Genomic DNA, 144179 nt, shown 5'->3' with positions numbered 1-144179 from the left:
TGGACCAGTCACTGCTCTAAGCATTTTACATGTGGTAAAACTTGTTTAATCATCACAGACATGTGAGGTAGGTTCTAGGATTATTCCCATATCACAGATGAGGAAACTGAGACTCAGAAAGGTCAAGTAATTAGCCAGAATTCCTTCAGTGAGGAAATACTGTACTCTAGAGTAAACATGAACCCTTGGCCCTGCATGGATGGATTCAGTGTTGCTCTGCATCTGGATTAATTCCAAAGGTCCATCTGTGAGCCTGCCTGACCTTGGTCTTGCCACTCCATCTGGATAGGATAAAGGATAGCAGCAAAGTGATAATGCGGTAGATCTGAGAGTGCCCTCCATTTACTGGGAGACAGAGATCAAAGCGATAGAGGGACAGAGTGAGAACTGTACTTCTGTCTGCCTGTTTGTTTCCCACTTGGTTCTTGAAAACAGACCCATTAATCATTTAGTTTGTGGTTTTGTTAATTTCACTGATTTCTAACACATTTGAGTCAATGAGGCAAGGATGGCAAAGTCTGGGCACATTCAAACATCTCATGTGGAGGAGGCATTAAAATCCTTATCTCCTGCTCTCTCTCTATATATTTCCCGCTCTTATTCTTTTATCCCTTCTTTCTTCTTTCTCTTCACACACATCTCCACCCCTTCCATCCAATCTGATTCTATTCACTGACATCTTAAAAGACACTATTAGGAAAGGAGGCAAAGCTTTTATAACATGTGGAGGCTTTTAGTGCAGTAACTAAGGTCCTATATTGGCCTGGCTAGACTTGTCTTGTCAGATGTCATATCCAACTCTCCAAAACTGTGTAGATCGAGAACCGCCTGGATTCATTGACTATGCTGGGAGTTTCAGATAGAGCAGACGCTTAGTCTCTATCCTGGATGAGCTCAGGCTTGCCTGGGAGGTCAAGTATAGAGTGGGTAGTAGATTTGTGAGTAATAAAGTTCTCCCCGGTTAATCTGGACCCAACCTGACTCATTTAGGAGGCAGTTACCCTTAAATTTCCTTTTGAAAGAGATCCTGTCAGGCATCAAATTCACAGCAAATCTCCCTTGGTCAAGGATGGAAAGCTTTCTGGTATAACAATGAGTTTTGAAATCAGATCCACTTAAGTCCAAATCTAACTCTGCCTTGGACAAGTGAATCTCATAAAGTCTCAGTTCTCTCCACTGCAAAATGAGAATAAAACCTTCTCAAGAGTCTGTCTGAGGATTAAATTGAGAAAATGTCATATAAAGCATCTGGTATAATTCCTGGTACACAGGAAGTGCTCAATAAAAGTTTGTTTCCCTTTTTTCCTCCTCCCTTCCCAGGCCTTACAGGAAGAGGCTGTGACCTTCTAAAGGGAGGACATGAAAGAAGCTTTAATAATATTAAACACTTCAATATCACCCACTACTATCCCAAGCACTATTGTAGGCACTTTATTTATTTTAACTTATTTGATTCTTCCCCCAAACCCTATGAGATGAGTACTATTACCATCACCACCAATTCATAGATGAGGAAACTAAGGGACAGAGATGCCAAGTATAATTACTTGCCAAGTTCTCATAGGTAGAATGTGATAGGGCTGTGATTTCCTCCTAGGTTATCTAGCTCTTGTTCATTATCCAATAAGAGGCAAATCAAGAAAGAAACACTAACCTCAACTGGAACCAGAGTATACAAACTACAGTCCTTAGCTAAGCTCTGCTTGGTTTGCATGGTGGTGTAAAAATTGGGAAACTTCACATTTAAGCCTGCATTTCTGATTTCTCTTGAAAAAAGGTTGAAGATCTGGCAATAAACAGTCCATAAAACAAGCTGCAGACTGGTGGCTACTCTCTGGACCGAGCACATGCTATCCAATTCACCACAGTTGCATTAGGTGGACCCTCCTTTGCTTCTGACCTGCACATGCATTTGAGCTTGTGATCTAGAATTAGGCAAGGTTCTAAGCACAGTCTTGTCCATAAAGACAGAAGAACTGCATTCAGTAATGTACACTCAATCACTGACGTTTGAATGACAGGAAAGAACAAAGGCATGCAGGAAAGAGGTCTGACGAAAAAGGAATCAGCAACCAGGTTCAAAACACAGCCACTTTGCTGGGCTGAGATAAGCCTTTGAATCATATACACAGAAATCATCAACACCTGCCATTCTTCTCCACATCCCCATACCTAAACAAAAAGACAAAAAACATTTCCTTATAGGTCCTAGGTTTAAGACCCATTTGCCTTTATTATTAGAAAAATTCTTCTTTGCTTGGCATAGGTAGAAGAGGTAGTTAAAATTTTCATATACCACTTATAATAGCAACTAAACTTTTTTTTCTTCTTTTAACTCTTTAGACCTTTCTGATTGGCATGATCTTGGAGACAGACAGATAGACAGTAAAACTCTCCTAGAAAGCTGGAAGATGTAGGAGGGGGAAGGCATGGAGCCTTCGCTGGATAAGCCTTATGTGTGTGTGTTTGTGTGTGGGGGGGGGAGGGTTCAGTCATGTCCTACTCTTTTTGACCCCATGTACTATAGCCTGCCAGGCTCCCTTTGTCCGTGGAATTTTCCAGGCAGGAATACTAGTGTGGGTTGCCATTTCCTACTCCAAGCCTTATGAGAGAATAGAAATTATTTCAATTTACAAGTGAAGAAACAGGCTAAAAAATTACCCAAGACCATAGAGCCAACTGCCCAGCATACTCTGCACCCAGTCTGTGTTCTTTCCAAGACTTCACACTATCTTCCTCAGAGCATATCTGCCTAAAAATAATGTTTAAAGAAGTAATCTATGGTATCACTACTTGTACCAAAATGATATCACACACCTTATAAGATAACAGATATATCTTTGGTCAGGAAGAACTCTAATATTACATATCAATGAAACTTCCTTTGTAACATATGTTTTGTTTTCTGTTTTACCTTTTCAGTTTTATCAAACTGAAATCAGAAAAAGCCTCATGTTTTTAACAGTTTATGATCATTTTATTTTATTATGAACCTGCAGTAATGCTTACTATATTTACAAATCTCCAAGTGAAATTTTTAAAACCATTTTCCTCCTCTAATCTCTCCCATCCTGCCTTCTTAGAAGTACACAAAGCATTTCAACCACTCCCAAATTCCCTCTTGTAATACCCTTAATGATTCTGAAATATTTTGTTATTCCCCAAACACCGCCCTAAAGACAAATCACTGGACTCCAGGCTCTTTGCCCTGCCAAGTTGAATAGAGTTCAAATGTTCTATCTAACCAAACTCTAACTTACAACAAAGACACATATAGTAGATGATGTGTAAGACATTCTGAAAATATCAAGGCAACAGGAAAAAAAAATCTGTGACATCAAGAGGTCCTTCCAGAACTTCTTGTAACCTGGAATAGCATTTTTATCAAGATCCTGTAACCTGATCATTACACGCATGTGCATTTTCATATAACAAGTCAACTTTCATTTTAGCAATGTACACCTTAAGATTTCTCACATCCAAAACAATTAATATTTCAAAATTTATGATTGTTTATATGTCTTTAAATGTCAGAGCACACACAAGAATTTGAGGGAAAAACTAAACAAGCAAAACAATCTTAGCCTGATAAAACAAAAATTTTTTTTTAAATTCTAAATTATTTAAAACATAGTCTTTCTTTTTAAATTAACCATTCCAAAGCATGAGATGAAACCGAGCACAAACAAGGCAGTTTCCAAAAACATATAGGCCCTATTTGGACTTCATTTCATGTTTTTTTTTAAAAAAAAAGGCCTATGGAAGAACATTTTTCAAAATGACTAAAGCATACATAGCCAGGCATGTCTTCCACTACAAGCTTCACCAGAAGGCACACTGCCTTGACTTTGAAGTTTTGATTCCAGACCCAGTTCTTGCCCAAGTTTACTGGGAGTTTTGCTCAGCTTCAAGCCTATCCCATCTAGAAGATCTTTGGAGACAGTCAAAATTTAAGGTAAGTTCCCCTTTTTATTTTCAGAATCATAAGAACATAAAAGCAAACTGTAAATAAGGCCACATAAAAATGAATGAAGTTAATTTTGTTCAAATTATAAGCACCTCAAAGACAAGGATTCTTCTTTTGTCTATTAATATTGCACTACTTGCACGGGAATGATGCACAACGCATAGCAGATAGTTAATAAATTCAGTACCTGTATGAATGGGACAGTTCTACAAATATCCCTATGGCCCTGCAATGCTCAATGGTTCAAAGGAATCACACAATTCCTCTAATGGCTCTTTAGTTCACTAATCATAAAGCCACATAACCAGAAAGGAAAGAAAACCAAGAGACAAAAAGTAATTGACCTGTCCATCAGCCCACTTATTTATAGAGTTTTAGAGCTAAAAGGGATATTGAAAGTTGCTTTGAACTCTCTGATTTTACACTAGAAGAAACTGAAATTTAAGCTGTTAAGTGGTTTAGTTTTGATTATCTAGCTGAGAGGTATCAAACTCCTTCCGCTTGTTTCTTATATCAGTCTCTGCTATTAATTCCCACCATCCTCCCTCCCCGCCACCAAGTACTTATAGACTGGAGGATATCATCTTAAAATTCTTCCAGAAATCTCATGTGACTTCCCTTGGGGTATGGTTGAAAGAGGACAAAATTTTAATATAATGTACCAATAGCCAGGAGCTTTGTTCAACTGAAAAGTGTGTGTTGACTGACTTGCTGGGTTTAGTTGTGGTTGCCGTTGGGTAGGGGTTGAGGGGCGGGGGGGAGAGAGTCTTTTGAGTCCATCTGAAAACTTGAAATGTTTTGTTGGTCTTACATTATTTCATGTATAACTCAGTGGGTGGGAGTAGCATGGGGTGAAATAACATTGCTTCCTGAAAGTATAGAGGCAGAGGCAAAAAAAACCTCCATTTCAGCCACAAGAGGGCAGCTACAGCATTTCCTCCTTGATCTTTGCAGTCCTAAACCTTGACGATCTGGGCATCTTAGTGCTCCAGCAACCATGGGATGGTGGTGGTTTAGTCGTGTCGGACTCTTGCAATCCCGTGGACTTTAGCCCATCACTGATGGCACCTTTTGACCGAATTCCCAACGTGTCACAATTCTCTCACGGTGTTCCTTGGGCCTTTTTTTTGTTTTGTTTTTAAACAATTATTTTCCAACTTCTTTCCAGATCTAGAGAGTCCTCTTTTAGAATACCATGCCAAGATTACCATCTACCAAGATCTTTGGAGACCAATAAATCGTTAGGCTAATTTGGAAACCCACAGAAAATGTTTTAATTATGTTTGACCCTAGATAAAAATAAAAACAGTAATGATCATCTGATTCCACCACACTTAATAAAGCTTGTTCTAAGTGCTTTACAGGATTTGCCAAATATTTGCTCATCTCATAGCCTTCATTCGTCATTCCCATTTTCGTGATATCCTGAAATCTTTCAAGTCAAAATTTATTGTGGAATTTTATCACTGAGCTAAACAGTGGGAGGTCTCCAAACAAAAAAGCAGGGATTAGTGATAGCTAAATATCATATTTTTATAGTTCTACAAAAATGCAAAATCAAATTTATTTTATTTTCTCAGTGAATAGAGTTGAGAGTTAATTTGAAAAATAAATACTAGGTTTTGTGTGTGTGTGTGTGTGTGTGTGTGTGTAGTCACCAATAATTATTGATAACTAGTTTGCATGTTTATTGATTTTTTTTTTATTTTGTTGTTTTTGAAAAATAGTATTTCCTTCAAGCTTTTCTTGGAGCCTTCCTTAATCATCCTATTTTAAATTGCAACCCCATTCCCATTCCAGCATTTCCTGTCTCCACTGTCTGCTGTATTTTTCCTTTATAGCATTTATCAACATTTGACATACTTTCTATTTTACTTGGTTTCTGTTAGTCTCCTGCACAAACAAACCCTCTTCAGCCAGACCAAAAGCTATACGACAAAGGGAATTTTGTCTGTTGTATTTATCACCATGTTCTTAAAACTTAGAATCTGACAATTAAAAAAAAAAAAAAAGAATCTGACAATTAGCACATTGTCGGAATTCAATTAAGCAACATGGTGAAATCACAAAAATTGAAGCATTTTTAACAGAAACTGATATTTTTGACATCTCTGGTATTGCTAATTTATGTTAGCAATTTAAGGAAATATCCTTAAAATAGAGAATGTGCTAAGTCATTTCAATCATGTCCGACTCTGCGATCCTATGGATTGTAGCCCTCCAGGCTCTTCTGTCCATGGGATTCTCCAGGCAAGAATACTGGAGTGGGTTGCCATTTCCTTCTCCACGTAAGATAGATAATAACCCTCTTAATTCAAATTGAAGCATATTTCTTAAAGCAAGCATCTTAAACAACACTTGGGTTCATGATTATTGCTGAGAGTACCCTCCTGAATGCTCAGACCAGCGAGGTCCTGTTTTCCAGCAGTCAATCAAATCTGGACTGAATTCTCAGTGAACATGGTCCTCCAAGAGTTTGGTCACAGCATTACATCAGGAAAACAGTGGCATAAGGTAAAGAGCGGTGACTTAGCAATAAGGAACTTATTGTTTTAGTTCTGTCTCAGCTGCTAGTAACCAGAAGTGAGATGATCCATTTAAACTCTTAGTGCCTTAATGTGCTTATCCAAAATATGGGTATACCTCCCCGGCCTATATTGGAGTCTTTGGGGATCCTATGAAATAGTGAAACGTGAAAATATTTTGGTAAGCATGGAGTATTTTTCAAGTGCAGGCTGTTATTAAAATCAACGTTTCTTGTTCTCTGCAGTGCCATTTGGTGTAGTCAATCAACTATATTTAATGGTTTAACGGACAGTTGTAGGCTAGAAGTGGTTTGGTCAGTTAAAGGAGGTTTTTCAGGCCCTCCTTGGTACCCAGACCCCAGATCTGCCTTTCACCACAGCTGAGTTTATTTGGCTCTGGAAACATTGCCCCATCCTATCTCTAGGATAAATCCTGATTAGAAACAGAAGGCATTTAAGGGTAATGTAGCCCCATAACAAGGAATTCACATCATGTCCCAGTATTTAGTCCAGCCCTGGTCATGTGCCCCAATACTGGTAACTAGGCTCTTTCTTCTTTTCCTACTGATAATCAGATAAAGAATTCACCTTCTCTTGGGAGCATTTTCACATAAGCATTTATTTTATCCCTCACAGGGTGCTATAACAAAATACTTTAGGTGGCTCATAAACAACAAAAATTCATTTCTCATAGTTCTGGAGGCTGGGAAGTCCAAGATCAAAGTGCTAGCTGATTTAGTATTTGATGGAGACCCACTTCCTGGCTCATAGATGGCTGTCTTTTAACTGTGTCCTCAGATGGGGGTCTCTTTTATAAGGACACTAATCCCATTCATGAGGGCTCCATACTCATGACTTAAGCACTTCTGAAATCTTCTACCTGCAAATACTGCTGCATTGGGGATTAGGCTTTAATATATTAATTTGGGGTACACAAGTATTCGGTCTATAGCAATACAGTAAGTCCCCTAAATACAAACCTTTCAAAGATGCAAACATGTGTTTGCATATCCAACCAAGTAAGTTACTTCACCTGTCTGGTGTACCTTGTCACATGCGTGCACCCTCTGTAACTGGTCGTGCTCTGCTATACTTGACGGTCCTGTGGCAGTGAGGGGTCTGCCTGCAGTGCCGGAGATGTGAGCTCAGCCCCCGGGTCGGGAAGATCCCCTGGAGACCGGAATGGCAACCCACTCCAGTATCCTTGCCTGGGAAACCCCATGGACAGAGGAGATGATGAAGCGTGCACACACACACACTGTATAGAGCACACTAGTTGCTGTTGCTATTTTAGTCGATTAAGTCATGTCCGACTCTTTGCCACCCCGTGGACTGTAGCCCACCAAGCTCCTCTGTCCATGGGATTTCCCAGGCAAGAATACTGGAGTGGGTTGCCATTTATGTCTCCAGGGGATCTTACCACCCCAATGATCAAACCTGTGTCTCCTGCTTGGCAGGCAGATTCTTTAACACTGAGCCACCTGGGAAGTAGGGTATGGTAGTTCAGTATCTTTATTTCAATCCCAGAACATCTAAAAGCAAGCATAAAAGCAGCAGTGATATATCTGGTGTTGCTAAGAAGAGATTCACGACACAGCAAATGGCAGGGGATTTTATTTGAGGAGGCATTGCTCATTTTTGAGGCACAGGACCTGAACAGAAACCAAAGGTTACAGCGGCCATTCAGAATGCAATCCAGGATTTCCCTGGTGGTCTACCAGGTAACAGTCCACAGGCTAATGCACGGGACACGGTGTGATCCTGTATCATGTGGGGATGATTCCACATGACACGGGGCAACTAAATCCGTGTGCCACGACTACTGAAGCCCAAGCTCTAAAGCTGGTGTTCCTCAACAAGAGAAGCCACCATAATGAGGAGCCTGTGCATCGAAACTAGAGAGCATCCCCCACTTTCTGCAACTTGAGAAAGCCTGGGCATAGCAACAAAGACCCAGGACAGTCATAAATAAATAAATAAATAAGTAGATAGATTTTTTTAAAAATTTAAGAAAAGAATGCAACCCGGTGCTACTGTGTTATTATCTAAGACAAGAAAAAAAGAGCTACTACCCACATGTCACTGGGTCAGTTTTTCAAGAGGGCAGACAAATTGAATCCAGCAAGGAACCAGAACCTGTGCCATCAATGTCAGGCATGAATGAAACTGCAGCTTGCCCTCCATCTCCTATTGCTGACAATCCTTCGACTCTACCATTTCTAAGTCCTCTCCAACCTCCAGTCAGTAACTTTTCTTGCCTGTTCATTCAATGCCAGCCCCTGTATACCAATTGTTGCATTGTACTACTGTACTTTTCAAGGTACTGTACTGTAAGGTTTAAAATGTTTTCTTTAATTGTTATGTTTGTTTTTTATGTATTATTTGTGTGAAAAGTATTATAAACCTATTTTAGTACGTCATTACATAGCCAATTGAGTTTGTTGGGTACCTAGGCTAATGTTGTTGGACTTAGGGAAAATTTGGCCTTATTAATAAGAACTTGCTCTCAGAATGGAACTTGTTTGTATGTAGGGGACATACTGTATTCAATAAATATTTGCAGAACAACTGAATGACAAAAGGCCAGTTTTGAAGCTTTTCCCCCTAGTTTTGAAGCTTTGCTAGGCCTTTGCCACTGTATCCTTCACATACATACCACTTACCTGCTGAGAGATTCCCTAATGCTGGCTGACGAACCAGCATCAGCAGCCTACACTGCAGAGGATCACCTCTTCCTCAGTTCTTACTGCTACAGGTGACCCTTACACAATATGGGAATGATAGCGGCACTGACCCTCCACGCAATCCGAAATTCATGAATAACTTTATAGTCACCCCTCTCCAACTGTCTGCTGTATCTCCAGTTCCAAATTCAAATATTCAACCAATCTCGAATTATGTAGTACTGCAGTACTATTTGGTATCCAAAAAAAAAAAAAAAAATCACAAATAAATGGACCTGCACAGTTCAGATCCACGTTTGTCAAGGGTCAATTGTGTGTTCAACTACTCTGGGGACTTCTCACTTACTCTGTTAGACTCTAAAGTCAGCTGCTTGCCTGATCTGTTCTTGGTTGCCCTACCCAGTGGCTATCATGTCCTACCTGCCTCTCCATTTTCCTCAAGACATCTACAGCGGGTCTGTATCTTCAGAGGGTACCCCACTTTTGTTCCTTTTCCAGCTCATGGCTTATCCGAACTGCACTCCCTTTACTGTGGTTAACTAATGCTGTTTAGCAAAGCCCTGAAAGCACACAAAACCGTGCAAGAAACTCCCAACCTCAAAAATTGTTGTGTTTCAAAAGTTTGTCTGTAAATAGGTTCTCTAGCACTTGGGAATATTTCCCAAGCCGTCACAAACAACTCATCTATTTTAATTGTCTTTCCTTCAAAAATATTCATGAGTATCTCCCTGCTGTGTACCTAGTCACTGTTCTTGACATAGGGGAAACAAAGAGGAATGAGACTCTTTCCTCCAGGAGTTCACAGAATAACAAAGAGACAGTGGCCAAAGCAAATAATATTTGTATACAAAGCAGCATGTGTAAAAATAGAAGACTGTCCATAGTACTGCAAGGACAAGAAAGAAGAGGTGATCTCTCTGCCTGGGTGGATCAGGAAGGTTCCATAAAGAGACATTCCTGCTGAGGAATGAGGAAGTATGCACCAGGCAGATGAGTGGAGAAGGGTGTTCCTGGAATGTGATTGGCAGGCTTCCAGACCAACACCCAGGTGTCAATTTAACCCCTGAGGCACTGACAGAGCAGAAAGGGAATATGTTTTTTGCAGGCTGACGTTTCTGTTGGGAGATTAGTTCTAAAACCTTCAATAAGACAGAACTGGCCCTGAACTCATGCACAAGCACACACATGCGCATGCATACTCACACACATATAGACTACCACCACCTCTACCACTACCACCACTCATCTTCCAGGGCAAATAAGAAAAGCAATTCAATGACAGGAGTAGCAATTCTTGGGCTTTTGCTTTCTTGCAAAACATTAGCTGATCCTGTGAATGCAAGGTCATGAGTAAGCTTGTTAGGGACTGAACATCCTAAACAAGTCCACACCCCGAGGAGCTTAACAACTAGCTGTATAGGCAAGGCTGGTGCATATAAAGCAACTAAAAGCCCAAGGCAAGAGCTGCCAAAAGAATGACACATGCTATAAGCACTATATTCCTAGCCATTGCTGCTTGTTTCAGAGGAAAATTCAGTCTAGTTCAACAAGTGTTTTACATTAAATGCCCACTACAGGTCTGTTGATTATGTAAGGCTACATTGTGAATTTCACAGGGCAGCATCCACCAAATTCTGTAAACACAAATAAGTTTTCCTCCCAAAGGTATTAAGTCAACTCTGGAAAGACTCTGGGGGGGGGGGGGTGCCTAATTAATAGGAATTCTGTTTTATTCAATACGGGAAACACATCAACACTGAATAGGTATGAGACAGAATTTCCCACCAGTGGGAACTGTTCGAATTAGAATGAACTGCCTTGGGAGGTAATAAGTTTCCCGTCAGGCTAGATAATTACTTGGCAGTGACTTTGCAGGGGTGACTCAAGCATTCAAAGACCAGTAGGCTCCCTTCCAATCCTGTGATTGTGTGAGGTTCTGCAGCTCCCACTCGATAGCACAACAGACGAGTCTGGGAACCCACACTGCAGAATTGTCACAATGTTGCAGGTTAGCCATGACTTAGGCTCATTCAGGTACCAGACTGTCAGATCCATGATGAGGAAACAGACAGAACGAGAATACATAACTTATATCAAAATCCTGACTCCTGGGGTCAGAGTGTCTGGGATAGTCTCAGAATGCCAGAATTCATTAGTTCTCAAAGGGGATCATGGCTATGAGACAAGGAGCACCCCGAGACAAAGACTGACCAAAGAGCTAAAAATGTAAGCCCTTGAAGAAGAGCTATGAAGGATTCTAGAATATTTTGAAAGGTTCACCTGATGAGGGCTCTACAGGTCCCCACACTGAGGAGCCCTCCTGTATGTTAAGACATTAAAATTCCTAGGAACCTCCAAGCAAAGGTGTTATCAAAGATATGTTCAAGAAAAGAGCATCTCCACAGTGAAGGAAGTAGGGAGTGGACACAGCAACGTTACACAGGCTCCTGAGTAAATATGTAGTTGCAGGATGGTGATCATAAAAGAGAAGCACCAGCATGAGGGTCCTGGACACCAAAGAACAACTGTTTAAAATCCTAGTGTCACATGGCACACTGGGACAAACTGCAAAAGGGTTTGTTAGGAAAGCTGAGCTCCAGGTTTCCTGTTTCTAAAATAAGGCAACTGCATCGATGCAGGCATGTTGGCTAACCGTACTATCAAGTAAACGAAAGAACCATGTTTGGATCCTTATTTAACCAATTCTGGGCTCTGTAACTGAGACAGAGGAGTAGGGGATTGAATTAGAAACTTTTCATGAGATCCCTTCCAACTCTAAGATTTAGAATCCCAGTGGACAAAGGAGAACGTATTATGACAGAAGAATATGATAGAAGAAACAGGTCATCACAAAATGTGCTGGAAGAAACAGAATTAAAGCAAAAAAAAAAAAATTGATTCCTGAATTTTCATCTGTGATTTCTTTTTTTTTTTTTTTCCCTTTTTGGACGACATTGTGGTTTAAATAGTTAAGCCAAATGAATGGAAGTGAAACCAACATACCACACACCAGCAGCATTCTTATTTTTGTGGGGAAAGAAAGCAAATATGTGCTATTTGATCATGTAGGAAAACTGAACCTACAAAGCCTCCCCAGACAAGTTTCATTAAATCAATAGGGGTTCTGCCCAGTGCCCAGGGAAACCCACCAAGAGGAGCCAAAACATTTCTTTTTTTCAAAAAGCTATCAACCGAACATTACAAATCATTTGCTATTCTCAAGAGAATTGCCTCGTATTGCAAAACTTGATAATTACTGATTCATGACTGATTTAGGAAAAACATCGGCTTAAGTAATCAGGCCAGAGTACTGCTGCTGACCGCAATGCTGGCAGAAAACCTATCCTTTCTTTCATCATTCCTTTCATGAATGTTTAACATTCTACAAAATTTAGCTTTTAGCATATTAATAGTGGTTTGATTTTTTCAAAAGTTTGGAATACAGAACATAATACTAGGTGCTATCAAGCACCTATATTTTCTCTGAATTTTATTCAAGTGTCACTAACCAGAAACCCAGAGGGTTATGAGAAAATTATTTCAGAAATCAGACTGGGTAAGACATGGATTGTTTTTTGAAACATATCAGATCTCAGACTCTTTGAAAGAACTCTACAAACATATAAATATCTCTTCTATAAACTGACAGTATGTTCTGTATAAACTAGCGGGAAGAATTTAATTAATGTTTTAAGCTGACCCACATACCACTAACAACACATACCTACATTAGGATAATGCACACTTCTCTCATAGAAGCTTTGCTAAACAAGCACTTCATTTGGCAGGCAGATAAGAAACACATCAGATATGCTCATCTGTACATGCCTCTGGGAAAATGTTTTCTATAAGGATAAGTGAATCTCATATCTGCAGAGAGAAAGTTATTCCCTCTCTGTTGGAACTGTTTTTCTGCTTAAAATTAATAAATTAAGAATATTTTCTTTTCTGTAGAGGAATTACAGAGAAATTCAAGCCAAGATACTGTCCTACAGTTTCAAAGAAACTGCTTCTAAAACCATATCAAATTTTCTTTTCAGATCTTTCCTTTTTCTAAGATTCTCCTTGCCAAGTAAACATGCTTTTGTTAGTGAAAGACAAACCCTTGTCATCAATTTAATTTCTACTATCAGTCCCTAAATGCATGTATCACTAGAATATCTGAATTGTAAGTTTATTCACTAAGATACATCATTGGTGTTATTAGATGAAAAAAGTCAAGTATTTAAAGAGCAGAAAATTTAAGTAAACATTTTAGCAGGGCTGTGGTAAATTAGTACCCTTTATAGATTGCTGGTGTACAAGTTGGTACAACTCTGTCACAAGAAACTTGACAATATATATTAAGGTTTTAAATGTTTATAGCCTGGATCCAAAAAGCCCATTTTGGGAAATGTATCATTTTTTTTTTTAATTGAGACTAAAATAAAGCTTCATGCATAAAGATATTTACTATCATTTTATAACAGAAAAACACAGAAGCAACTTTTATGTCAAACATAGGAAAATGGTTAAGGAAAAATTAATATAATCTCTCGACAGAATACTATGCAAGCTATAAATACTTATAAGGATGGGTAACATGAAAATGTTTATAATATTAAATTTAAAAAAGAGAAGACAAACATATATTATACATACACAGATATATATATATATATATGTATGTATGTATGTGTCTATATTAAGCATTTGCTTTTAGCTCTGCTTGTAAAAATAAACAGTAAATCCCTACAGGTAACAAAAGGTGAAAGGAAACACTGCGCAAATTTATATCTCTCTTCTCCTTTTATATACTTTTCAAATTTTCTTCAATGACCTCATTAAGGAAACGTTTTAAATAAAATAAGAGAAATTTTAAACAGACAGATTATAACTGTTGCTCAGTACTCCGGTATTCGTGGGCTTCTCTGGTGGCTCAGGCAGTGAAGAACCCGCCTGCAGTGTAAGAGACCTGGATTCGATCCCTGGGTTGGGAAGATTCCCTGGAGGAAGGAATGGCAACCCATTCCAATATTCTTGCCTGGAGAATCCCCATGGACAAAAGGAGCCTTGCAGGCTATAGTCTATGGGGTCACAAAGAGCTGGACACGACTGAGTGACTAAGAACACTCACATTCCTGACCAAAATTAGGTTTGACCTGAGGAAGGTGAAAGTGAAACTCACTCAGTCCTGTCTGACTCTTTGTGACCCCATGGACTATACAGTCCACGGTATTCTCCAGGCCAGAATACTGAAGTGGGTAGCCTTTCTCTTCTCCAGGGGATCTTCCCAACCCAGGGATCGAACCCAGGTCTCCAGTATTGCAGGCAGATTCTTTACCAGCTAAACTACCAGGGAAGCCCAAAAGTACTGGAGTGGGTAGTCTATCCCTTCTCCAGCAGATCTTTTCCACCCAGGAATCAAACTCGGTACTCCTGCATTGGAGGCAGATTCTTTACCAACTGAGCTATCAGGAAATCCCAACTGGAGGAAGGTCAAATGTAAAGAAGGAATTTTGATGGCACTAATATGCTTTGAATTAATTCATATTAATTCATTCAGTGACTAGTTATATAAATTGACTGTGGGAGGAAGGAAGAAATCATAGAAGTTATAGTTAAACCAAAAGAATCATCTCATCCACACTGTGCAGGAGCAGGAAGAATGAACCCTGGGGAGACCAAGATGTAATTTAAGAACTGGAATAACAGAACAGCAAAGAATTCATAGGAAGAGAAACTTTCAACAAGGCAGAGAAAATCAGAAATGTTGATGATGTAGAGATGCAAGTGAGATCAAGAAAAATGAGGGGTGGGGAGAGGAAGCTCTGGAAAATTCAACAAGTTAAAGACTAATTGAGAAACTGAGGAGAGAAATCAAGTCCCAGAGGATGAGTGGTGAGGAAATGGAGGCAGTGGCACAAAGGGAGATGAGAAGCGGCAGCCGGTTAGACCCAGGGCCATTCATTTTGTCCTTCGCACAATAGGGGAGACCCGTTTGAGTCTGCAGGCAAGGTGGGGAAAGGCTGACCACGAGAGACAGAAGATTCAAAGCACGGAAATAGCCCAGACCCACCCTGTCCCCGGTCTGCCCTCACTGGCCAGAGGCTGCCTACAGATCTGCCTCTGGCACAGAGGTGCACCTCAAACTGGTTCTAAGTACTTTGGGACCCAATCTATAAACCATCTCTTGACACAAATCGTCTCTTCTAATCAACCCATGCTTATGCGGCTCTGCACCTGTGCTCACATGGCCTTCTCCACTTTGTATCTGTTTTTCTGTTTTTTCAGAGGGACACCAGTCACTGGACTAGGGCCCATTCTAATCCAGTGTGGCTCATCTTAACTAATTACATCTGCAAAGGTTCTATTTCCAAATAAAGTTACATTCTGGAGTTCTGCGCTGACATGAATTTAAGGTGGGATACTATTCAACCTTATACAATCCTCATCCATTCCTCAGAAGAGTGGCCACTCCAGTGTGTTCTCATCTACCTCCAATCCATCACTCATTGCTCAAGATTCTAAAATCTGTATCTCCAACCTCAGTCTCGGCCTCACTCTCCAGACTGGATGTGGCTAAGCATGAATTCACAGACCCTTGAAACAAAGTGTGTTGACTCCCAAGAGAACCCATGCTGCCCCCAGTGGTTTCTGTTTTAGTTCATGATAATCCATCTGATTCCCCAGCTGAAAAGCACGGAATTCTCCTCAACTTTCTCTTCTTCCTAATCACTTCCTACTACACCTAATCAGACAATAGACCCTATGGATTCCATCTCACAACCCTCACTCATATTTGACTTCTTGTTTACCTTCTCTGCTTAAGGCCTTAGATTGGGCTCTCAACCTTTTCTTGGACTATTCAGGTAACAAAAAATCTCAACTCAGTACAAGATTATAGAACACAGGGCTTTGGTGGCACTAGTGGTAAAGAACACCCCTGCCAATGCAGGGGACGCAAGAGATGCGGGTTTGATCCCTGGATCAGGAAGATCCCCTGGAGGAAGGCATGACAACCTACTCTGATATTCTTGTCTGGAGAATCCTATGGACAGAGGAGCTGGGTGGGCTACAGTCTACAGGGTCACAAAGAATAGGACACAACTAAAGCAACTTAGCATGCACCATGTGATAGTGCTGAGTATACCAAGAGGGATTAAACATAACCTTCCCCTTGTGTAGCTTTCAATCTCAGCTGGTCCCTCTGCCACCAAGCTTAATGCATTTCCTTGTAAGAAACCAAATCTGATAATGTCATGCTGTGGCTTACAACTCTGTCTTCACTCCTCTTTTCATTCAAGTTGAAATGTAAGTCCTTCCCGAGTCTTAAAAGGCATTTCATAATCTGCTTTCCCATGCGCCATGCTCTCAACCCCAGCCCTTTGTCACTGACATTGTGCTTTCTTGCTCTTTCCAGATCTGTGTCTAGAAGTGCTTTCTCTGATCTAATGTACCTTTCTTCCTTCTGTGCCTGCAAGCCGCTACCTACCATTAAAAGTAAAAGTGAAAGTCGTTTGGTCGTGTCCAACTCTTTGGGACCCCTTAGATAGTCCATGGAATTCTCCAGGCCAGAATACTGGAGTGGGTAGCCTATCCCTTCTCCAGTGGATCTTCCTGACCCAGGAATCGAACCAGGCTCTCCTGCATTGCAGGCAGATTCTTTACCAACTGAGCTATCAGGGGAGCCCCTCCGATAATTAGTGTGGTCCAGATGATACCTCCTTTCTTATATCACAATCCAACAGTCTTTATGCCCACACAGGACTTTGTTTCAACCCCTACATGAGCACGTGTACCTCACTGTGTTGAAATTTATCTGTTTGCCTGTCTGTCTGCATCACCAAACTGTGAGCTCACAGAAAACCAGTACCAGGTACTACTCATTTATCTCAATGAATGAATGTAATTATGAACACACACACTGCCCTCCTCCTATCTGACCTGTACCCAAGGTTCTGGGCTTGACTCAATCCCAGCCCTTTGCCCAGACTTTTTCAGGCCACTCACTCCAGGCCAGGAGTATCTCCCTCCTCTGAACAGCCTCACCACTTACCTTCTGTATCACCAGTTTGACATTTACAACATGATGATTTGAGCTATTAAATGTCCCTGTTTTCCTTTCTGATGCACTTCAAAGTCTCTTTCCGGAAGTTTAGCTCAATAGTTTGCTTTATAGTAGGTGCTCCTTAATATTTTCTGATTGGCGACTTTTTTAGTAAATTTAATCTTAGAGAAAATGGGAAGGAATAAAATCCAGGACAGGTGGTGATTTTAGCTTATAGAAAGAGAGATTTTAGCTTCATGAAACTAGAAGGATAAAAAAGAAAATATAGGAAAATGATACAGGAAATAGAAACGTCCTCAATAATCATGAAACAATAATATACTAAACTAGGTGTGCACACAAATGTAAAATGCAGCCAAATAAAAACAATTCAGAATTCACCATCTAAGAGTAGAGACTCGGCAAGAATTTTAATGAATTATATACAGTGGAACACATCATATACACTTTAAACTTAAGTAAAGTTGCCTCTACAGGTTCAACAGAAAGGAGAGAATTAGAGAAAAAGAATTATAAAGTATGGAAAATTCTGCCCACTATTTCATTAAGGGAGCAAAAACCGCCAAGTCAGTCAGACCCCACTTCCCATTGTCCCCTCATCATATAAGCAGCTCATGATGCTGAGCCTGATTGTTGGGTTTGAAGTTAAACTTGAGGCAGTTTTCCAGTGATCCGTTTGTATAATAAAGGAAATACTAAATGTTCATAACTTTCTAAGAAGGAGAGAATGTGTCAGTATTCAGTGAAGCAAGTGTTTGTGACTATGTATACTGAAATCTACAGGTGATTTAAGAGAGCTGGATATTGACTTCACAGACATTTTACATTGTGTGTTAACTTTGGCACCTAATTCCTAAGTATGATGCGACTCCTCTGGTTAAGCCAAATATTCTCTACTGATTCTTCACCTCCATCAGGAGCTCTTGTAGTACCTGCTGTTTACACTGCTTATTTTGATGTATAGTCATATGCTATCTTATGCCACCATTTAACTGCCGGACTTCAGATGTAAATATGATCACCTCATCTAGACTGTGAATAAGCTGGTAAGAGTAATCACATCTTAAAGCTTTTACACCACACAATGCATGTGGCACAGTATCAAAGACAAAACAAAAGTGCTTAATTATTGAAAAGCCATTTAATCAATGTTATTTTTTCTATAATCAAACTCCAAGTCTCAAAGGAGTAACTCAACTAAATGTTGAGTTTCCTGCTCACATGACTGTGCTTTCTAGGTTGCACTGACAACTGTAAAATGACTGCCAGGAGGAGGAAGGCCCTTGTTTGCCCCCAAATTATTCATTAAACTATTTGACTGTTATATATTCAATTGAGAAGGCTTGGCAAGTCCGGTATAAAGGGTAATAAAGAAAAATATTGTCATCAGCATTTTTCTAGAACGATAATAAAAAAGTCATTTTGCAAAGAGGCCTGCCTTTATTAGTGGCCTGGGAGGGAACATCAAATTAAGCTAAGACCCAACCACTCCTTTAGAGAAAACAGAACACAACAAAGCAAAATCTCCCAGGATTAATCAGCAAAATATAGATATATGGAAAGATTATCAAGATTTCACCAAGTTTAACTAAATTATCATGTATCATGTTTAATTTAAAAATAACATTTTTAAAGTAAAATGAGTTTTTTGCTGCCGATTTCTGACATACCATTTTTTAAAATCCTTTCATTTTATTAATAGAGCTCTGTCCACAAGGCAGCAGGGATTCAATGAAGACTGAGCAATTACCCAATGTCATGGGATTATAAAGATAAGCTATTTGGATAATTTAAACTAAAAAAAAAAAAAAATTCACCTTTATCTCCAGGGTTGGTTTGGGGGTCTGGGATATTCAGATAATTTGGCTGACTTACACTTCATAGTACCAGAGTAGACATTCTAAATGTGCCTGCTAACACTAGAAAAGTATTTCAAACTGTTTTCAACTTGTCCTGTGATGAAGAGATGTAGGGTAAATATAATTTCAGTTAAAAAGTAAGTTTGTGGCTATTTTTATTGGATTGGTCAGCAAACTCCTTTCAACTCTTGGGTCAAAGATTTTTTACATTAAAGCAAATAAATTCATTCTGTTTGTTCAAGCATAAATGATATGCAATAAGCCTCAGAGAACAGAAGTTACTCATTCTGGTTATGTTTTAATTTTTGGAAACACACACTCGGGCTCAACTGAACTGCCTCCAAGTGATTTTTAAATATTAAAGGTGAACACAGCCCTCTTTTTTCAAAGATATTTTGGGCAACTGTTTTGAAACAAAATGCAAATCATTTTTAAAAAACTGATGTTACATAAAAAAGCGTTAGTCAAGAATCACCTAAAGTTTAAGTTCACATAAAAACAAACTAAAATTAATGATAGGTGAGCACCTAGTAACGTTGAACAGGAAAAACATTCAGAACTCTTGACAACGGGTTCAAATTTCCCTGACCTACTGGACAACCTTCTCTTTCCACATCTTTCCTAGATTCCATCAGGTCCTGTTTTCCTCTCTACAATAAACTGTCATTTATTTAGAATGCAGTGACCAGAAAGTTAAAATAAACTGAATAATGTTTTTCCTATGCTCCCTTTTCTGTTAGTTTACAGGTGTTTGTTGCACGCTTACTATGTTCCTAACACTGTTTTGCTTGCTGTGGGCATATGAAATGAGTCACAAATATTGCTTAGAATTGTGTAGCTTCTCTTTTATGAGGAAAAATAACAAGTAAACAAGCTTTCAGAAATGTAGTCCATAAAGCAACTTTCAACACATCAAAAAGGTAGTTCTGATTCCATCTGTAACTGCCTTATTCATCTATAATCACCAGGCAATAATAGTACATGTTCTGACAGCAAGAGGAAAACACTAAAATCTGAAATCTCCAGAGTCAAGTCTTTTCCATATACTTTTAGTTTCAAATGTATATTTGTTATTTGATTTAAAAATGTGACTAGTAATTCATATGTTCTATTAATAAAAATAACCTATCCTCTCACATTATAAATAAATGGAGATTGAAGTCTCTTCTTATGCTAAGGAAGACCCAGCAGGAGATTTCAAAAGGTCAGCCAACCACTGCTGAATGATTGAGATTGTGTCCATACATACATCTGTAGACACGTGAGCTAAAGGTACAATTAGAAGTTTAATTTTACTTCTCTAGTTTGCATGGAAATGATTCTACAGATACAGGGAAGTTTGACTAGAAAGCAAGATCTAATCTATGAAGAAGAGCCTAATACTCTTCCACAGAGGTTATCCATGCAACACTTGCCCTACCTTCTTGGTCCACATTCCTGGGAAAATAAGAGAATTCCATTTTTCCCTTCCAAATTAATGTCTCATCTTCCAATTCTCTACAAGGCCACCAATAATTGTGTCACAATGGGAAACTGAATACATGGAAGTTTCTGACTTTAGAAAAATGGAGAGAATATACACGAGGACAGAAAAATGTTTAGCTACCCAGGATTTCCTGTTTTAATGCCTTATTTTAGAGTATCCTGGGAATTTTTGAGGTAAAAGATATCTTATACGGTAGACACTGGCAAATAAAACCAAAGAATTAAAAGTCCTCCTCTTTCCAAGAATATAAAGGAAATTAAGATATGTAAAAAAAACCATTAATTTTCATTATTGGTTTTCCATATTATGCAGCTAATAATTTGATTATAGTATGATTACAGTTTCTATTCAAACACAACTTATATTCATTGGCAATAACAACTTCAGTCTTTATTATTTCACATTTCTATTTTTTGACAAATTACCTAGATATTGGGATAAGTTAACTATTTGAGAAAAAAATAAAATTAATTTCTATTCTCATGTTGCATCAAGATAAATTATAAATGAATTATATATTTGAAACATAATAAAATTACAATGAATGTGAATATTGGAATTTTAAAGAAAAGACATATTCAAAATTATGAATAAGTAAGATTATAAAAATGGGAAGGGCTTTAAAAAAATGAAATATTACTTCTAGTAATGAAAACATAGAAACTCAATTGTCAGCTTAATCATTAGAGGTGAAGAGAGAAGTTGTGAGCCAGAAGCTAAAACTGAATTATATGCAGCAAAGAGAATCAAAAATTAACATATAAAAGAGAAGTCAAAAGACTTGGAAGGAAGAGAGAGCTGTTTAACAAGACAGCCAAAAGAGATAAAAAAGAGTATGAGGAAATGCAAGAGAATTGTGAAAAGGCATAAACCCTCAGATTCAGGCATCACAATGATGCCAAGAAGGACAAATAAAAACAAACCCTTATTTACACACATCATGAGAAAATGAAGCATGCCTGAATTAAACAAATCTTAAAAGACACCAGATAGAAAAGTGAGATTATTGACAAATGAACAATTTAAATTACTGCTGACATCTTGAGAGTAACCACGGAAGCCAGAAGGTTATGGAACAATACCTTCATTATGCCAAATGACAATGATAAAACTCTGTCTGGAATTGTATACCAGCAAAATTACCTTTCAAGATAAGCATGATGAAGCTATTTCAGAAAAACAAAAAAAGGAGAGAGCTTACCACCAACAGATGCTTCCTAAAGAAATTTCTAAAGGTAGCACTCTAGGACAAGTCACCAAAGAAAAATATGAAATGGAAGAGGAAATATTAAGTGAAAACATAGTAAACATTGGCAAATGCCATAAACACTGACTGCCATGATGCTGTGTTGTGTGCGCTTCGTGGCTGAGGTTTCTCAGTCCATGGGGATTCTCAAGAATACTGCAGTGGGTTGCCATGCCCTCCTCCAGGGTATCTTCCCAGCCCAGGGGTCAAACTCAGGTCTTCCACATTGTAGGTGGATTCTTTACCATCTGAGTCACCAGGGAAGCCCAAGAATACTGGAGTGGGTAGCCTATCCCTTCTCCAGGAGAACTTCGCTGCCCAGAGATTGAACCAGGGTCTTCTGCATTGCAAGAGGAAGCCTGAGCACCATGATAACAACGTGTAATTTGTGGCATTTTAAAAAGATAGAGCAGACAAAAATAATACTACAGAATATGGTTGTTAATGTGTTCTAAGGTCCTTTTATTGTTCCAGAGGATGAAAAGACTTTAAAGACTGTTAAGTTAAATGTGTATGCTAAAAATTTTAAGGTGACCACAAAATTAATAGAATTACTAAGTACAACTTAAAAAAAAAGAAAAAGCAGAATAAAAATTAGGCCAGTTACAATCCAATCCAAAAGAAAGTAAAAAGAGAGAAAAAAGGAACATAGTAAAAATTAGAGAAGGAGAAAATGAAAATTAAGATGGTAGAGATAAATTCAAAAGCAATAACAGCTACTATCAATGAAAAATTGTTAATACAAAGAAATCCAAAAGACTAGAGAGATTACTATATAATGATAAGAGAGATGATTAATTTTCATATAGAAAAAAATATGAAATTGAATCAGCACCTGTAAAAGTTAACTCTGTCACAGAACATACTACCTCAAACTCAATGGCTTAAAACAGAAATGGTTTGCTGTCACTGGTACGTCTGAGTCATCTGGGATTCAGCTGAAATTGACTGGACTCAGCTCATGAAGCTTGACTAAAGTAGCTCTCCTTCAATTGGGATTAGTAGACTAGCTCAGACATGCTCTTATCCTAGAAGTGGAAGAAGCAGAAACACTCAAAGCCTCCTAAGGCCTAGGCTTGGAACTGACATGTCTTCTGCACACTCTGTTGGCCAAAACAAGCCACACGACTGATTCCAAATCAAGAGCTGGGGAAATACCATCTGACTTTGTGTGAGAACTTGAAGACACATACCAACGAGGGTACAGGGAGGAGGAAAGAATAGGCCCAGTAATGCAGCCTCCCACGTGTAACAGGGAAAGGGAAAGTCACGCAGTCCTGTCTGATTCTTGGCGACCCCATGGACTGTACAGCAAGAGAGTTCCAGAAAAACATCTATTTCTGTTTTATTGACTACGCCAAAGTCTTTGACTGGGTGGATCACCACAAACTGTGGAAATTTCTCAAAGAGATGGGCATACCAGACCACCTGACCTGCCTCTTGAGAAATCTGTATGCAGGTCAGGAAGCAACAGTTAGAACCAGACATGGAAAAACAGACTGGTTCCAAACAGGAAAAGGAGTATGTCAAAGCTGTATATTGTCACCTGCTTATTTAACTTATATGCAGAGTACATCATGAGAAATGCTGGACTGGATGAAGCACAAGCTGGAATCAAGATTGCCGGGAGAAATATCAGTAACCTCAGATATGCAGATGACACCACCCTTATGGCAGAAAGTGAAGAAGAACTAAAGAGCCTCTTGATGAAAGTGAAAGAGAAGAGTGAAAAAGTTGGTTTAAAGTTCAACATTCAGAAAACTAAGATCATGGCATCCGGTCCCATCACTTCATGGCAAATAGATAGGGAAACAGTGGAAAAGGTGGCAGACTTCATTTTTGAAGGCTCCAAAATCACTGCCGATGGTGACTGTAGTCATGAAATTACAAGACGCTTACTCCTTGGAAGAAAAGTTATGACCAACCTAGACAGCATATTAAAAAGCAGAGACATTACTTTGCCAACAAAGGTCCACCTAGTCAAGGCTATGGTTGTTCCAGTGGTCATGTATGGATGTGAGAGTTGGACTATAAAGAAAGCTGAGAACCGAAGAATTGATGCTTTTGAACTGTGGTGTTAGAGAAGACTCTTGAGAGTCTCTTGGACTGCAAGGAGATCCAACCAGTCCATCCTAAAGGAAATCAGTCTTGAATATTCATTGGAAGGACTGATGTTGAAGCTCAAGCTCCAATACTTTGGCCACCTGATGCGAAAAACTGACTCATTTGAAGAGACCCTGATTCTGGGATAGATGGAAGGCAGGAGGAGAAGGGCACGACAGAGGATAAGATGGTTGGATGACATCACCGACTCTATGGACATGAGTTTGAGTAAACTCCAGGAGTTGGTGATGGACAGGGAGACCTGGCGTGCTGCAGTCCATGGGGTTGCAAAGAGTTGGACACAACTGAGGGACTGAACTGAACTGAACTGGACATACAGTCCATGGAATTCTCCAGGCCAGAATAGGTAGCCTTTCCCATTTCCAGGGGATCTTCCCAACCCAGAGATCAAACCCAGGTCTCCCACATTGCAGGTGGATTCTTTACCAACTGAGCCACAAAGGAAGCCCTCATTCACAAAAATTAATTTCAGATGTTACCATAAAGGGACGCAGGGAGGAGTCACAGATGGAGAGAAGGCATTTTCACACATAAAATCAATCTAAATATCCAGAATATATAAAGAACCACCTTGGAAAGAAAAAACATAGGGGAAAAAAAAGGAGGAAAGAGGGAAGACAGAAGTATGGGAGGAAAGAAAGGAAGGGAGGAAAGGAAAGAAGAAAGTAAAGGAATAATGAAAAGATAGACAACCCAATAAAAGAATGGTCAGAAGACATGACAAGGCATTCCTCAGAGGAACATCAACAAATGACCAGTAATCTTACGAAAAAGATGCTCACCTCATTAGTAATCAGAGAAATGCAAATGAAAATCTCAATGAGATAAAATTTTACTGCCACCAGTAGTTTTAAAAACTGATACTATCAAATGTTAATAATAATCTGGAACAACATAAACTCTTGAACACTATTTGTTGGAGGATAAAATGGTCCAAATCCTTTGGAAAACATTTGGCATTTTTTAAGCAGAAAATATGTCTGCCCTATAACCCAGCAATTCAAAGAACACTTTTTTTTTTTTTTTTGCACATAAGCACCAGGAGATATGTACAAGGTTTATGGAGGCATTTTTTTGTAATATCAAAAACTGGAAACAACAGAGGAATAAATAAATTGTAATATGGCCTTACAACAGAATACCATACATGCACTAAAAAGGAAGCATCAACAGTGATTATTCTAAATGAATGTTTAGTATTTTTAAAGGAAGCTACAAAAGAATTCACAAAATATGATTCTAGTTCTAAATCATTCCAAAAATATGCAAAGTTAAATAATATATTATTTAGGAATTCTCTGTATTTGATACAAATATAAAGAAAATAACAAAATTAAGGAACTCAGTAGTCTCCAGAGAGAAACGGAAATATGATATGATAGGAGCTCATACAAATGTTAAAGAATTTAGAAATGTATTATTCTTAAACTGGGATGTAAGTGCACAATTACTTGTTTTATTTTTATTATTCTTCAAACAGTATATGTATGGTATTTACATGTTCATTTGTATGAATGATATATTTAATTTTTAAAATAAAAGTTAACAATTTAAACTGTATATCAAAAATACCACAAACATTAAAAGGCAAATGACAAAGCAGAAAATCTTCTATTTAATAGACAAAAGTTATTACATTTTAAGTCCTACAAATAGATTTAATACAAAAACAGGCTAAACACTGAAACAATCCATTAAAAAATTATAGCTAACACATAAATACATTACAAAGGCATTTCAATCTCACTAGTAATTAATGAAATAGAAATCAGAGCAACCACATGATGCCGTTTCCAACTGTGAAAACATCAAATATTAAAAAGAAAAGGATAGTAAGGGATAAAAGATCATTCATATTCAAAGGAGGAATTATGTATTGATGTATTATTTAGGGGAAACAATTTGGCAACAGATATCAAAAGCCTTAATGTGCTCATATCCTTTAATCTAGAATTATGCCTTTAGAAGTTCTTCCTAAGAAAATAAACAATTAGTTACACAAGATTTATGTATAAGAATTTATGATTAGTAAACTCTTTATAGAGGCTTCCCACATGGTATTAGTGGTAAAGAACCCACCTACAATGCAGATTCGATAAGAGTTTCGAGCCCTGGGTTGGGAAGATCCCCTGGAGGAGGGCAAGGCAACCCACACCAGTATTCTTGCCTGGAGAATCCCATGGACAGAGGAGCCTGGAAGGCAACAGTCCATAGGGTCGCAGAGTCAAACACGACTGAAGCAGCATAGCGCAGTACAAACTCTTTATAATAATATAAACTTGGAAACAATTTAAATGTCCAATAATTAGAGATTGGCTAAATAAATTATAGCAATCTACACAATATCACCTTAAGCAACCACTAAATGATACCATGGATAACCTATCATAAACAGGAAAATCTATTGTTAATAATACTGAATGGGGGTAAAACAAGGGGACTGAATCCAGGTTTCCTGCATTGCAGGCAGATAGTTTACTGTCTGAGCCACAGGGAAGTCAATATATATGTATATATGTATAAATATAGAGATAGTAAAAAATATCCATCAGAAAGAAAATGTTAACACTTGTCACCTCTGAGTGGTAGGATGTGAAGTAATTTTTTATCTATTTGCTTGTCATCATTTCTGCAATATGCATGTATAATGAATTATACATTTGAACTTTTAAAAAAATTCAAATGTATTAATTAGAAAAAGTATATTGTGTGTAATTAATAACAGAGATAATACAACTTTTTTAAACTTCACCTTTTGTTTTGTGGTGAATCTGAAACTTTTCAAAGAGAAGATGCTGAGACTCAAGAGGAAATACTGTGGAATCCAACCAAGACTGTTCAAACTACAGAATACAATAGTAGTCTCTAGTGAAGTGATTTTTAAGTGCCCTATTGTAATGTGGACACAGTTTAATACAACAAAGTAAGGAAATCATAATAATTAAAATCAAATATCAGGGAAAACATTAGGAAAGCTGCAGAAATTTGACAAAGTTTTAAAATAGTTATCCAGAGTTTGGTGAGGATACACATTAAATATAGAACCCTACATACAGAACAAGAAATCTTCCAGGTTATAAGTTGTTTATACATTGTACTTCCATTATGGGAGTTTGATGTATCCCCTGACACTATACAGTTAATAATGTAATGAGAAGAAAATTGAAAGGAACCTAAGAGACCATGGGGATTAGTAATAGGACCTAGGGACTTTCACCTCTAGTTCATTGTTTGGACTTAAGCCTACAACAACAAATGACTAAGAATTATAACCTACACTTCATTCCCAGTGGTTACAAGGTCCCTCTTGCCTGGAGGAAAGTATTCAAGAGGAACCCACGGAGATGGCACTTCTACTAGGACTTTGCAAACACTGTAGAAATTAAAACTTAGTCCTGATTTTTACTTATTCTCTAAATAATTACACAGGTATTGAAAGAGGCCCTGAGAAAGTGAAAAAAGAAGTTAGGAAGCAACTGACTTAAATTCCAAATGAAATCATCCAGTCTAACTTTCACAAAAGTTTTGGAAAGTTTTCATTAACACTAAACCATGCTATAATTAGAAGACAAACATGATCAGTCCAAAAATATTTTAAATTTCACTTCAAATTTGATGCTCTAGCATCAAAAGTCCAAGATTTTAGTTACATTTAAAGCATGGTTTAAACCTCCCAATGAGCGTCTCCCAGTAAGTACCCTGAACTCATATATTTTATATTTTCATAGCAAAATATTTACCCAATAGAGCTAAAACTTTTCTATCGGGTAATGAAGAATTATGTTGCAACTTGCTAACAAATGTTCCTTACTGTGAAGACCCAATTAGTTGTGTCTGTTTGACTCACACTGGCTTTCATTCAGAAACTGAATTTATGTGGCGAGACCTGTTCTTTTGAGAGATATGACTGGTGATTGAATAATGCTAAGTATACATGGCTAAAATCCCAAAATCTGACAAATTGGATTACTGCTTGTAGATTTAAATTCCAGTTGAGAGCATCTCACAGTTCCCAAGGGCCATCGCAAACTGTAACCATAAATGTTATTTATTCATGACTAAAGAAGACAAAATTAGTAGGTAGGGGGTTTGAGGGGCAGAGGTGGGAGGTTATTGGAAGGATAAATCTGTCAGCTATTTAGGTTAAATATAACATTCAGAAGCAGTTCTTTCAGCTATAAAATGATTTGGCAAATTTCTAACAGGAGATTTTTTTTTTTTTTGGTAATTCTTACCAAATAGATGCTAAAAATCATTTTACAGTAATATTATAGAGTGATAGCCCTAAAAATTTCACTTGTTTCAGCCTCCTTTCCAAACTCAACTTCTGAAGAAAATGTTACTATCAGAAAAGAAAAGGAAAAAAGACAAAATCAAATAGAGCTACTTAAAAGAAATATGTTACTGAAGCTAAATAGATGCTTCCTGATTCCAGCTGTTGGCTTTTTATTTTTTCTAAAAATCATATTTCAGATTAGAAATGGGAAAATCAACTATGCTCAGAGTACCAGGTGCTCTTTAAACATAAAATATTGCTGGAGTATTGGGGAGTAAGGGAGGCCTTAATAGCCTGGGAAAAGCCAGTAATAAACAACTAAACCCTTTCCAGACTTCTAGAAATCCTGAAGACCAGGAACCAGCTTGAAAACAGAATCACCACAGGAGGAATCAATTAAACATACTCTAGGTTCTATGGAATTACATGACCCTATTTGGGTAATATAAATGCTTTGACAGTTGAGGGGAAAAAAAAGATCTATTCTTCAGCTACTCATAGATGGCTTTAGAATAGATGAGATTCCTGACTCTGGTTATGTCTAACCACAAACCCTGTGCACGCTGAGTATTTTAGTGACAAATAAATTTTAAGTTGTTTGCATGACAACAGGTACCTGGGTCATATAAGAAACTACTGAAGGGAATTTTTATTGAATGCTTTTATTGAACATTTCTTTTTTTCCCATGTCCATAGTTAATTTAGACTCATGTCTTTGATTTTGTGATGAGACTGTAGCTTTACCCTTCCTTTCTTAAAAAGTCAGTTTTCTGATAGCAATTCAAATGTTCTAGTAAGTTCCAAATTATGGACTTTTTGAATGGTTTAATGCTCTCCTGAGATGGAAAAGCAATAAAATACCTTAGGTAGAACAGCCAGGTGGTGCTAGTGGTAAAGAACCCACCTGCCAATGCAGAAGACATGAGAGACACAGGTTCAATCCCTGGGTCAGGAAGATCCCCTGCTGGAGGGCATGGCAACCCACTCCAGTACTTTTCCCTGGAGAATCCCATGGACAGAGGAGCCTGGCAGGCTATGATCCACAGGGTCACAAAGAGTCGGACATGACTGAATCAATTTAGTATAGCACAGCACAGAAATAGAAAAGCAATAAAATATCTTAGGTAGAACAGCTATCTAAAATACACCAAGGTAATGATCCATTATCTGTATATGCTAATAATAGCACAGATAAGACTCACTGTTGAAGAGACTTGTGCTTGGAGTTCCGTTTTCTGAGCCAGCCATGGCCCCTTATGCTCAAAGGTATTTGTCTTTAGATATATTCTCCTGTGAAGAGTTAAGTTTGTTCAGCTATCAAACAGATAAACTTGACCACTTGAACAGTGTGTGTGGACCATTTGAACAACGCACAGAAAGCTAAGCACATCCTTAATAAGCAGAACCAGATTAGTCTCAGGTCTTGAGGACTCAGCTTCCTCATCCATAGACAGTAGGGGGTCTTCATTGCTGAGAAGATTGATTGATGCCTCACACACAGTTCAGTTCAGTTCAATTCAGTTGCACAGTTGTATCCAACTCTTTGCAACCCCATGGACTGCAGCACGCCAGGCTTCCCTGTCCATCACCAACTCCTAGAGCTTGCTCAAACTCATGTCTATCGAGGTCTCACACACAGTAAGACTCAAAACTCATGTCCTCTTTCTAGATCATAAAGCCACACAAGAGAAAATAAAATTACCTAGTTGTAGGAACTTTTTCACTTTGTTGGTTTTCAAGAATATTCTCGATTCATTATCATTTGTTTAAATTTAAGTGTGTGTGTTTCTCCCTTCAGGAGCCTACTTCTCCAGTTTTCTTGATAAAGTTCAAAGTAGAAGCTTTAAATACATTGAGGTTCTTTATTTAGGAATAATCTATTACAGAGAAATCAGGGCAGACTCAGATTTTTTTGGTTTGAAATGTATACAATTTGGGGATGCTCTTTATGAAAAAGAATAATTATGAATATAATGTTAGGTGTAAGGTCTTAGAAATTTGAGATAGAAAATTGAATATAGGGCTGCACAAGTGAGGGGGCTCTGAAGTTTCATAAACTTCAAGATAAATCCACCTCTGATAGCAGTTTTAACATCAAAAGCATCATCTACTAGTTTCATTTTTAATGCTTGCAGCCTGAAAAAATTGGATTGCTCAAAAAAGTTCATTTGGCTTTAAGTAAAAATATAAAGATGCATTTTTTATTTTTACCAAGAACTTTATTGAACAACATATTCACTAACCGAATGAACTTCTTGGCCAAACCAATAATTTGTGCTGAAAAGAAGGCAACATAGTACTGTATAATATTATGAAAGCAGAATTCTTCTTACTCAGATAATTTTACATGTATAAAAGAGCCAAAGAAATCCTAGAGCCAATGTCTCTAATAATGTCAAGAATTCTTTATTCTCAAAAATTAATTCTTGTAGCTTGCTTTGTTTATAGCAGTAACTACAATTTTAAGTGTAGACAGAACTTTGTAGGAACTTATCAGATCTAAAATACACCACAATTCTTCAGAAGACATTAGTCTGGATCATAAAGAGACTCTTCTTTTTAGAGGAAACAGTTTTATCACCTAACATTATTTTCTTCAAAAACTTTTGGAAAATAAAATTACCATACATCAAGAGAGGTATATGATATTAATAGTAAATCTAGTATCTGTTATTGTAGTCAATGTATAATTCCAGACTAATCCTATACATTTAATGACATACAAACTGTAAATGTTTCATAAATCAAAATAACTTCCTGACAACAGCCACTGTCTCTACTTATTTTTTGCTCTCATCAGTTTTTGCTCAGTCTTCAACCTGCTGCAATCTGGTTTTCACTCCCACACCTTGAACTAAACTTCTCTCTTCAAGGTCAAATACAACCTTGCTTCTAAATCCAGTTGACATTTCTCAATGCTTGAAATCCACTTACATAGCATCATGCAGCCCAGGTTGCCTAATGTGGCAAACAAGGCCTCTAAATCCAACCCCAGCTTATCCCTCCAGCTTCAACTTCCTTTTCCTCCACTACTTGATCTCTCAACTCCATTTATATTGCATTGCTTACAGCTCTTCTAGAGGCTCTCTAAGCCTTAGTGAAGGGTCATTTCCTCCCTTGTCAGTGACTAGCTTGACTTATCCTCCAAGACTGCCTTAAATGTCCTCCTTTTGGGAAACAACTCTTCCTTGGCCTTCCAAAATGAGGTGAATTGCCTCTTCCTGTGGTCTCTGTACTGCCCCCTTACACTGCATTTTAAATGCCTGCTTAAACTTTCGACACCTCTCCAGACTATAATATCTTCAGGGGCATGGTGGTAAACCCAATGCTTAGTACATAGTATGTGTTCTACAGATATTTGTAGAAAAAGTAAGGGACCAATAAAAATTTTTAAAAACAATTTGTAAAATAAATAACACACATCCAGCCACAAAAACCATCCAGATAATATTACATAGATATTTGACGAAGTTTTACTTTCTGTTCATAGGATTCAATTATAGCAACCAAATACATTTAAAAATTTCAAATAAAGTGCAATACCAGTTAATCAGCACACAATCACTTAATTAAATCTAAATAGCAAATTAAACACTGGTATTTCTGTATGACAGTAAAAACAAAAATAAATTAGTTACTACATTGCTACCCATAAATAGTTTGACTATTAGGTTTATATTTCACAGAATGTACTGATTTAACAGGCTACTTGAAGAGCATATAGTCATTGACTTCACAGTGATTTTATAATTTAGGAATAGTCTATTAATCAGTTTCAAATAAATGATTAAGAGCTTTCTCACATAAACATTACAAACTAGAAGTTAGACTCAGTGCATTACCACTTACCAACAACAGAAATGCATGTTCACTTCTTATTGGCAAAGGACTTTTGTGTTTGGTTGTATCTTAAACATTGTATGAGTTTAAAAATCTAACTGTTGTCCAAATGAAATAGTGAAGCAAAAGAAAAAATCACAAATCCTCACTTTTACAAATTTGCACTTTAAGAAATCTAGTTGGAAAGACTAAAACATACACAAATTAACTCTGCTGTGTTTCCAAGGTCCATTAAACAAGCAGCCTCTTTAGGTCTGTCAATAGTCCAAAGAAAACGGTAGCAAAACAGAGTCACAAAGAGAAGATGATAAACATTTATCGAAGCCAATCACTCTTGACCAGAGGGTAAGAGGAAGAGAGGAAGAGAGACATATTCTTGATAATATTCGTCAGTGTGCTATGAGATTCTTCAACTAAACCAGAGCTTCCAAGAAAAAAACTAATCATTCAATAAGCCATCCACACATTTTTCTTGAGAATCTCATGCCACGTGCTAATACAGAGGTGGATAGCCCCTACCTTGTGTAGCTTAGACTTAGATATAATGAATGTTTGAAAGTAGTTTATAACTGGGGGAAAACATAAGAATCTCTTAACTCTCACCTTGATAATATGCCTTTATAACTTTATTCTGTTATTATAAACCACTTCCCAGATGTGGTAACTATCTTACAACCATGTAGAATGAGTCTCAAAAAATACCTGTGATTCCTCCAGAAAAGATTAAGCATTACCTGTCTCCCCTATCACAGAGAAAATCAAAGATAAGCTTTATAAAATATTATGAAATATGAAAAAATGTTTGAAATATAAATGTTAAGAAAGAATAAAACAACATGCAACATCTTGTATATACATTAATATAATGTACATGCTCAAAAATAACAATATTGTCTGCATGTGTGAGTGTATGCACAACTAAGTCACTTCAGTCATGTCTGACTCTTTGCGACCCCACGGACTGTAGCCCACCAGGCTCCTCTGTCCATGGGATTCTCAGGCAAGAATATTGGAGTGGGTTGCTACACCCTCCTTCAGGGGATCTTCCCAGCCCAGGGATCGAATCCATGTCTCTTAAGTCTCCTATATTAACAGGTGGGCTCTTTACCACAAGTACCACCTGGGAAGTCTAATACTGTCTACATTTATATATAAGCTTAGAATAAATATGGGGCAAAGAGAGAAACAGAGAGCAAGGGAGCATATGGAAAAGTCTGGAAGGAAATACAACCAAATGTTAACAGCAGTTTTCTCTTAGAATGATAATGTTTAAGTCATTTTCATTGTGGATGATTTTAAGGAGAAGAGGGTGACAGAGGATAAGATGGTTGGATAGCATCACTGACTCAATGGACATGAGTTTGAGCAAACTCGAGGAGACAGTGAAGGACAGGGAAGTCTGGTGTGCTGCAGTCAATGGAGACACAAAGAGTAAGACACGACTGAGCCACTGAACAACAATTTTTATAAACTTCTGCACTGAGCAAATATTACTTTTAAAAATAAAAAAAAGACAAATACTGTTGTCAAAAAGAGTCATTAGGAAGAAGGAAGATTGAGAATGCTTAGAAACATAATAAATTCATTTTTAACTGCTAGCAAACTACTAAAAATAAGCTTCTAGCCAATTAAAATGTTAAAACCTATTGTCCATATTCCTTTAATATACTTTAATGTACTTCTTCTTAAAAAAATAAGTGCTATTTTGTCTAAAGTAAAGCTGATTCATACATTATTTTTAAATTGCTAGTTATTAATGAACTCCAGCCAAGAATTTCTGAAAGTTTTTGAAAGAAGACTAAGTGATAGAAACTCAGCATGTTTCCTCCACTGATTGGATATTTCCTCAGAGAGAAGAGAAAATAACTCCTTAATATAGCAAAACTCATATGCAAACTAAGTCTTCACAATACACAGTGAAGGAAAATAATAACCAGATATTCATAGAATTTGCCAGATGTTTAAACTAGCTATTTGGAGATTCAAGAATGAGAATAGGTTTCATTTTTATGTATCTGAATGTGATCATTTGAACCATAACCCATTTTGCATTGCACCTTCCCTCCAAGCCAAACATTCAATAAAAAATGAGGATGACAACAAAGACCACACTACGTAATGTCTTTACTGCTCATTCCACAAACATTTGATGAGTATCTACCAAGTGTAAGGCTATCCTCATTTCTTCAGCAATACGAAGATAAACTACTTTCAGCTCCAGGTGGTTGGGAGCTCAGCTCCAGCACAGGCTATGGGCAGTATCTTGGGAGCTTGCAGTACGGGCAGATACAAGGGTCACTTGACCAAAGACTACAGAGCATAGTGCTAAGCAGAAATAATATTAATACAAAAGGTAATCTCCAGGAGAAACACCAAAATCAAAGTCAGGTTAACCAAGTGAATTTTCAGCCCAAAGGAGGATACAGGACTCCTAATAAGAGGCAACAGGTAGAAATCAAGATAGACAGACAGATTCATAGGCTAGGGACTGGCAGAGGATTTTCCTAAAGCAGAGGACATTCTGCATAAAACTTCGTAGAGCATGTTCTGCAATGCGGCCCGGAAGGGAGGCAGACAAACAGTCCCTGACTTCAAGAAAATCAGAGCCTGGCAGAAGGGATAAGATCCATGTCATCCTGCACACTTACTTGTCAGCTCCACCCAACAGCTCCTTAAGCCTTGAAACACGCCTCAGTCAAATGCTCAACTTGTGTTGTGTGAATAGATGATAATAAGGATGGTGACGTCAAAGAGACAAAGGAGGCTGTAGATAAAGAGATTGGACAGGGAGGTGGAATGCTCCAAAGACTAGGTGTCAAGACACCTAGTTCTAGTCCTTCGCTCTACTACTAACAAGGGCTAAGCTGGACAAGTCATCTAAGTTCCAATTTCCTCATGAGAATTAGAGCAGATGGCTGCTAAGGTCCCCTTTTTCTTCTTTTTCCTTTTCTCCATAAAAGGAATTCACCTTAGATCAGATTGGAAAGTCCTTGCTGATCCTGCCATTCTTCCAAATGTATTGAATAAATTCAAGTATTTTATAACTCTTGTCCTTTTTAAAAATTAACTGCAATTGAATCATCTGCTTGAACAGAGTTATTTTTTAAAAAAAAACAAAAATCCAAGCAATATTTTTGTGATATCTCCCTTGTGGATATATAAACTTTTAGCCTCTTACCTTGAATACAGTTTCCATATTTGCCCTATTTAATCAACAATAAAAGTCAGATATTTCATTCCTTATACTTTTTCTGTTAGCAGCATACTATAAATTCCAAGAAGAAAGGGATTTTTTTTCCCTTTCCACATTCTACAGTGAGAAAGAAGTTAATGCTAGTTTATCAAAATAATTTATGCCTTAAAATTCCTCCAAGGGCAGAGAGAAAATAATAATGTCCATTCCATTGTAGGCTTTGGTCTCAGCAGTTCCATTGGTATAGGATAAGACATATTAAAGAGGGAAAATCATAAATCAGTTTTAGTAATTCTATTACACCTTTTAAAAAACATTTTCAAAGAGATTTTGAAACCTGCTTTGTTATCTTTAATCAGTATCAAGATACAAGATTAAGTATTTACAAAAGGACAGATAAGGGAGATTTTCTATTCAAATAAAAATTCACAACAAAAGGGAAAAAGACTCCAAATAAAGTAAACAAAATTGGAAAGTAGAACACAGAAAATTCTAAAAGTCAACAGAATATTATGGAAAGATTCCAAACTCACAAAAGTGGGAGAGTGATGACCCATTTCAATAAATTACATATTGAAATAAAATTACTGATTTTCAGAGGACGTTATTTCTAATTTCATGCTCCACAGTACAGCCATCTCAAAATCCCATCAGCTTTGATTAGTTAAATGAAGTTTCCGGAAAAGCTAATTTTGAAAACAGAGAGGGAGGAACTTGTTGCCGAAAACAAAATAAAGTTTCACATCTGTGTCCACATCTGAAGTTGCTTTGTAAGATCTGATAACTTGTTAGAAAGCAACTTTGGTTTTTTTGGGTTTTTTTTTTTTTTTTTTGCCAGGCCATGGATTTACATCATACATTTTTTCTCTCCAAGGAAATTCTAATTACTGGTTCCAATCATTTCTGATTGATTTGCTTTTTATTCATCCAAGGTATTCTCTGCGCTATGATGAAATCAAGCCTTCAATAAAATTCCAAAAATTTCAGAACAATTTACAAGCTCCAGATGACTGAAAGTTTTCTCATGTCCGTTTGGCATTTAGAAGAAGAATTTCACCAAGTATATTCTGAAGACGAATACATCTGGCATTCACTAAAACAAAGAACTCACCAATGACATAATTGAGGCAAATTAATATCACATAAAAGCAAATTTGCCAATATTCTTTGAGGCCAAAGCTGCAATCCAACTTCCATGTATTTCAACAAGTCTTCTTCTAAAGCACAGGCCACCAATCACATAGGTTAACCTTTGGTGGTGTTTCAGCAATCAATTTCATAAACACACATTATCTTCTGTGGAGAGTGTGTGTGTGTGTGTGTGTGTGTGTGTGTGTATTTGAAAAGACTCAGGTGTGTGCTGAAAACCCTCTTAAAATTCATATTTTCTATTGGCCTGATGCTGACTTCAATTCAGCGACAAAAGATTAAAATAAAAGAAACTTAGCACTAAAAAGACTATTAAAGATTATTTAATAAAGGCAAGTATATCAGAAATTCATACATGTATTCACCACAAGAAAATTTTCTTGGATAATAATGGTAAACTTAGTTATTAAAAAAATGCTGATTTTTTAAGCATCAATATGAAAGCAGCCCAAGAAAATAAGTGAATCAACATTATTCTTGCAAGATGATGTTACAGGGGCTATCAGTAGCCAGTAATCAAATTTTATCATGATACTAAGAAATCTAGTGTTTAAAAAAAAAGCTCTTTTTATGGAAGGCAAAGGCTTGTACAGGCAAATCTGATCCCAACATTGGCTTCTCTTTCAACAGATTCATAAGGGCATATACTTTCACAAACCAACTGGACCCAAATACAGTCTGATTTGGTTATATGGCCAAAAGTTATAGTTATAACTATAACTTTTAAAGTTATAACACATTTCTGCTATTCATGTGTTGGCCTCTAGAATACCAGGGGTACCCAAAGCGGGACACAGCGTGCACCTTAATCAGCCACTCCTAGAACTGAGCTACACTCACAGGGCATCTTTGTTTGAGATGTAAATGGAGACTTAAAGCACATTGTGTAGTCATCAACATCTCTGAATTCCTTCTAAACTGTGATTGCTACCCCGCCCGCCCCAACCAAACAGATCTCCAAATCTTTAACATTTCAGACTCCTAAGGGCTCAGAGCAATTTAACAAGGTGAATTTATTGCAATCTCCAATTACAGTCTGTTCAATCTATATATCAGTTTGAATCTCTGTAGTGGTACCACAATGCTTCTGTTCTATCCCTGAAATCCTAAATTCTGTTGATGGTGGGGAAGGAGTAACAGAGATGAGAATTCAGAATAAGGGTCCTGGCACCAGACAGCCTGCTTTTTTTTTTTTTTTCATCTCTCCCTCCATCCTAGTTTTTTGTTTTTTGGTTTTTTTTTTCATTTATTTTTATTAGTTAGAGGCTAATTACTTTACAATATTGTAGTGGTTTTTGCCATACATTGACATGAATCAGCCATGGATTTACATGTGTTCCCCATCCTGAACCCCCCCTCCCACCTCCCTCCCCATCCCATCCCATCCCTCTGGGTCATCCCAGTGCACCAGCCCTGAGTACTTGTCTTATGTGTCCAACTTGGACTGGCAATCTGTTTCACACTTGATAATATACATGTTTCGATGCTGTTCTCTCAGATCATCCCACCCTCACCTTCTCCCATAGAGTCCAAAAGTCTGTTCTATAGATCTGTGTCTCTTTTTCTGTCTTGCCTGCTTTTGAATCCCCACTTTGCTGCTCACTACTGTTTGAGGAGAGCAAGTTACTAAACTGCTTGGTGACTCAATTTCTTTTTTAGTAAAACAGCCACAATAATAGTTCTGTTACACATGGTGTAATGACTATGAAAATGGTAATTACTGCTATTTACTACCAGTAAAAAAGTATAATTTCATAAGCCACTTGAAATCCAAGGAATTAGATATCTCAGATCCATTTATTCAAAAAATACTATTGTCTGAGGACATTGTTCAGAGTGGGGCCACAGATTTCCATGATCCAGTCATCAAACTGCAGCAGACTAAGTGTCCAGACCCTGATTCTTCTAAATATCCCATAAATTAGAGAGTTACACACAAAATTATGAAAAAAATTTTTAATCTTAATGACCTTTTTCACTCTATCATTCAGTTAATCTGATTACCTGACTTAAGTCACCGTGATCAGTAATAACAACTATAGCAATAGCTATGTGCAAAGAACTGTATTAAAGCCTTTATGTGCATTTTCTTATTTAATACTCATAAAAACTCTATGAGCTAGGAATTATAATTATTCCCATCTCACATATGAGGAAACTGAGGTCCCAAAAGAGTTAAGTAACTTTCCCAAGTTCACACAATGAGTGAGTGGCACAGCAGGACTTGAACCCAGGCTCTTTGGACCCAAGCCCTACACTACACTAACTCCTCATTGGGGGTTATCTTAGGGTATGTCCATTATTTCTGAACCAACTACTGTATCTGTAGATTTGATATTGATTGGCACAGTCTGAGCCACATGATCTCCCAAAAAGTCAGAGGAAAAATAAGTTCTCTACAAACTATTTGAAGTGGAAATTCTCAAGACCAGATGGTGGTGTCTGGATTGAAGAACCACAAGAATAAGCAGGCAAAGGATACAGCAGTTCCCAGTTATCCATGGTTTTCCTTCCCATAGTTTCAGTCACCCAAGATCAACTATGGTCTGAAAATATTATATTGAAAATTCCATAAATAAACAACTCAAGTTTTAAATTGCACCATTCTGAGTGTCATGATGAAATCTGGAGCTGTCCTGCTCCATCTTTCCTGAGATGCTAACCATCGACATCATCTGCCTACATCCAGTCGAAGACATCATCATGGTCCAATGACCCAGGATCACCAGAAGCAGATGATACTCCTTCTGGCTTATTGTCAGAACATCAATAGCAGCCTAATGTTAAGTCACAATTTCTGTTGTCATTCACCTCATTCATCTCATCACGTGAATATTTTATCACCTCACATCATCACAAGAAGTGTGAGTAGAATATAACAAGATATTTTGAGAGAGACACTATATAACTTTTATCACAGTATATTATTATAATTGTTCCATTTTATTATTAGTTATTGTTGTTATCTCTTGTGAAAGTGAAAGTGTTAGTCACTCAGTCGTGTCTGACTCTTTGCGACCCTCATGGACTATAGCCTACCAGACTCCTCTGTCCATGGAATTCTCCAGGCAAGAATACTGAAGTGGGTTGCCATTTCCTTCTCCAGGGGATCTTCCTGATCCAGGGATTGAACCCAGGTCTCCTGCATTGCAGGCAGACTCTTTACTGACTGAACCACCAGGGAAGAGCTGTTATCTCTTACTGTGCCTAATTTATAAATTAAACTTTATAAGTATGTATGCCTAAGAAGAATATAGTATATATAAACTTCAGTACTTTCCATGGTTTCAGCATCCTCTGGAGGCCTTGGAATGCACACTGTCTGGATAGAAGGGGATGACAGTGTAAATGAAAATAAAAGTTCAAGGTGAATGCCCCAGGTCCAGGCCTGCCTTGTAGCTCAGAGTTCAGTTCAGTTCAGTCACTCAGTTGTGTCTGACTCTTTGCAACCCCATGGACTGCAGCACACCAGGCTTTCTTGTCCATCACCAACTCCTGAAGCTTGCTCAAACTCAAGTCCATCAAGTCGGCGATACCATCCAACCATCTCATCCTCTTCATCCCCTTCTCCTCCCGCCTTCAATTTTTTTTCAGCATCAGGGTCTTTTCCAATGAGTCAGTTCTTCACATCAGGTGGCCAAAGGATTGCAGTTTCAGATTCAGTATCAGTCCTTCCAATGAATATTTTTCAGGACTGATTTCCTTTAGGATTGACTGGTTGGATCTCCTTGCAGTCCAAGAGGCTCTCAAGAGTCTTCTCCAACACCACAGTTCAAAAGGATCAATTCTTCGATGCTCATCTTTCTTTATAGTCCAACTCTCACATCCATACATGACCGCTGGAAAAACCATAGCTTTAACTAGATGGACCTTTGTTGGAAAACTGATGTTTCCGCTTTTTAATATGTTGTCTAAGTTGGTCACAGCTTTTCTTCCAAGGAGCAAGTGTCTTTTAATTTCATGGCTGCAGTCACCAACTGCGGTGATTTTGGAGCCCCCGAAAAATAGTCTCTCACTGTTTCCATTGTTTCCCCATCTATTTGCCATGAAGTAATGGGACCGGATGCCATGATCTTAGTTTTCTGAATGCTGAGTTTTAAGCCAACTTTTTCACTGTCCTCTTTCACTTTCATCAAGAGGCTCTTTAGTTATTCTTCACTTTCTGCCATAAGCATGGTGCCACCTGCGTTTCTGAGGTTATTGATATTTCTCCCGGCAGTCTTCATTCCAGCTTGTGCTTCATCCAGCCCGGTGTTTCTCATGATGTACTCTGCATATAAGTTAAATAAGCAGGGTAACAATATACAGCCTTGACATACTCCTTTCCCAATTTGGAACTAGTCTGTTGTTCCATGTCCAGTTCTAACTGTTGCTTCTTGACCTGCATACAGATTTCTCAGGAGGCAGGTAAGGTGGTCTGGTATTCCCATCTCTTGAAGAATTTTCCACAGTTGGTTGTGATCCACACAGTCAAAGGCTTTGGCATAGTCAATAAAGCAGAAGTAGATGTTCTTCTGGAATGATCTTGCTTTTTCAATGATCTAATGATGCTGGCAATTTGATCTTTGGTCCTTCTGCCTTTTCTAAAACCAGCTTGAACATCTGGAAGTTCACAGTTCACATACTGTTGAAGCCTGCCTTGGAGAATTTTAACATTACTTTGCTAGCAAGTGAGATGAGTGCAATTGTGTGGTAGTTTGAGCATTCTTTGGCATTGCCTTTCCTTGGGATTGGAATGAAAACTGACTGTTTCCAGTCCTGTGGCCACTGCTTAGTTTTCCAAATTTGCTGACATATTGACTGCAGCACTTTCACAGCATCATCTTTTAGGATTTGAAATAGCTCAACTGGAATTCTATCACCTCCACTAGCTTTGTTCGTAGCTAGGCTTCCTAAAGCCCACTTGACTTCACATTCCAGAATGTCTGGCTCTAGGTGAGTGATCACACTATTGTGGTTATCTGAGTCATGAAGATCTTTTCTATATAGTTCTTCTGTGTATTCTTGTCACCTCTTCTTAATATCTTCTGCTTCTGTTAGGTCCATACCATTTCTGTCCTTTATTGTGCCCATCTTTGCATGGAATACTCCCTTGGTACCTCTAATTTTTTTTAAGAGATTTCTAGTCTTTCCCATTCTGTTGTTTTCCTCTATTTCTTTGCACTGATCACTGAGGAAGGCTTTCTTATCTCTCCTTGCTATTCTTTGGAACTCTGCACTCCATGGGTATATCTTTTCTTTTCTCCTTTGCCTTTAGCTTCTCTTCTTTTCTCAGTTATTTGGAAGGCCTCCTCAGATAACCATTTTGCCTTTTCACATTTCTTTTTCTTGGGGATTATCTCGATCACTGCCTCATGTACAATGTCTTGAAGCTCCGTCCATAGTTCTTCAGGCACTCTGCCTATCAGATCTAGTCCCTTGAATCTATTTGTCACTTCTGCTGTATAATCACAAGGGATTTGATTTAGATCATACCTGATTGGTCTAGTAGCTTTCCCCGCTTTCTTCAATTTAAGTCTGAATTTGGCAACAAGGAGTTCATGATTTGAGCCACAGTTAGCTTCCAGTCTCATTTTTGCTGACTGTATAGAGCTTCTCCATCTTTGGCTGCAGAGAATATAATTAATATGATTTTGGTATTGACCATCTGGTGATGTCCATGTGTGGAGTCTTCTCTTGTGTTGTTGGAAGAGGGCATTTGCTATGACTAGTGCATTCTCTTGGCAAAACTCTGTCAGCCTTTGCCCTGCTTCATTTTTTAGTCCAAGGCCAACTTTGCCTGTTACTCAAAGTATCTGTTGACTTCCTACTTTTGCATTCCAATCCCCTATAATGAAAAGACATCTTTTTTTGGTGTTAGTTCTAGAAGGTCTTGTAGGTCTTCATAGAACCGTTGAAATTCAGCTTCTTCAGCATTACTGGTTGGGGCATAGACTTGGATTGCTGTGATCCTGAATGTGGCTTGCAGAGGCAAACCTAAATCTGGAAGTCCTGACAGCTCATGTAGCGTGAGTTGCCTTCCAGTCAGAGAAACCTGGAGTCATGGGCCCAGTGTTCTTTGTGTCCCAGGCTCACCAGCACACAGAGGCAACTTAAACCACTAGAGAAGACAGTACTTCCGCCATCTCACCAGACCTAACAGCCAGGTTCTGGACTTTGACATTCTTCTTTTACTGGCACTAGAGAAGACAATACTTCTGCCACAACTTACCAGACCTAACAGCCAGGTTTTAGACTGTGACTTTCTTCTCCTACTGGCACTGAGTCACTTCTCCTTATGTTTTGGACCTAGGAATTTTTCCTTTGTGCACTTAGGGGGCATTCTATGGGCAAGACTGCTCATGGCCTACCACTGTAAGGAAAGAAATGACGAACAGGCAAAAGCAATGTGAGAAATACAGGTAAGTAGAATGTGACAACAGGTAGGTTCAATATAATAACTACAAATAAATGTTGTTACCCAGGTCAGTGTTTGTGTAAAACTGACACAAAGAAATTGAGCAACTGCTATGATTACCCAGCTAAAGTACAGCAAAAGTCCAGCCAAGAACTCCTGGGTCCTTTGATATTTTCTTTCTACCACACCTTTTCTCTACACTTTTTTTTTGTTTTGGCCACACCACACAGTTTTTAGGATCTTAGTTCCCATATCAGGGATCAAACCCAGATCTCAACAGTGAAAGTTCAGAGTCCTAACCACTGGCTTGCCAAGGAATTCCTTTTCTATACCTTTAAGTTTGCCTGGGATTGAAGGCTTTCCAAAGGTATAGAACTTCCAGTGCAAAAACTGGAAAAGTCCTAGGAAAACTGGGATGAGTCAATCACCCTGCCATTAATCCCTACATAATTGTTCCATATTCACTGCCTTCTTAACTAAATTCATTTTTTTCACAGATTTCACTTTCCAGTTACCCACACACTAGTGAAAATTATTAATCAGGTTTTAACCACAAGATTTGTGGCTCCATGCCTCAATTAAAGCTTGTGGGTCCTTGAGACTTCTAATTATTTTCAGGGAATTTTTTTTTTTAAGGGAAAAAAAAAAGTGAAGTCAGTCATGTCCAACTCTTTGTGACCCCATGGACTGGGCTCCTCTGGGCTCCTACCAGGCTCCTCTGTCCATGGGATTTTCCAGGAAAGAGTACTGGAGTGGGTTGCCATTTCCTTCTCCATTTAAAAGGGAGAAATAGTAAAATTTTCTTTGTGATGCATATAGTATAATAGTTGGCAAACTGGAAAAGAGAGGGCTCCCTTATCACTGGTCATTTTTCAAATCCTATGAAGAGAAGCCAGAATTGTCTTCCAGAGGCAGTGACTATTAAAGGAAGATCTCAATTCTTAAATCTTTGAAAATCACAAACACACACACAAAGGTAAGAGGATGGAGGGGGACCCAGAAGCTGATCCATGCAGAAGTGGTCAGAACACTCAACTTGCCCCAGGACAGAAAGCCTGGGAAGCTCTCCCAATAGACTCTCCTAAGAAACAGCCAAGGCCTGGCATTCTGGAGTGCAGGACACAGGTACAACACTTCACAGGAACCAGAGCTCCCAGAGTGGGATTCTTCCTCATGTTACCAGCAAAACGTTTTTTGTTTCAAGTAACTGAACACCTGACTCAAACTGGCTTGAGCCTTAAGGAAATATATTACCTCACAAAACAGGGGTGCAGAGTCAGGGTCAGAGTTCAAGTTTGGCTAATTTGGAAGCTCAACAATCAGGGCCACATTATGACTTTCTGGTCCCTGGGCAGTTTTACCTTCTTGGGCCCCTTTCTCCATAAAAATTATATTTTACAACTGCAATAGTATAGGGACAAATATAATCCAGACTGGATGATATTTATTTATTCCTTCTGACTTTAAAAATTAAAATATTGTGGAGAGGACTTCCCTAGTGATTCAGTGGTTAAGAATCCACCTGCCAGTACAGGACACATGAATTCGATCCCTTCTCTGGGAAGATTCCACATGCCATGGGGCAACTAAGCCCAGGCATCAGAACTACTGAAGCTCACCTAAAACCTGTGCTGCACAACAAGAGAGGTCACCACAATGAGAAGCCCATGCACCACAACTAGAGAGTAGCCCCTTGCTCACCAACTAGAGACAGCCCTCAAGGAGTAACGAAGACCCACCACAGCCAAACATTAATTAATTAATTAATTTTAAAAAACACTGTGGAGGGCCCCTAAAAGTATCATGAGTTCTAGGGTCAGTTGGCCCTCTGAACAATCCATCAAGATCCAGGTTCTCTCCGTGTGGTTGGCCACACACAGCATGTATGACCTTTTTACGCTCAGGCTGGCTTACCTCTGGGCTGTTATGGCTGCCAGTGGCAATGGAGGCAAAGGGCTCCACTGTTCTCCAGTGTGGGCTTAGGAGACCTTTCACCTAGGAAAGAAATCGTTCCCCTCAGGTCTGATTGGTTGAGGTGGGACAATGGGCTATCCTGAAACAACAGCCAGAGAATGCCATTGCTGATTTCATTACCTTAGACCTGTCAGGAGATGCCCTATTGTAAGGAATACCTAAAGAATCCTGGGTTAAGTTAAGATGGAGGAACAGTCTACTATAGCCTATCACACTATATATTCTAATATCTCAGAACAATCATTCACATGTATTTGATAGTTACCATGAGTTTCTTACCTAGTCCCCACAACCTTAAGAAAGAAAGTGTGTTATCCTCCCCATTTTATAGAAGCAGGAACTGAGGCTTATAGCGCTTACAAGATTTCCCAAAGGTAAGATTTTGTAAATAGTAAATAAAGAGGTCAAAACATAAAAGAAAAAATTGTTAGACTTCATCAAAACTAAAAATGTTTGCTCTGAAAAAAACAGCATTAAGAGAATGAAAAGGCAAAACAAAGACTGGGAGAACAGATTCAAAAACCTGACAAAGAACTTTCAGGGAGACTATATTTTTTAAAAAGCTCTTACTACTAATAAGACAAAAAAACAAAAATAAATAAATTAAAGATTTGAATGGACACAAAAGAAGACACAATGGTGGATAATGAGCATATAAAAAAGTTCAGTATCATTAGATATCAGAGAAACATAATATACAACCACAATGAGCTACCACTTACACACCTGCCATAAAATGGCTAGCATTATAAATTGCTGACAATATCATAAAGAGTTTCACATACTGCTGGTAGGAATGTAAAGTGGTATGGCTACTTTGGGAAACATTTTGGCACTTTCTTATAAAGTTAAACATACCTATACCATATGACCCAGAAATTCCACTCCTAAGTATTTATCTAAATGAAGGGAAAATATATGTTCATACAAAGATTTCTACATTAAATGTCCATGATGGCTTTATTCACAAACAATCCAAATACCCACCAATACCCATGAACAGATAAACAAACCAGGGTATATCCACACAGTGGAACGATACTCATTAATTTAAAAGGAGTGAACTTCTGATATACCTAACAGCAAGGATGCATCTCAAAAGTATGCTGAGTGAAGGAAGCCAGATGCAAAAATGTACATGTTCTAGGATTCCATTTACATGAACTTCTGTTGAAAAATGACAGCAGGGGAGCGAGGGTGTAACTAAGGAGAAAGATGAGGAAACTAAAATAATTTGTGTGGAAGATGGTGGTGGCAGAGGCGAGCATGGTCATGAAAGAAGTGATGAGAAGTTGTTCAGTTCTGGATACATTTTAAAGATGGAGCCAACAGAGTTTTCTGAAGAACTGAATGCAGGGTGTGTGAGAAAAAAGAGAAACCAAGGATGACTCTGTGATCTTGGATCTAAACAAATGGAAAGATGAAATTGCTGTTCATTAAGATGGTGAAGCAGGTGGGCAGAGAAGGTTGGGAAGGAGGGTGAAAGTCAGCAGACTGTTCAGTTTGAAATGTCCACTAGGTGCACAAATGAAGATGGCAGATCAGGAGTTGAATGTACAGGAACAATTCCTGGCTGGAGATAGAAATTTGGGGGTTTTAACCCTTTTTTTCTGGGAAAGGACTAAAGATAGGTAAAAAGAACTCAAAAAGTAGAAGAAAATGTCTAGACAGATCTTCTTACTGTACAAAAGCAAAGATACAATTTACTAAACTTTGGAGGTCACTAATGACTGGGGAAACAAACATTGGAATTCTGGCACCAAAATCTTCAATACTATTACCAAAACCCCATACACTAAAATAACTGTGGTGAGGCATCAGGGTGGTGAAGCTCCTCTGATCGTGTCCACTGTTGTGGGGCTTGCAACCAAACTGGCAAGGCTGGCAACCTACTACATACACCAGAGATAAGGACAGAGGCTTCCCCCTGGCAGCCTCGCTCTCTCTTGCATTCCCTATCATTTGATGCCCTTTGGTCCTCAGGGAAGGAGAAGGAGCTGTTGGGCAGAGCCTCTGCCCCTGCTGAGGGTGCAAACTTCAGCTTGCACATTGTCTCATTCACGAAACTGTATTTTCTTCAGAAGTCATAACTGCCTTGGAGGCAAACTATTAATCTGACTTTAGAGTTGGAGCTTTCAAAGATAACCACAATCTGTGTGGTATGACTTGAAGAAGCCAGAAAAAAAAATTTTTTTCTCCCCAAATTCCTGAAATTCCACCATTAGTATGAAAGGTGAGAGCGAAATATCCAACTTGGAATGACCGATGTTGGGGACCCCCACAAATGAACCAGTGGAGAGAAGAAAAGCAGTAGATGATAAAAGGAAGGGGGGGAGTGTGGTTGAGAGACCAAAACCAACGCAACCTCACAATTTTGTGTGAGTTCTACTTGGCCTAGTCCCAACACCTCGCACACAGTAAGTCACAAATATATGTTGAATGAATGCTCTTGTTTCTATATTTGAGGAAGTAGACACTCCCCCATCCCCCCCGCCCCAAAGTATCTTAAAGTAAAGGCGAAAGAACTAGTCCTATAAATGGGGTTAATTCACTCTCCTGGGATTCACTTATTGTTTAAAAAAAAAAAAAAAAAAGTAATTTCTCAGGACGCTCGCAAGCTCTCTGGGAGAGCAGTTTTCCACTCCGCGGGGCAAGAGAAATTTCCCGGGAGGCTGGAGCATCACCAAGGCCTATTCATATCCCAAACATCACATGCCAAACGTGCCATCTTCTGCCTAGAGCTCCGGCGCGTCTGGGAACTAAGGTTGAGGGGCCGGGAGGGGCGGGCAGGCGGGCGCTCGGAGGAAGGGGCGCAGACCCAGCTGCGCGTCTCGCCCTCCCTCCGGGTTTGCAGCGCTCGGCTCAGCCCTTGCGCCTCCCTCAGCTCTCTCCTCCGCCCCCCTTCGCCCTCCCCTTTCCCTCCTTTTCTCCTCCTCCTCCTGCCGCCGCAGCCGCTGCCAGACCTCGCCAGTTCAGACCCACGGGGCTGCCCTCCCCTGCGCTCTCCCCTCGCTGCCCGGGCCCGGAGCGCAGCGCGGCCGCGCAGGTAGGAGCCCCGGAGCGGGGGTCACACCAGCGCACCCAGTGCCCGCGGGGCCGCGCGCCGAGGAGTAAGTGGGGTGACCTGAGGGGTGCAGTGAACCTGAGAACTGCCCCCATACAGTGCAGGATCTCTCAGGCAGAGCGGGAGGTGGAGGTGTGAGGTCTCGGAATGCGATCTGTCAGGATGTGCGAGCACTAGGTGACATCTGTTTGGATGGGCATGTGTGTGCGTGCCGACAACCAGCCGACAGGGCTTTGCCCGCAAATGAGGTTTTGAAAGTTTCAGGGGGGCCAATGTGTGAGGTTCAAGCCGCACCTGGATTCCACCGGAACTGGTTAGAAGCTGGAGCACTGAGCAGCTCCCCAGAGACAGCCGCCTGTTAACATACTGTTAAGAAAGGAGACCTCGCCTCCCTGGGGACGCCTGGCCGGCCGCCCTGAAACTGGTACTTCGGGCTGCGGCGTGGCTCCCCAGTTCTGGCCCTAGGCAGACCCGATCCTGAAGGTAGTAGCATTTCGGGGACCGAGACACCCGTAAGGCGCGAAGGAACTAGACGCTTGGGCTGCTCCTCTACACCACCTGGGGCTTTTAAACAAAGCTGTTCGCAGAGAACGCGTGGAAATGCCACTTTGGGAGAGTTTGCGCTGGGGAATGTGAGAAGTTCTGAAGGGCAGGTATTTTACTATGGGAGGAGATTGCTCCGGAGTTTCGCTGTGGTATTTTGTTTTGTCTTTTTTTTTTTTTAAGTTTGAAGCCAAGGTAATTCATATTGGTTCACAAGTTTTTCTGCTGAACTTTGCAAGGAACTTAACTAGCTGGAGGTGAGCTTATAGGGAAAGCCTTAACGTTCAAAGGAATATGAGATTTGCTGCCCCACTTCCACGATCGAAAAAAAAAAAATTCACCGTCACCTTTGAAATTAATTACCCTGTATTCTTTCTCTTTCACCCCCTTTCTCGAGCCTATTGTAGGTGCAGTGTAAAATGCGTACCTTACAGCTTTTGTGTATATTCATCGTAGCCGGACAGTGTAAACTGAAATGTAATTCTGCAGCCGTCTACAGCCTTTGGTGTCCCGTTTGGCCAAGGGAAAGTTGAAGAGGGGGTGGGGAGATGAGAAGTAGATTAGAAGTTGTGTATGACGGAGCCTCAGCCTTCTCCACCTTCTCTACCTTGCTCCTTACTTTACAGCTGAAGTTTTATTTTCCTCCGCTGCAGATGCTAAGCATCGGTTTGTACTGTGTTTTATTTGAGATTCACGATGTTGAAAGCCCTTTTCCTAACTATGCTGACTCTGGCGTTGGTCAAGTCCCAGGACACTGAGGAAACCATCACGTACACGGTAAGGGGGGATGGAATTTGAGATAAGTGCGGTTCAGTGGGATTCTGTGGCACAAGGGAGACTTTATCCAGTCCTGCCAGTCTATGTGGGCTATTCTCTGCGGAGGGTAATAAATTAAACCAGCATTAGCAAAGTTCACGTTTAAGATACGTTGTAAATAGCCAGTCATTTCAAAAGTTCACTTAGATCGCCATTTGAGATAGGGAGCAAAATGTAAGGATTTATGCAAGGCCAAAAAGGGAAACTCCTTTAAAACAAAAATCAAAGTAAGCTACATGTTTGTGAAACATTCAGCATATTAATGAGTATAAGTAATTGGAAAATATGAATTACTATATACATGCAGATAAAACCAGAACTCAAGGAGTAAGATTCAAATAGGAATGTTAAATATCACAAAAGCCCATCACCTCATGTGTGCATGTGACTTATGTTCTCATGTAAGTGGATTTTCTCGACTTTATAAAGGCTATTATTCACTTACAATCTAACTGATAGCTCATATAAATGCCACTCAGATAGACATGTGTTACCAGGATGCAATATTTGGTAAAATGCATTGTGTGAAATTTGGTTTTGTATTTTCTGATTAGCATATCTGATATTTCCAAGTAATTTTTATTAATTAGCTAATTGCATGAGTACAACCAACATTGAATAAAGTATTGAAAATATCATCATCTATCCCCCTCTCCCCACCACTGCCCAGAATGGATACGGTGAGAACAGAGGGCAGTGCTTACCTCACTTCTGGTGAGTTTGTTTGCCCTCTGTTTTGTGTTTTCTAGTCTTTAATCAGTGTTGTGAGGCAAATGACATTTGTCCTGGATCAGAATATGAAAAACATATTTTTCTACTTGCTCCCAACATAAAATTAAGTAATCTTACTCAAAAGAATGTGGAAAATTTTTGAAAATAAAACTCTTAAAAGTGAGCTAATGTTAATTACTGATAATAAACATTATCTCACTTTTTTGATACCATATTATCCCTAGAATGTTAGTATTCATCTGGCAAATGTTCCTTGTTGTCCAGATCAACTATAAATCAAATGGGGTTTAGTATAAATATTTTGTTAACTTAATGGTAAGTGTAGTTGCTTCCTCTACTGAAGATAAATAAAGCAAGAGAAATGAATACATGTGTTGTTTATCTTCAGATGAAATTGTTTTGTTCTTCAGGCTAAACTTACTACCTTCCTAGGGAGTTAAAATTAAATTAGCTCGCCCCTTTTATATTCATGTAATAATAGATTTTATTGCTTTTACAACTGCTTATCTTGTACTCCCTTCCCTTTGCTAATCACCTAAACCTTACTCATCTTTAGCAGAGAAAGTTCCCTGTGGTTTAGACACTGTAGTTTTAAGACCACTAACTAGGGTTCACCATTAGTATAACAGGTTTCCCAGATATGACACCCTTTCTGTGCCAAGATTAAATCTATTCTCTTTTAAACTGGATATGGCTATTAGTTCATGGTTAAAGGACAAGATGTAACTATTTTTTTAGTAACTCCCTATGGAGACACTATCTCTTTTCATCCTCATAGCAAAGTATGAGCTAAATGGCATGCTCTTACTTCTACTAATAGTAGAACTGAAGATCAGAGAGGTATCTAAATTAAGACTACACAGCCAGTAAGTGGTGAAACTAAATTCAATCTAGGCTTGTTTAATAGTGATCCATACTGAATGTCCTAGAACTGAAAACCTAAAACAAACTTCAAGTCTCCTCTATTTAGCATACAAATTTATCAAGTGAACTGCCATTCTGCCTGGCTTGAATGATACTTCTCAGAAGGATGAGATCATATCTACAAGACAGCCTCATATTCTCCTTTCATATTAAAGATAGGATCCAGTCAGTTATGTATTCATCATGTACCTGTCCTGTGCATAAGCAATTCTCATCACTATCAAAAGAATTCAAGTTTACTTGTTTACTAAAAAATTTCAGACCTTAACCTTGGGGAATTTACCTTGAGAAAAGTACTGTTGAAAAGTACGAAGTATTATGCAGCTTACACATGTTGGTAAAGAAATACAAAAGCAGAGAGGTAATTAATGTTCATACTGGCAACCCACTCCATTATTCTTGCCTGGAGAATCCCATGGACAGAGGAGCCTGGTGGGCTACTGTCCACAGGGTTGTAAAGGTTTGGATACAACTGAAGCGACTTAGCACATGCTGCCTTCAATGAGCGACTGGCTTATTGAAGAAGTTAGAACTTGCTGCTACTTCTTGAAGGAAGTGAGGACTTTGGATTATTCTAGAAAGGCTGAAGAGGCACCTGAATCAGAAAAGGTGGCATAATCAAAGGCTAGAAGGGAACATAGCCAAGTCAAGTTCAGGAGGTGACAAGAAGTTGGGTGGTGTGAGGGAGAACCTAAAGATGGTAACAGTGGAAGATGAGGGGTCCATAGGCCCCTGTGAGCTCTTAGATGGAGGAGCAGTGTAACCAAGAGAGCAAAGAAAGGTTATCATAGAGGCCTGTGTGCAGAATGCAGTGATATGGAGACCAGCTAAGGAGATTTGCCTTCTCATGAGGTCAGGAAGGCTTACACCAACATGGGAGATATGAAAATGGACGCAAAGACAGCAGAGCTTGAAGGAAAATAATGGAAAATTTGATGTTAAAATTGTTATCCTGGTTCCTGAGAAATGTGGTAGTGCCTTGGACAGTGTTGGTAAAACTAGAAGCATTAGTTTGGGAGAGAAAATGAGTTTAGTTTTCACCTTATTAAGTCTTGGAAGTCAGTAAAATATCTAAACTCATCTCTGTCTCCATTCAGCTATTTATTTGCCAAGCATCTGTTGTTTGCCAAGCAACTCTTGGCTCTTATGAAAGAATTTAAGTTTATTTGTTTGTTTACTCTGCTTTTGCTTAATCCTTCCTGAAACCTCTTCCTCAAATCTGCATGTGATCAGATGTTTTCTTGAGCTTAAGAATTCTTCAGAGGCCTCATCACTTAGACCAGCATGTCTCAAGAAGTAGCCCATAGATAACTTGTATCAGAATCACCTGAGATGCTTGTTAGGAATTCAGATTCCATGCCCTCTACCTGACCTACAGAGTCAGAGCCTTTGGTTAGTCCCAAGAATCTCATTTTAACAAGCTGATTTAACTGATTCTTAAGCGTAATAAAGCTTGAGATTCACTGACCTTCAAGGTCGAATTCAGTTCCCGTTTGGCCTGTCCAGAGAAAGGCTTCCCAGGTTTGGCCCTGCCTACCTCTCTTACCTCACTCCATCTACCCAGGACTACTGGTAGCTCCTTCCAGCTTTGCACCTTTGCTTCTGTGGTCCCTCATCCTAGACTTACCACATCTCCCTGGAAAAAAAGTCCAACTCACTTACAGCTTCACCCATAAAGCCCTCCCTTCCACCCTGTCTTGCCTACCCACAGTCCTGAGCAGAGTCCATCACTCCTTCCACAGGTGAACTTGTGTCACGACACCTGACATCTTGGTCCAACTAATCTACCTGTCTCCTCTTCAGGCCTGCAAGCTGCCTGAGAATGGGAACAAGGTCTTAATCATCTTTGCTTTCCCAGGGACTAGGATGGTGCCTGGTGTGAAAGGGTACTTGATAGATGGTTCTGTGAGTGAACTAGAGAGGACCTTTAGAAACTGAAGCTGGGAGGCAGGCCATGGTATGAGAGGACGGATCAGGACTTGACTGAATAGGAATGATAAGGAAAGTCAGGTGCTGGAATGTTCTAAGAGGATTTAGAGAGAAAGGGAATAGTCAAGGGCTGAATAAAAGAACTCAGTTGGATTTCTTTTTTTTTTGTAAAATTTATAATGTGGAAGCAGGGTCAAGTAAAGTGATAAAAGCAGTTAGAGAGATTACAGAATCTTAGTATCAAGACTGAATGGAATTCCAAGATGGTTATGGGCAACTGGATCCAATAGAAATGCAACAAGAGTTTAGACAGGTGGTGATTGAGAAGAGATCCCTGAAGCAGTCCAGTGCACTGGTGTGTCTTTTTCAAAAAGCTACAGAATGTTAAACTACCCATCTCATCATCTATGTGGGACTTTAGTACCAAGACTGTTGCCATAAATATGAAGCTTTTAGAGTGACTTCTTAGAGAGTGGATACTCAATTAACTGTCTCCTGGCCCCTCTTCACAGCAATGCACAGATGGATACGAGTGGGATCCTGTAAGACAGCAGTGCAAAGGTGAGCCAGCTTCAAAGACTTCCCATCTGATCACAGTTCTCTGTCTCCATCTAGTATGTCCTTCATGCCCCACCTGTATTACACCCAAAAGGTATAAGCATGTGATTACATGTTCGGTTCCCCCTGTAAGAAGATTCCTGACTTATTCTATTACTCACCACAGATATTGATGAATGTGACATTGTCCCAGATGCTTGCAAAGGTGGAATGAAATGTGTCAACCACTATGGAGGATACCTCTGCCTTCCTAAAACAGCCCAGATTATTGTCAACAATGAGCAACCTCAGCAAGAAACACCAGCAGCCGAAGGCGTGGGTGCAGCTGCAAACGCAGCCGCGACCTCTAGTACAGGCACTGGGGGTGTAGCAGCCAGTGGCATGGCTGCCAGTGGAGTGGTGCCTGGGGGTGGTTTTGTCGCCAGTGCTGCTGCTGAAGTGCAGACTGGCCGAAATAACTTTGTCATCCGGCGGAACCCAGCTGACCCTCAGCGCATTCCTGCCAACCCTTCTCACCGGATCCAGTGTGCAACAGGCTATGAGCAGAGTGAGCATAACGTGTGCCAAGGTAAGCATGACTTTCTATGCTAATGAGAAAGTTCTTGCCCAAGTGCATCTTGTGGTGGGGAAGACAACAGCTCTCATTACTGGGAGCTTCCTCCTCACCGTCCTTTGTGCCAAGTGCTTTGCCGCATTATCCTATTCAGTCATCACAAAAATCATAAAAGGTAGTTGCTGCCCGTGTCGTCATCATTTTACACATGAGGAAACTGTGTCTCAGAGAGGTCACCAGTGGTTCTCAACCTTAGCTGCACATATTTAGAGTCACTTGGGAGCCTTTAAAACTTCTCCATGTCCAAACCACACACTAGCCCAATTAAATAACACTCTCTGGGGGTGGGTTCCAGGAATCAGGATTTTTTTAAGCTCCCCAAGTGGTTCCAGTGTGCAGCCAAGTTTAAGAACCAGGGGTCACACAGGTGGTGAGTGCAGAGCCAGCCTTCAAACCCAGACAGATGGGACTAGAGTCAGAGCTGTCAAAAGGAGCAGTCAGATTATTCATTTGGAATTTGAAATTGTGCTGTCAAGCTACTCCACAAATGCCCCCCTTTAAGGTCTCAAGCTTTTTCTTTTTTTTTTTAATTGAACTTGCCAGTGACTTGTTTTCCTCACTGAGGAATAAAGAAATGGGACTTCTGCTTCTCATTACCTTTGAAGGAGTCTTCCCCCACTCACACTTATATCTATTTTTAAGCTCTCATTTGAGCACATTTTGCTTATATCACTTACACCGTGGCACCATCTGCCTGGGTTTTTCTGTTTATCCTCACAAAGAATACACATCCGGTAGACTCATGCTAGCAAACTGATAAGAATCTTGGGCTTTGAAGACGTGTAGCATATGAACTAACTGGACTGTGCTAAGGGATTTTGTTCCTCTTTGCCTACTTAGCAAACCCTTTTAGATCTGCCTGATGTGACCATAGGAGCTTCAGACTACTTTTTCACTGCCAGGCACTGGCTGGGTACACCCCATATACACCATAACTGCCTCATAAACACTGGCCAATAGGAAGGGCCCAGGAGCTCTTACCTTCTACTTACATAAGTGAAGAAGAGAGCACCTTCCTCCCTCAACATAGAAGGTTCAACTGGGATCACCTAGCTGCTGTATTAAGTGAAAGAAGCATCTTTTGGTCTTCTAGGATGCTGCCCCTTATTCATGGGTGTTGAGTTTTATCTTCGTACAAAAATATAGTAGATTTTAAATGGTTTGTAGATGAAGTAAGGAAACCTATCAGGCTCTGACTTTTATTATTTTATATTTTGCATTCAAATTTTCAGTATCCCACATGAAGAGCTAACCCATGCTGTGATGGTGTCACTTTTCAGAGTGCCTATCTTATTAGCATCTGTTTTGTGTTACTGTCATGAGTCAGAATTCCAATATCGATGATGAATTCTTCAGCATCTGCTTGATATTCAGATATTTAATTTAAGGATTATGTCAAAGAGATAACCTCATGAGGTTATTTATATATATATATATATATATATATTTACAAATAAATATATATTTATATATGTATGGTGTGTGTAGTTAAGTGAATATTGGTTTAAAAATACCTTGAATTTATTTACGATACCAACTTTTAATTGTGTTATTTAAATATATAGTTATATTGGAAGGTTTGGTGGTATTTTTCCTGAAACTGATAAGTTTTGGTGAATTTTAAAGTATTGACTTTTACATATTGAATTATTTTTTATACTTTGGACATATGTTTGAATGGTACTTAGGAGGGAAAAAAAACAGGTAAATGAAAGGATCATTTATCAGAAACTACAAAGTAGTTTATGGTCCATCATTGACAGTTGTCGTGGAAAGCAAGAAGAATGCCTAGAATCGAATGAAGTTCTAGAATAAAACATATTCAGGATTTACAATATGCACTGGTTACAGTAAAAGCTGTATAATAAAAAGTGAACAATAAAAATGAAATCCTATTTAATCTTTCTTAAACAAGATTTAGACTACTTTTCTTCTTTGGGAATTTCTTTTTCAGTTATAAGCTAAAACTCTTAAATGCTTATGATAGATGCTAAATACATATTCATTGATTGTGTGCACATGGGGCATTTCCAACCCAAACTGTTTTGCATAATTCAACCAATTTCTACAATTTGAGATTGGGGGTCTGTATCATGTAAAAGCAGGGTTAAAAGTTTTTTTGGATGACTTAAGGCTTAAGTTGGATTTCTTCCCATCACACTTTTTCAAAGTGCCCATAAATGTGGATTTACTTAATTGTTGATAAAAGGGGGTTATTTCATATGATAACAACAGGATAATCTGTCTAGGGAATCTGACTAACATAAGTCGAGTCACACTTGTGCCCGTTTATTATTGAGCTGATCAAACATGCAGTCCAGCTTCTTCTAATTGCCTACAGATGTATGACATTCTCATTCCAGGCCAGCAGCACAAAATAATGTTTTATAACCAATGTGAAAGTATAGGGACTTCTGCTTAAAACAATTATGTGCTCCAAGGACCTATATTACTGACATCACTGTAGAGTTTGAGGAACTTTCTATTTTAATAAAGATCTCCATTCTCCTTTTAAATGTTGCATACTTATGACCAGTAATCCAAACACATTTACCATGATTGCTGGATCAGAATAAATGAATGCCTTAGATGAGTCACATTTTTGTCATAAAATTATTTCTTTTTTCCACATATATTTTTCAGCAGGTACAGTTTGTCATTATATAACTTAAAACTGAGGACATTTTTAATGTAATGACTGAAATCTGAACTGTATTTCAGTGTTAGTCAATTGTGCCTTTGCATGCACTATTATCAATCACAGTTGGCACTTAGTCATTTAAATACCACTAGATATTTTTAAATATTTTCTATTTTAGGGGCTTCCCTGGTGGTCCAGTTAAGACTCTGCATTTCCAATGCAGAGGGACAAGAGTTCAATCCCTGGTCAAGGAACTAAGATACCTCATGCCACGTGTAGTGTGGCCAAAAATAAAAAGTAAATGAATAAATGTATTCTATTTTATAAATATATTTTTAACCAGCTTTCCATGTTTTAACATTTAGTGAAAACATGATTCTTTAACTTTTATTCATCTATTTGTCCAGGTTTTTTTAATTTTATACAAAACCAAGGGGTTTAAAACATAACATCCAAATATCAATTCACAGTAAGCATTTTTTTCCAGGTAATTTTTACCAAATGAGCGTGATACTGGGGAAGTCATTCACATTGAGAATTTCGAATGACAGGTGGCATCTTTGGCAGCTATCAAATTTCCTGAAGATCATTTAGGTGTCACATACCTGGAGTCATGTAAAAATTAAGCTTTAGAAATTAATTATTTTTCCATGAAATATCATCCACCTCAAAGACAATGGATACTCATCTTGTTCCAAAAGGAAGTTGGATCTTTAGTGCATAGTCACTATGTAATCTTCAAGGGATATGGAGTTAGAAAACACTAGTTCAAGTTGAGAAAGAATTGTTTTTTACCATATATAACGTTCTAAGAGCCCCATTCTTGTAGGGGAAAAAATAAGAGAAATAAGAAAATCAATTGCCCAATTGAAAGGAATTTGTCCACTTAATTGAACTTACAAAAATTAAATGTAGAATATTTTGAATGGCTGGTAATTAAATCATTACTAAACTCAGCCAGGGTTTGCAAGTATCATTACTTACTTGCTAAAGAAACCATGCCATTAGAAAATGAACTTGATACAAATGTCTAATAAAGCTGATTGTGGAGTCATATCCAGAGTGCAATTCCTGGCTTGTATTATATAAGGTATAACTGAAAGATGTGAAAACATATCCTAGAGTTTCCAACCATCTCTGTCTACCCAAGACTATCTTGATATGAAAACTAAATGTCCCACTTCCCTGGAAATGCCTCAGTCCTGGAGAAATGGCATTGTTGAGCACCTCAGAAAACCCCCAATAACCAAATATCCTGCACACCACAGCCAACAGTGTTAACAAGCTTCAGTGTTAAAGCCACTTTTCCAGGTTAAGGCATTGTTTGTCCGGTAAGACTGTTTTTTCCATTTGTTTAAAACTTTGAAAAACTATATTTCATTGATATTTATGTACCTAGACAGAGCCTTTCTTTGCGGTTGTCAGGATTCTGCCCGTTTGCCAATTTCCACATTGTTCTAGATTGCATGTGTAGGATACCTAGATATTAGCACCTACATACTTGGATACATGTCATACCATAGTTAGTACATCTTTCCTCATTTCCACTGGGAAAAATTTTACCACTCAGCTAAATTAAAAACCATACTTCAACTACAAACTTCTGTTTGCCAAATTTCTTTTTTCAGTTTTAGCTATATTTTCAATGATTTTATTTGGTTTCTGTTATTATTACCTATGATGCAGGAGCAACTAAAAAGCTGAAAAGAGAAATATACTGCCTTTTGTAAAGCCTAAAGGAATTAAAAAATTATACTTAGGGTTAAAAAGCTCTACACTCTTGGAGACCATATATTATCGTCCGCACATTTCTTTATAAACATAACTAAAGTACTATTTTGAAAAGGAAAAAAGTTATTATCTTTACAACTACTTTAGAAAAGAGAAATTTTGAACTAACACATAGAGATTCTTAGATGTTAGGGACATCTCTTGTTGGCTTCTTTCATTTGAAACTTAAATGATATCATATCCAAAAGAGGATTTATAAATTACAGTGTAATCAAGTAGCTTAGCATACTTGGCATTGTCATTACCAAGCAACTTTCAAATACTAGCCTTTCGTTGATCCTCTCTACTGTCATTAGGGTCTCTGGTTGTTCCGGTTAGTTTTGTGAAGAAGTGCCTAATTTTTGTTATATATAATTATACAGCCCAGCAAAGAGCTTTGATCTCAGAAAATAGATATCTTGCAAAAAGAAGACTATAATTGAGTAAATTATTATATTAACAGAAAAGAAATATTTCAAACAGAATGTAAAATGAGTCTTTCACCTGCTAATAGTTTATTGTATTTAGCTATTAATTATCTTTGAGTATCTTAAAATTCTCTAAGGCCATGTAAATGCATAGGAGTTGAGTTTATAGGGAAAACTTAATTCCTTTTAAAATAAGCTGATGCCATATAATTGCATTGATTTCCTCCTGAAAAATCTAGCATTGTTTCATGATTTACATCTCCAAACGCTATAGTCATCAAATTTCAGTTAAGACCCATTTTAATACACATTTGTAAATAATATGTAAATCTATGTGATTCTTGCACAGTCAGAAAATTCCTTCATAAATATTGAATGATAGTTACTTGAGGTAGAAGGATGGAAGATATTGATATGATCACACTTCTGCCACAAAAGACTAAGTTATATAACTATTTAACTCAATGATTTTCTAAATGTGGTTTCCAGACCAGAAACATTAGCATCATCCAGTAACTTATTAGAAATGCAAAATCATGGGCCCCATCAGATACTGAACTGGAAACTCTAAGGATGGGGCTCAGCAATCTATGTCTTAACAATCCTATGATTTTGATCCCTACTCAAGTATGAGAACCAATGGCCTAACATAAATTTAACCTCAGGAAGTTGTATTCAGGTGTAAAAATCAAAGGGTGGGGTCAGAATACTTTATGTGGGGTGTGGGAAGTAAGGAGGAGAAAATATCAAAAATACTTTCTGCTTATGAGACAGAATAATATGTCTACTTCTCTCACCATTCTTATTGTCATCACCAGTGCCCTCATCCCCGAATATGATTGGCCATGAGTCCTGGTTAGGACTGTGTTCCTGAACCAAGAACATAAATGTGCAATCTAGAGGAAAAGGGGGCATCTTAACAAGAAAACAAGAGGTCTTTTACCTCTCTATGAAGCCTGCAAGTGTGAAATACCATGCTGTTGTCCTGTGCTTGGTCGCTCAGTTGTCTGACTCTTTGTGACCCCATGGATTGTAGCCCACCAGGCTCCTCTGTCCATGGAATTTTCCAGGCAAGAATACTGGAGTGGGTTGCCATGTCCTACTCCAGGGGATCTTCCCAATCTGGGATCAAATCTGCATCTCTTGTGTCTACTTCATTGGCAGGTGGATTCTTTACCACTGCATCTGGGAAGCCCTGTGAAATACTATAAATGCCTTTAAATTGTCAGTAGGTAAAACTCACAGTTATGTTTTGGCTATGATAATGATTGGTGCTAAGTGATACCTGTACCTTCTAAAGGCATCCCTCTTACACACAAGTCACAAACGTCTGGAGGTTCAGTTCATGTAGAGTTGCAAAAGAGGAAGAGGTTGATTCTGATTTTGGCCTTAAAAATATGCTTTATTTACCAAACTGATGGGAGATCCTTTCAATACCAGATACATGGCTGAATTGACATCCCCTTTAGATTCTGTGAATATCATCAAATATTAGAATACTATTCATATAAGTATCTTCTGTTCAATTAAAACTTTATCAAAGATTTACTTCCCATCAAAGACAAGATTCTTAAAGCTAGTTAACACTTAATCTGCAGAATGAATTTTCCTTGCCCCATAGAAGCAAAAAGAAGCAGATTAGAGTAGAATTGCAAGCCTGGGTAACTTCAGGAATGTGCAGTGGGTACTCATTATCTCTTTCTCCAGAAGAAAATTTCAAACTAGAGTCTCTGAAATCAACAAATTGCCCCATTGGTAAAGATTGCCTTTGCACTTGTTGAATTATTGGCACAATTCTGTTCTTTGAAACCAAAGAGTAAACAAAATTTGTCCCAAATGTGTTTGATTTTGCACGAATGTACAAATAAGTAATCCGTGCCACATCTGAAATTCATTAGCATGCTTCTTTTTCCAGGAGGTAACTGCAAATTGCACACTCAAAAATAAAACTGATCAAGAAAACTGCATTCAAATATTGGCAGAAGAAAACAGCTCTCATTGTAAGCATTTAGCCACAATTGCAGACTTGTAGCTTGAACCTAAATGATTTGTAAACATTTAATAAAGATGAAGTGAAGGAATGACATGAAAGGAAGGCTGAGTGCCAGGATACTGGCAGCAGCATGGATAGCTTATTGCTGTCAATTTTGTATAACCACAGATTAAAAGGAGGGACAGAGTGTGAATTGATGTTATATAAATATATGCTAAATAGACCTAAAAACTTAAGATATTTGGCTAACTCAATTCTAAAACTTTAACTACCTTTAAAATAATTGTATGTTTATACTAGTCAAGGGTAACCAAGCAATATCACGAGTGAAATTGATCAAACAGAATGCAAAACCATTTAGTTAATGTTCAGCAATTCCATCAAATTTTAAGAATCACTTTTTGTTGTTAAGGCACTTTGGTAGAATCAAAGTAGGACATTGTCCTTTGGGAATTTGCCATCATTAACTCATGAATTATCAAATAACAATAAAAGAAACAAAATACAACTCTGGAAAATAACTCATGGGACATCACAAGAAGTACATAATGAATTGCCAGAAGTAGTAGCAAAATCAATATGTGATACAGGTATCCTTACAATTTACTAAAATCCACATTTGGACAGAAAAAAAGAACATGTCCCCAGATATATGGTGAATAACAAAAGCCTGGTTCCTTTCTGGAATGGAACATTTAGAAGAGAATAATGAGGGGAAGTTGAGAGTTCTGAAGCAGAAATTAAGGTCCAAACAGCGAGGGAAGTAAGCATCATGTAGACAAGTCAGAACAAGGGAAAAACAGCTTTGTGTCCATGTCCCTCCTACTCAAGAGTGGTTTCCCAGGAGACTCCCCCAGAAGCAGGGTGCTGCTGATAGGAATGCTAACAAGGTTAGGAGTGGGGGTATGTGGAGGAATACAAAATTAGGCAGTACCCATGATGCTGAAGCACTGTAGAGCAAACATTTATGACTGGCTCCATCCTCAGTAACTCTCCCCAACAAAATACTAATGTGGTCCTCCAGTTCTGTATCAGTATCTTCCCAAGTTATGTCCCATTTTACTTATTATTGAAATGGCACTAAGCAAATGTTTTGTGTTTGTGTATGTGTGTGTGTGTTGTTTGAATAAACGGATGGTTTTTAATCATTAGAGAATTCATGCTTAAAGTTTACTTGAGTTCTAAAACCATCCTTGAAAATGAGGTATTATGTATACTGTATATGTATAAATTATGTTTCCCAACTCTGTATGCATCAAACTTTTTATTAACAATGGAGGTCTTAGACATCTAGTACCTATCTTAAGCTTAAGACATTTGAAAGAAGAAACTATGAAATCTATTCTTTATATTATGGATTGTTAGGTTTTTAATAAACATTGGCAAATAAATAAGTTGCTGTTATTCCTAAAGCAAGACTAATAATAAGAAACACTATAATTCTTTTAACTTTCTGACAAGCCATTTAACAAGTGATTGCATCTCTGTATCAGATATATCCTTCATCAGAAATATAATGGTGAATAATGAAAATACAGTTGGCTCGGGGAAATGTTAATATTTATGATATTTGAAGTGAAATAATCACAAGGCTGGAAAAATGTTTATGTAAGCTCTCCAATATTGTGGAGGAAATCAGGGCACTGGGTAAAACTCTGTGAAAATAAGAGCAAAAAAGGAAGAAGGGATCAGAGCAATCTATCTTGGTCCTTTCCCTTGACTGCAAACCACAAACTATCTGTAGTTTTTTGGTTGTTGTTTTTTGGTTATGTAATTTTTTTTAAAAATTGAAATATAATTCACTTACAATATTGTGTTAATTTTAAGAGTACAGCAAACTGATTCAGCTATATTTTTCAGATTTCCATTATCAGTTATCATAAAATATTGAATATAGTTCCCTGTGCATGTATGCCCAGTAGTTTAGTCACGTCCAACCCTTTGCGACCCCAAGAACAGCCCACCAGGCTCCTCTGCCCATGGAACTTTCCAGGCAAGAATACTGGAGTGGCTTGCCATTTCCTTCTCCAGGGAATCTTCCCAACCCAAGAACTGAACCCATGTCTCTTGTGTCTTCTGCATTGACAGTCAGATTCTTTACCACTGAGCCACCTGGGAAGCACATAGTTCCCTGTGCTATACAGTAAATCCTTGTTGCTTATCTATTTTATGTATAGTAGTTTGTATATGTTAATCCCATACTCCTAATTTATCCCTTCTCCCCCTCCATAAGTTTGTTTTCTATGTCTGTGAATCTTTTTCTGTTTTGTATATAGATTCATTTGTATTATTTTTTAGATTCCACATGTAAGTGATACCATAAAACATTTGTCTTTTACTGCTTCACTTAGTATGATAATCTCTAGGTCCATCTATGTTGCTGCAAATGACATATTTTATTCTTTTTTATGACATATTCCATTGTATATATGTATATATGTGTGTGTGTGTATGTTTGTTGTTGTTGTTCAGTTGCTAAGTTGTGTCCAACTCTTAGTGACCTCATCATGGACGTCAGCGTACCTGGCTCCTCTGTCCTTCACTATCACCTGGAGTTTGCTCAAACTCATGTCCATTGGGTTGGTGATGCTATCTAACCATCTCATCCTCTGCCACTCACTTCTCCTGTTGCCTTCAATCTTTCCCAGCATCAGGATTTTTTCCAATGAGTCAGCTCTTCGCATCAGGTACCCAAAGTATTGTAGCTTCAGCTTCAGCAGCAGTCCTTCTAATGGATATTCAGGACTGATTTCCTTTAGGATTGACTGGTTTGATATTCTTTCTGTCCAAGGGACTCTCAAGAATCTTCTCCAGCACCATAGTTCAAAAGCATCAATTCTTTGGCACTCAGCCTTCTTTATGGTCCAACTCTCACATCTGTACCTGACTACTGGAAAAACCATAGCTTTGACTATACAGACTTTTGTTAGCAAAGTGATGTGTCTGCTTTTTAATACGCTGTCTAGGTTTGTCATAGCTTTTCTTCCAAGGACCAAGCATCTTTTAATTTCATGGCTGCAGCCACTGTCTGCAGTGATTTTGGAGCCCAAGAAAATAAAATCTGTTACTGCTTCCACTTTTTCATCTTCTATTTGCCATGAAGTGATGGGACCAGATGCCATGATCTTAGTTTTTTGAATGTCAACTTTCAAGCCAGCTTTTTCACTCTTGTCTTTCACCCTCATCAAGAGGCTCTTTAGTTCCTCTTCACTTTCTGCCATTAGAGTGGTATTATCTGCATATCTGAGGTTGTTGATATTAAGTCCAACAATCTTAAGTCCAGCTTGTGATTCATCCAGCCCGGCATTTCGCATGATGTACTTCTGCATAGAAGTTAAATAAGCAGGGTGACAATATACAGCCTTGACATACTCCTTTCCCAATTTGGAACCAGTCCATTGTTTCATGTCTGATTCTAACTTTTGCTTCTTGCCCTGTTTCTCAGGAGACAGGTACAGTGGTCTCATATTCTCATTTCTTTAAGAATTTTCCATAGTTTGTTGTGATTCCATAGTTTGTTGTGGTTTCCATTCACAATGAAGCAGAAGTAGATGTTTTTCTGGAATTCCCTTGCTTTCTCTCTGATCCAGTGAATGTTGGCAATTTGATCTCTAGTTCCTCTGCCTTTTCTAAACCCAACTTGTACATCTGGAAGTTCTTGGTTCACATACTCCTGAAGCCTAGGTTGAAGAATTTTGAGCATAATCTTACTAGCATGTGAAATGAGCACAACTGTATGGTAGTTTGAACTTTCTTTGGCATACTACATCTTCTTAAACCAATTGTCTGTTGACGTGCACTTCGACTGTTTCCATATATTGGCTATAGTAAATTGTGCTGCTATAAACATTGGAGTGCATATATCTTTTCAAATTAGTTTTCTTCTTTTCTGGATATATGCCCAGGAGTGGGATTGCTGGATCATGTGGTAGCTCTATTTTTAGTTTTTTAAAGGAACTTCCATGTTGTTTTCCATTGTGACTGTACCAGTTTACGTTCCCACCAATAGTGTAAGAGAGTTCACTTTTCTTCACACTCTCTCCAGCATTTTATGATCTGTAAACTTTTTGATTATAGCCATTCTGACTGATATAAGGTGATAACTCATTGTGATTTTGATTTGCATTTCACTAATAATTAGTTATGTTGAGCATTTTTTCATGTGTTTGTTGGCCATCTGTATGTCTTCTTTGGAGAACTGTCTGTTTAGGTCTTCTGCCCACTTTTTGATATTTTTTTTTTTAAATATTGAGCTATATGAGCTGTTTGTATATTTCGGATACTAACCCCTTGTCTGTTGCATCATTTGCAAAAATTTTCTCCCATTCTGTAGGTTATCTTTTCATTTGATAATGGTTTCCTTTGCTGTGCAAAAGGTTTTAAGTTTGCTTGGCCCTGTTTGTTTATTTTTTCATTTCTATTGCTTTGGGAGCATGATCTAAGAAAATATTGCTGCAATTTATGTCAGAGAATATTTTGCCTATGTTCTAAGAGTTTTATGGTGTAATGTCTTGTGTTTAGGTCTTTAAACCATTTTGAATTTATTTTTGTATATAGTGTGAGAGAGTGTTCTAATGTCATTGATTTACATGTAGCTGTACAGCTTTCCCAATACTACTTGTTGAACCATTGTATATTCTTGCCTCCTTTGTCATAGATTAATTGACTGTAGGGATGTGGGTTATTTCTGGGCTCTCTATTCTGTTCCATTGATCCATGTGTCTGTTTTTGTACGAATACCATGCTATTTTGATTATTATAACTTTGCAGTGTCACCTGAAGTGTGGAAGGGTTATGCCTCCAGCTTTGTTATTTTTCCCCAGAATTGCTTTGGCAATTATGGATCTTTTGTGGTTCCATATAAATTTTTGGGTTATTTGTTCTAGTTCTGTGAAAACTGTCATGAGTATTTTGATAGGGATCATATTAAATCTGTAGATTGTTTTGAGTAGTATGGCCACTTTAACAATGTTAATTCTTCCAATCCAAGAGCATGGGATATTGTTCCATTTCCTTGAACCACCACCAATTTCCTTTATCAGTATTTTATATAATTTTCAGTGTATAGGTCTTTTACCTCCTTGGTTAAGTTTATTCCTAAGTATTTTTATGTGATTTTAAATGGGATTTTTTTTTTTTACTTTCACTTTCTGGTATTTCATTGTTAGTATAAAGAAATGCAGCAGATTTATGTATATTAATCTTTTGTCCTGCCTGTCTTGCTGAATTCATTAATTTAGTTCTAAAAGTGTTTGCTGGAGTCTTTTAAGTTTCTCTGTATAGAGTATCAAGTTATCTGCAAATAGTTTTACCTCTTCCATTCCAATTTAGATACCTTTTATTTATTTTTCTTGTCTGATTGCTGTGGCTAGGAATGAAACCATTTTTTAAAATCTATCCTGTTAAAATGCTAAAGGGTAGAATCCAGGAAAGTTACTTAGTTGGTTGTAGGTAACTTAAAGAAGCACAGCTATGATCTGGTCCCAAGGTAGGAAGAACTGAATTTCTAGAGAAGTAAGAAAGAAATCCATAGATCTGAGAGTCCCAGGAAGAAAGAATGTAGAATACTGAGGGGACCCTGGGAGCTAATAGCTAGCTTGTACTTAACTGTATGTGAATTAGGGGTGTGGAGGAGACAACAGAACTAGAGACAACCATGAAAGCTGTGTGTTTTGCTTTAAGTGTGCCCAGCTAAAGTGAGAATCACGATGGAAACCACAACTTCCTTTGTGCATATAAAATCTCAAAAAGCTCTAGGGACTGTAGTGAAATAAGTTTTGCACTCTAAACAGCTGTGTGTGCTGCAGAGAATCTAATCCTACTCCCTTGAGTGGACAGTGGAACACAATCTAAAATAAGAAAGAATTCAGGGGTTCCCACTCATTGTCCAACCTGGAGACCAGATCTGTCACAATGTGGGTCAGAGAATTTTTGTTTGGTGGTGATTAATTAGATCTCACTATTTTGCCATAAGGCCCTCCTCTTATACATACATTCACAAAATGTCATTAAATTGTTGTTGTCATATTCACAAAATGTCATTACATTGTCATTAAATTGTTACTGTTAACTAAAAAAATTAAGTATCTCTATATTTTTAATATGCCAGAATTATGCAGAGCAGTATAAGTCTGCTTTCCAGAGTCTGTTATTCAGTCCTTTGAATTTGTTTATTTGAAGAAGCTTCTTAAAGAATTAGTTCAAAATAAATCATTCTCCTAAAATATGTGAGCAATTTATGTATCTGGCATCATTCAAAACCCACCAGTAAGCTTTTTTCCTAATCACTGTTTTTCATCATTTGAGGCCTAAAGAGATAATGTTGTGTAAAATGGTTTTCTCTGCTTATCCTTGTTCTGTCCTGAGAAATTTGTGATATCAGAATGTATCTCATCTAAAAAAGGAAAGGATATCCAAAAGAAGTTGTTAAAAGACACCTTAGAGACCTGCCTACACAGCCTAAATGCCCCTCTTCCTTGCCTGGATTTAGTTTGTTCCAGCTATTTACATTCACACATGTGCACAAACATGTAACACACCATTTTTTTTTACAGGAAAGTAACATGTGTGAAAATTAAACTGTTAAAGTGCTTATAGTGCAGGTAGAAAAAAAAAGAAAATTAAACTGATCAAAGCTGATAATGCTTCTAAAATGATTCTCTCATTATTCTTGTAAAATCAACTCTAGAAACTGCTTTGTAAGTTCATATTTTTACCTATCACAAGACAACAGGGCACCTTGGACAGCTACTACATGATTCAAGCAACAAAAAAATGTGTTGGATGGAGTATAGAAAGAGTCAACAAAATAGAAATAAAAATATTAAGACATAACCTCTAAGATTGTGTTCTCTTACACTTCTGCAGCATCCTGGCCATGTCTTGACTAATCTTTCTTAGAGATTTAACTGGATTCCATCTTGACCTATCTTTGTGCTAGAAAATAAGAAAATGAGCAATTGAATTTTTAACAGAATAAACTTTTTAGATAGGCCATGATAGAATGAATTAGAAAATAACGTATCTGGGACTATTATTGAATTGTCATACTCTTTTATTCTTCAGTTCAGTTCAGTCACTCAGTCATGTCCAACTCTTTGCAACCCTATGGACTGCAGCATGCCAGGATTCCCTGTCCATCACCAACTCCTGCAGCCTGCTCAAACTCACATCCATCGAGTTGGTGATGCCATCCAACCATCTCACCCTCTGCTGTACCCTTCTCCTCTTGCCTTCAGGGTCTTTTCCAAGGAGTCAGTTCTTCGCATCAGGTGGCCAAAGTATTGGAGCTTCAGCTTCAGCATCAGTCCTTCCAATGAATATTCAGGACTGATCTCCTTTAGGATGGACTGATTGGATCTCCTTGCAGTCCAAGGGACTCTCAAGAGTCTTTTCCAACACCACAGTTCAAAAGTATCAATTCTTTGGCACCCAGCTTTCTTTATAGTCCAGCTCTCACATCCGTACATGACTACTGGAAAAACCATAGCTTTGACTAGACAGACTCTGGTGAATTGTAGTCAGGATGTAGCCCAGAATAAAAGTTCACTCAACAGACAAGGCAGAAAATTCCAGTCATTCTCTATTAATTAAACTTCCCAATAAAAGCTATGGGCCCTTTTTGTTCATGACCTGGCATATAGGAAGAACCCTAATCCAAGGAGGAAGGTAGCCAGAGAAAAAAGTTCTCCCACACAAGCTGGTAAAAATGCTGGACTTTGTTCTAAACTTCAATTGCAAGACCTCCCTTCTTTAGTGATGGGGGTGTAGGGGTGCTAATGATAAAAAAGAACCTAAATGAAAGAAGGAAATTTAATTGTGATGTAATTTATACAGCTAATGATAATTCTGAAAAGCCAGGAAAAATTATTTGGTGACTAGTTCATTTTGAAGTGAAGTGAAGTGAAAGTTGCTCCGTCGTGTCCAACTCTTTGCAACCCCATGGACTATACAGTCCATGAAATTCTGTAGGCCAGAACACTGAAGTAGGTAGCCTTTTTCTTCTCCTGGGGATCTTCCCAACCCAGGGATCATACCCAAGTTTTCCACATTGCAGGCAGATTCTATACCAGTTGAGCCACAAGGGAAACACAAGAATACTGGGGTAGGTAGCCTATCCCTTCTCCAGCAGATCCTCCCGACCCAGGAATCCAACCAGGGTCTCCTGCATTGCAGGCCGCTTGTTTACCAACTAAGCTATCAGGGAAGCCCCTAGTTCATTTAAAAAAAAAATGTTAAATAGAAAAACCATTGTAAATTGGAGTTCAACTCTAAGTAAACTAAAAAAATCTTCTCATTGATTTTTCAATTTAAGCAGAAAAATAGATTGTGTAAGCATGCCAGAACAAGTTTTCAATAAACAACGCTTTCACTAATGGTTAATACCCAAATAGAATATCACTCTTAGAAAAAGAGCTTGGGCTATTTAGTTGTCATTGAAAAACCCAGCCCCAAACAGTATTAGAATTCTAATAGGGTTTTAAAAGAATTATTGGAAAAACTGACTATAATGTCAAAGTCAGGAGTAGACAGAATTACACATTCCCCAAAGCATTATCAATCCATAACAAAATTGTTATAACTGTTTTTCTTGGTAAAATACACTGTTTCTGGTCTCATATTAAAAAGAATAATATATAGGGATAGAGAATAGAGAAGACATCAGTAAGGAAAATTGAATGAGTTATTTGATTAAATATGAATGATGTTTTGTATTTTCTCAAGAACTCAAAACATCAAGTAGAAGTCCTGAGAAGTGGGTAAAACCAACTGCAAGCAACTGCCTATTCCTCAGTATAAATCTCACATTAGGAAAAGAAGAATCAGTGCAGAGTCAAGTCAGCCTTTGCAGACTTGGAAACATTTTAAAATCAGTTTAATAGATGACACACTCTATGTTATGTCAACTCTATTACTCAGCAAAAAAGAAAACACCACTTTCCCTTAAAGGAGAAGAGATACTTTCTCTTCTCTGTTACTGTTAGGTGAATCTCTTAACGACAAAGATCATAATTGGGTAATTACTGATACTGAAAATTCATGACTTAAGTGTTGCTTGTGCATTGATCAATTTTAAATACAAAAGTCCCCACTTATCTGCAAATACATTTCAAGACCTCCAGTGGATGCCTGAAACCATGGAGAGTACTGAACTCTATATATATACTGTTTTTTCCTATATATACATATACATACCTATGATGAAGTTTAATTTATAAATTAGGCACAGTGAGAGATAAGCAACAATAACTAATAATGGTATAAAATAATTATAACAATATACTGTAATTAAAGGTTATGTGAGTGTGATCTCATTCTCAAAATATCTTTTTGTATAAATTTAATGCCTTTTCCATTTTACCTTAGCACTTATTGCACACTGACCATGGCTTTTACAGTTTGAGTTTTGATAGTGAAACTAGCACAATTTTTTTTTCCTAGCTCACAATTTCATATTTAGAAGATTCCTTCTTAATGTAGATCTTAGTAGCCTCAGGGTACAAATTTTATTTTCTTTCCTTATTAAGTCAAGAACTTCCACCTTTTCACTTAAAGGAAGCGCTTTATAATTTCTCTGCGGCATACCCTAATTGCCGGGATCACAATTCTTGAACTTTGGGACCAGTATTATGTGAAATATGGGTCACCTGAACACAAGCACTGCAATACCCAAAAGAGTGGATCTGAAAGCAAGATGTTACCGGTTGCTGGGCAGGATATGCTAGACGAAGGAATGATTCATGTCCCGGACAGCATGGAGTGGGATGGCAAGGTATTTCATCATGCTGTTTAGAATGGTGGGCAGTCTAAAACTTATGAATTATTTATGGAATTTTTCATATAATATTTTTAGACCATAGTTGACCATGTGGGTAGCTGAAACTTCCAGAAAGTGAAACCAGAGATAAGAGGGGCAACAATATAAACCACAAATTAAGATGAAACAGTGATGCCAGTTATGAAAATTTCCCTGGCTCCTCTGCTGTGTGACTCAAGGTAACAGTAATGCTGTCCCCCCAACACCCACCTACCATCACCACACACCACTTAGTATGAAAATTAGTCATCTAAGGAAAAAGCAAAAATGCAGTGAACACCAGTGAGGGTAGAGGCCAGTATGATATTCACACTTTTGTGGAGGAAAAAAGCAAAATAAACGGTTGAACCGTATCCTTCTCTTTCAGGAACCTCCCCTTACCCTGGGAGACAAGCAGCGGTAAGAGGAATGAGAGGCAGAAAAGGAGATGTTGAATGAAACTGTGAGAGAGAGAAAAATAAAGCAAGGTAGAAGAGTAGAGGACAATGAGCAAGTGTAAGACTGTTCTCATCAAAAATGTGTTGTACTGAAGTGTCTTATAAAATAGTATTATAAGGACCACTTTTTACCTATGTATATAGTAAGTATAAATGTTTATTCTCCTCAACAGACTGATGAAGGTAAAAAAGAAAAGGTAACAACTAAGTAAGTCAGTTTTGCTGTTTTTATGAAATTGGCTAAGGGATTCTTTAAATTTGGGATTCAATTTTCTAATATGTTTCTGAGAAACTTCTATATGCTATGTGTGATAGGCCAGCACTTCTCAAATTTTAATGTACATATGAATTCCCTGGGATCCTATTAAAATGAAGGTTCTGATTTATTATGTGTGGGATGAGACCCAAGATTCACACTTCTAACAAGCTCCCAGATTTTGTTGATATAGACAGAGCCTATTTTCCAGTAGCTGGCAGTTTGTGCTTCCCTCCAAGAAACTGATATGTCTAATGATTCTTCATTTTCTATTTTCTGCAGTTATCAAAATGGGTATATTTTGGATAAAATTAGATCTGCATGTGGTGGGGTTTTTTTTCCCAAAAAGGTATTCTTCTTTCCTGATTAGATACTCAATGTCTCCAATATAAATTCCATTGTAACAGTTACAGCTATAATACATAGATATTTCCTTTGCCTACTAATTAATAGAATTTTGTCCTATAGTGGAATGTTTTTATGCTTGAATGCTCAGGAGGATACAGAAAGTAGTTTGGCAGGAAAAGAGTGGCAGAAATTCCATGAAACAGTAAAAGAAAAAGATTCCCATCTGAATCTTCCTCAAGTGACTCTGACTATATTAAACCAGTTAACCTCTCTGAGACTCAACTTTCTCAACTGTCAAAATTAAGAGTTGTCTCTTCCAGCTCTCATTCAAAATAATTTTAACAGGACAAGAAAGAGAGGTAGAGAAAGTGTATTTTGTCTAGCTACAAGCCTTGGAAGTGTGGTCACTAATATGGTTCTTGAACTATTTCTATTGATAGGAACTCTTTGCCTTTCAGTTTGCATTTTTTTTATAAGGAAAAGCATACTAGAGCAAGTTAAAAATCTGCCCTGAGAAGAATGCAGGTGTATTCTGTGATTATAATAAAATTAATGACTCAGAAGCAAAAAACCAGACATTTCTAATGATTTGAAGCTTTACTGACAAAACAGTTCACACCTAGTACTTGTTGTTTGCTAAAAGTCTGGACCAAATCACTGAAGCTTTAAAAGCTAGATCACTGCAGTCTTCCCCCCAGGCACTGACATGGGTAATTATTGTAGTTCATGCCACAGCCAAGGATTCCATTTCAATCCTAGCTTGGAAAGGAGTTGGGTTGGTTGATGTGTGTGTGTGTGTGTGTGTGTGTGTGTATGCGCGCGCACGCATGCAGGATAAATATACTTTTTTGCATGTATTATATCAGTTCAATTCAGTTCAGTCACTCAGTCGTGTCCAACTCTTTGCGACCCCATGGACTGCAGCACACCAGGCCTCCCTGTCCATCACCAACTCTCGAAATTTATCCAAACTCATGTCCATCGAGTCGGTGATGCCATCCAACCATCTCATCCTCTGTCGTACCCTTCTCCTCCTGCCTTCAATCTTTCCCAGCATCAGGTTCTTTTCCAAGGAGTCAGTTCTTCACATCAGGTGGCCAAAGTACTGGAGCTCCAGCTTCAGCACCAGTTCTTCCAATGAATATTCAAGACTGATTTCCTTTAGGATTGACTGGTTGGATCTCCTTGCAATCCAAGGGCCTCTCAAGAGTCTTCTCCAATACCACAGTTCAAAAGCATCAATTCTTCAATGCTCAGCCTTCTTTATGGTCCAACTCTCACATCAATACATGACTACTGGGAAAACCATAGCTTTGACCAGATGGGCCTTTGTCAGCAAAGTAATGTCTCTGTTTTTTAATATGCTGTCTAGGTTGGTCATAGCTTTTCTTCCAAGGAGCAAGCATCCTTTAATTTCATGACTGTAGTCACCATCTGCAGTGAGTTTGGAACCCAAGAGAATAGTCTGTCACTGTTTCCATTGTTTCCCCTTCTATTTGCCATGAAGTGATGGGACCAGATGCCATCATCCTAGTTTTGTGAATGTTAAGTTTTAAGTCAACTTTTTCACTGTCCTCTTTCGCTTTCATCAAAAGGCTCTTTAGTTCCTCTTTGCTTTCTGCCATAAGGGTGGTGTTATCTGCATATCTGAGGTTATTGCTGTTTCTCCTCATAGCCTTGATTCCAGCTTGTGCTTCATCCAGTCCAGCATTCGCTTGATATATTCTGCATATAAGTTAAATAAGCATGGTGACAATATACAGCCTTGATGTACTCCTTTCCCAATTTGAAACCTGTCAGTTGTTCAATGTCTCGTTCTAACTGTTGCTTCTTGACCTGAAGAGATATCCCAAGAGGCAGTATTACTATATTACTATAGTAATATTAGTATATAGTATATACTATATAGTATAATATAGTACACTAGTACTATATAGTATAATATAGTACACTATATATATACTACATATACATACATATATATATACTATATATACACTATACTAGTGTACTATATTATACTATATAGTATATATATATGTTTATGTATTTTATGTATTTAAGTAGCTTAGGTATTACTATAAACTCATTTAAAATGTAAAGGTGCCAACATTAAATGTTACAGGTTCTTTATTATTTTCTTTTTCTCTTTCTTTTTTCTTGATTTTGAATTAAGATTTTCTGTCTTCACTATGGGACATGAATAGCTTTCAGCAATGAACAACCTGTTAAAAGTCTACAGGTTTGTTCATTTCACATTTCAAGACTTTCTCAGCCTCAGACTCAAACTAGGCTTACAACCAAAGGTCTTTCCTGACTGTGTGCATTATTACCTGTTACACAGGGACCATAATGAAGTTTATGAGTTATCTCTTGCCACATGACAAATTGACCTAAACATAGCAGCTTGAAACAACAAAAATTCATTATCTCACAGTTTCTCCAGGTCAGGAATCAAAGAATGGCTTAGCTGGGTCTTTAGGCTCTGGGTCTTTTACAACCTGCAGTTGTCTCAAGGCCTGACTGGAAAGAATCCCCTTCCCAGCTCACTCAGCTAGAGTTTGCTGGTAGGATTCACTTCCTGCGTCCATTCCTCATGAGTTCTTCTTCCTTCAACTCCTAACCACATATACCTCTCCGTAGAGCATCTCACAGCACAGCAGCCTTCTTCATCAGAGTAAGCAAGAGAAAAGGCAAGAGGTGTCAGCAAAAGAGAGAGTACTAATAAGACTAAAGTCACAGCCTTTTATAAGTCAATCGCTGAAGTGACAGTCCAGAACTTTTACCACATTTTGTTCGTTAGAAACAAGCCACTAGATCAGCCCACAGTCAAGGGTGTGAATGCCAGGAGTCTAGGATCATTGAGAGCCATGTCAGAAGCCTACCACAATCTGTAATTAAAATTCCCCCTGAAATGATTCCATCTAAACCTTTAGAGTTAAATCTAGAATTTTAAATGGTTTCAAAAGGCAAAATATGGGTCAAAAAGCAAAACGCACCCACCTCCCCAGGAGTTCAGGAGAGTGGATGACTCATTCAGATACACATCCTGATGGGTGCGGTCCAAACAGGCGAAGTACTGTTCAAAAGAAGAACCTCATAGCTTCTAACAGCTCCTTTTGAATGAATGTACCCTTCTCTTCTTCATGGACATGGAACTTCTAGAATGCTATCAATTCTCTCCAAAACCACTCCTAAATAATTATGAATATATTCTCTGATTTTCAAGTGTTTTAGTTAAAATCCTGCTTTACTCCACTCTACAAATAAACAATATCCACGAAACAAGAACTTTATGAGCAAACACAAAAACTCCCTTTATTTTTGCAGATCAGCATGCATCCACATGCTTGTTATATAAAAGAAATTTAATAAACACAGTTCTTACTTCAACTTGAACTTTTGTCCTAGACATCTGTGATATTTTTGTGTTTGTTAGAGGATCAGGGAAAATGTTCTCCATCTCTCTAATAGAAATCACTGTTCTGTTTTTGTCACATTTTTTTTCCTACAACCTATTCAAAAGCCTACTCCTAGAGTTGTCATTTTTGTGTTTAAATATGTTTACATCTTTTCTTTTGCCTCAAATTTCTACTAGGAGACATGTGATGAATATAACCTAAGGTTACAATAAATAAGTTGTGTAAGACTTAAAAATTCAGCGGCCATAAAATCCAACATGAACTTTCTTAGGATTTAAGGAGCAAGTGTCTTGATAGGAGACAGAATAATGGTTTGTTTTTTAACAAGAAGGCAATAATGAGGTAGAATAGCACTCTAAGGGAAAAGAAAAAGAGCAAGGGTATATGAGCAAAAATAGAAAATCACCATGATGGGAGATACTAAGAATTGAACAACTTATAAAATCAGATGGTGACATGTAGGAAAGGCCATCAGCCACATCCAATCTCCCTAACAGAATATTCTGGTAGCCAGATTGTAACTTAACCAGAGTGAAAGAACCTAAAAAAGGCTAATGCAGCTATTAAAAGGAGTAACCAAAATCCAAAGGAAAGGGTTTTTTTTTTCCCCTAAAAGAAAATGGAAATGAACCAAATGTTCTTAAATTGCTTTTTAAAGTACATAATACAGCTCTGTATGGAGAGCAGTACATTTTCTCCTTGGTTCACTCTTCCCCAGAATTAGTTTCCAGGTTTTCTCAGGTGTTTCTGATGCCAATAATAAAAGGCTCTATAGACCTGTTGACTGGGTAGTAGGATAATAGGTGCCTCAGCATCCAGGTAGCAGCCAGCCTCTGGCCTTGTGCCTGGAGCATTCCCAGGAAGCTGGACTGGTTCAAGAAGCAGGCAGTGAGAGCTGGGGCAGCTCTCATAGGGCTCTCAGTCAGATCTGGTTCCCTTTACCATGAAATACAGGGCGGGGTGGGGGGGACGCATTATGCTCATAATATCTCTTCATATTCAGCCATCCATTTGCTAATACATTCCCTTGACATAAGTAGCCTCACTAAATTCCTCTTTCCTCATCACTAACTCTAAAATGACAGTGTAAGGATTATCCTTTCTGCCACTTAACCGTGAAACAGCTCCAGACCAGTTTGTTGCAGGCTCTTCTGAGCTTAACCACATAGCTCACAACTGAGTGGATAATCAATCATTCTATGACTAAATCCATCTGGAACAAATTTGAAGAAGTGGCCATGTAGGTTTCTTTTGAAAAAAAAAAAAATTAAACTGAAACCAGAGTTGATCTTTTCAAAGGTTCAGGAAAAAAATACATATATAACTTAGCAATGACTTTTCCCTCCAGAACTTGTGCATGCTCTCTTAATAAGATCGGTTTTGTCCTGGACCCATTTTGCATTTCATTTAATCTTTGAGAGAAGTGGTCCTCAAATGCTTTTGGAGGAGAGTCCACTTTCCAGAGAATGAGGTCATGATCCCTCCATGGAGAGAAGGAAAAGGGGACATTGTGTGGCCAGGTGGTCACCATAACTTCATGCTGATCTTAAATTTCTAAACACACAGGACTCAACAGAGAGATTATGGAACTAAAAGAGCCCATTTCTGGCTATTCTTTCTGAACTCACTACTTTTTTGCCCTGCAGGCATCGAAGGATAATTTAAATATCAAGAGTCTTGGCTTTTAAGAACTCTCCCTTTCTTTTCCTCAGTAGACTCCACATTGTTAGTGTAAATTTAGGGTGTATTTTTTCCATGTGTACTCTGAAATTCATACCATTCATACATTCATTTGTTCAATTTTTAGTCACTTATTCATCAATTTTTGCATCAATGCATTCAGTTAATATGTGTTCAAACTATACTAGATGTTTAGACACACCACCTTTCCTGCAAGCACTTTTCAGTCTATCTGAAGAGGTTTGTTGTTGTTCTTCAGTCACTCAGTTGTATCCGACTCATTGTGACCCCATGAACTGCAACACGCCAGGCTTCCCTGTCCTTCACAGTTTCCTAGAATTTGTTCAAACTCTGTAGAGTCCATGGGGTGCAAAGAGTCGGACATGACTGAGCAATTTTCACACTTTCCTATGTCCATTGAAATAGGTGATGTCATCCAACCATCTCATTCTCTGTCTCCCCTTTTCCTCCTGCCCTCAATCTTTCCCAGCATCTTGGTTTTTTCCAATGAGTCAGCTCTTTTCACCAGGTGGTCAAAGTATTGGAGCTTCAGCATCAGTCCTTTCAATGAATATTCAGGGTTGATTTCCCTTAGGATTGACTGGTTGGATCTCCTTGCAGTCCAAGGGACTCTTGAGTCTTCTCCAACACCACAGTTCAAAAGCATCAATTCTTCAGCACTCAGCCTTCTTTATGGCCCAACTCTCACATTCATACATATCAGATTTTTAAAAATGAAATGAAAGATAGATAGAACACATTGGTGGTTGCCAGAGGTGGGTGGTGGAGGGTGGGTGAAATGAGTGAAAGGAATCAAAAGGTACAAACTTTCAGCTATAAAATAAATAAGTCATGGGGATATAACATAGAAAGCATGGCAACTATAGTTAATAACACTGTATTGTATATTTGAAAGTTGCTAAGAGAGTACATCTTAAAAGTTCTCATCACAAGAAAAAGGATGTTAACCAGATTTATTGTGGTGATCACAAATATCAAATTGTTATATCCCTGAAGCTAATATAATGTTATATATCAATTATACATAAATAAAAAAGAAAATTAACCAAACAATTCAGCTCAACAATTCAAGTCAACAAAACCCTAGTTAAAGGCCATAGTCCCTATGTAGTAAATGGTAAATGATGGTTACCAAGAAGCATTGGAGGGGGATGAACCTAGAGTCTGTCACACAGAGTGAAGTAAGTCAGGAAAAGGAAAACAAATACTGTATATTAATACATATATATGGAATCTATAAAGAATGATACTGATGAACCTATCTGTGGGCAAGAATAGAGACACAGATGTAGAAAATGGACTTATGGACACAGCAGGGTAAAGAGAGGGTGGGATAAATTGAGAGAGTAGCATTGACATATATAGACTACCATGTGCAAAATAGATAGCTAATGGAAAGCTGCTATATAACACAGGGAGCTCAGCTTGGTGCTCTGGGATGACCTAGAGGGGTGGGGTGGGGAAAGTGGAAGGAAGGGTCAAGATGGAGATAGCAGATTCATGATGTTGTACAACAGAAAGTAACACATTGTAAAGCAATTATTCTCCAATTAAAAATTAATTAACTAATTGATTAATTTAACAAAAAGAGCTGGAAGGGTCCAAAGGAGGGATTGGTTGCTGCAACCAAGGGCCAGTTAAGAGTTTTGTGTAGGGAACAGATGTTTTACAGATGTTAATAAACCTGAGAAGAAAAAGAGCAGGCTCTGCTAGATGGACCTGAGTAATGGTAACAGTACTGTGTTACTGTTCAGGGTGATGGAAAGAGGGCCTACTATAGCGGAAGCAAGAAACACAATACGGAAGTCATTGGAGGAAATTTATATAGAACCTTGAATTCTTGTTAAGCTATTTAGATTTAGTACTGTCAAAACTAGTAAAATGTTTTGAGCAAGGAGTGATCTAATAAAAATGCTTCCTTCAGATAGTTGTAAGGTGAGGGGGAGAAATAAGCATACACATATGGTTAAATGTGTTAAATCACCCCAATAGGACTTGGGTGGGGAACTGAAACCAAAGGACATATTTTAGTCTGATTTGCTTAAAATTGAGTTTTTCAAGAAAGAATTGTACATAAGTTTCAAGTTAGTACATACAGTAATGATGCTAATAACAGGCATAAAAAAGTTTGCTCCATAAGGACTATTTTCAGAATCATAATAATAATTTAATACTTTGTTAAAAATTATTTCCAATAGACACATTCATTATTTTTGCATGCAAGTGCTTCTCCTGAGTCAAATGATGATTCTAAACAAGTTCTAATTCAAGTAGGGTAAACTGTTCATAATATTGTTTAGCAATACATTTATTCATAGGTTTTACAAAAGTAAACATGAAATTTGAAATTAATAACATTCTGGTGTAATTCAGCTCCTGCACCTAATGAAATAGCCAATTAGGAGCTAAGTAAGCCCTTAACTGATCTTCTGAACAATCAGCCTTTGTGCTTCGTGCCCACATCCATTAAACTGTAGAATGTTCATTAGTTATACTGTATGACTGAAGGAATATGGGGCAAGTCTCTAACCATAAACTGTCTAAACATAGACTGTTAACAACAGTTTCTCTTATTTAACATATTTAAGTCTGTGACACTGAAATATGCAGTGAATACAACTGAAGTAGAGTCATACCCTAATTAAGTAAGGGTTTTGCAGTTATAGAAAATTATGGCAGGAGGCAATTATCGATAGGCCCAGTCTCCCCTGTGAATCTCCTATCATCCATTTTGTAAATAAGCATAAACTAAAGGAGTAATCTGACTATAAACAGAGGAGAGCAACAAGTTCTCATGATATGTCATGAGAATATGCATGGGAAATGCATTTTCCAGCTAAAAATGATCTTCGCTTAAAAATACAAAACGGGGAACAGAAATTTTAGCATGGGAGAGAGGCTAGATTGCTAAACTAATACAGCAAGAACTTAAAACCATAAGACTATATAGTTTAGCCTATAGAGTAATCCAGGGGAATTTTAACTAGATTTAGAGATCACTAAGTCTTGATAGTATTTGGTTGGGGGTGGTTGTTTTGTTTTGGTTTTGGTTTTTTTGAAGATCTACTCACAGCTAGAATTTTGCAAAGACAAAACACCTGGCTTGTCTATTTATTGTTCTAAGTGTCCATTCTGGAACACTTCATAAACAACAGTCATGCTTATGCTTTTCAAGAGTGAGTCTCCTGGAGATGAAATGTTAGTTGTCTATATTTGCTTTTAATTATATTGGATTTTGGAATAATAAGATGGGATGTACAAACAGTTTAACATTTGCTTTGTTACTTATAGTGTGGGAGATAGCACAAGACCACAGAGTTATCCAATAGCTAGATCCCTAAGCATAATTTCAAAGTGTGAGATTATTCAACAAGCCTGAGTTGAGTTAACTACTGTGTGCAAAGTATAGTAGGTGTTGAGAATACAAGGATGAAAGCTTATGATGCCTGGCCACAAAGAGCTCACAGTCTGAGCAAGAAGACAGTAATAGCAATGTGACATTTTGAGTCCCATTTCAGAAACTTCCCAGAGAATGTACCACCAGACCTCAGTCTTAGGAAGTTGTGGGGATTAGCCTTTAATGAACTAGGGGAAGGGATGGAGGGAAAGAGAAAAAATGTTCTATGCAGAAGGAACAGCAGTTGCTAGTCATTAAGTAGAATACAGAAGAGATAAGTGCTCTGTATAGTTCAGTGAGCATTTAAGATGATAAGTAAGCCAAATCAGGAAGGGGCATGGACGTCCTGTTAAAAAGTTTGGATTTCATCCTGAAGATAGGTGGGAGGTGACGTAATCAGGTTTGCTTACAGAAAAGGCAAACACATCATTTGCTTTTAAAACTTATTTCTAAATTATAAATTTGTTAACCTGGTGAGATAATTTTATTGTAGCTAATTAGAACTGGTTTAATTCTTCATTTCATACCAGTGCTACAAAGGCAAATTAAGTATGAAGTTCATTATAAAAATGGCACAGTCCTGTTTATAAGTTTCAGTCTTTATCAAACATAACACAGTGGGAAAAATACCTTAGCTCAAGGAAAAGCTTATAAAGTCAAATCCAGCCTTAAAATTCCACTCAGCATTTAGTCATTGTTCCAGGCCATTATGATTTTATCCACACAGAATATAACAGTAAACTCTTAAAGGATTTTTACTACTTGAGATCTGTTCCATCTTAAAATTTGTACTAAAACTTACTGGAAAACTAGTTTGAAAATAAAATTGTAACTCAACCTCTCTGTAACTTTGCAGAAGCTACAAGAGTTTCCACACATTCACCTTATTTGGCATAGCATCCCTAGCCTTATAAAAAAAATTGTTGTAGTGACAATATAATTGTATAAATGCCATGGAAGTATCGAGTGTAATTTATCTTAAGTGTTTTGCCACTTTATAATATAATAGTGCTAGAATCTACACATCAAATCTAATGGAGAGCTCAATTGGTACCTTCAATAAATTGAGGCTATAAAATTATATAGGCCACTGATGTGTGCCTACGGTTATTCAGCTGCCAGTTTTTCCTAATGGAGTGTGCCAGAATTCAGTAGTCAGAGAAAAACTTATTTAGGACCCTAAGCCAGACATAGTGCCAGAGGCACTCCTTCATCCTTAAGGTGAGTCTAGTTAAGCAGGAGGGGATAGGGGCAGCTGTCACCAAGAACTCTCCAAGACAGTTGATTTTACAGAGGTAGCAAGTATACTGCTATTCCTGTTTCTTAACAAGGATAATTTGTGGATATAGCAGTCCCAGAGCTCAACTGGACAGGTTACTTTCTGCAATCATCTTACATTGGGCAAAGGAACCTGGGAAAAGAAGCTTCAGGAAGGTGGATATATACTGGATAAAAGGACAATCTATCCTGTTAAGGTAGAAGGGTTGGGGAGAGGCTCGTGGGCAAAGACAGACAAGTGGTAACATGTGTTTGCACCATGGAAATATGTAGCCTGGCTGATACTGAGGGTCATACAAGATGATATTGATGAAAAGACTAGTTTTTATATGAAATTACCTGTTATATTATAGTGAGGTTCATACAGTTATATAGACCTTCTGCATTTTATTGACATCTGTGTGCATTTGCATTAGTCACAGGATTGTTGCTGGTGTTGGGGTTCTGGGGACCTGGGTAGCAGCAGATCACCTCACTGAAGTGATGGAGATGGCAGGGACAGACTGCTGAGCCCCTGAGGGGTGCACTGGAGAGTCACAGCCCTGGGTCAGGGAAACAACACTCACAAACCATTGCTAAAGCAACAGTGCCCAAGGCCTGCACTGGTAGGAGATCCTCACGCTACCCTTGGATGTGGCATCAATCAGAATTCTCAAGGTAAAAGAATGGTCTGCCCGACAGGTGAAATTAAGAAAGGGCAAATACAAGATCAACTACAAATGCAAGCTGGAATCAAGATCACCGGGGGAAATATCAATAACCTCAGATATGCAGATTATACCACCCTTATGACAGAAAGCAAAGAGGAAAAGAGCCTATTGATGAAAGTGAAAGAGGAGAATGAAAAAGTGGGCCTAAAACTCAACATTCAAAAAATGAAGATCATGGCATCTGGTCCCATCACTTCATAGAAAATAGATGAGGAAATAATAGAAACAGTGAGAGACTTTCTTTTCTTGGGCTCTAAAATCACTGCAGATGGTGACCGCATTCATGAAATTAAACGATGCTTGCTCCTTGGAAGAAAAGCTATGACAAACCTAGACGGAATATTAAAAAGGAGAAACATTACTTTGCCGGCAAAGGTCTATGTAGTCAAAGCTATGGTTTTTCCATATGAGAGTTGGGCCATAAAGAAAGCTGAGTGTCGAAAAATTGATGTTTTTGAACTGTGGTATTGGAGAAGACTCTTGAGAGTCCCTTGGACTGCAAGGAGATCCAACCAGTCAATCCTAAAGGAAATCAGTCCTGAATATTCACTGGAAGGACTGATGCTGAAGCTGAAGCTCCAATACTTTGGCCACCTGATGGGAAGAACTGACTCATTGGAAAAGACCTTGATGCTGGGAAAGATTGAAGGCAGGAGGAGAAGGGTACAACAGAGGATGAGAGGGTTGTATGGCATCACCAACTCAATGGCCATGAGTTTGAGCAGGCTCTGGGAGTTGGTGATGAACCAGGAAGCCTGGTGTGCTGCAGTACGTGGGTTCGCAAAGAGTCGGACACGACTGAGCAACAGAACTGAGCTGAAATGCAAGATTGAACACTGAAATAGGAAGAGTCAGAAATGCAGGATGGGAAAAGGTGGGATAATAAGACAACAGAGAAGGAAGTCAGCCTTGTCACTTGCTGATTTGTCACACTGTCACCGTAAGCATAGTGTTTTCCCTCAGGCTTTAAATTCTTTAATTTTTCCTATTAATTTTCTATGTTTTACTTTTAATATGAGAACAAGAATTTATCATATGCACCTATATAATTTATATATGGATATAGTGAAAGCATTTGGAGGTCATTTGGTATCCAAAGGAACAAAAATTAATTTTCCCAAGTTTATTTTTCTCATATACCATGTATTTTTGTTTTATTAATAGCATAACTTTTAACCAATAAAAATTGGCTCCAGATCAAACATTCCTGTATAATATGATTGAATGGATATTTCATTAACTACAAATGATATAGATCACCATTATATCTTGTGGAGATTCCTCAAATCTCCTCATTTGAGAAGTTAAGCACCTGATGCCTTCATCTTAGAATGTAATGCTGAGCCTTGTCCCTAATGAACAAACACCCAGAAATATTTGTCATGACTTTACATGTAGCTTTTCCCACATGTTTGAAAAAATTCCCCATCTATTCTCTAGTTCTGATTTATAATTTCATCAGCACCTTGAGAAATGATGACCATATCCTTGACATGTGCTGTGCTTAGTCATTCAGTTATGCCTGAATCTTTGCGACCCATGGACTGTAGCCCTCCAGGCTCCTCTATCCATGGGGATTCTCCAGGCAAGGACACTGGAGTAGGTTGCCATGCCCTCCTCCAGGGAATCTTCCTAACCCAGGGATCAAACCCAGGTCTCCCACAAATATAATAAAAATTGCTTCTAAAATTTGTATTTTTCACAGTTTTTTCAAATCTCTCATAATTACACATAGGTTCTAATTAGAGTGCCAATTAAAGCTATGTTTGCTAAACATTAATAGACATTAATACTTCATAAACATTAATACTCCATTTCTGTGGATGGGTCCTATTGCCACCAACTGTCCTTTCATATCTCAAAATATGAAATGCAAATGATGTAGACTCTTTCTGTTTTGCCAGATCACATTTGTGTGAATGTTTTCAATTTCCCTAATGAGAAATAACTTTGAGAAAGAAAGGGTGATTTTGCCTGTTCTTGCATCCATGTATCTGGAATATGCCAAAGGAAGGGAAGTCATGCGATGCTATGGTTGTTCCTCCTAATTGAATTTCAGTCATGACCACCACATTCAAAATATGACACTGAGCAAGGAAACCAAGATAGGATGTATAATTATATACCAGGACATCTGCAGTTTTCTTGCTTCCTTCCACTTGTCTATAACAGAAGTACCACCCTGATGTACAACAACATATAAAAACCTCACAGTGTTAAATACAATTTATTGAGCCCTTAGTGTCAATGAGGTGCCATTTGAGATGTGTATTACTTCAGTCCATCCTCACAAGAACCTAATGAAATGCATATTATCCTTACTTGACAGGCATGGCAGTGAGACTTGGAAATGTTAAATGACTCTCCCCTGACACATACCAAAAACATGGTGTTGCTTGGATTTGAACTGAGACTTGTTTGACTCCAAATCCCATTATCTTACCCACTCTTCTATCTCAATCATATTTCATATCTTTCTGTCAGGGAGGTGCACAGGGGAAAAATGTATTCTGTGGTTCTCAGACTTTCTAAAAAGATTGAGTCCTCCCAGAAACTCTTAATTCTTGGTATAATAAGGCTAGGAAAAAATCTAGCACAAGCAACTAAAGAAAGAAACAATCTCAAGTAAAACAATTTAAAACTTAAAAATACTATGTAGTGAGAAAATAGTATGGCTATTCAAATTCAAAAAGCCATGGAAAGAGATCAGTAGTTGAAGGTCACTGATAGGGGACCATCCTTACAGCTATCTGGCAGCTTCACAGTCATCCACATTGACCACATATGTGCCTGAAGTCAAAGGTTTTCATTTAAAGGTTTCCATAAACAAATTGTTATAGTTCTAGGGAGAAATAATTCTAGGCTAATTTTAAAATTAACAATATGAATTACTCAATTTTTCCATTTTTCTTCTAAAATGAAAACTTGGAATATGATAGACTCTATGGATGTGCTCCATGCGGTAACCATTTTAAGTGTATATAACAGATCTAAGAACATAGACATTTTTTTTATCTGTGTTTATTCATGCCAAGAAATTCTCTTAAAGACTAAGTTTGGCACCTACCTTTAACACATAACTGGCACAGGTTCACCTTCCTTTGTAGTCTACAGACAGAAACTGTGTACAGGGCATGTTTCCCCACAAGATGTTTTTTCAGAGTTTTAAGCTGGCAATCAAGCATTAAGCTTCTCTAAATTCTGGGCAGGTATGTAACTTTACAGGTATACAGTACTGCCTAAACATTGAAGAGAACTTTCTATGCATCCCCCTCTGTTAACAGAGCCATTTAATCCTATTCAGAAAGATGAGTCCATTTTAAATCCTCCTTTGATTCTACAGATTAGGAGGAGGGGAAAATGAAAAATAAGGGACGAAGAAACAGGCATGGCTCTCAAGAAGCAAGACCATGTTTTTCAGGTTTTCCAGGATCAAATATTGTGTGTTAGAAAGGGTAGAAGCGATAAGAGCTGGAAAATGAATCCGTTTTACAACAGCATTCAGGAATTCAGCAAAGTGAGCTTTAATTTCAGATTTTTAAAACTGAGAGAGATTTCAGAGGATATATAGTATTTTTGCTTCTAATGGAAATGGAGGGTAAAATGCCCCAAACTCATTTAAAAAGTCCAAAGACTATTTATATGCTAGCTTGAGAAATCTTTAGCATCAAAACTCACCAGGTCATAGCTTTAGGGAACAGTATTCCAATCCCTAAGAAAGGCAATCCCAAAGAATGCTCAAACTACCGCACAACTGCACTCATCTCACACACTAGTAAAGTAATGCTCAACATTCTCCAAGCCAGGCTTCAGCAATATGTGAACCGAGAACTTCCAGATGTTCAAGCTGGTTTTAGAAAAGGCAGAGGAACCAGAGATCAAATTGCCAACATCCGCTGGATCATCAAAAAAGCAAGAGAGTTCCAGAAAAACATCTATTTCTGCTTTATTGACTATGCCAAAGCCTTTGACTGTGTGGATCACAATAAACTGTGGAAAATTCTGAAAGAGATGGGAATACCAGACTACCTGACCTGCCTCTTGAGAAACCTGTATGCAGGTCAGGAAGCAACCGTTAGAACTGGACATGGAACAACAGACTGGTTCCAAATAGGAAAAGGAGTACGTCAAGGCTGTATATTGTCACCCTGCTTATTTAACTTATATGCAGAGTGCATCATGAGAAACACTGGGCTGGAAGAAGCACAAGCTGGAATCAAGATTGCCGGAAGAAATATCAATAACCTCAGATATGCAGATGACACCACCCTTATGGCAGAAAGTGTAGAGGAATTAAAAAACCTCTTGATGAAAGTGAAAGAGGAGAGTGAAAAAGTTGGCTTAACGCTCAACATTCAGAAAACTAAGATCATGGCATCTGGTCCCATCACCTCTTGGCAAATAGATGGGGTGACAGTGGAAACAGTGTCAGACTTTATTTTTTGGGGCTCCAAAATCACTGCAGATTGTGATTGCAGCCATGAAATTAAAAGATGCTTACTCCTTGGAAGGAAAGTTATGACCAACCTAGATAGCATATTAAAAAGCAGAGACATTACTTTGCCAACAAAGGTCCGTCTAGTCAAGGCTATGGTTGTTCCAGTGGTCATGTATGGATGTGAGAGTTGGACTGTGAAGAAAGCTGAGTGCCAAAAAAATTGATGCTTTTGAACTGTGGTGTTGGAGAAGACTCTTGGGAGTCCCTTGGACTGCAAGGAGATCCAACCAGTCCATCCTGAAGGAGATCAGTCCTGGGTGTTCATTGGAAGGACTGATGCTGAAGCTGAAACTCCAATACTTTAGCCATCTCATGAGAAGAGTTGACTCATTGGAAAAGACCCTGATGCTGGGAGGGGTTGGGGGCAGGAGGAGAAGGGGACGACAGAGGATGAGATGGCTGGATGGCATCACCGACTCGATGGGCATGAGTTTGATTAAACTCCGGGAGTTTGTGATGGACAGGGAGGCCTGGCGTGCTATGATTCATGGGGTCGCAAAGAGTCGGACACCACTGAGCGACTGAACTGAACTGAACTGATCTTATTTTGTCCCCTATTGCCTTTAGGTACTCTTTGAACTAATAATCAGGAGTTATTTGAATGCTATTGCTTCACATCACTAAAAGTGTTTTAACACTGCGTAAGGGGATATCCCATAGTTTATGTAGGTCAAACACAATTTATCAGCAAATTAAATTCAAGTATGCATGATAATTCATGAATAATTTGGAGGAAATGGTAACTACAGTATCAGTTTGGAACAAAACAAAAAAGTCAAATCTTACTTGGTATGATGGCACATGAAACACTTGGGCACAAGCTGATAGTTGCTTGCATTTAACATTTTGAACACTGAATAATCTTCTGCCTTAATATGATAAAGCCTGCAGAGTCTTCCTTCCTGAAAAATTCTTAAAACTAACAAGGAATTTGTTAGTATACTGTATATATTTTGTTAGTATTTGTTAGTAAACTATATATACTATATATATAGTATATTATATAATATAGTACAGTATAGCATATAGTATATATTAGTATAATAACAAGTCTAGGATTTCTTTTTTTTTTTATTTAGTCTAGGATTTCTTAACTACTTCTTTGCTCAAGGAAGAAAGAATGAAAAATAAAACACTTAAGATGAGATCTTTCCTTGTTATATTTTGTCATAGAGCAAGTTTTTCAGATGTTAGAGGAAAAATTATAAAAGTATAAAAGTAAACATCACAATATATATTGTGTATATACAAAGATATATATATGTACACCATATGTCAAAAAGAGAAAGTATAGATATTCAATCTTATTGAATTCCTCACAACTTTCTACACTGGGGTATGCAGCACCTATTTTTCAGTGTTTTTTATCAAAATTTTCAAGTTTAAAGTTGAATGTATGATACAATGAACATTGATCACCCACCATCCAGATTCAGAAACTGTTACTATTTGCATGCAGTACCTTAACACCATCTTTAAACACGGATAACTGGTCAAATCCCACCCCTGCCCCTGCCACACATATACACACACACTACTGGGATTAAAGTTACACCAGTTCCATATTTCCAGTGATAGGAACCTCGTTATCTCTTAATACCTTAAAATGTTCAAGGACCACAATATTTTTTTCTTTCACTGAACTAAAATCTGCCTTCCTCAGATTTCTGCCTGTTTATTCTAGTTCTGCTCTTTGGAAAGACATAATCAAGATCTTTTCCTTCTTCTTTAAGCAGCCCTTCAAAATCCTCAAGTCACTCTCACAGCAGACTAGCTCAGATACAAATCTGATCTTATAAACTGGGTACAGTGTGGGGGGAAGATAAGGATGATGTAAGGAGAGGAGGGGCTATAGTCCTTTTTAAAGGCTGGCATTTCTCCCCCCTCAGGCTTTGATAAGTAACATTTTCATTTTCACTTAGTTTGAAATAGTCTTAAATTTCAATTTTGTTATTGTCTTTAAATCATGAGCTCTTTTGAAGTGTATGTCTTCTTTTCCAAAAGAGAGTGATTTTTCTGGTGTTGTCATCATTATTGCTGCTGTTTCTATCTTACTTGCCTTGCAGTTAGAGAATATATTGCAATTTTTGTAGTTTATTTAGACGTAAGACCAGCATATAGTTATTTTCCATTAATGCTTTCTCAATATTTGAAAAGGCTATATATTCTGTACAGTGTTCTATATATGTCAGTTCAAAGTTTTTATCCATGTTATTCATATTTTCTATTCATTTTTGCAAATGTGTGTTTATTCTTTTAGTTACTGGGAAAGATTGTTAAAATCTTTTACTGTATATAGACATTTGCCCTTTAGTTTGATTCATGTTTGCTTTATCTATATTGAGGCTATGTGATTAAATGCAGTTACATTTAGAATTTCTACATTTGTCTGGTGAACTAAACTTTTATCATGCAGTTCAGTTCAGTTCAGTCGCTCAGTCGTGTCCGACTCTTTGCGACCCCATGAATCACAGCACGCCAGGCCTCCCTGTCCATCACAAACTCCCGGAGTTTAATCAAACTCATGCCCATCGAGTCGGTGATGCCATCCAGCCATCTCATCCTCTGTCGTCCCCTTCTCCTCCTGCCCCCAACCCCTCCCAGCATCAGGCTCTTTTCCAATGAGTCAACTCTCCTCATGAGATGGCCAAAGTATTGGAGTTTCAGCTTCAGCATCAGTCCTTCCAATGAACACCCAGGACTGATCTCCTTCAGGATGGACTGGTTGGATCTCCTTGCAGTCCAAGGGACTCCCAAGAGTCTTCTCCAACACCACAGTTCAAAAGCATCAATTTTTTGGCACTCAGCTTTCTTCACTGTCCAACTCTCACATCCATATATGACCACTGGAACAACCATAGCCTTGACTAGACGGACCTTTGTTGGCAAAGTAATGTCTCTGCTTTTTAATATGCTATCTAGGTTGGTCATAACTTTCCTTCCAAGGAGTAAACGTCTTTTAATTTCATGGCTGCAGTCACCATCTGCAGTGATTTTGGAGCCCCAAAAAATAAAGTCTGACATTGTTTCCACTGTCTCCCCATCTATTTGCCAAGAGGTGATGGGACCAGATGCCATGATCTTAGTTTTCTGAATGTTGAGCTTTAAGCGAACATTTTTGCTCTCCTCTTTCACTTTCATCAAGAGGTTTTTTAGTTCCTCTTCACCTCCTGCCATAAGGGTGGTGTCATCTGCATATCTGAGGTTATTGATATTTCTTCCGGCAATCTTGATTCCAGCTTGTGCTTCTTCCAGCCCAGTGTTTCTCATGATGCACTCTGCATATAAGTTAAATAAGCAGGGTGACAATATACAGCCTTGACGTACTCCTTTTCCTATTTGGAACCAGTCTGTTGTTCCATGTCCAGTTCTAACTGTTGCTTCCTGACCTGCATATAGGTTTCTCAAGAGGCAGGTCAGGTGGTCTGATATTCCTATCTCTTTCAGAATTTTCCACAGTTTATTGTGATCCACACAGTCAAAGGCTTTGGCATCATCAATAAAGTAGAAGTAGATGCTTTTCTGGGACTCTCTTGCTTTTTCAGTGATCCAGTGGATGTTGGCAATTTGATCTCTGGTTCTTATGCCTTTTCTAAAACCAGCTTGAACATCTGGAAGTTCACGGTTCACATATTGCTGAAGCCTGGCTTGGAGAATGTTGAGCATTACTTTACTAGTGTGTGAGATGAGTGCAATATTATTTTTTATCCTTTCTAATCTTTTTTTCCTTAAAGTCAACTTTGTCTGATATTAATATTGCAAAGCCAACTTTTTTTGGCTAGTGTTTACATAGTATATTTTCCATCTTTTTCTTTAATCTACCTGTGTCCTTATATTTAAATCACTTCTCTTGAAACAGCATATTTGGGTTTTGTTTTAAGAACTTTTTGTTTTCATAACAGCATTTAATTCACTTACCTCTAATGTAATTATTGATAAGTTTAGGTTTAAGCTACCATTTTACTATTTGCCCTTTTTTTCATTCTGCATATTATTGTTTGTTTCTCTTTCCTTTCTTTTTTGCTTTCTAACTACAATGATGGACTATTTTGTATTATTCCATTCTCCCCTGTATTAGATTTGAGTTTTATACTCTTTTACTATTCCTTTAGTGCTTTCCCTAAGGAATACTTTAACATATACCCTTGACTTATCGAAGTCCAGAACAAATTGGTTTTATTTATTTGTTTTACCTCTTCCCAGACTATAGCAGGACTTTAAAATACTTAAACTCCATTTATATTCCTGCCAGCATATGCCCTTTATTCCCATGTATTTTAATTCTAATTTTTTATAAATCATGAAAGACTTTACTATTTTTATTTTATAAAGTCAGTATTCATTAAGATTTACACACATATTTATCCTTTCATTGCTTTTCATTGTGCTGAAATTTTGAATGAAAAACAAAAGGAAATTTAGTACAAATTTGGTGTCACACCCCTCACTCACTTCATCCTACCTATCCATTTGGAATTCAGAAAACTGTAAGGGCATTCAGGCATATGGGGAAACATTATGCAGAAGCATCATAAGTACAGTGTAATGAAATGGGTAGGAAAGTACACACAAGAACGGAACATGCTCTGAAGGCAAGAGGCACAAAGATATACTTTATTTTCAAAGTCTTAGGCAGTTAATGATTTGGAGAAGTATTGCCAAGTTACATTCAGCAAATTTAGTAGTATGCCTCAATTTAGTGGGCCCAAAAGCTGTTTATTGTTAAATGAACAACAAGTATAATGTAATTGCTCTCATACAATTAGGAGGTCTTCAAGCCATGCTTGTTATAATTGGCATTGCCATAGCCAGCGGCTTATGTGACCTCAAGTGATGACTGGGCTGAAGGAGTAAGCCAGGAATGTGTGTGCCTTGGGCTAGAGAGGCTGACTAATCTGGCCGTTAAGGCCTCAAGGACTGGGGCCAGGAGTCAAATCACAGTGCTCAGGGAAGGCATGGTGGACTCCTTTGAATGTACTCAGTCTCCAATCAGTTCATCACTCTCCAGTGGTGTGATCTGGAGCTGGAAATAGGAGGGAGGTGGGAGGGGCAAGATGAAGTAGTGGGGCACCAGAAAACACAATTGAAATATTAGTGCAAGTGTGGGAAAATCTCTCAGTCATGTCCAACTCTTTGTGACCCCATGGACATTGCCCACCGAACTCCTCTGTCCATGGAATTCTCCAGGCAAGAATACTGAAGTGGGTTGCCATTCCCTTCTCAGTCAAGGCAAAGGCATCCCCTAATAAGATGGGATCACAACTCCTCTGAAGGCCATTCAGTGTGAAGTAGGTCCTTGACATGTATGGGATGGGCTTGAACTTTCACACAGAATCCTTTATTCCTGGTACTGAGCCACCCTAGAACAAAGACTGACGGTGCTGCTTGTTTCAAAATAGTTTTACCTCCACTGTATTAATGATTGATTATAGATTAATGACTGATTGTAATACCATTCAAATACCAGGGTCATCTTTTCTCAAATATTTCTAATGGATTATTAAGTTTAAGAAGAAAAAAGAGAGTTTACCTGGATGTGACATATTCACAGAGATTCCAGAGAACACTCCTGACAATTAACAACCATTTATCAGTAGAAAATATATTTCCCTTAAGATTCTAAAAGCAATAAGCTTCACTTTGAAAGTGTGCAAAAAGAGCTAAAGAATGAGGATTAAGGTCTTTGAGTCCTTGTTTTGGCCTGATTGGTCCATTTGGTTTGTTTGTAGCAGAGATGAGTCACAAGTTGATCATTTATGTTTACCAGTTGATTTTCTCCCCCACATTCATGAATGTTAGATATGAATTCATGAGGTTAGGCATGAACCTCATGTCTAATCTCATCCAACATCTTGCAAATGAACACCTCTAGACAGAGGAAGCTAGGTGAGAGAAGGTCATCTGTAGTGCGAATCCGCTATCGGGGCTGACAAGGCAACTCCAAGCACACGTACCATGACTTTTCCACATGGTAATAGCACATTTCAAGGTTCTGTTAGAACACAGTGCAGTACCAAGGACTTCCAGTATAGTTGATTCACTACTCTTCTAAAACGAACAAATGAACTATCTGGGAAGCTAATATTTCTTGATTTTGGTGATATTTTTGTTTATCATTTAAAGCGCACCAAACTATTAACAATCTGTCTTGCCAGAACAGATAAGAATCTAGAACTATAAATCTACTGCTGGCCATCAACAAAGACAGTCCTCTTTTGTTACTCAATGTCAGTATTTATTTTCCCCACTAGAACTGCTTAGCTTGGGTGAATTCTAGCTGATAATTTCAGAAGGGTGAAAAGCTAACTAGAACTGGGCATCTGTCCCAGATAAATCTGATTCCAGTACTATTAAAGAAGCAGCAAGGGAAATAGAAAGTCTTTGACAAAAATTGTTGATAATTGGCTAAGAACTGGGGAGGGAAACGGAAGACTTGGAGAGCTATGAATGTTACTCCGATGGAGCAGAAAAATGCAAAGGAGGAATCAATGCCCTAATGATTAACAACCCTCTCTTTAATTCTAAGAAAAATTATATATTTATATTATATATAAGAAATATATATATATTTTTATATATGTATATATATACAGTAGAACTTCTACTATCCAGAAATCTTAAGAAATAAGTTTTTCTAGAGACCTAAATTACAGAAGCAAAAGAGAAATCTTTCTTGACTCTGAGACTTCTCTGTTCTGTGTTACCTTGAGCAGGTCACTTACCAACCTATATTTCAGTGGCATCCTCCTGCCTCATCCAAAGATTGTGGATAATGAGACCATTATTCCACAGGATTGTTATTAGGATGAAATCAGAGGCTTGTAGGTCTGTTTCCTAAACAAATAATAGATGTTTAAATACTATTAAATATTTACCTATTTTTACACCAGTTAATTTTAGAATTTTAACAAATTTGTATATGAAGTCATATAAAATATTACACATCTTATCTTTAATCAGATTTCAGGCAACATAATATAATGCCTTTATTACTCAGGCTATCACTATCAATAGTCATTAATGGATAAAACAGCAATAAAATAGCAATGCCTCAGCACTTGCTGAAATAGATGCTACCTTCCAGGATTGTATTGAAAATAAGATTAATATCCAAAATAAATATAAGATCTTCACCCAATGAATCTCTTTTCTTCAAACAGTTTCATAGATTAAGTAGAAAGTGTACTTTGCTGGGAACTAATTTATTATCCTGTCACTATAGAAAAAAAAGAAAGAAAAAAGTAGAAAAGAAAGAAAGGGGGAGGGAGGGAGGGACGAAAGCAGCCAGGAGTAAAGTAACTCCTCCTTACAGCAAATATGAATCTTGACCTTTTTCTCCTACTTCACTCCATTTATGAGGTTAAATTAGTATTGTCAGGGAAGACATAATAAGGTTTTAGATCCACAAAGATCATGAAATAGCAGCAACTTGAATTTAACCATTACCTTTTCTTTGCTATCAAATAATATTTACAGTGGCCCACTCAGAACTAGTAAAGATCTGGTTATTTTACTCTAAGGATTTATGGTCTGGAATTAAAAAGATGTATTTTGAAAATTCTGAACTTTTAAAAATCTTTGCATATCGTTAAGGACAAACAGTCCATTTTACAGACAGAGAAACAGGAAAGGAATTGATGTCATGGCCCTAGATCACAGAGGCAGTGATAGAATAATAATTTCAGTCCCCTTATTCCTATTTCAGTGTATTCTCATCAAATACAACATCTGGTGAATGGTGGTTTATTCCAAAGTAGTTCTAAATTATTCCCTTAATGTAAAGCAGCACAAGAAAAGTATAAGTGGTAATATAGAACATTTAAGGTACACAAAGTCTTTGCCCATGAAAACACACTGAAGTAACTCCGTGTCGTGGTAAGTTATCAAATTATGGAAAGAACATTGCAAAGATTAAAATGTTGCATAAGAGAGAGAAAGCAGCATGAGTCAGGGGTTTGGGAAATATGAGTCATACTGAAGGGCAGGAGCCAAAAACATAGAGAATGAGGGCCTAAGCAGGGACTTAATGGACACCACAGAGATGTGGACACAGTTGCCTCTACTAACTCTGACAGAAAACCAAATATGCAGTTCTATAGACTGGGGATCAGTGCGATAAAGAGGCTAGGAGTGAGAGCTGAGCGAAGATCAGCTGGATTATTTAACGCAGTGATGATGCCAAAGTCAGCAAGAGAGAGACCTACAATGGTATAAATCACTGGAAGGGAGAGTGTGGGCACATTTTTGAAAAATGAGGGAATCACCAAATATTGCCATTAGCTATTCTTAATACATTAGAATGATGAAATGTGAGTTGATTTATGTGTCGTGATATTTTAGGAAGCACATTCTATTATTTTGTACTTTGGTAATGTTTACATTAGGCTGTGTCTACATAGTTCAGAGCTGCTTCCTGTGGTGTTCAGTCTAAACTCTGATCACACCTTTGCTCTGTGCTCTGTGCCGTGCTCAGTCGTGTCCAGCTCTTTGCAGCCCCATGGAATGTAGCCCGCCAGGCTCCTCTGTCCATAGGGATTTTCCAGGCAAGAATACTGGAGAGGGTTGCCATTTCCTCCTCCAGGATATCTTCCCAAGCCAGGGATTGAACCCACATCTCTTGCATCTCCTGCATTGGCAGGTGGATTCTTTACCACTGTACCACCTGGGGAGCCCAATCACACATTTAAGGCCTTGAATTTTGCTCATGAGTTGAGTTACCATTTTATGAGCGCCTTTAACCAGGCACTGCACCAAACTCCTCATACACAGTACCTCCAGCCATGCTGACTCCAGCTGTTTGCCATTCTCATGCAAACCACTTCTATCTTATCAGCATTTTCTAATGTGATCTCCCTTCTGCTTAGAAATAGCCTCCTATTTCTTTTTCTTTTTAAATTTTTTTCACATGTGTTGTTTTATTTATTTTTGGCTGTGCTGGGTCTTCATTGCAGCACAGGCTTCTCTCTAGTTGCAGTGTGTGGGCTTCTCATTGCAGTGGCTCCTTTTGTTGTGGAGCACAGGCTTCAGGGTGTGTGAGCTTCAGCAGTCTGCAGCTTCTGGGCTCTAGAGCACAGGCTCAGTAGTTGTGGCACATGGGCTTATTTGCTTCATGGCATGTGAGATCTTCCCCTGACCAGGGACCAAAACCATATGTCTCCTGAATTGGCAGGCAGATTCTTTACCACTGAGCCACCAAGAAAACCCCTAGCCGCCTATTTCTGCCAGTCCACATACCTTACCTGTTTCAAAATGCAGCTCAAAATTCACCTCCTTGGGCCAGCCTTCCACCTCTGATGCTGCCTTTTTCTTTTCTAGCTTCTGTATTTCTCTACTCCGTTGCTTTATAGCCATTTCCATTTGCTGACATTTTGGTGTGTTTCTTACATTTTGCCTGTTACTCTGTCTTGTAAATGTTTAGTTCTGTGAGATAAAACACTGACCCTACTTTCTTTAAACCATAGGCATCCATTCTTAGCAAACAACCTTGATTCATTCTTCCATTTATTGTACAATTATGTTTTGAAAACCCATCATGTTTCATGGACTCTGTAAGGTTCTAGGAATACATTAAAAAAAAGTAATACAAAGACCTTGTCCTCAAAGAACTTGGTTTCAAGGCCCAAGAAACGTGATAACTGTCTACCTAAAGAACCTAGTGAGCTGAACTGTCAAAGATAACTTACAAATCGTTTAAAAGCATCACAAAAACTCCTCTCCCCAGAGTACTGTTTCCTAGATTATCAGGGAAACTGTGACTGACCTGAGTAGTTTCCCTTATGAATAAAGAATTGCTTTTGTGAGTAAGGTATTCCCACCACAGAGGACTTTTATAAACATACCTGGGAAAGCCAGGTCTGCTGGTGCATCTGCACAGAGATGGATATTCTGCTTTGAGTTTCTAGCATAGTAGTATATTTTAGATGCATACAAGTAGAAAAGATAAGCATAAAAGAGTTTAACAACGTAAAATGATTTTTGCATGATTTTGTATACATGTGTGAATAAACAATAACAAGATCTCAAAGAACAACTTTCAAATTAATAAAACCATGTTATTTAAATAAACCAACAAATTTACAGTCTTATTGAAGATAGTTCAGGAAAATCTGGTTTATCTACACATCCTTCAGCATTACATAACTTGCAAAGAGAAAAGGAGATAAATATTCTAAACCCTAGTCAGAAAAGCCATAAAGGAAAATTTAGTCTGTTCATTTACTAGCAGATGCAGCTCAAGGTGTAAGATGAAGCATCCATTCGACTCCTTTGAAATAATTTCTTAAAGGGGATTTCATGCAATTGTGTTTTATTGAATTTCAGGGAGTTTTCCCATCTGAAAGAATTAAAACTAAAAGTGAATCCAGGTAAGTAGAAAGTATATTAAAAATATCACCAGTCAATCCTAGGTGAGGGAAATCCTGTTTCAGTTTTGTTTGTTATTGACAGAGAAAAGAATATAGTGGCAGTAGAAATGGTGGCATTTTATTTGCTTTTTGGGTTTTTTTTTATTGAATTACTTTAATTCACCTAATACTTTTATTAAATTATCCTTCTTAGAAGGTAAACAAACCTGGCTCTTAAAAAGGAACTGGTCCAGGGAGCACGACTTTTATGTATGAAACCTATTTAATGATATATTAATTCCACTGGAAATGTTAGCCTATTTATCAAAGAGAACTGAAGGGGACAAAAAAAAAAAAAAAAGAATAGGAAGGAAATCACATCAGGAATGCAATGGGGTGGAGGCAGTTTGCAAAGGGATGTCTCAGAAAGAAAAGCCACAGTCACTGGTGAGGCCTCCTTTAGAAAATGCAGCAGCCAACCCAAGCCCTTGATCTTCTGCCAGCATGTACTGAGGAAACTTGCCACATCTGAATCTCACATTGCTGTATCTCTCAGGGCTGTTATCACTGCAAATGCTGGCAAATGTTCTTGACATAAAACAATAGGAATTCTGCTGTCATTTCTGTATTAGCGAGTCATAAAGCTCTGAAGAAACCCCAGTAGACATGTTTTCATCAAGTGCATATGAGAAAATAATAAAAGACACACCAAAAAAAGCAGATAATTTCAAAGAAAGATTGCCGTACCTTTGCATAGTACCTAGAAAGGACAGAGTTGTAATCACTGATTTGAAAATAGTAATAAAAATTTTCAAAACAGACATAAAAATAATAACAAAAATTTTGCCAGAACTTTAAACCCGGATAATAAGAATTATGTAAGTAGATGCTTTTATAGGTTATTATCCAATAAACAGCCAGGCACCCCTCGGGGATTCTTTATCTCCCCTCCCTCTTTCTCTTGGAAAGAATCCCTCTTGTCTTTTCCACACCCAGCTAACCAAAGCCGATATCTGAGGACAACTCTCTTATAACCTGAGCTTCCTACATTAATATACTGAGTAGTGTAAGTGCAGCAATTATGCTTGAAAATAAAGGAAGATGAAAGGCAATACACCTGGGGCAACTCTCTGAGCCTCTTAAAAGGAAGGCAGGATTTAGGAATAAATTCTAATTATTGATGGTTCATTTTCAGTACTGATTTTTGGCCCACTATTTCCTCCAAAGCACCTCCACGGGTCTACCACAGTGATGATTCAGACACCCCAAAACCTCTCTCAGTTTTTATGCAAAATCTGTCATCTAGGAATTACAAATTTTAGATATTTTTAAATGAAGCTTAGAGTCTTCAGTTGTTGAAGAATGCCAAAATTTCATAATCTTTTCATCTGTGCTATTTAACCTCATAAATATGAGAGATTCAAATGAATGCAAAGGTGATGTGGAGAAGGCAGAACTAAATTTCACTTATAAATTATTCCAATAGGAGTGCACACACACAAATCCACATCATGTTTTTCCCCAGACTTTAAGCTTTTTATTTTGTATTGGGGTAGAGCCGATTAACAATGTTGTGGTAGTTTCAGGTAAACAGTGAAGGGACTATGCCATGCATATTCATGTTGATCTCAAACTGAACATTTTTTTACTTTTCTAAAACTAAATCTACCTACTCCTTAAGGTATATTTAGTAAATTATTTCAAGACGTGAAATGCTTTGGTAAAATATGTATTTTAAACTACACCAGCCTATCTCTCCTAGAGGAATATGATTAAATTTAATCCCTTTTATTTTGAAATCTGCAATGAAAAGTTTATTCATCCATGTTATGCTAAAGTTTACACACACACACACAAAAAAACAGCAACAAGCAATGCATAACATTAAAGCTTGATTTTTACCTAGGTGTTAGGCAGATTTTTAGAGATTGGTCTAATAATTTTTAGAAATAATTAGAATATTTTATTATTATTTTATATTATTATATATTATATTATATTATATACATTGCATTATATTATATATTAATATATACAATATATATTATTATATATTTTATTATTTTTTAGAATAATTTTTAGAAATTATTTCAAATGTGATATATTGGGTGAAAAAGCAAGTATCATACAATTTAACATTTTAAAACACCCAAAACAATACCATATATGCTAATGGGTGCATATATGTTCAATGAATTATAAGAAAAAAATCTCAAGGAAGGATTCATACTTACCAGGATGGTAGTAGGTGGGTGGATAAAGGGATGAGAATAGAGTAAAGCTTTGGTTACACCTCCAGTGTTTCATTTCTTAACAAAACAAAGTGAACTGAAGCATGCATGGCAGAATGTAGTATTTGTTAAATCTATTAATAAGTGATATACAGTGGCATCTATGAAACTACTTTCTGAACATTTGAAATAATTTATCGTTTTAAGCATTTCCAATAAAACAGTATTACAGAGTAATGTTTTAAGAATAGAGTGAAAACTTGGTTTCTTTAAGAAAAATATGTCAAAAAAGATGGAGGAAATACCAACATCTCCACAGTCAACTCAAACTCTTTCTGTGCTCTTGTCTTTATCAGACATAGATGAATGCACTGCAGGGACACACAACTGTAGAGCCGATCAAGTGTGCATCAATTTACGAGGTTCCTTCACCTGTCAATGCCCTCCTGGGTATCAGAAGCGAGGAGAGCAGTGTGTAGGTAAGTACATCAGTGCAGTGAGCCAAGTCCTGTCTGGAGCGTCTTAATTGTTTAACCCTCAGGCCTTCAAGTCAAAGCACTCATCTTTATTTGCAGAATGATAATGCTTATTCTTTCTTTGACTACCAACCCATTTTCCACATTAACGAGAACAAAACAACTTTATAGGTTAAGCATATTCTGGATATCAAAGTGTCAGTTACATCTTAGACTAAGCCAAAGCAGAAACTTAGGGTATGAGTGAGACCACAAAAGCAAAGAGGAAAATCATTTAAACTAGTTATTTGGTGTCCTCGCTCTAAAACACTGATGCCATGGGCTTCGTTCACTAGGTTTTAGTGTAACATAGCTCACAGAGCAAGTGTGTGCTGTGTGTGTGCCCCGTCACTCAGTCATGTCCAACTCTTTGTGGCCCCACAAACTGTAGCCCACCAGGCTCCTCTGTCCATGGCATTTTCCAAGCAGGAATTCTGGAGTGGGTTGCCATTTCCTACTCCAGGGGATCTTCCTGACCCAGGGATAGAAACTGCATCTCTTGCATCTCCTTTATTGGCAGGTGGATTCTTCACCACTGAGTCACCTGGGAAGCTCTATAGAGCAAATAGTAAGGTTCAAATCCCAGCTCCATCCCTAACTCACTTTGAGTTACTTAAATCCTCTGTGTCTCACTTCTTTCCTTTGTACTGTGGAAATAAAACCAGCCCCTATCTCAAGATCTCATGTGCAGGAATGCTTAGAATGGTGCCTGGTCCTGGGTTGAATAGTTGTGTGCCATCATTATGTAATGAGTTAACAGACTTGTACTAAACATTCTTTATGTTACAAGTGGCTCCAATACTAGAACCGCAACACGTGAGTCCTTCTTGAGAGCTCCAGTTGAGTTCTCTGAGGGCAGGGGCCAGGTCTGGTTTGTGTCATTGTTGTCTCCCCAGTCCCTGAAGTCTGCCAGCCAAGTAGATGCTCAATGCATGCATTTTGAATGACTGGGAGAACACAATATGGGGAGGCTAGCAAATAAGAAGTCAACTAAAGTGTTCTGGGTGCAATCTTGAGGCCCAGCACTAGGATGAAACTCTGTAATTGACCCCCTTTGTCCACTGACTTACATACTTCCTCATACCATTAGATCAGTGAAGAGTCCTTATTTTCTCTTAGGAACAGAGGATAAAAATCTCTGGGGACAGGCAACGCCACATTCAATTTTCACCAGTGAATGTGAGCTGTTGGTGTCAGGGTGTCCACTCTGAGCTCTCATAGGCCCTGGCCCTGCTCTGTCTGCCTTGGGGCTCTGCTAGGTGCTGGGGCTAGTGCCCAGTCTCGGATGAAGGACCAGGAATTTGCAGTGACTGAAGCTGTGATTTAGGAGAAAATTGTTTGGAAAAATTCATAGGCACCAAAGTTTTGCCCATTCTATTAGTCAGGAAAATAAACAACTGAGGGTATAATAAGTATAGAAGAGGAACAAACCCAGCCTACTATGGGAAGAATCAAAGTAAATAGAACATATGGTTAGAGCTCTTTATGATACGGTAGGAGATGTCCTTAAATTCAGATCTAATCATGTGACTTCCCTGCTGTTCCCCTCACCCCCAGAATTAACACTGCATTCCTCAACAGCATATAAGGTCTTCCCCCATCTGATCCTTGCCCAACTCTGTTGTAACAACACCCTTCTCCTGCCAAAACAATTACACTTTAGCTTTGTCCCACGAGTTATAGTTCCCCAATACATCACACAGTGTCACACTTTGCTACCTCTGTATAAGCTTTCAGTACCAGAGACATGCGCTCCTGACAAACTCCTATTCAAGTCTTAAATTCCAGGTCAAGGTCACTTCCTCTGGGAAGTGTTCCATGATCTCCCCAAATATAGTCACTCCCTCCTCTATGCCAGTAATTCTCAAACTTTGGTGGATTCTTTTTGTAAATTTCTAGCCTGTTATATATCAATACTTCTGTAGAGTACAATAAGAATGTTGCAGTAACACCAAATTGCTATTCCTAAACACATGCTCCCAATTTCTATACTTATTCATTGTGGACTGGCCCAAATAGACCAGCAGTGGTCAGCAAGTCACACTTTGAGTGAAATGGTGCTCCCTTTATCTCTTGTACACTTTTCTATTCTTGATCTTATAATTCCATGCAATAATTTGTTTTCATGCCTGTTTTCCATACAAGATGGAGTAGAATATACATATGATTATCATCATATGTTTAGCAGTGTAAACCTACATTGCCAACCACAATGCTAACAAATAACAAAGGTTCAGTGAATGTTTACTTGTTGAAAAGACATACACCATTTATTCATCAAATATTTATTGAGGGCTTACTATGTGCTAGGTGCTGGACCACTGTGGTAAACAAACAGATTTTACAGAATCACGGCCCTCATGGAGCTATTAGAAAATACCAGTTAACTTAGCTATTGATATGTCACCTGGCTATGATACTAGGTACAAGAAGGACTGTGCCACAACTGCTCTTAATTAGTATGAACTTTCCATTCATTCAACTAATGTTTATTGAGCACCTACCATGCCAAACCCTATTCTAGGTATTAAGCACACAACAGACAAAAAATACTTTATCTCCACTTCAAGGGGAGAAAATGGATCTTATTTGCCATGCATTATAGTGAGGAGGACAGACAAGAAGCAAATAAACACATAACACAATGGCAGGGAGTGTCACTGGCTACAAAGAAATATAAAGCAGGATTAGGGGTAGATGGAGCAGAAGTTATTTTATATGGATGGACAGAAATGGCCTCCCTGACATAACATCTGATCAGACAGCTAAATAAGTTAGGAGGGAAGCTATGTGAACACTGTTATTGTTTATTTAATATTCAAGTTAAATCACATATATTTGCAGCTTATTCATAATAGCTTCCATTTGTTTTTACCTATTTTGTGCAAGGAAGTTCGCCTACATCATCTCATGTTATCCCCCCAACAACCCTACCACATTGTTGTATTATTACTCACAAAAGAGGAAATGAAAACTCTGAGAGGTTAAGACCAAGCTAGTAAATGCCAGAACAAAGACTTAAACTCAGGTTACCTCGTGGTACACTACCTACTTGAGCACACTGCCTCCCACACTTATAGTTATTAAAATACCAGAAGAGTTCAACATAAAGTTATGTTTTATTTTCATTTTTCCCAGAAGATAGTATCATTGCATTGATAGTATATAATTATTATTTTAAATTACACATGCCATGCAAGTTCTCAACTGAGCATTTTATATTTGGAAATATTTATATGAGAAGGACACAGGCTGGAACACTTGATCAGTGTATCAGAAAGGCACTCTCAAAAATTAACTTGTTTAGTATCCCATTCCTTCCACAGCATTCTTTCACTTGATTCTCACAGAAACTTCATGAGATACACATAGCAAACATTACTGTCTACATTTTACGGAAGAAAAAACGAACTACTGAACATTTAAGTGACTTCACCAAGGTCACCAGCTGAGCAGCAGCCTCCTTTCTTGGTTTTATACTATATCTCAATTCTTCCATAGTTCTTTTCTACTTCTATAATTATAAATAAGCTTTTATATTCCCAGCCTGACATTCTTACTTATATGTGAAATAGTTTTAATTGCTTTTCCCTCTTTAAATCTCAACCCATCCAGCCAGGTTTATGAAGTCTTTGTTCTTAACATCTCATTTAGCTACAGAGGGCATACAAAAGTTATATTTAAAGCACAGATACCCTAATTTTTTAAAAAGAAAAATAATTACTTTTAAAATGAGGTCTCCAGGTTTTCTAGATAATGTTCTGCTGAGAACTTGAGATTAAACAGATCAATAATAGTAATTTGGATAGTCGGTAATTTGGTTCTCTTTGCGTGTGTGCTTAATAACCTAGATATAGACGAATGCGCCATCCCTCCATATTGCCACCAAAGATGTGTGAACACGCCAGGATCATTTTATTGCCAGTGCAGTCCTGGGTTTCAGTTGGCAGCAAACAACTATACCTGTGTAGGTAAGTCTTCTGGAAACAGCCAACCAATTTCTGTGTTCCCAGCAGTATCTCCAGTTTTCTATATTCATGGTTTCCATCAACTTCCCCACATAAAGCTGAAAAGACAATAACCAGTCTGGTTTCTAAAAACACATCAAGATGTAAATGGTAAAAATTTTTAACTTTGGTTTTAGTTCTCCTCTGTGACAGTATCAAAAAAAGGTTTTAACTATAGATCAATTGATATACACACACTAGTTAGTCAACAGTGTGTGATACAAACACTGAAGGTGCCAAAGTGTTTACTACAAGTTCAGATACATAAACTTTCTGCTGAGAGTGCATCTGATTTTCACATGCTGCTTCTACCCTTTCAGAATGCAATGTCACAGCACACAGTTTTAAGATTGGCATGACATGGAAAAAATCTAGTGCAGGAAAAATGCCTTTTCACAATATTTTCAGTGCCTTAGAGCATTGCAAAACTCTGTATGGGTCTCAAAGGCTTATGTTATAATTGCAATGGAATTTAACGGGACCCATTTAAAAAGTAATAAATAGCACAGATAAATCTTCACTACAGCATGCTGAGAGACCGTATCAGTATGTGTCTTATATCAATTATTTATAGACTTGGCATTTTGCATTTGAACAATAAAAGAAAATAGATATTGGAATGTATATTTATTAGAATCATTAAATTCTTTTGGAAAGATTCATCAAACACCAAACTAACCGTCATTCCCAGGAAAAAAAATATTCTGGTATTTCTAAAAGAAGTACATGACAGATGTTTGAAGTTGTTCCAATAAATATGAGACCTGAATGGATGTTCTCCAGTGAGCTTCTGCAAGGCAAAGAATCCAGCTAGGGAATTACTCACTTATCATCTGATGACATAGGTACAAAAGAGCAAGGCTATGTTTAAAGTCATAAATATATAAGTGTGTATGACCTTGCCTTTCAGATATAAATGAATGTGATGCCAGCAATCAATGTGCTCAGCAATGCTACAACATTCTTGGTTCATTCATCTGTCAGTGCAATCAAGGATATGAGCTAAGCAGTGACAGGCTCAACTGTGAAGGTAAAATATCATCCAAATAATTGGTAGTAATAGCACAGTTCCTGTTTTTGCTGTTGCTTTATCCGAGTATATACCTGTTTAAGAAAGCAAATTTTTATTATGTTCTAAAATCCAGTTAACTTAGTTCACTTATAACACTGTCTTTTTAGTATGTTATCAAAAGAAAGGAGAAAAAATAATTGAAATACTAGATGTAGGCTGGGTCTTATAATTAGCAAGGGTACTCCAGTGTCTTGCTTCTCAAGTGTGATGGGCCAGCAGAATAGGCACCTCCTAGGGGCCTGTGAAATTGTAGACTCTCACACCCCAGTCCAGACCTACTGAATCAAATTCTGTGTCTAATGAGAATTCCAGGGGACTAGTGGCATATTTAAGTTCAAAAGTAGCTGATTGCATGTCAGGAACATTAGAATAGAAACCAAAAGATCTGGCCCCTAGGCATCCCTGCCACTGTGTGCCCGGGGCACATTTCTTAAGGTGCCTTCGTTTCACTCTCCACGTGATCAAGAAGAGGGCCATTTAACCAGAGGGATCACCATCAGAGTCCACTGCACATGCTCGCTCCACTGTGTACTTCAAATGGCCTAAGACATCCTGAGGGGGATGCCATTGACACTTCACACTCTTGACTTCCTCACAAACTGTCCCAGCTTTACTTGGGGCCACAAAGGTCACACCCTACACAGAGAGGCCTCCCATCATGCCTCTGTGCTCAAAACCAAAAGGGGCTGGCTTTGGACGGCTGCCTCTGCCCTTCTGAGCAAACTGTAAGAACAGCACCATTGAGAAATGCAAAGCCTTCTGCCAGGGCATCAACCTCTAGAAGCTTGCACAGGGATGGAACTTGGGAGTTCAAAACTCAGATGAACTTGGAAGCAGAGCCACCTAATTTCTGAGAAGGCAAATATGAATCTGCATCAAGGGTGGGTCTGCCAAGCACAACACGAGGATCATCAACCACAAACCACTTCTTTCAGTCTGCTCAGCTAGGATGGTTAGTTCCAGGATTTGCCAAAGTGTCAGCAGTAATTGAGTAAAACTGATGGTAAGAAAATTTTCTGCTCTGTGAAGTTCCATGAGAAATAAGCTGATATTGTTAGAACTTGCATTTGAGCCTCTTATAAAGTATTGCATTTCTGTTTCAGAGATTGCAATGTTTTTTTTAAAAAATTACCAAAATAATGACATGTAAGTGTTCAGCTCTATGTTGTTGCTTTTGTCTGGTTCAACAGACATTGATGAATGCAGAACTTCGAGCTACCTGTGTCAGTATCAGTGTGTAAACGAACCTGGGAAATTCTCATGTATGTGCCCCCAAGGATACCAGGTGGTGAGAGGTAGAACATGTCAGGGTAAGTTTATCGTTTTCAGATCTGTTAAGTTTTAACCAAGAAAAACAGGGAGGAAGTATTGGAATCTCTACCACAGACTCTCGTTTTTTACAATTTGAGCTCTTTTTTCCCCTGTTGGTCATGAGACATGCACACCTCATAAAGAGGATATTCAGTGTTATCTTTCTTTGAAATTTAAAGTAATAATTTTTTTCTTAAAATAGAAATAATTTTAATAAAATATGAATATGCCTTCTAGATAGCCTACATAATTCCTATGATATACATCCTCTAATCATCCACCAAAAATTATTCAATTATTAAAATATTTCACCATGAATTTCAGTGTAGAACATAAGCTTAATGTGTGGTTAGGTGTACCTCAAAAAGATCTCAATTCTCTAAAACATTAGGATTATAAACTGGATAGTAATACGTGTTGACAAAATCAGCATCATGTGTATTAAAATGTGCCTGAATTCTTCAGTCAAAAAAAGAAACTATTAATCCAAAAATAGCTAATGTCTTTCGATCCAGTTTTAAAATAAATATTCAGGTGATCTTCATAGTGACATATAGGTAGAAGATGCAGCTCCCTACATAGGATAATTTCAGAATTTCTCTGAAAGATTTGAAAATCCTGGAAAATTTGGTACAAACACATGTTTATATAAATAAGTGAAAAAAAATGACTGAATTTGAAGACACAAAATCTGTTGAAGACCCAACTATATGACATTCTATCTATACAATTTTAACAAATTATCAGACTTCTCTGAGCCTGAACTTTCTCATTTGGAAAAGGGAGTTGAGGGAATGAAATGGAATAATACACAGAAAAACTATAAGATATAAAGCCTGGAAAATTCAAGATGTTTTTATGAAATTTACCTAGCAATATAAATGACCTAGCAAATTTTTTCTAAAAGGACAGTAAAATTCTGCTAAGAAAAGAAAATATCTAGGAAAGGAGATAAGATTCTTAGTCTGCATCATGATTTTGCAGGGAAATATTAACTCACAGGAACATCTATTACCTGATTCTTTATAGCATGCATGTGATTATTCAACTAGAATCTAACCACAAAACATGAGTATAATCAGAATGTAGTTCATTACACAAGTAACATCTTTCTACCCCTTTCAAGGTTACTAGAGACTCTGTAATGTTAATTGTGGAAAAACATTGCATTTCAAAGGTTTTATTTTCTGAACTCTAATTGAGACTTTTAACATGAATATTACATGCAGGAAAATGTTAGCCAGAGGGTTATCTTAACCAATTTCCCTGGAGCCCTTCAAACAAATATCTATGTGTTTTTTAAATCAAAAAGTGGACTTGATACCCAGCAAAAGACAGAAACAAGTTAACACTCAGTTACCTGCCTACTTTATTTATATGGAAACATTTGTATCTGTTATGATGAAAGGTGAAATGCAGTGGAATTGCAAATAAGGGATTCATCAGTGTTATATCTTGAAGAATATTTGTTAAACTAAAACATTTTTTGTGACAGAGACCATTCTTTTAAGATATAAAACAACTGGTTTACCCCACTGAAAGCATCCCTTCCCAACAGTCCACAGGTTAAATTAATACCAAAAGAGTTTCGATTCCCCTAAAAAGTTTATTTGGGGGATGAAGTAACTGTTCTCATTTCCACAGTCTTGCAAAAATGAAAACTCTCTGTGTATGTGCTGGTTGGTGTGGGGAGGGAAAGGGACAGTGGTGAGGAAGAGAAACAGAGAGAGAGAATACTCAGATACACAGACACACTCATGAAATATTTTAATACTATTAATCATTTCTGAAAAACCTTCCAAAATGATTAAGGAGCTGATTATGCTAGGCTGTAAATTACTGGAAGTAATAAATAAAATTACTACATAAAGTTTCCTTTTGCCACTTTTGAACTCCATATAACAAACCAGTCCTGTAGTTAAGCAGCATCTTTATTTTTCAAAAAAGTGAAAAATATTGAAAGAACAAGTCAGCTATGATTTCTTCTGAGGAATCTAAGTTCTTTCTTTAGCCACAGCCAGTCCAAAAGAAGATACTTTTTGTAACTGACTCTTGGAAACTGCATGGCTTTTCCAGTCTCCTCTTGGGTTCCAGATAGCTCTTGCCAGTTTGGAAGCTAAAAGAAAGTTTTTTTTTCTCCAAAGACAAAGAATGGAATTATTCTCATTTAGAGGATGCTGTACCTTGTGGTGGAAAGATGCCTGTCACTATCTGTTTACACTTGGGTCAGCCACTTAACCCTGATTTGTTTTTCCTTCATGCCCAATAGAGATATCTTTCTCACAATCCCCACATGTTGTGTGAAGAACAACTTAATTCAGTTTCAGTCAGTCAGTCAGTTCAGTCGCTCAGTCGTGTCCAACTCTTTGCGACCCCATGAACCACAGCACGCCAGGCCTCCCTGTCCATCACCAACTCCCTGAGTTTACCCAAACTCATGTCCATTGAGTCAGTGATGCCATCCAACCATCTCATCCTCTGTCATCCCCTTCTCCTCCTACCCTCAATCTTTCCCAGCATCAGGATCTTTTCAAATGAGTCAGCTCTTCACATCAGGTGGCCAAAATATTGGAGTTTCAGCTTCAACATCAGTCCTTCCAATGAACACCCAGAACTGATCTCCTTTAGGATGGACTGGTTGGATCTCCTTGTAATCCAAGGGACTCTCAAGAGTCTTCTCCAACACAACAGTTCAAAAGCATCAATTCTTTGGTGCTCAGCTTTCTTTATAGTCCAACTCTCACATTCAGTTTAATATTTGCTAAAATCCAGGTGCCTCCAGTGCATTCATGCTATGTGAAAAGGGATAAAAAGATGTACACGATGGTGCTTACCCTCCAGGAATTTACAAGCTAATAGAAGGATTGAAACAAACATGCAGATTTCAATAATGCAAAGCAGAAACCAATAAAGGCCCCAAAAGAGGAAAAATGAGATATAAGAATTCAGAGAGAAGAAAGAGATCACATCCCAGCAACTGTGCTATGACTGCCTTGTTAATAAGAATTCAGTAAATTATTTATGGAATACGTAAATTAATGAATGAAAATATCTGATTGTGTGGAAGGAATGATTCAGAAAAGACTTATATTGGATAAAATCTTATCATTATTTAAGTGTAAAGAGAGGCACACATAAGGATGTGCATATTAATGTAATTTTTGTCATTGTTGTAAATGTAATGGTTCTCTGGAGAAACTGTTCTCTCAGATGTCATCTGGAAACTCTTGATTCACAAATCTAAACTCAGTCTTTGTCCATTCTGACCTTTCCACAACCCTCCTTCTTGAGACTCTCTCTCTCTATTCTGACCTCCTTGAACATTTTCCTGGGTTGCTTCTCACTGCTGACAGCCCCTTCCTTAATTCCTCTTCTTCCCCATGATCTTTAAATAGCCACATTCTATGGGCTTCCCTGGTAGCTCAGCTGATAAAGAATCTGCCTGCAATGCAGGAGACCCCGGTTTGATTTCTTGTTCGGGAAGATCTGCTGGAGAAGGGATAGGCCACCCACTCTAGTATTCTTGGGCTTCCCTTGTGGCTCAGCTGGTAAAGAATCTTCCCACAATGTGGGAGACCTGGGTTCAATCCCTGAGTTGGGGAGATCCCCTGGTGGAGGGAACGGCTACTCACTCCAGTACTCTGGCCTGGAGAATTCCATGGATTGTATAGTCCATGGGGTTGCAAAGTCAGACACAACCGAGCGACTTTCACTTTCGCATGCTGGAATGCTTCATAGCTTCATTTCCGTTCCTGTAAACAGCTTCCTAAGGACAGTGTAACCCACTCCCAGAGCACCAACTATCCAGCAGCATGCTACAACTTACTGAAACCACATTCTAGCTTTTCCCTCTCTTCAAGCTCCTGAGCCTGACAACAAACTACCATCTCCAGTTTTTGTTTGCTGCTTTCTCACACTGGAAGGCCCTCCCCACCTCCATGATAAAAATCCTATCTAACCACCACCTTTTCTAGGCCAAGTTGAGAGGGCTCCTCCTTCCTTCAGCCTTCCCTAATCCCCCAAGAAGTGGTGTCTTTCACTTTTATTTAAGCAGTCAATGGCCTAGAATTTGGCTTTGAATTCAACAGATGAATAATAGAGGCTTGATAAAATACGATGAAATGACACATATTAATCTGTCGAGAATGGTTTCACTACGTCTGTTCTGAATCAAATGCAATGAATTCAGGTCCCACCAAGTTTTAGGCCTAAAATCAAATTAAACAGTCCAGATTCTCATATACCTCCTTCTGGTGGCAAACTCGCATCTGCCACTTAGGCAATTTACTTATATCAGTAAACTCTTTGACTCTGCATCTCTACAGATATAAATGAGTGTGAGACCACAAATGAATGTCGGGAAGATGAAATGTGTTGGAATTATCATGGCGGCTTCCGTTGTTACCCACGAAATCCTTGTCAAGATCCCTATGTTCTAACATCAGAGAAGTAAGAAAAACCAGAACTTTTGAAACTGAGAATCTTCTGATTTTACCAAGCCTAACAGTGAATACTTTTGTCTCTGCAGCCGATGTGTTTGCCCAGTTTCAAACGCAATGTGCAGAGAACTTCCTCAATCCATCGTCTACAAATACATGAGCATTCGATCTGATAGGTCTGTACCATCAGACATCTTCCAAATACAGGCTACAACCATTTATGCCAACACTATCAACACTTTTCGGATTAAATCGGGAAATGAAAATGGAGAGTTCTACCTAAGAGTAAGTATCCTGAGGGCAACCTTAGCTGAGAATGGTTCAAGTTTGTTGTTGTTTGATAGTAATTCACTTGGAAAGAAAGCCAACATTTAAAGAGTTTTTATGTGCAGGCATTGTGTAAGGCCTTCCTGTATGCATTATCTCATAATCCTCTTGGTAGTATTGATACTTGGTAAGATTAATATTTATCTCCATATTTTACAGAAAAGTGAGACCCAGGGAGATGAAATAGCTTCTCTAAATTCACTCAGATAAAAATTATAGACTCTAACAGAGTTATATGTGACCACCAAAACACAAGCCCGCCTGCATGCGTGCGCACACACACACACACACTAAATAGATACTACAAATCAGTGATAGCTATTTAATTGGACATATAAAAACTAATTCCTACAGAACTTTTCAAAAACCCTGAATTCCTTATTGTTACATTCACAAGATTATTTACATTTGCACCAAAACTAAGACCCAGAAGTATCTAAGAAGTGGCCTCAACCTCCCACCCTTGTACCATGTATACAACCAATAAGTTGTACCATTCTTGCAAATTTCCAGGAAGGCAATGTGAGGTCACCTTTATGTTTTCCTTTTCTTTCATTGCCTATATTAAACCTTTCTCTGAATTCTGCCATTTTTCTCTTCACAGTGTCCCCTGTGTTATCTTTGCTTCCTCATGTCCCTGACTCTCTTCCTTTAAACTGTCTCTTAGCTCCTCTCTAATCCCTCCAGGGGTTTCCCAGCAGATCTTCCTGACTCCAATGTCTCAGCAGTCCAGCCCCCCTGCAAAATCTTAGCAAGTTCATTTTAGGTTAAAATTTTGACATTTTAAATATGGCTCACCACTTCATGTGAAAATGATGGCACCCCACCAACCAGTTTGCAGGGTTACGGTAACTGTTTCATGTTAAGGATGTTATTCATCCAGTTACAATTTTCTCAAAACTCCTTTGGGCACTCTTCATTTTTAATCGAATTTTAAGGTCAATATTTCATTTTGAGAATATGAAAAGTAAATTGGGAAATTCATCCTTGTGGTAGAGTTTACAGATTTTTAATGTTTACACGTTTATCCTGTTCTTTGATATATTAAGTTCCCTTCCAGCTCCAGAATTATGTGATTCTGTTTCTTTGCCAGTAAATTAGAAATGATTAATTTCTCATGACCAACTTCTGAAGAGAAAAACCCAACCCAAATACAATCTGTTACTATTCTTTTTTCTAATAACTAAAAATAAACTTATTTAACATTTGCTGCTTTAAATTTGAGATACACTAGATATTTATAAGAAATTTACTTTAAAGGAACTTCACACAGTTCAAATAATAACAATTTCATAATTTTATCCCAAAGAAATCACATTATTTGTAACCCATAGCAACAAAATAGGTTCATCTTAAAATCTGCTTTAAAAATAATTTTCCATTTGGAACTCTTAGGTATAATTTAAGAAAAAAAATTTCCTAGGAGTATCAACAAATAGTTATGCAAAGTTCCTGCATGTTTTTTTAATAAACATGGCACTATTAAAGTTTTATGATTCATATCAATGCACTTATCAACTTGATATTGTCAAATATAAACACAGTATTTTTCTCAAGTAAAATCCCTTTTAACGAATGATATAAAATATTGTCAACTTTTATAATCCCAGAGTTAAATACTATTTGAAAACCAAAAAGAAGCATTTAAAATAAAAAGATATTTCAAGACTACTTCTTATCACATAATTCAAAAAGTCATTGTATCAAATCCTACAAAATGTCTTCACTGAAATTCCACTTGTGCTGAGGCCATTTACAATCAGCAGGCATTAATTAAACACTTATTATATGCTCAGTTCCATCCCAGGTGTATGTAATACACAGTTCCTTATATCAAAGAGCTTTAAATATTACTTTGTGGCATAGTTAACACCTATGAAAACAGCAGCAGTGTTTAATTGTGTTTAATTCCATGGTATAAGACATCAAAGAATTAGGAGTCTTCTTGATAAGGATGAGACTGGACCTTAAACTTGAAAGAATCTGAGGGATATAGGATTTTATTTATATTCCTTTTGGGAGAATACTGAGAAAATCTTCCTTAGAAAAGTGAACACATTAGAAAGAAGTAATACACGAAATTGAAGGTAGAATACCATCCTTCACCCACACCAACCAATATCTGTCCTCCCTCACTGAGACTTATTTTTGTTCATAACCCCTAGCACCACCTTCCATAATATTTATTTGTCTGTGTCACCTACTACAGTGTGAGGACAATGAGCAGAGACATTGTCTATCTGTTCACTTTTCCATGTACAGCACATAGAATGAATGGTACCTGGCATTTTGCAGGTGCTCAAAAATATTTTTAAATGAATGAATTAATTCAATCAACACCTTCAAGGTATCACTGTTACCTATAAAGGCAAGTACCATGCTAAGTTCTAGAAATAGAGCAGTGATATAACCAAACGAGTTTTGGCCCCAGTAGGGCTTACGGTCAAGACATTGAACAAGTGTTCACAAGTGTGCTGAATGTTTCAACTGAACATGGCAAATTCCTCATGAATACACTACATGTCCACCCCAACCAAGATAGCAGTGGTCTGGGAGCTTCCTGGAAGTAGATTTAAACTAAAGACCAGCAGTTAGAGACTAGCAAATGGAAGGAATAAAAAGCAAACAAGTTGATCTACAACTCCAGGTGCTATAGTCAGAGTGATTTGAGAGAAGCCTGGAGAGATGAGCAGGGCCTATATCACATAATGCATGACAGACCATACTAAGGGTTTCAAGAAGAGGAGTTGCTATCAGATTTTCATTAAAAAAAGAAAGAAAGAAACCCTGGCTACACTGTAGAGCCTGGATTGAAGTGGAGCAAAAATGAAATGGAGAGACCAGTAATTCAAAAGATGGGGGTCTAGGGTGATAGCAGTGTGTCCAAAAGAAGTGGACAGATTTATGATAATATACAAAGAACTACATGACTTGGTGAGCCGTTTTTTATGGGGAGGTGAAGGGGGGTGAAACATCATGGATAACCTCCAAGTTTCTGTCTTGAGCAACAGTAGATGGTGGGACCATTTACTGAGATAAGGAAGGAGTTAGTATGGAGGGGAAGCCAAGGAGTTCAGTTTGGACACATGGAGTACTGGTTGCCTTGAGACTTCCAGGTAAATCTGAGTAACGTATTGGATATGTGGGCTTGGAATTCATAGTATAGACTTTAAAGTCACTGGCAGATTTGTCATACTTGAAGCCATGGCTATGGATGAGCTCACTCAGGGAGTGTGTAGGGAGTAGGTAAGATTCAATTCACTCAGAATTGGGCACTATTATAGTCATCCGGACCTTAGCCTACAAATGACATGGGGGCCATGTCATCTCCGATGAACTTCAGCTTCATGTCACTCTGCCACCACCCTATAGCCAAATGATGGACACTTTTATCATTCAGAACAGTTCCACACTGGAAGCTTAGTCTCCAGTGATCCCCTCAGGGACCGATTCTCCTCTTTCATGCCCTCACTTTACCCTCAAAGTGATGTTAGTCCTCTGACCCCTCATCCCCCATTTTCTCACAGCCTACAGCTTCTTGGTGGACCCCTGAACTACTGTCATCAGCACCTCCACTCCTTGTCCAGCAACCCTAGATCAATCACATAATCCATATCTATTTTCATACCCACCTCGTCAGCACAGATTGTTAATATTTTAAATCTTCAGATGTGTCCTCAGTATGCTCAACAATCCTCTTACTTCCTTTGTTTCTTTCTGTTCCTTCTCTTCAGTCGCTGATTGCAAATGTCCCCATACTCTTTAAGTACTTCAGTTCAGTTGCTCAGTCATGTCCAACTCTTTGCAACCCCATGAACTGCAGCATACCAGGTCTCCCAGTCCATCACCAACTCCTGGAGCTTGCTCAAATTCATGTCCATGGAGTCACCCTCTATTTTCAGTAGGTGAACTCACCTCCTGCTCTTCTGAAACCACTGAAACCAACAGTCATGAATTATTTGAACTTATCATCCTATCCCTTGCAAATTTAACTCCATGTGTCCCCCTTCTATCCTTCTTGGCCAACTCACCCCTGTATTCTTCATTCCATTTCCTTTGGGAACTTACCCTATTAAATTCTAATATACCTCCTACATATCCAACTTGTTTTCCCTCTAGATGTTGCCTCCTCTCTCTGTTCTCCCTTCCTAGCCAAGGTTCTTAAAGCATAGTCTGTAATCACAGTCTCTACTTTCTCACTTCCTAGTTACTCTTCCGCCTTCTATTCCCACTACCTTACTGAAATTGCTCTGGAAAAAAAAGCCACCAACAGCATCCATACTGCTATATTCAGGGGCATTTTTCAATTCTAGTCACCCTCATCCTCCCCTGCTCTACTGGGCACTTCTTGCTGTTCATCTGTTTTCTACTTAATTATCTATTTCTTCTCAGCTTCCTTCGATGGTTTCTCTTCTGCCCATCCTTAAATGTTGGCCTCTCCTGGACCCATTATTATCATGTGTACATTTTCTCCCTTGGTTTAATGTCCATCTGTTGAAGTGACTGTGTTCCCCAGGTAGTGCTAGTATTAAAGAACCCGCCTGCCAATTCAAGAGACATGAGAGACTCGGGTTCCATCCCTGGGTCGGGAAGATACCCTGGAGGAAGGCATGGCAACCCACTCCAGTGTGCTTGCCTGGAGAATCCCATGGACAGAAGAGCCTGGCAGGCTACAGTCCATAGGGTCACAAAGGGTCGGACACAACTGAAGCAACTTAGCGTGCACACAATTGAAGTGACAGCGAAAGTCCTAACCCACTGTTTCTATCCCTGCCCTCCTCTTGGCATCCAGATCCACACATCTACCTGCCTGCCTGTCCAAACTGATCTCTCTGGAGTCTCCAGTACCCATCATATTGTGCATCAAAATGAAACTGCATCCATTTCTCTAGAACATCCTTCTTTACAAAACTCCCAATTATTCTCAGTGACTGTCCTCAAGCAATCAAAGGCCTTCCCTTAATGCTTCAGAGTCCCTCTCTTTTTCCCTGTGTGTATACACCTCTATATGGACTTCCCTGGTGGCTCAAATGGTACAGAATCTGCCTGCAATGCAAGAGACCCAAGTTTAATCCCTGGGTCTGAAAGACCCCCTAGAGAAGGGAATAGCAACCCACTGCAGTATTCTTGCCTGCAAAATTCCATGGACAGAGAAGCCTATCAGACTGCAGCCCACGGGGTCAGATACGATTGAGCAACTAACACATACACATACATATGCCTCTATGTATCTTCATGTAACCCTGCATATCCCCACATATCTTAGCATTTGCCACATTCTATTGAAACTATTTATATATCTCTTCACCTATTAGAATATAAACAGATCCACAATGGTGAGAAGTGAAAGGTGACAACTTTTTTTATCAGTCCAAAAAATATCAGATTCTCACATAAACTGCAGTCTCTATAATGAGTCATTCTCACTTGAACTGCAGTCTCTTATTGATATAAAGTGAAGTCGCTCAGTCATGTCTGACTCTTTGAGACCCCATGGACTGTAGCCTTCTCCGTCCATAGGATTTTCCAGGCAAGAGTTCTGGAGTAGGTTGCCATTTCCTTCTCCAAAATATTTCTTTGAGCCCCTTTTTCTGGGGGAGTGGCAAGAATACTGGAGTGGGTTGCCATTCCCTTCTCCAGGAGATCTTCTTGACCCAGGGATTGAACCCAGGTCTCCCACATTGTAGGCAAACGCTTTACCCCATCTGAGCCACCAGGGAAGTCTTATTGATATAACTACTCAATAAAAGTGAAGAGAAAAATTAACACAGAGAGATGAAAGAAAACAAAGAACTATCAAAAAAACATGTCCCTATATCTGAAACTAATGACTGTGTGGACAAGAGACAAGATTCAAGAAGGATTATAACCAAGAATGGACTAAGTAGTGACTTTAATCCTACCTCAGAATTCTTCCCCTAATTCTTATAAGGAAGTGTATTCACAAATAATAGAAACTCCAACAGAGGAAAAATTATTCTCTCACTCCCTCATTTTTCTTTCATTTTAGCAAACAAGTCCTGTAAGTGCAATGCTTGTGCTGGTGAAGTCGCTATCAGGACCAAGAGAATATATAGTGGACCTGGAGATGCTGACAGTCAACAGTATAGGAACCTTCCGCACTAGTTCAGTGTTAAGATTGACAATAATAGTGGGGCCATTTTCATTTTAGTGTTTTTAAAGAGTCCACTGTAGGCATTTAAACCAGCCAAAGAATATTGTTATCTTAAAGCACTATTTTATTTATAGACATATCTAGTTCATCTACATCTATATACTGTACACTCATGAATAATTCAAACAATTACACCATGGTATAAAGTGGGCATTTAATCTGTAAAGATTCAAAGGTTGTCTTTCTTACTGTATGTAAATTAGACATTAATCCACTAAACTGGTCTTCTTCAAGAGAGCTAAGCATACTCTTTCTAGTGAAACTTGGATTCTTTTCTGGAAAAGTGGGACCACGCAATGATTGTCTTCTGTGGTGCTTAAGGAAACTTACCACATTTCCACTGACAGTCTCATAAGGAGACAGCCACATTGAACAGCATGCAAGTTCAAGAATGAGATTTTAACTGCTTTGTAAGAAAATGGAAAAAGTCAATAAAGATATATTTCTTTAGAAAATGAGGATATTTGTGTTGGTTTTTACTTTTATGATCAGTCTAAATGTAGTTGTTTATTACATAGTAATAAATCACTATCACATAGTATAGTAGTTTCTATATTTTACATTTTTTCAGAAATTTTTGTTATGATTATAAACAAAAACAGCAAGCAAAATTCCCACAATGAATAAGATATCCCCTAGAAAATTATTATATTGAGAAATCTATGGGGAGGAGATGAGAAAACAAATTCATTTCTAAACCACTTTGGAGTTGACCAGAAGAAGCACACTTGGTGTACTAGTCAGTTTAAGTTGCTATAACAAAATACTATAGACTAACCGAGTGGCTTATAAACAACATAAATTTATTTCTCACAGTCTGGAGGCTGGAAGTCCAAGATCAGGGTGCCAGCATGGTCAGGTTCTGGTGACATGCATAAGTCCTGACCTTCTACCCCCACCTCTAAAATATATATAATTATAGAAGTACATATAATCTATGTGTTAAAATGTGTCTGTGTGCTCAGTTGCTTAGTTGTATCTAATTCTTTGTGACCCCATGGAATGTAAGCCACCAGGCTTCTCTGTCCATGGAATTTTTCAGGCAAGAATACTGGAGTGGGTTGCCATTTCCTACCCCAGGGGATCTTCCCGGCCCAAGGATTGAACTCACATCTCTTGCACCTCTTGCATTGTGCCACCTGGGAAGCCCCTGCATAGGTTATATATACTTCTGGCTTCCCTGGTAGATCAGCTGGTAAAGAATCCACCTGCAAGGCAGGAGACCCCGGTTCAATTTCTGGGTGAGGAAGATTCTCTGGAGAATGGATACACTACCCACCCCATTATTCCCTGGTGGCTCAGTCAGTAAAAGAATCCCCCTGCAATGTGGGAGGCCTGGGTTCGATCTCTGGGTTGGGAAGACCCCCTGGAGGAGGGCATGGCAACCCAATCTAGTATTCTTGCCTGGATAATCCCCATGGACAGAGGAGCCTGGCAGGCTGCAATCCACGGGGTTGCAAAAAGTCGGACACAACTGAGTGACTAAGCACACACAATAATATATTCTACAAATATTTTATACACTACAATTTATATATTTATATAGTTTAAATATAATCTATGATGAAATAATAATATATTTTGTGTATATATATTTTTGGACCTACAGAAGCCATTAACTGCAAACAAGATGGTTTCCCTTTCATCCCAACACCTAGTCATATTCACAAATCATAAACACATGAAAAGGGTTGATAAAGTGTCACTGATGCAATCCCTTTTCTTCTTTTTAATAGTAAAATATGGATAAAAACGCACCATTTTACAGTGTGCAATTCAGTGGCAGTTAGTATATTACAATATTATGCAAATATCACTACTACCTAGTTTTGTAACATGTCCATCACTCAAAAATAAAGTCCATACCCATTAGCAGTCACTCATTATTCCCCCTTCCCACAAGCTTTGGTGGGAGTTACCACTTGTCTACTTTCTGTCTCTCCAAATTTGCCTATTCTAGATGTTACATCCAACTAGAATCATACAATAGATTTCCGTTTGTGTCTGGCTTCTTTCACTTAGCATACTGTCCTCAAAGTTCAGCCATGTTGTAACATATGTAAGTATTTCACTCCTTTTTATGACTGAGTGATATTCCATTGTATAAATATACCACATTTGTTTATCCATTCATCAGTTGATAGACTATAGTTGATAGGTTGTTTCCACCTGCAATTTCTTTGTATCTGGAGTAGCCAAAAGGAAACTGATTACAGTCTAAATCACCCATTTTTAGTTTCATTTTTAACTAAAAGGAAGAGCAAGTGAAAAATAAATTTTATTCACAGAAGCAAAATCCTGAAAGAAACTAACACATGAGTCATTTTACAGGTACAGTTGTCCTCAGTAAACATAAAAATCTTGTGCTGTCTTCAAACATAATTTGAAATTCAAAATAAAGTAAATATCATCACTGAAAACAAACCAAAGCAGTAAAGCAAAGCTTTGTTTTCAAACTACACAGACTCCCACCTTCCCTCCTCCATGAGAATCACTGATTTAAACCAGCTCCCATGGATAAGAACTATGAAAATAATTCATCATCAGAGTCATTATTATTCAGCAGCAAACATTAATTGAGCAGCTTCTATAGTGGTCTCTTCCAACATCTAACAGTGTGATGGAACATAGACGAACCAGGGTTTGAGTCTCAGTTCGAACATTAACGAGTTATGAGACTTAGCTTCTTGGCACCTTGGTTTCTTTATACATAAAACTAGGATATTGAAACAAGGTGTTTTTTTTTCATCTTTAAAAACTATAACCATTACTTATACCTGAGCTGCATTGAGAGAAAAGGTGGCTTTATTTGCCAAACTTTTTACAACATTTGAGTCTTCTTTGTATGCAGTGGCTGTTGAGAAGCACTGCTGCTGCTGCTGCTGCTGCTGCTAAATCGCTTCAGTCGTGTCCGACTCTGTGTGACCCCAGAGACGGCAGCCCACCAGGCTCCCCCATCTCTGGGATTCTCCAGGCAAGAACACTAGAGTGGGTTGCCATTTCCTTCTCCAATGCATGAAAGTGAAAAGTGAAAGGGAAGTCGCTCAGTCGTGTCCGACTCTTAGCGACCCCATGGACTGCAGCCTACCAGGCTCCTCTGTCCATGGGAGTTTCCAGGCAAGAGTACTGGAGTGGGGTGCCATTGCCTTCTCCCTTGGGAAGCACTGGACATTGGTAAAAAAGAAAACTAATAGCTCCTACCCCAAAACATGTCTTCAAAATGAGAGTTCATTGCCAGGGACAAGGACATGAGAAATAATCCAGTTTAGCTATAAATTTTTAAATTACAATTCAAAATAACTTTTTTTTGGTTTTCACTGTTAAATTATGCATGTTTTGCTCCTTTCTACTGATTCTAACTGAAATATTATTTCTCATGTTAAACTGAAAATGATTTTACTTTGTTTTGCCAGCAAAAAATTCAAGTCATAGGTTCCCACACTTCCAAACATGCTTCCAGAAAAACCACATGTTCTTACTCAGTAAGCCTCAATAATGAAAACTGAACTAGTAATTTCCATCACCAGTCCAATGCCTATACCTCGGTTCTGAAACTTCCATGCTCTCTGACTGGACAGAGGTATTTTCTGATAGCAGTTAGAAAAGACCTCTTGGTTGCTAAGACATCTCAAAAGGAGAATAACTTCCCTTCAAGCTGCCAAATTTCCCTCTTAAATAGGTTTTTTGACAATATGCAGACTTCATCTCTTCGAAACATAAAATCTCCCATTACCTACACTTCTTTTTAAAAATAATAGGATTCTAAACTTAGATGCCACCTGATGAAACCAAGTTATTAACACTTGCTCAACCTACTCTGTGCTTTATGGTGACCTAAATGTGATTCACTTTGCTGTACAATAGAGGCTAATACAACACTGTAAAGCAACTATACTCCAATCATAAATAAACAAAACTTTTTTAAAAAGACTTTCAAGGTCACAGTTTATTGAGCAAGAGCATTGTGCCTTGAATGAATGTCTTATGACTTAGATTAGGGCTCTTTTTGTTGGCTATACTCCAAGTTTCAACACCAACAAGCAATCACTTTCCTTCCAAGCTTCTTCCTGCAGTATCCACCCCAAACTGTGGACCAGCTTTGCTGATTACCACAAGCAGTTGTCACCACTGCTGTTAACTGAAAAAAGATTGAAATAGCACAGGTACTAACCTGATTCTGATTTACTCTGTTAAACTTTGCTCATTTGTTCTCTAAAAAAACTCCAGCGAGTGGAAAAGAATTGTTACACAAAATACTTCTGAACTCTAGAAACTGAAACTCAAGGACCAATCATGTAGACCTTACTAAACTTGAGAGCTTAGAAATTTCTAAAAGGAAAAAAGAAAGCCTATTCCTAAATGTACAAACAGAACTCTCTGCATGGGGGAGTTTTGAGAGCAACAGTAAGGGTGGAAAGGGGTTAGCATTCTCCTCATTCAGAAACTAGACCAAAAGACAGTGAGTCCTTCCTCCCATAAGATCAGTGGAAGGTAAGGGGTTAATGAAAGATTACTGCCAGTCCTGATATCACTTAACATTCATTGGGTGTTTATTGAAGGAGCAAACAATGAACATCATCACCTCATCACCTAAAGCATTCTTGCTTTAGAGGCTTGAAATAACATAAGAGATACCATATCTTATTAACAACTCAGCCGACTGTGGGACTTTTGGTTCTTTCACAATGTTTAAGTTAAAATGATCTCCCTGGAGCTTCCTTGGTGGTCCAGTGGTTAAGAATCCACCTTCCAATGCAAGGGACATGAGTTTGATCCCTTGTTCAAGAACTAAGATCCCACATGCTGTGGGGCAACTAAGTCTGTGCACCACAACTGTTAAAGCCCACACACCCTAGAGCCCGTGCTCCACAAGAGAAGCCATCACTACGATGCAGTGCAGAAGCCTCTGCACTGCAACTAGAGAATAAATCCCTACTCACTGCAACTAGAGAAAGCCCAAGTGCACCAACAAAGAGCCCATATGCTGCATTGAGGACCCAGTGCAGCCAAAATAAATACTATGATGATGTCACTTACTTACTTAATTCACCTCATCCTCAATTTGAAAAATGACCCCCCCCCAAAAAAAAGTTAGGACTTTTTACTGTGATTTAAAATATATAGACGGTGGAAATAAGCTAGAAATCAATCCCCATTTTTAGCTAAAGAATATAGTTATCTCTACCACTCTGCCTCTACAAGGAAGTTGTTTTACTAAATGCAAAGGATGGAAATAGAAAGATTGTTCAATACCCTAAGACCATCTGAACCCCACCCAATGGGATTATTATTTGGGGGGAAGCTTCACAAATACGAGTTTATTGTTGAACCTTGTTTCCATGATTGCAAGCAGTTGCTTATGTTTTGAATGGCCATGTATGCCTCTAACTTTCTAGTTCTTCTTTTAAATATAGAACAGCTGCTGGCCTACTCATATGTTACACATAAGAAGCCCACAAGGGACAAAGCCTTCCATTAATATGTTGAATTATTTTTAACACATTTGTATTTCTATCCTGACTCATCATCTCAGAGAGAGGGCAAGTTTCCATCTTCCCAGCTGGGGGGAGCACCTGCAAAATACAAATGCAAACTGTGACACATCTGGTACCAAAAAACCAGTCTTGTTTCATCTGGCCAGCAGACTAAAATATCAGGATTGTTGAACAGAAACAAGGCAAAAAGTTAACTGCCATTTATATGTAGTCAACACAGATGTCTATTTAAGCTGTTTATATTATAAGCACATGTGTATGTTAACAGAGCACAGACTCCTTTAATAAGCCAGAGTTGGATTATAAACGCAAGAGAATTTTAAAGCCCTGAATGCAATAATTTGGTTCTTTTTTTATCTTCCCACAGAAACTAAATTAATTTCATCAGAATCTCAGCATTTTTTTAAACAGACACATTTAACACAAATAAGTAATTTTGTTGAATACCAAATTATTTATTTCCTTTAAAAACTGTATTCCATGTTTTTTATTTTAGTGTTTATATTATGTTTCTTAAAGTGACTTAAACCAGGTGTCTTGGTTTCTGTGCCCCAGAATAAGACCCTATCACAGAACTGAGTGTGGGAAGTTGGACAGGTTAACTTAGGAAGCACAGGTGAGAAACTGGGAAAGTGAGTCAGGGAAGGGAGAGATGCTAATAACTGAGTGAGTAAATGAGTGGGTCTCTTCTGCGAGCAAATTAGTACTTAATTTCTCTGGGGATCCTCTGAGATACTGTGTGGAACTCTCCTCAAAAGCCTCCCACCAGAAGCTGGCTAGACAGACTCCCATCCCTGTGGGAGGGTTGCCCCCGGGGCACTAATGCCACACACACCCAGTTACTACTACCTGTAGTGGGGTGAGCTTTCTGGCACTGGAGAAAGCCCTCATGCAAAGGAGAAGAGAGACTAAGGCTTAATACGGGATGTTGTCCGGGAGCTAGAAACTTCTACTTCAAACCTCAGTAAGCTCTTGCTGCTGAAGGACTGTCTGCCAGGCAGCAATACCCACACTGCTTGGATTCTGACCACAGAAGCACATGGCCTGATGGTTTCATACCACATAAGCCTTTCCCGAACCTTTTTCTGTTGGGTCTTCATCTTTTTTCCCCCTCTCTTCCTTTCTCTGGCAAAAACTCAAGTTTTCTTCTCCTCTGTGTATCACTCATTTAGCAAATCAGGCCCCAAACATGTTCATTCGATGCAAAGACATGCAAGATATTATGTACAGTGGTATTATACACTTAACACCATGAGCCTGATTGCAGAGTACAAGTCCAACTATAGAGTTTTAGATAAAATTAGTTGCCATTCAAAGATGAATTTTCATGGAAGCTAGTAAAGCTAAAGCTTCTAGGCCTTTCCCTTGCATCATCCTTTCCAAGGCTCTGAGGCTAGAATGTGTCCATGTTATCATATTATTTTTGTAAAATTTTAAAAGTAATACATTGTAGCCAAATGGGTTAGGACTGATCATTCCTCTTAGGTGCCGCCTTTCACACTTCTTGTGTTAGATAGCACTGGGATGGTCATAAGGATTTTGGGGAATCCAGCTCAGGAAATTGAGTTAGGAAAGTACAGTTAACTTCACCTTAGAGAAATATACCTATATAGTTCACAATCGCTTCTATGTATGTTTAAGTCCAGTTCTTGTCTGGCATAGGAATATCTTCTAAAAATATTCCTACTACCCACCCTCCATGTTGATTTTACCTAACAGCATGCACAGAGATTCAAGGCTAGGGGTCTTATCACAGGTTAATGTGTCCTACGAGAGTCGAACGCAACTGAGCAACCAACACTTTCACACAGTATCCAGCACCAGAGTAAGCAGTAGAAGAAAAACAAGTTTTGAAAGAGCCAGAAGCTAATCTATGAAAAATTAGCTCAATCATCAGAGATGTAAAATGAAAACCGAAAGATTTGGTTTTTATGTGATACCTTTTCAGGAATATATTTAATTATGTAACATGTTGTTGTTCAGTTTCCCAGTCATGTCCAACTCTTCCCAACCCCATGAACTGCAGCATGCCAGGCCTCTCTGTCCCTCACCATCTCCCCAAGTTTGCCCAAGTTCATATCCATTGCATTGGTGATGCCATCCAGCCATCTCATCCTCTGACACCCTCTTCTCCTTCTGTCCTCAATCTTTCCCAGCCTCAGGGACTTTTCCAGTGAGTCAGCTGTTCATATCAGATGACCAAAATACTGGAGTTTCAGTTTCAGTTTCAGCATCAGTCCTTCCAACCAGGATTCAGGGTTGATTTCCCTTAAGATTGACTGGTTTGATCTTCTTGCTGTCTAAGGGACTTTCAAGAGTCTTCTCCAGCACCACAGTTTGAAGGAGTCAGTTCTTCGGTGCTTTGCCTTCTTTACCGTTAAGCTCTCACAACCATACGCGACCACTGGTAAGGCCGTAGCCTTGACTATATGGACCTTTGTTGTTAGCGTAATGTCTCTGTTTTTCAACACATTGTCTAGGTTTGTCATAGCCTTCCTGCCAAGAAACAAACATCTGATTTCATGGTTCTAGTCACCATCCACAGTAATTTTAGAGCCCAAGAAGAGGAAATCTGTAACTACTTGCACCTTTTCCCTTCTATTTGCCATGAAGTAATGGGGCTGGATGCCATGATCTTAGTTTTTTTTAATATTTAGTCTTAAGCCAGCTCTTTCACTCTCCTCCTTCACTCTTATCAAGATGCTCTTTAGTTCCTCTTCACTTTCTGCCATTAGAGTGGTATCATCTGCATATCTGAGGTTGTTGATGTTTCTCCCGCCTATCTTGATTCCAGCTTGTAACTCATCCAGCCTGGCATTTCTCATGATGTGTTCAGCATATAGATTAAAAACAGGGTGACAGCAGACAACACTATCATACTCCTTTCTCAATCTTGAACCAATCAGTTGTTTAATATAGGGTTTTAACTATTGCTTCTTGACCCACATACAAACTTTCTCAGGAGACAGGTAAGATGGTCTGGTATCCCCATCTCTTTAAGAGCTTTCCATTTATTATGATCCAAACAATCAAAGGCTTTGATGTAGTCGATGAAACAGAGGTAGATGTTTTTATGGAATTCCCTAGCTCTCTCTATGATCCAGCAAATGTTGGTGATTTGATCTCTGGTTCCTCTTCCTTTTCTAAATCAAGCTTGGACATCTGGAAATTCTTAGTTCACATAATGCTGAAGCCTTAGCATGCAAGATTTTAAGCATGACCTTACTAGCATAGGAGATGAGTGCAATTGTCCAATGATTAGCATATTCTTTAGTACTACGCTTCTTGGGAATTGGGATGAGGATTGACCTTTTCCAATCCTGTAGTCAGGTCTTCCAGATTTGCTGACAAATTGAATGCAACACCTTGATGGCATCATCCTTTAGGGTTTTGAATACACTGTTCTTCAATGAACCGTGTATGTAGCATATGCAATTATAAATCCACCATATCATGAAAATATTTTTCATATGTTTCTGTAAGAACTCACTAGAAATTATTCTGACAATGAGAATTGAATTATAATCCCCCCAAATCTATAGTCCCCCCCAACACTGTAATTCACTGAAATGAAGAAATAAATTTCGAGTAGAAATAATGAATAGACACTTACATTGATCAAATTAATAAAAAGGAATGAGTCAGGTGAACATGCTGGGATGGAATTTAAGGGTCCTGCTACTTTGATATGGAACACTAACATCAGTAAAGAAAACATAAAATTGATCATTTTACCACCACAACAAGGTCATTGACAACTCATTAGTAAGTGAATGTGGCCATTTCAAAGGGTGTTTAACATTAGTTCTTCCACAAGAAAACTAGGAGTGATTTACAGTTGTATATATCTTATATAATAGAAGCTTGCTAGAGGTTTCCAAATTTGACAACAATTTCAAAAATTTGTATGACATTGCCAAGATGGCTCTTGAAACCAAAGAAATCTTTTTGTAAACTGTCAATTTAAAATTGTTCTCAACCATTCTAGAAGAAAGATTGGGTTATCTTTCTATTCTCTCTATAAGAAAGGACCTACTTGTAGAGCACAGGGAATTCTACTCAGTAGCCTGTAATAACCTAAACTGGAAAGAAATTTTAAAAAGAATAAATACATGTATATTTATAACTGAGTCACTTTGCTGCACACCTGAAACTAACACAACACTGTTAATCAATACATAATAATAACTCCAATATAAAATAATATATATATATAATAATAACTCCAATATAAAATAAAAATTTCAAGAAAAAGAAATGAAGTTACAAAGTTGTGGCCATAGGCAATCAAAAGGTACGTATCCAAAATGCAGGAGGAAAAGTATTACCAAGGAGTTTCTGGTAGCTAATTAATAAAAAATATTATTTCCCTAGACTTTGTGATGTTTACTGTCAGCTTTTAAATCTCGTGATTTGTTTTGTTATTTTAAATAAGAATTCCCTTTTGTGTCTAATTTTGTATTTATAATTTGTATTCTTTCCCTTAACGTGAGCCTCTAAATAAGGAGGCTTTGCTCAAAGCCTGGATTCATCCCTCATCACATGAAGTAGTCCTGCACCTAGCAATTATGGGGCTTTTGTGAAAATAGAAAAGAGCATTTAATCTGAGCTTTAGAATACTTGCATAAGCAGGGAAAAAAGGTATAGGAAATAACCCTTTATTTCAAATTTAGCAGCACAATGCATAGGCATCAATTAATCTTGTTAATAGCAATTGTGTATTTAAAGTTGCTAATTTCTGATTCAAGCTCAAAAGTTGAAAGTCTCTTTCAACCTCTGGCCTCTGTTATGTGTGTTCTTACAGTGATTAAACATGCTGTTCCTCCACTTCGTCTCTTACCGGTGATTATCTGCTTTTACTTCCTCCTAAGATCTGTTGATTAGCCATTAATAAGAGTTTTCCTTGTGGCTCAGCTGGTAAAGAATCCACCTGCAATGCAGGAGACCTGGGTTCGATCCCTGGGTTGGGAAGATCCCCTGGAAAAGGGAAAGGCTACCCACTCCAGTATTCTGGCCTGGAGAATTCCATGGACTGTAAAGTCTATGGGGTCGCAAAGAGTTGGACATGACTGAGCAACTTTCACTTCAACTTTCACAGAGACCTCAAAGAGATAAACTTCCAAGCCCCTAGTTACATCCCAGCTCCAGGCCTTATATAATAATTCCAGTGTAATTCACTTCAGTAAACATTCACTGGATATCCACTATACACAGGGCACTGTGCTAAGTACTAAGGGAGCAAAGGTAAATATGACATAGTCCTTGGCCTCAAAGAACTTACAACATGATTAGAAAATTAAACACAATAATATTAGTTCAATTTTTTTAAAATAGTCACTATTTATTGAGCTTTCAGTCCATTACCTCATTCCTCATATTCATCCAATGAAGAAGGAGTACCATTTTAAACAATGAAGTTTAGTTCCATTTTACTGATGAAGAAGCAGATTTAATGACTTGTTTAGGGCCAGATGTCAAGCAGGAGCAGGACCAAAACTGGAAACAAGACCTATCTTTCTCTAGAGCCTTAATATGATCTACTGGGAACAAAACTGAGAGCATTTAACTCTGACTGGACGACATCAGAGAAAGCAGAGCTGGTCTGAAAGGTGGAATGAGTTTGTCCCAGTAAAGAAAGGTTATTCCTGCAGAGGGGAATTTACACACAAAGGCAAGGAAGTAAAACACAACAAGGGACATGTCAAGAAACCTCATAAGCCTTGTACCTCCTAAGTTAACCAAGATTCTGACTCCTAATACTGAATAATTTGGTGACAAATCTCACTCCATCCACCAGTTTTTTCATTTTTCCAACCTTTCTTTACATCTCTCCTTATTTTAATCTTTCCACAAGCATGGATACAAAGGCTTTTTAAACACTCTTCCTATTTTTTAGTAAATTTACTAAGTGAAGGAAACAAATAATCAAATAATCCCACAAACAAATGTAAAATTGCAACTATGACAGATTCTACCAAAAAGGCAGGTGATGCTCCAAGAGTCTATAATGGGGGAAATCAAATGACCTACCCAGGCATCCCTTGAAAAATGTTTCTAGAGCTAAGCTATCGGAAATGAGAAGGAGATAACCGAATAAAAAGGGAGGGAAGGGTGTTCAGAAAAGGACCTACATACACAAGGGCCCTGGAGAGGGAAGAAGTATTTTGTGGGACAGAGTCCAAGGGACTGGAATACCAGTGTAGGTGAAGCTGAAAACATAAGAGGATAGGAGATAAAGCTAGATAGGGTACCACTGAAGAATTTGTGCCTTTATTCTTAGGGCAATGGAAAGCTACTTAAATATTTTAAGCAGGTAAGTAATGTCATCATATTTGCACTTTGGAAAAACTCCCTTTGATCTTCAGTTAAACTGGAAAGGAGTCAGAATGGATTTTTTTTACACACTACCATGGGCTTGCTCCTTGGAAGTAAAGCTATAACAAACTGAGACAGCATATTAAAAAGCAGAGACATCACTTTACTAACAAAGGTCCGCATAGTCGAAGCCATGGTTTTTCCAGCAGTCATGTGAGAGTTGGACCATAAAGAAGTTTGAGCGCCAAAGAGCTGATGCTTTTAAACTGTGGTCCTGGAGAAGACTCTTGAGAGTCCCATGGACTGCAAGGAGATCAAACTAGTCAATCCTACAGGAAATCAACCCTGAATATTCATTGGAAGGACTGATGCTGAAGTGGAAGCTCCAATACTTTGGCCACCTGATGGGAAGAGCTGACTCATTGGAAAAGACCCAGAGGCTGGGAAAGATTGAGGGCATGAGGAGAAGGGGGCGACAGAGGATGAGATGGTTGGATGGTATCACCGATTCAATGGACATAGTTTGAGCAAACTCAAGGAGATAGTGAAGGGCAGCAAAGCCTGCTGTGCTGCAGGGCATGCATGGGGTGGCAAAGAGTCAGACACAACTGAGTGACTGAACAACAACAACGATGTGAAAAATAGATAGCTAGTGGGAACTTGCTGCATAGTACAAGGAGCTCAGCTTGGTGCTCTGTGACAACCTAGATGGGTGGGAAGGGGTGGGAGATGGGAGGGAGGCCTACAAGGGAGGGTAGATATATACACACACACATATATATGTATATGTATATATACACATACAGCTGATACCCTTCATTGTACAGCAGAAAGTAACAACATTATGAAGCAATTATACTCAAACTTTTTAAAAAAAGAACTAAAAAAAAAAAGAAGAAGAAGAAGACTATACAAGCAGCCCAGAAAAAAATGATATGCTAACTTGGACAAAATAATTGGTGGAGAGCATGAAGAGAAATGAACAGATTGTACATGGGAGACAAAATAAAGGACTTAATGATAGGTTGGATGTGGAGACTAAGGAGAAGGACTTGTTGGAAATAAGCCTAGGTTTCTGGTAGCCCAATAGGCAGATAATTGTTTCTAAGAAGAGATTCAGGAATCAAGCTTCTTCCATCTAGGGGCTCTACTGCCTGCAACTGATGGCTTCCAAGGTCCCAGTGGTCATCTACATCAAGAGGTAGATCAATAGCAGATTGAAAATGAGAACTTTTTATGGAGCAGGACTGGAAATGGCTTACATCACTCTGCTATATTCCTTTGGCCACACTTGTGAGGAAAGTTGGGAAATAGTCTATCTAGCTGTGCATACAGAAAGAAGAGCAAAGGGGTTTTGTCACTGCTAGCAGTCTCTGCCTCAGTGCAGAAGCTAGAAAATGAGTACAGTTGACCATTGAACAAATCGATTAGGGGTACGAGCCCTTTGACCAGTCAAAAATCCATTTGACCCTCCTTCTACTCTGGTTTGGGTAGACTCCAGGAGTTGGTGATGGACAGGGAGGCCTGGCATGCTGCGGTTCATGGGGTCGCAAAGAGTCAGACATGACTGAGCAACTGAACTGAACTGAACTGATACTCTGTATCTGAGGTTCCACATCCATGGATTCAAGCAACTGTGAACTGTGTAGTACTGTTTAATTTACTACCAAAAAATGTGCATATAAAAGGACCCATTAAGTAAAAACTCTTATTGTTCAAAGGCCAACTATATATTCTTTAAGGCAATGGAAGTGTTCCATTGGGGCAGAGTACAGTTTTCTAACTCCTGGAATCTTTTTCAGTTTCATTTGTTTTTCTCTATATCCCTTCTCTTTACCATACTGTTTGTGTTCAAGAATAAGTAGGAACATTACTTAATTCCACATCCATATGTATTCATTTTTAATGAAAGCAAATCACCTTTTCAATACCTATCCATTCTGTGGATATTTAAGGGTCTACAATTGTCTCAGTCTAGTTGTTTACTTCTTATCCAGGGAAGGCAGAAAGAAAGAAAACTATTCTTTTACTGTTAAAAAAAAAAGGTTATCAGTACTTTAAATTTATAAGGAAAACGTTTATGTGCAAATATGATTATTTTGGGCTTCCCTCATGGCTCAAACAGTAAAGAATCTGCCTACAATGCAGGAGACCTAAGTTCCATCCCTGGATCAGGAAAATTCACTGGAGAAGGGAATGGCCACCCACTCCAGTATTCTTGACTGGAGAATTCCATAGATAGAGGAGTCTGATGGGCTTGAGTCCAGGAGGTCAAAGAGTCAGACATGACTGAGCGACTAACACACACACATGATTACTTTAATGTTATTTTTAGTAACCAAACAAATGAAAACAGTTTAAACAGTACAATAATGGGGGCATTTAAATTATGGCACACCTATACAATGGAATATTATGCAGTGATTAAAATGTTTAGTGAAAGATTTTTATGGAGTGGAGAATATTTATGACATAGTATTAAGTGGGCAATGCATAAAGGACTATCTCAATTACATAAATATATGTATGGAGAGAAGAAGTACATCAAATATTAATTACAGTTATTTCTGAGATAGGCTCTAAAGAACATTGTAGTCTCCTCTCTGTGCTTCCTTATATCTGTAATTTATTTTTTATAATTATATTCATATCAAATTAAAAGTTTTCTTTTTAAAAATTAAAGCAAACTCAAAGAAGCCACAGAAATTTTGAAAATATGATAGGTAATCACAGATGGAAAACTCAGCAGTGGCCACAGAACTGGAAAAAGTCAGTTTTCATTCCAATCCCAAAGAAAGGCAATGCCAAAGAATGCTCAAACTACTGCACAATTGCACTCATCTCACACGCTAATAAAGTAATGCTCAAAATTCTCCAAGCCAGGCTTCAGCAATACATGAACCATGAACTTCCAGATGTTCAAGCTGGTTTTAGAAAAGGCAGAGGAACCAGAGATCAAATTGCCAACATACGCTGGATCATCGAAAAAGCAAGAGAGTTCCAGAAAAACATCTATTTCTGCTTTATTGACTATGCCAAAGCCTTTGACTCTGTGGATCACAATAAACTGTGGGAAATTCTTCAAGAGATGGGAGTACCAGAACACCTGACCTGCGCCTTGAAAAACCTGTATGCAGGTCAGGAAGCAACAGTCAGAACTGGACGTGGAACAACAGACTGGTTCCAAATAGGAAAAGGAGTACGTCATGGCTGTATACTGTCACCCTGCTTATTTAACTTATATGCAGAGTACATCATGAGAAACGCTGGGCTGGAAGAAGCACAAGCTGGAATCAAGATTGCCAGAAGAAATATCAATAACCTCAGATATGCAGATGATACCACCCTTATGGCAGAAAGTGAAGAAGAACTAAAGAGCCTCTTGATGAAAGTGAAAGAGGAGAGTGAAAAAGTTGGCTTAAAGCTCAAAATTCAAAAAACAAAGATTATGGTATCTGGTCCCATCATCTCATGGCAAATAGATGGGGAAGCAGTGGGAACACTGGCTGACTTTATTTTGGGGGGCTCCAAAACCACTGCAGATGGTGATTGCAGACATGAAATTAAAAGACCCTTACTCCTTGGAAGGAAAGTTATGACCAACCTAGACAGCATATTAAAAAGCAGAGACATTACTTTGCCAACAAAGGTCCATCTAGTCAAGGTTATGGTTTTTCCAGTAGTCATGTATGGATGTGAGAGTTGGACTATAAAGAAAGCTGAGTGCCAAAGAATTGATGCTTTTGAACTGTGGTGTTGGAGAAGACTCTTGAGAGTCCCTTAGACTGCAAGGACATCCAACCAGTCCATCCTAAAGGAGATCAGTCCTGAGTGTTCATTGGAAGGACTGATGTTGAAGCTGAAACACCAATACTTTAGGCCACCTGATGCGAAGAGCTGACTCACTGGGAAAGACCCTGATGGTAGGAAAGATTGAGGGCAGGAGGAGAAGGGGACGGCAGAGGATTAGATGGTTGGATGGCATCTCCAACTCAATGGACATGAGTTTGGATAAACTCCGGGAGTTGGTCATAGACAGGGAGGCCTGGTGTACTGCAGCCCATGGGGTCGCAAAGAGTCAGACATAACTGAGGGACTGAATTGAACTGAAGTGAACTGAATCACAGTCAAACTATATAAAGCTTCCTAAGCAAAAAATGGACAGTAAAACTGAAGGTTCAGTCTAAAATTTTGGAGGTGGTTACCACAATCTTCCATATGAGTGCCTGTTCAATAGTAGTAAGAGCCTACCAGTCCCATTAATTGGGGACTATACCATCTTAAAAAGCAGAGACATTACTTTACTAACAAAGGTCCATCTAGTCAAAGCTATAGTTTTTCCAGTGTTCATGTATGGATGTGAGAGTTGGACTATAAAGAAAGCTGAGTGCCAAAGAATTGATGCTTTTGAACTGTGGTGTTGGAGAAGACTCTTGAGAGTCTCTTGGACTGCAAGGAGATCCAACGAGTCAATCCTAAAGGAAATCAATCCAGAATATTCATTGGAAGGACTGATGCTGAAGTTGAAACTCCAATACTCTGGCCACCTGATGTGAAGAACCGACTCATTAGAAAAGACTCTGATGCTGGGAAAGATTGAAGGCGGGAGGAGAAGGGGACGACAGAGGATGAGATGGTTGGATGGCATCACTGACTCGATGGACATGAGTTTGTGTAGGCTCTGGGAGTTGGTGATGGACAGGGAAGCCTGGCGTGCTGCGGTCCATGGGGTCGCAAAGAGTCAGACACAACTGAGAGACTGAACTGACTGAACTGATAACATCTTGGTGACCTACATGCTTCAAACATTACTTTCACCACCAGACACATCCACAACTGAGCATCACTGTGGATGTGTCAGGTCCATCAGTGCTGGTAAGGCAAAGCCAAAAGGCAGTCCTGAGGCCAGAAAATCAGACCTCAGTAGATGTTTGGCATAACAAAGCCAAACCTCCTAGTAAAAGAGAATTTGGGGAAAGGCTGGACTTTGGCTACACAAAAGCAAAGCAAGAGGTCCAGGCTTTGAACAAGTTGATATAAAAGGCAAAGTTGCAGGAGCAGTTTGGATTTAAAAGTGTTAAGTGAGGGTCAGGAGCAAGGATTCAGGTGCCAGGAGTTCACATTAATCTCCTAGGATGGAATTTCATGCCTCAGGTGAAAATCTAAGGCATGCCTGCAAACATCTTAACAAACAAACATCATAGCTTAGTGTTACCAAATTGATGTTACCTTTTTCCAAGAAAGTTACTTTTTAATGCCTCGATATTTCAATAGTAATGATGATAACATTTCCTGAGCACCTTATTGTATACTTTTGACTGTGGCCTTACTGCACTAAATGCTTTATATGCTTGCAGATATTATCTCATTTTATGACATGAGCATTTCTATCCCATTTGAAAGATGAAGAGACTGAGTCTTGGAGAGGGAAACTGTCCAAGTCACAAAGGTAGAAAGTGGTGGTACCAGGTCTGCAACCCAAGTCAGTCTGACACCAATGCTCACAAGACTAACCACTTCATTACAGGTCAGTGGTTAGTTCCCTGTGGCCATGAATATTTTCTGTGCTTCTTTTTTTAAACATATCAGTAAACCAAAAATCCTATCTACCGGGGATGAGGCTAATAGAAACCATAGGTGAGTAAAGAACATTAAGATCTTCAGTGCCTGTTAAAAGAATATTACTATTAAATATATATATGTGTGTGTGTGTGTATATATATATTTATGAGAGTTAATTCGGAAAATAAGGAAGTCTCCTCAGCATTCCTAACATTACATCATAAGCTCTGAAGTTGACTCTTCTTTATCTCTAGCCAAGGTAAATAAGGAAGAAATGAAAAGTTTATACTAGAGATGGCTAAGAAACCATGAAAACTAGCCCAGATTCAGGAAGGATCTAAGTGGAATAAGTAAGGTATTAAGCAATTAAGATTTCTGTTTGAAAACACAATGTACAGCTCTTATGTAATTCTTCTTTGGATCACTGAATTGTACCTTCTTTAGACCAAACATCCAAAGAACAGTAAAATATGAATATAAAAAAGCCTTTACAGTACAGCAAACATTTCTGTGGACTAAAGCATAAAATCAATTGGGCAAAGCTGAACAATGAATAAAAGAGTAAATACGCTCTTCTTTGCTTCTCAGAGATTTATGTAGCACTGTTGAATATCAGTTGCAACTTAATAACATGCTTAGTTTTTTCATTTTTTTTAATGTGTCAAGATTTGACATGTTTTCTTCTGTTAAGTGAAAGTTCATGCAATTAGCTGTGCAGAAAGCTACAAATATGGTCAGGCCACTTTACCTTAGCAGAGGTAATTGTTTGCAAATCATCAGAGTGTATACACTCCAAGTGTTGGTCAAATCTAGCAGACCATTCCAAAAATAACCTTGGGCTTCAGTAAGTATCATTTACTTCCTCCTGTTCAAAAAAAAAGAAAGAAAGCTTAACCCTTTAGCAGCAATTCTCATCCTTTTCCCAAGAGATGCTTTAAATACTCTGGGATGAAACTGAAGTAAAATGAAGTCAAGTAAAGTGAAGTGAAGTGAAAGTCGCTCAGTAGTGTCTGACTCTTTGCGACCCCATGGACTGTAGCCTGCCAGGCTCCTCTGGTGGGAATTCTCTAGGCAAGAATGGAATTCTCTCCATGGAACTCTCCAGGCAAGAATACCGGAGTGGCTTGCAATTTCCTTCTCCAGGGGATCTTTCCTACCCAGGGATTGAACCTGGGTCTCCTGCATTGCAGGCAGACTCTTTACCATCTGAACTACCAGGGAAGCCCATGATCACCTTGGAGGAGGGTCAAAATCAAGCATCTACTCAACAACAGCAAAGAAATTTTGGATTTGTTTTGTTTTTTTAATGATTTGAGTGCCAATCTGAAGATTTCATTTTGAATTCACTGCACTGATATCGATACACTTTATATTCTATGAGTGTGCTTAAAGGAGGGTGGGTTAAGTTTTGATGTCAAATAAACTGAACTAGAGGATAAATAAAAAACAACAAATGCAAAATTATGTAACACAAAGTTTTTCAGCTCTGCCAGATGCTTCTGTAGCAAAGAAGGTATCCCAGCAAGTCAAATGCATGCCCTGTTATCTTCACAATAGCTTCAATAATGAGCTATTTGGTGTGGAAGCAAGCTTGGGCCCTGGCTCTTGACAGTTTTATAGCCCTTGGTCGAAGTTTTCAACAGCATTTGGGCGGGCGTGACTAGGCAGCTAGATTACACATACTGACTTTCCACTTGCAGATATACAGTATTTACTTTACAGGGTGAGCCAGTAAATCAGCTGACCAATTAGGCCACAGATTCTTTGTGCCTCATGAAAGCTAAGCAAAGACTGAATATAAAAATCTCAGAAACGCATGCAGACTGGACTTTCCTTTAATGTGTCTTCATATAATCTCCATGAAAAAGACTGTCAATGACCAATAATCTTCAGAACCACTTCAGTGTAAAAAACAGAGTGTCTCTCAAGTGAAGAACTCTAGCTCTTTGGGTTTATGGAGACCCACATTCAGACAGTAGATAGGATCAAACTTCAGAAAAGAAGGCAATTTTATAAGAAATCTCCAGAACTCCTCTAAACCCCACTGCTATTTGGCCTGTCATTCAAGTACCTCCACAATCAATTTTCCAACTTTTTTACCAATATTTCTATCAATCAATTCTCTCTTCTAGCCAAATTGGTCTTCCCATGGTCCCCTGAACATGTGATATGCACTGCTACCTTGCTGCCCCATCTTGAACCATTGAACACCACTTAGAACATCATCATCCTTGCCCAGCTACCTGTAGGTCACTTCTATTTGAGTGGCTGCCATACGGCAAATTCAACAAATCTAGTCTACCATCAAGACTATATTCTTATTGAACTTCCATCACCAACACCAGCATTCTTACATATCAATGAGGCTCAAAACCTTGGATTCACTTTTGAGTCTCCTTCTTCTTCCATATATCCCATATTTACTCTTCCAAGAGCCCCACAGCCTATGGATTCTAGCATTGTTATTTATTGTAAATAACCACCTGCCTTTTTCAATTCCACTGCCAACACCCTTGTTCAGGCCTATTTGCTCACCTGGGCCATTTAAAAACTTTCCCATTGTCCTCCCTGTCTCCAGCTTCTCTACCTTTAATCTAATCTAGTTACCTCAGCCAGATTAATCTTCCTAATCTCAGCTCCAAGTCACATCACTTCTCTGTTAAATACCTTCAATGGCAGCTCATGGCCTAATAAAGTTTAGTTTAGGAGTTGACCCCGAGAGCATTCTCCAATAAACTTTCTAAATTGAAATCTTTATCTCAGAATTTATGTTCAGGGAACCCAACCTAAGATACCCCAAAGTGAAAGAAAATGAAGTCGCTCAGTTGTGTCTGACTCTTTGTGACCCTGTGGACTGTAGCCTACCAGGCTCCTCCATCCATGGGATTCTCTAGGCAAGAATAATGGAGTGGGTTACCATTTCCTTCTCCAGGGGATCTTTCCGACCCAGGGATCGAACCCAGGTCTCCCGCATTGGAGGCAGACGCTTTAACCTCTGAGCCACCAGGGAAGCCCTCAAACACCTTTCATATCTTTCACTTCTGTCCTTCATATAATGCCTACATTCCAGTCAAACCAGGGCATCTGCCATCCTTAAAGACATCCCATGCATTATCACTAACCAATTCATTCACAAAGTATCTACTGAATATCTAAAATATTCCATGCTCTAGAAGAGGTTTTGACAAATCTAAATGGATACAGACAAGTGAACAGGCCATAAGAATTCAGTATGAACACCAATTTTCCAGCTGAGACCAGAGGAAGAGCAAGGGAGAAGAGTGTGCTATCTCAGGAACAGTGTGCACAAAGTCCTGAACTTTGTGCACACTGGGAGAACTCGTGGGAGAGAACTTTGGGAGAACTCATCTGGGGAGCCCACAGACTGCAAGAGCACTTCAAAATGGCTGAAGATCAGGGAGCTTAAGGGGTGGTAGCAAGACATGAGGCAGGAAAGGCCGGCAGGACCAGAACAAGAAAGAACAGTAGCCTTATTTGGGGATCTTGACACTGTCCTTAGGGCAGAAGAGAGCTATTAGAGAGCTTTAAAGTAAGAAAAAAATGACCACATTTGTGCTTTAGAAAGATTTCTCTGCCTACATTGTAAAGGAAAAATTAGCTGGAAGAAATATTGAAGGCAGGTGGTTACTGTAGTCATTCAAGTAGAAGATAATGGAGAGCTGGCCCAAGGAGGTAACGGTGGAGACCAACAGACATAGAAAAATTCAGGAGATAGTGAGAAACTAATATAAAAGGCGTGATGATTTATCATATGGAGGGTATTAGGGAAGGAGGAGTCAAAGATTAAATCATGTTTCAGACTTAAATAACTAGATGTATATTATTCACTGAAAAAGGAAACACTAAGGAAGATACATAACTAGGGAGAAAAATAAGGAGTTCAGTTTTGGACATGCTAGATTTAAGGTACTTAAGTAACAGTTGGATATGTGGGTGTGTATAAAAGACAGTTAGCTATATAGGTCTGACTTGAGAATGCAGTCTGGCTAGAGGCACAGGTGAGGCATCATCAGCCTACATTTGGTCATAGAACCTGGGGGTGAGACTGAAAAGAGCTGTCAGAAAAGCAGAGAGAAACTCAGCGGAGTGTGGTGTCATGAAACCAAGAGAATATTTCAAGATAAAGCCAAGGGTCAACAGTATCAAATAGGCCAAATAAAGTCAGGACCAAAAAGATTGTCCCCTGACTATAAACACCTCTGTGCCTTTGCTCAAACTATTCTACAACTAGAAACCATATTTCTTTCAAGGATAGTCTCAAATCGCCTCACATTTGCGTGGTGATTTACTGAACATCATCACATGTTACCTCATTTACTGACTAAGATTTTGAGGGTTAAAACCACCTCTTATATATCTTGGCATCCCTCTAAGCTCATTAAAATGTGAATGCAGTAGGTTCAGAAAAGGAATCAAATTTGCAGTGAAAGCTCCAAGAAAAGAGGAGAATCTATGGATGGGAAGAGCTGGTCCACAGGCCAGAACTATTGCTTGTCCCTGTCAGCAAGACGGCACAGCTAAGACAAGTCTGTGTCCACACAGACAAGTCATGAAGCATTGCCCTTGATTGTTAAGAAAAATATATAGTCATTATCCATATATGCAAACTTACTGAATGAAATGATGGTGACAAGCTCATCCTGCCTTTTCACCATGACAATAACCTCATGGACCAGGTTAGTGACAGATCTGGAGCAAAATATCCACAACCTCCAGAACCTGACTGACCTCACTCACCCCAAAAGGGAGGCCATGTGTAGACAAGGATAGGGAGGCATTTGTCTTCTGACTGTTCTTTTTCCTGGAGGGCAAATATCTACAAAGGAAAACCTATTTGAATAGGTGCAACTGCCAGCTTCACTTACCCCTTCATAGTTAATGAGCCTATTTTGTTTTATAGGTGCTTCAAAAGAGCTGACAGAGGAGACAGCTCTGAATGGAAAACACGAAGCAACTTGCTGAGCTCTCATTGTGAGGTCAACTGCCTGCCTTCTCGTGCCCTCGCAGACCTACATTTAAATGAGTCCCTTTTCAAACACAGAGCAAAACCCAAAGGAGAAAAGAATTCTCACGTTTCAGGTGTCAACAAGGCAGCTTGAGGGAGATGCAGCCACCAACACAGTAACAGTTAAAGCAATAGTGATGTGGTACATGTTTTTAAGACATTCAGCCTAAACCTCCAAAACTTGCAGCTCAGCAAGTTGCCCTCCCCCATCCCTGCCTACGCAACATTCCTCTTAAGTTCTCAAGAGGCCCTGGCATTTAGAACACTGGCAAATATTTATTCAATACCCAGAAAAGTACTTTAAAAAACAGTGGGTCCTTGATAGTGGTAACACTCTACACTGGTAACAAATAACCCTTTACGCAGTACCTTTTTATAAATGGAGAAGACAAGACTAGTGAAGATGAAAGTTAAAGGTAAAAATTCCCAGCAGTTTCTGTCTGGAATATGTTGCCTAAAGAAAGTTCAGTTCAGTAAGACGTTAGTCAATGCCTGTTAGTATTCAGCACCACAGGAGTTTGGGTGGTCCCTTTTTTTCATCAAGTCATGTTGTCATTCAGCACTGCCTCTATATTAATATTGCACATAATATTGCAAACTTCACTTCTGGATGTCTTTACCCCTTATCCTGTGGTTTCCAGTGACATCCCTGAGTGGCTTAAAAATAGACTATCCACCCAGCCTACAGGTGTCCAAGCAGGCATGGCATCATTAACGTGGGAGCAGCCATGTAAGGAGAGAATTTCGGACAGAAGAAAGAGTACTATGAATCTGAAGCTTAAGAAGGAAACTAAGGATTTAATCCAATGCCAGCATTTTACACGAATTGAAACATTTTTAAACAAGCCAAGACATGGGAGAAAGTATTTCACCAAGGTCACGTAGTTACAAGTATCTTCTCAGAATTAGTTATTCTCTTGTGCCACCACTGTTTTAATACCTGTAATACTAGATTCCTATCACAACATAATGGCTTCCCTGGTGGCTCAGCAGTAAAGAATCTGCCTGCCAATGCAGGAGACACGGGTTCAATCCCAGGGACGGGAAGAGCCCCTAGAGAAGAAAATGGCAACCCACTGCAGTATTCTTGCCTGAGAAATCCCATGAGCAGAGGAGTCTGGTGGGCTCTAGTCCATTGGGTCGCAAAAGAGTTAGACACGACTTAGCAACTAGACAATAACCACATAATACTATGAGTAGCTACCTTTATAATCTTAATAACCACACAGAGCCAACAGTTGGCTAACAGGCCTTCCGGAGTAACACGCATAGAGGGATTAAGAATAATTTAGGCAGAAAAGAATATTCTCCAAAGACAACTGAATGTTAAGTTGTAAAGAAGGTTATTTGTAATAGGCCAGAAATGTTTCACCTGTAGCTAGTAAAATAATAACAAAAACAGGTGGAATTTTTTAGGTGTATTAACACATCTAATTCTGACAACAATCCTATGGAGCAGAATTATTATTACCCCCATTTTAGAAGTGAGGAAACCAGGGCTCAAAAAGGTTAAGTAATTTTCCCAATTGTTTACAGGTTCTATAGCTAATCAATGAGAAATCAAAGAGTTAGATCTAAGCTGTCAAGCTTCAGAGATTGTCCTCTTAACCATTATGCTGTACTGACTAGACTTAATATCATTCACTTCAGTCGCTCAGTCGTGTCCGACTCTTTGCAACCCCATGAACTGCAGCATGCCAGGCTTCCTTGTCCATCACCAACTCCCAGAGCTTGCTCAAACTCATGTCCATCGAGTCGGTGATGCCATCTGACCACCTTATCCTCTGTCGTCCCCTTCTCCTCCTGCCTTCAGTCTTTCCCAACATCCGGGTCTTTTCCAAGGAGTCAGTTCTTCACATCAGGTGGCCAAAGTATTGCAGTTTCAGTTTCAGCATCAGTCCTTCCAATGAATATTCTGGACTGATTTCCTTTAGGATTGACTCTTTGGATCTCCTTGCAGTCCAAGAGACTCTCAAGAATCTTCTCCAACACCACAGTTCAAAAGCATCAATTCTTCAGTGCTCAGCTTTCTTTATAGTCCAACTCTCACATCCATACATGAACATTGGGAAAACCATAGCTTTGACTAGACAGACCTTTGTCAGCAAAGTAATCTCTCTGCTTTTTAATATGCTATCTAGGTTAGTCACAGCTTTTCTTCCAAAGAGCAAGTATCTCTTAATTTCATGACTGCAGTCACCATCAGTCAGACTTAATATACACAACCATAAACAACATGCATAAGATTGATTTAATTTCTTAAAGTTTTATTCTATATACAAAATTTAAGATTTTTCTATTTTTATATAGATCTTGGAACTGTTGATCTAAGACAGTAGAATAATACAATATCCCACAGTTTTCAAGCTGTCCTCTCCACTGATGTGTTGCATTTCATTTCACTAGCTAATGTTTATAACTAATTAATATAAGACTGCATTCAGTTTAAGAACTAAAGGTATGGACTTATTTTAACATTTCTCAAGAATGCAGACTTTTTCTCTAAAAGATTGCCTTTTTTTAAACTAGAGATTTAGCGCCTCTACCTTTTGGTCATCATTCCTAAGTTGTTCCAGTCCTCATAATTTATTAGTGGAAATTATGCTAGGTTTTGGAATAACCCATTGCAGATTGTAAATGGTATTACTTTTCACTAAGGGTAAATAAAAGATGCCAACTGTTACTACATATTTTATCAATAAGAAATTAACTGTAACTACTAGTGAGCCCACTTTTTGAAACAAAAAGCCTTAATTTTTTTAATGGTCAAAACAGGAGATAGCTTCTCTGTCAAATACTTATCACATACATTTAAGCTGATCAGAATTCTCCAAAGTGTCAAATTATAAATCACTGTCAAAAAACAACAAATTAATTTTCAATTTACTAAATAATCTGAGTAATTACAATTCAATAGAATTTGTTGAATATAATGTGACTAGTCAGTACCAGTAACAAACAAGCATCCACGTTATTTATAGGCAGAAATAAAAGGGTTACTTATTGATTAAAGGTGTAAGATCAACTTCTTTTTAGCTCTTCTTCTCTAAGTAGCCCATGGGTCTCAACAGTTCATTTTTTCTCTCACTTTTCAAATAAGATAAAGTAAAAATCTGATTTCAAAAAAAAATTATAAATTAAGCATACCAAGCATGGCATCTTACTTTAGTAAGATAAACATGATGAACAAGACAACATAATAGATGCTCATGAGCTATACCTAAAAATTAAAAAAATAGGTCTAAAATAATTTTGCACCACTAGTTTAACTACATCTTTAATGGAGAAAGACACAGTGTAGTAAATTTCACTAAATCATTATAATTCTTTGACCAAGTTTCTACATACACTTGTAGTATTTCTAATTTTTCTATTTTATTTTTACTTTCTATACTATTTTCATTGTGATTACTTCTTTGGGGGGTAAGTTTTGCAATGAAGCTTTTATCATTTATGAGATTTTTATATATGTCAAATGTTACTGATTATACCTTCAGTCATTCCAAATTTTCTTTTCGAGACCATTTTTTTCACACTAAGTAAAAATTTTACCATCTAAATTTTGTCAGTATTTTATTCTTCTGTTAAATTTTATAAATAACACATTTTATAATGTGAAGTTTTAATAACTGTCATTGTTATTTATTATTGATTCTTTACATATATAATATTCATTATGATCTTGATTAAAACATAACTGATTGCTTTGTTGGTTCATGATAATGAGCAATTTCTCTCAGATAATCCAGTATTGACCTAATTATTAACAGTCAGCCAGTTGTATGGTTTGTATACTTCTAATCACCTTTGTATTCCAAGAGCTAACTGTCTACATCCTACATCATTGACTGAATTATCTTGATCAATTTGTTTAACCTGATGACCTGGCTGTTTCTATTTTCTAATTTATAAAATCAAAGTTATAATAGTGCATACCTTATAAATTGCTACAAGAAAATACATGCAAACCACCTACAACAGAGTCTGACACTTAGAAATCAATAAACACAGCTATCATACTTTTCACTTTTGTTATTAGTGTTAAGTAAAAAGCAGAAGGGTCAAAATGCTGTTGATATCAATGTCATGGAGTCAAAATGGTAAGATCAAACAGGAAAATCAAAACATGGGATCAAAATATTCTGTTTTCTGTTAGGTACACCTAGTACCTAACTCTCTTTGAAAGAAAGAAGAAACTTTCATTATTACATTATCTATCATAATTTAGCAACCATTTAGGAATGCCTATAATTAGTTCATTTAAGTAAAAAATAAAATACAACACTATGCAATTCATAGCAAAGACTGCTACCTCCTAGTGCCTTCTTTTTGGCTATAACAACTGCTCACATTTCCTAAAAATTGCAATATGTGTGTTAATTCACTTCCCTGATGTATATAGAGGCAAACATCCTCAGTGAAATACTAACAAAACAGAATCCAATAACACATTAAAAGAATGATACAATATGACCAGGTGGGATTTATCCCTGGGATGCCAGAGTGGTTCAGTATGCTCTTGTTGTTGTCGTTGTTGTTCAGTCGCTAAGTCGTGCCCGACTCTTTGCAACCCCATGGACTGCAGCACACCAGGCTTCCCTGTCCTCCACTATCTCCTGGAGTTCAGTATAAGAAAATCAATTATATTGATTTTCATCAACAGATGAAAGAATTTCAGAATTCTTTCAACAGAACAAAGAATTTAAGTCACCAGAT

The 144179-nt window shown here is 38.2% G+C and overlaps 1 protein-coding gene across 2 annotated transcripts; it reads left to right on the top strand.

Moving 5' to 3' along the window:
- The first annotated feature begins 47406 nt into the window (after positions 1 to 47406).
- Positions 47407 to 117523, top strand: EFEMP1 (EGF containing fibulin extracellular matrix protein 1). 2 transcript variants are annotated; one of them, XM_043468603.1, is made up of 11 exons: positions 47407 to 47816; positions 49067 to 49154; positions 53291 to 53339; positions 53503 to 53904; positions 99576 to 99698; positions 103586 to 103705; positions 104652 to 104771; positions 106004 to 106123; positions 110450 to 110573; positions 110653 to 110848; positions 116901 to 117523. In XM_043468603.1, the coding sequence occupies exons 2-11, from the start codon at positions 49074 to 49076 to the stop codon at positions 117060 to 117062; spliced, it is 1497 nt and encodes a 498-aa protein (XP_043324538.1). In that variant the 5' UTR covers positions 47407 to 47816; positions 49067 to 49073; the 3' UTR covers positions 117063 to 117523. The 2 variants fall into 2 exon arrangements, with proteins under 2 accessions (XP_043324538.1, XP_043324539.1); XM_043468604.1 differs by having other exon boundaries at positions 47546 to 47880.
- Positions 117524 to 144179: the final 26656 nt, after the last annotated feature.

The sequence above is a fragment of the Cervus canadensis genome, chromosome 5 (assembly GCF_019320065.1).
Source record: "Cervus canadensis isolate Bull #8, Minnesota chromosome 5, ASM1932006v1, whole genome shotgun sequence".
Classification (NCBI taxonomy): domain Eukaryota; kingdom Metazoa; phylum Chordata; class Mammalia; order Artiodactyla; family Cervidae; genus Cervus; species Cervus canadensis.
This window is presented reverse-complemented; position numbering and strand designations above follow the sequence as displayed.

Bases quoted from the DNA above. Each gene is read 5' to 3' on its own strand.
- EFEMP1 (XM_043468603.1), top strand. From the start codon at position 49,074: ATGTTGAAAGCCCTTTTCCTAACTATGCTGACTCTGGCGTTGGTCAAG. The intron at 103,706-104,651 runs GTAAGTCTTCTG...CTTGCCTTTCAG, and splicing joins AAACAACTATACCTGTGTAG to ATATAAATGAATGTGATGCC. The intron at 110,849-116,900 runs GTAAGTATCCTG...CTTTCATTTTAG, and splicing joins ATGGAGAGTTCTACCTAAGA to CAAACAAGTCCTGTAAGTGC.